The sequence below is a fragment of the Amia ocellicauda genome, chromosome 7, assembly GCF_036373705.1.
Source record: "Amia ocellicauda isolate fAmiCal2 chromosome 7, fAmiCal2.hap1, whole genome shotgun sequence".
Lineage (NCBI taxonomy): Eukaryota > Metazoa > Chordata > Actinopteri > Amiiformes > Amiidae > Amia > Amia ocellicauda.
The window spans coordinates 14,083,632-14,224,861 of NC_089856.1; the positions used below are offsets into that span (position 1 = coordinate 14,083,632).

The window sequence follows — 141,230 nt, forward strand, 5'->3', positions numbered from 1 at the left end:
AAGAATGACATATGCACTATGCACCCTGTCCGTTCCTTACAAAGTAATGCTTATTCTCCACTACTAAGTACTAAGGAAAGTAAACTACGCCGTCACCCACAGTACCGGTGCTGTTGCTTGTTGATTGAAATGAATAGTAAGATTGCCTCCTTCAACCAGTGCAGATGTTAGAGGACTGGAAGTTTGCCTGTCGACAGACACTGTATTTCAGCGCTGCAGTTCCCTGTGTGGAGAGGAGGAGGAGGAGGAGGAGGAGGAGGACACACCGTGCGACAATTCCCACGGTGAAGAGACAGAGCTGCGTAGTGCGCGGTCACTGCCGAGCTCTACAGGCACAGAGAGAGAGAGAGAGAGAGAGAGAGAGAGAGAGAGAGAGAGAGAGAGAGAGAGAGAGAGAGAGAGAGAGATCTCCCAAAAAGATGTGTCTTCCCAGTGACAGTGTGAGCCATGGCTTGAAAACCACCACGCGAGACCTTCTGTTATCTAATTGAAGCCTGCGTCTTTTGTGCCGTTTCTTTCTTTTTTCCCTTGCTGGAAGGGAGGGGGGTGTGGGAGTGGGAAGGAGAGGAAGAGGGGGGGGGGCGTTTTGTGTATTACGCTCAGAGCAGGCAGCCACAGCGGGTTAAAACCGTGTTCACCATTGTGCAGCGGGATGAAGGTCTCCAGTGACTCTCCCTCGCTCTCCGGACACGAATGTACCGCGTCTCCATCGTAGCGCCGCTGCCCACAGCCCGTGCCGATGCCCGCCAGCCTCGCTTCTCCTGCGCTCCAGTAATAGATGGTGCAAGCGACCATGTCTAAACCCTCGGCGTGTCCTGCTCCAGGTGTGGAAACCGGCTCCCAGGCGCATTATTTCCAGGTAAGATGGGTTGATTCATTTACACTACGAGAGAGAGAGCGAGAGAAGGAGGGGTGTAGAAAAATGTCCACAGCGCGTCCAACTTAATGCGAAGCGCTGGCCAGTGTTCAGAGCGACGGCGCTGTCGGCCCCGCAGTCCGCGCACAGACTGGCCGAGTGGACGGGCTGGTGGCACGGCAGCCCGGGGTCTGTGCCTTTTCCTGCTTTCTATCCATCTATCCGGGTTGTGTTTGCGGTGTCTGCTGGTGTGGCAGATAAATGGGCTGTGAATGTCATTTCAAAGGCTTTTCCCCCCCTTATTGATTTACAGCCGCAAGCGAGGCCTCCACAGCTGTATGGGCATTTACTGTGCCATTTAATTATTTATTTGATTTATGTATGTATGCATGCATGCATGTATGTATGTATGCATGTATCTTTTTTTTCTTCTTCGTGCTTTTAATACAGAAATCTCCAGTGCGTTCTTTATTTTTGGAAAATGTAGGCTAATAAAGACATACTACACATATATGCATGTCAATATATACAGATCCGTCCAAACGGCATCTGTTTGGGTTTGAAGTAGCAGTCTCCCTCCTAATTGGTCTCTGCACGGCATCCCTGTGGAGTCACCTGTCAGACCGTCCCTCACCTGCGAGCGCATCCTCTGAGTCTCTCGGTGTCTCCTGTCCTGCAGCTGCTGTTGCTGCTCCTGTCGATGTTAATCATTGCAAAGCTTATAGACCAAGTCATCGCTCTGTCCGTTCGGGCGCAGAAAAGTAGATTATTATTTATAAAGAAAGACTCTGGATTGAACAAATAATAATACCAAAAAAATGGGTTTGGGGGGGTGGGGGAATACATGAAACACACTAATCCTTTCAGAGTTTGGCATTTAAATATCCCGTCTACATCACTGTAATTTAGTGATCTAACACTGAAACATCTGTCTGTCTCCTTATATTCAGCTCACTTGGTATGGTAACTATTTGAGATAAACAAGACCATGTGATCCGATTTCAGTAGCACAAACCCTAATACCTCACCAATATAGTATTATTCTGATGTGCAGTCACAGCAGTAATGGCAGTAACAGTAGCGGATGTATTCAAAAGCAACAGCAACAGTAGGAGTATCAGTAATAGTAGCAATAGCCCTAGCAACTGGAGCAATGGCAGTAATACTAGAAGCTGAAGTAACATTTGTATTCGGAGCAGTAACAGTTAGTGTAGCAGCAGTGGCAGGGGTGTAGGGTTGTAGTGTAAGTGAATGGTGGCACTCTGTCTCAGCATTGCCTCTCTGTCCTGTCCTGCAGCTGCCCCGGAAGCTCCCGAAGAGAAAGAGCCGCTTCAAACGCTCCGATGGCAGCACGTCCTCGGACACCACGTCTAGTTTCATCAAGAGACAGGTAGGGCTGAGCTGGGGGTGCTGGGACAAGGGACTCTCCCACACAGGGAGATACGTATATAAAATTAGAACAAATAGTAAAAAAATGGGCAGGGCTTGTGGGGGCTTAACACAGCACAACACAATGCCACGCAAGGGTTGCCCTGGTATGAGTTTCTCATGATACAGACCTGGCAGGAGGTGGGAGCAGAGTAAGAGCCTAATAAAGTCCAGAGGGATGCTGGGATTGTCGACTATCCTGTGTGTTGGAGGCCTAGCCATGGGAAAGGGTGGTCTTGTCCTGGCAATGCGCTCCAGCTGCCAGTGACCATGGACAGCTAATCAGGGCAGGGAAGGCCTATATCTGTTGGGTTCCTGCTGAGATAATCGATTTAAACACAGTAGGGTTTGCACATGCATAGTTTTGAAACGCAGTGTTGCTGCTGCTGGTTGTGTGCAGTTCTCTCCACCAGGCGGAGCATGGGTCCTCTTGTCTGCTCACAGGGTAGAGCTGAGAGGCTGTCTTTACAGAAGTGAGGAATGTTACAAAGTGCAATGCAAATACAGAACACCATCCTTACATAGAGCATGCCAGCTGTACAAATAACCAATTAACACTGGTTCTGTATAGCACTGTGTTGTATTGTGCTGTATGCCATTGTGTAGCTCAATATAATGGGGGATTGAGACCCGTTCTGCTTAAGTCTGACATGATTGTGATGTTGATTGCTTCAAAGGAGAGGTTGGGGCAAAATTAGACACACTTTGGAACAATGTGTTTCATTCAGCCAAATATAAAGAGACTCACAAGGATGCAAATTTGAGCAAGCACAATCTTAGTTGGTTATTTATTCTGCACGGCCAGCATCAAGCATCGAGACATCAATTAAAATGTTTCATCCACCTCCACTTTCTCAGTCTTTTGTGTAGATCTGGGAATCCATGAGCGGTGTCTTCTCTCAAGGATGTGTGTCTTGGACTGAGTTCAGCTTTGGGGCAGAATGGGCCATATTGCTGCTGCAGTCATCTATGAAACGTTACTGTTATCCTCTTCGGTTCTGGGACACTGCTGGGGTTATATATTTATCTGTTTTTTACCCCTCACTCAATGCTTTGTCACAGAGTTTCAAAAACATACAAACCATATTGTGAGAGTGAGAGTGAGTGTGTGTGTGTGTGTTCTGTTCCTTGCAGGTTCCTGTTCTGCATTGTGTGTCTCCAGTGAGTGTGTTTGGCACTGTGAGCATCACCTACACCATCCTATGCCAGCAGCACTGTGTATATTTTCTCTCAGTGAAGAACACTGACACTTCCAGCACACCAGGCCGTGCTTCTCATTGCACTATATAGCCCACTGTTTCATCAACAGGCTTTCTCAAAACCCAAAGGTGCTGAGCTTCAGCTGTCCACCAGATGGTGGTATTGACTAGTTTTCAACCCACAGTACTGTATGTGCAAATGTAGGTATGCTGCCATTTTTATACCTCAGATCATTGAGGTAGACCTCAAAGAGCTCAATAGTCCTGGCACTGGATTGTTTCTCAAGGACCTCCTTCAGTGAAGCTTTGGTTGCTGTTGCTTTGCCTATGATTCTCAGCATTTAACCATCACTGAACAACCGAGCCTTCTGCAATTACACCAATTACACTGGACTCAATGCACAAACCTTTTATTCCCACCTCTATGACAGAGAGCAATGCACATGTGTTGTGAAATACTCCTATTCTGATGATGACAGTGAAATGAGTCTAATGTGATCCCATGGTCTATCATGTGTGCAGTGATATTCAGAACAGTCCAGACAGATAATGACATATATGAATATCCAATTGTGTTCTGAGACTCACCTAGGGGGGATATGTTCAGATGCTGGAAACACCCATTATATCATTTTTTTTGTAAAATGTCTGCACAATTTGTGCAACACATATACTTGAATAATGGAGGAATGGGATAAAGAGAGAAAAACGTGGGTGTGATAGTCATGTTATAGTTGAATTATAACAAAATAAATCCACCTGCTGTGCATTTTCATATTTCAATCACTAATCTGATCATGGCAACACGTGATCCCTCGGTCTAGCATGCATGTAGTGATCTTCAGAGAGTCCAGACTGCTTGTTTCATACATTTCCATACCTCATTATGTGTATCCAGTTGTGAACATGTCACTTTGGGGGCCGGATATGTTCAGATGCTGCCATGTCTCTGTCATGGTTATCATATCAAAATATAATCCACAGTCATCCACCTTAATAAAAATAGTGAAACTTCTGGTCTTGGCCAATGGACTATATGTGTGTATGCATGTGTGCTGGGCTCCTTATGTTTCTGTGGAAGTGCCATTGTGCAGTTTCTAAAGATCTTGTAGTACCCCCATACAAAAGATTATATTTGTCTGATTTTCCAAATTTTCCCACCAAAACGGTTTTGTTTGTTTGTATTATACTTGTTATATTCAAAAGCACAGTTTTATAAGCTTTAGAAATCTGTCAGTGTCTCATTTTATGCAGGATAACACTGGGCAACCACAGCTGTAACTGTGTATCGGAATGTGAATTGGTTATGTGTCCACTTACAGAGTCCAGAAAGGGGCGACCATGAGCTCAGAGCAGGACCTCTCCTCCTCTCTCTCACTTGCACACTTGATAGGCAATGTTGTGCAGTTCTACAGTTGACCTAAAGAGGTCAGTAAAGAGCAGCAGATTTATTTATTTACTGGGACATCATCTTCAAATCAAAGGGGAAAACATTAAGTGAATATTTATTTATGTATCTGTTGAAGTCTGTCCGATGAGAAACCATAGCCCCCTGTTTTCAGCTGACTCTCCAGCCAATCGGTTCTGTCTATAAAAGGGTGAGTAAGATTACATAAAAATGAATTAAAAAACAGATGGAGAGAGAGCATTGACAGGGAGCTTGCAAGGCGAAGTGCCTCATCACTGAAAATGTAATGAAAATGAGAGAGAGGCCCAGCAGACTCTTCCGCCTCCCTGCACCAGAAACCTGAAACATTTAGTGCTCCCTTCAGGGCCTGCTGCAGACTCCTCACACATCCACTTAATGCTCTCTCTTTCCCGCTCTCTCTCTCTTTTCTTCCTTCCTCTTTATGTTTCAGAGTCAGTGTGCCTATCTCTCTCTCTGCAATATTTAAGCAGCCATCCGATAGATTCTTTTGTATTCAAGATATTGAATTTCCAGCTACACTTCATTGCTGTGTTTCCGCTTACCATTGTTTCACACCTTAAAAGGTTCTCCCTCTCTTCAATCTGAAATCAGGGGCTTTCTGAAAGCGTGCTGGATTGTCCATTAACCGTAGGGCTGTGAGCAACCCAGTCTCAGGACTCTCCATGCTCTAGCTCTCTAGAGTGCTCATATTGTCTTCTGTTATAGTTCAGGGATATGCCTGGCTTAGCAGCACAGTGCATGCTTTCAGAAGATAACCCCAGTGTATTCTTCTTCTTATTAAAATAGATTTATTGATAGACTGATAGACTTAGCAATCTCTTGAAATCAGACTCACCTTGTTTACAGTCTCAGAGTGTGGCAGGCAAACATGTGCAAAAGCCCTTTCCAAATCAGGTGAGGGAACCAAGGCAGAGGGACTGGACAGGCCCCGCGCTCCTGTGCTGACGAAGGACATCAGGGAGTGTCTGTTACCTGCAGTGTTAGAGAGGCGCTGAGGCTGATCACAACCCAAGCTATTCTGAGCTGCAGACATGTGATTGGAGTCTGCATCTTGGCAGAGGAGTTTCTCACAGAGTGTCTTATTTCCATCTAGAGGGTTGAGTAGGGTTTAGCTTTGCTTTTGGGAAGGGTGTACAGTAGAGTGGAGTACAGTGCAAGGCCATATAGTGTGGTACAGCACCATGCAGTTTTGTAGTGCAGCAGGGGAAGCACAGACTCCACCCCCCAAGCACGACCACCCGTCACAGGCGGACACAGGTGCATTCCATTAGGACTGAGTGGGTGGCGCATGATTTACTCACTGAATGCCCTGCTTGCGTACACTCACACCTTGCTCCTCGCGTGCGCTGAAATAATCAGGATTGTGTCTTTACCGACCTGTTAAAGGAAGGCGGGGTACTTCTTTCCCCCCATAGTTAATATGAATCTGAAGATATATATATATTTTTTTCCATCATAAAGATGTGTCCTTTCTAAACAGGTTTGAAATTATCTAGATTTACACTCTGGCTGGCTGAGCTGCGCTCGGCGGGTAGGATGTAACCCACACTGAGGGATGTTCCCTAAAGGGTGTCTTCTGCCTGGCTTGGCTGATGGGATGCATTTGTACTTGGACACCAGGTCTCCACTGCCTCTACTGCCTAGGGGCCATCTCAAAAGTTATGCATTCTTTAAAAAGAGGAGAAAATAAAGGAGGAAAAAATGTTTGATTATGATCAAAGTAAATAAATAATTATTGGAGATTTGATGTATGTAAAACATGAAGCTCATGAAAAATGGCAGCTTTGGTCTAGTGATTGAGTGTGTGTTTGTGAGTGAGTTTATGTTTTTAAGTGTCTTGGTTCAAGGGCACAGACCTCTGTATTCCTTATTAATTATATATTTATTAGCAGACGCCCTTATCCAGGGCGACTTACAAAATATAGGCGCAATACAAAGTGCACAAATACAGTGCAATTCAAACCATAATACATTTTACAAATTCCAAGTGTATACAATATATGAGGTCTTACATCCTGGATTGTAAAAGCCGAGTGCAGACAAGATGTTAGGTCACAGTCAAGGGCCAAGGGAAAGGGAGCATAGGGGAAATCAAAATAACAATACGAGTACTAGTAACACAAGGCAAGTAGTATGATCAAACATTTTAAAGTGCAATCTTACAGGAGAATGAATGACTAAATTACAAGAATCTGAAAAGATGCATCTTGAGTAATCTCCAGAAGGAGGTCAAGGACTCTGCTGTTTTGACTTCGGTGGGCAGGTCGTTCCACCACTTAGGGTCCAGGGATGAGAAGGAGCGGCTCTGGAGGAAGGAGAGTGGATAGGAGGCAGGGTTAGTCTTCTGGCACCAAAGGACCGCAGCGGTCTGGAGGGGATGTATGGAGAGACGAGGGTCTGCAGGTAACTCGGTGCAGTCTGTTTGAGACAGCGGTAGGTGAGGGTCAAGGTCTTGAACTGAATGCATGCTAGTATCGGGAGCCAGTGGAGGGAGCGGTCGCAGTGGAGTAGCATGTGCGAATTGGGGCAGAGAGAATACCAGATGAGCCACAGAGTTCTGGATGAGCTGGAGCGGCGGGTATTAGTTGCAGGCAGGCCAGCCAGGAGGGAGTTGCAGTAGTCCAGGCGGGAGAGGACCAGTGACTAGACGAGTTGAGTAGTCAGTGAGGAAGAGGCCGGATTCAGCGTATGTTGCTCAGGAAGAATCTACAGGTGCGTGTCAGCGTGGTGATGTGCTGAGTGTAGGAGAGTGCAGGATCGAAGGGTGCCTCCTAGGTTCTTAGCGGAAGAAGAGGGAGAGAGTGTTGTAGATTCCAAGGGGATTGAGATGGAGAGATCAGCATAAGGTGAGAAAGATGGGGGTGGGAAAGGAGAGGTTATTTGGAGAGGTTAAGCTTGAGACAGGACAACAGAAGCTACATAACTGACAGTGAACCTCTGTGTCCTGGAGCCAGGAGCGGGCCCCCAGTGGAGACAAGCACAGGCCGCCCAAGTGGAGCCCCTCCTGCTCCGCTGGTCCAGGGGGAAACCGAAGCCCTGTGCTGCAGTCTAGCTCCTCCAAATGACCTTAAACCAGCTGCCTAAAATAACATCTGCAAGATCTAAAAATGCCCACTTTGAAATCTTATAGGAGACCGCTAGGAAACAGATATGATGCGGTGGCATTGCACTGCTCTACTGTAGCCCTTGTTCCTTCCTGTGCTTATGTAACGGCGCTCATTGTGAGCATGAGCTTATTATGGTCACGCAACCCCTCTGTGAAATCAGCACAGTGGCTAAACCTCCCGTGTCATGGCTTTGGCAAGGTGGGTTTATCCTCTGCTGGGTGGAGCTTTGTGGAGGGGAGCGCCTGTGTCAGTGTAGTTCGAATCCAGAGCGGGGGGCTCCGACCTGCTCACCCCACAGCTACACAAAGTCAAGCTGCCTGGACTGTTGTGTTGGGTTCTGGTTCTTATTGTGCAGAAAACATTTAATCTGGATCAAGGCTGATCTATATACACTGAGAACTAGGCATGCATAAACACATACATTTGCTCGTACACACACACACACATTCAGTCCATTTAACGCTGCCATGTGTTCTTTGCCACTGTCAGCTGAATCCGATTATCTGTTGTGGAGCAATGACCTACGAAGTAGTATGATGAAACTGGTATGATGTATGATTGTTTGTTTATTTCACTGCCTCCATCATTTAAACCACTATAGTGCAGCTCTTAGCCTGGAGTCCAGTACAGTACAGCAGGGTCTCAAGCCCTGGTCCTGCAGAGACACAGTACAGTGCAGTTTTAGTTACAGTCTAAATTTGTTTCCTGCTGCGCTCTGAACAGCTTAATTGGATAATTACTTTTTTAATTGGTATACGTTAACATGTGTATCTGTGCTCCCCAACAGCAGGCCTGTCCCTGTTCTTGTCACTGTCCCTCTCCTCCCTCGCCACTATGCCCTGACTTTATCAATGGTCCAATTGTTGTTTTTATCTGGAGATGCTTGAGATGCTTTTCGCTCCAGCTGCACTTAAACCTGATAAAAGAGGCCGTCAGCAGGGCCGAGCATTTGCACACAGACACACATCTCAGCCTCCCTGCACCCGGTCTCATAGGTGTCTCTGATCAGACAGGTAACAGCAGACATAACAGATAGCAGACATAAGTGACATGGTGAGGCTCCTCATCCACCCCCCAACCTCTCCTCACAGGCATTCCCCAAGGCTCCGTCTTGGGCCCGCTCCTGTTCTCTCTCTACACTCGCTCCCAGGGCCCCCTCATCGCTTCCCATGGTTTCTCCTACCACTTCTACGCTGATGATGCCCAGATCTTCCTGTCTTTTCCCTCTTCTGACCCTCTCATCCCCTCTTGCATCTCTTCCTGCTTGTCTCTATTTCTGTCTGGATGCATTCGCACCACCTCAAGCTCAACCTCTCCAAATCGGATCTCTTGTTTTTCCCCCACTCTTCCTCACCTTCTGCTGACCTCCCCATCTCGATCCCCTTGGAATCCACCACGCTCTCTCCTTCTTCTTCCGCTAAAAATCTAGGAGTCACCCTCGATCCTGTGCTCTCCTACACCCAGCACATCACCACACTGACACGCACCTTTAGATTCTTCCTGAGCAACATACGCCGGATCTGTCCCTTCCTCACCGACCAGTCACTGGTCCTCTCCCGCCTGAACTACTGCAACTCCCTCCTGGCCGGCCTGCCTGCATCTACTACCCGTCCGCTCCAGCTCATCCAGAACTCTGTGGCTCATCTGATATTCTCTCTGCCACGATTCGCACACGCTACTCCACTGCTCCGCTCCCTCCACTGGCTCCCGATAGCGGCACGCATTCAGTTCAAGACTTTGACCCTCACGTACCGCTGTCTCGACCACACTGCACCGAGTTACCTTCAGTCACTCGTCTCTCAATACATCCCCTGCAGACCACTGCGCTCCTCCAGTGCCAGAAGACTAACTCTGCCTCCTCTCCACTCTCCTTCCTCCAGAGCCGCTCCTTCTCATCCCTGGCCCCTAAATGGTGGAACGACCTGCCCACTGAAGTCAAAACAGCAGAGTCCTTGACATCTGTCTGCATCATGCACAATTCCAGGCTCTTGGGGGGATTGGTGTTTTTATCAAGATGATCGCTTACAAGGAGAAATCGATCTTAATGGGCGATTTAGTTTGTTATTCCTTAGTTTCTTTCAGACTACTTGTTTTATGGCTCCGTTATAATTCGTCTGTACAAGCAGCGAAGATTCTCAGTGCCAGCGTGGGAGGGGGTCCCTTGGTTACACACATGAGTCACCACTGCAGAGAAAACAGCACACATAACAAAACACCCAGTGCAAACATTATTGCTGGATTTCTACTTATTTATATATGGAGGCATGCGTGTGTATACGTATGCTTGTGTGTATGTAGGTATTTTTTACATATTTATACACGCGGCTACGACGGGGGAAAGGAGGCGCATCACTATGCAGCCGATGTGAATGCACTGGAATTGGTAGAGGATCCCTAACGGTTTTGCGATCCGCAGGAAAGAGCCAAGAATCTCTTGTGACTGAGACAAGGGGCTGAAACACTCAAGCATCTCTCTCTCTCTCTCTCTCTCTCTCTCTCTCTCTCTCTCTCTCTCTCTCTCTCTCTCACACACACACACACACACATCCTTAGGGACGCTTGGAAAAGTGCACATAAATTATTAACGAGAGAGGAAAACACTCGGTAACAATAATCTTAGTCGACATCGACTACTCCGGTGCAACTCCAGTATAGCTCCTGTGTAACCTGCAGGGGAAGCTTGCATGGGATGTTGCTGAACATCTGCACGTATTCAGCCTGCTTGTATATGTATATCTGTATGGATTGTATTTCATTATGTATTCATTTTTCCGTGAGTAAGACACGTGACGGGCGGAGAGCTTGTTGAGTTACTTTAAGAGAAAAAGAAAAGAAAAGTGTGTCTTTAATTGCGGATGGCCCTGTCCAATTCGAGCGCCTTTTTGCTTAACGAGGTTAGTCGCTTTATTGCTATGGTGGGAACGGCGTGCTTCATACGGGGGCTGTTTAATAATACCGAGCAATGCGAACCGTCATGGCATTAATCCATGTAGCTTTATAATCAGAAGACTAGGGGATTATCGCCATGAATACTTTTAGTTTTCTGATTGTAAGATAATAATGTTAATACATCTTCACAACATAGGAGAAAGTATAGGTGTCGAGAAGAAAAAACCAATGGACAGCTGATCATGCGGGTACGGGTATTATTATTTAGGAAACGGGCACATTCTGCACATTCTTTTGTTGTGTTGTGTGTGAGGGGGCTCATTATTGTCATTACGTCTGCGAAAATGAAGGAGAATTTGCATTACGCATTGTGAGGGGAGATCGGGAGCGCATGCCACAGTTCACATGCATTATTCACCGAGAGACGCGGAAACTTCCCAACACTGACCACCATATATAATGTGGATACCCAATATATGTATGTTTCTCTCTCTCTCTCACACACACTGCTTTTATTTTTGCTTCAAACATATATATTAGTATTTCTATGTCTATATATGTCTTGCTTTTCGGTGTTAAACAAGCCAATTGTCTGGTTGGATTTTTGCTTAATATTCCTTCCTAATCAGACCGAGTTTTCGCGGTAAAAAGGAAATGTGACACCTGTGTCACCTGTTTGCACATGCAGGTCCAGTAACTGCCACTTCCACTTCCTACTGCATTTCTTTTCCAAGGGTATTCGCCAAGATGCTCACCACTGCCGTCCTTACCGAGTGATCGGCAGGTGACGTCACCACATCTGCCTGTCTGTCTATAAAATTCATAACCGAGTGCTGGCAAATCCTTGGTACGGTGTCTTCTAGCTCTGGTTCCAGCTGGGTTCTCAATTACTTCATTGTAAATTCATTGCAATTACAAGCCCTTTGCCAGACACAATCTCTCGCAACATTCTACCTACGTGAACAGACAAGCGGCCTGTGGTAATGCTACTATCACTCCCCTGGTTCATGTCTAAGTGTTTTACTCTGATTTACTTGGCTTTCTGTAGGATATCCTATGGTGTTCACTGTGAGTTATTGGTGAGGTACCAGACTACAACAGTGCCACAGTACCCGTCTACGCAGTCCCTCAAACACTCACTACAGTCTGCAGAATATTGCTGTAGGGAGCACAGTGGAAGAAGGCTATACTGTGCAGACTGGGAGGAAAAGAGCACATTTAACATGGAGAACGACAGAATCAAGCAGAGACAGACCAATAGATAGATAGACAGACAGGCAGGCTGGCAGACAGACACGTGCATCTCTCTGTCCCCCAGTTCAGGTGTGTGTCCTGTCTGGGGGCTATAGTGAGGCTCTGACAGCAGTGCAGCTCGCTACCTCTCTCAGATTATGTTTTATTCACTCCTGGCATGATTCTAAATTCGGATTGAAGGGTGGATGGAAGCCTCCCTTCCACCTGTCCCTCCCTCCTTCCTTCCTTCTCTGTCCCTGCCTCTCCCCCTCTCTCACCTGCCTGTTCTAAGCATTGGGTTCTTTTGATTCATGAATGATCAGTCCAGTGGAGTTTTTGGGCTGGGCTGGCGTCATCAGAGAGAGAGAGAGGAGACACTGAGAGTGGTAAGGGGTCAGCAGTGTTAGCAAGGCAGCGTGCTCAGACCTTCAGTTTAAGACCCCCCCAGTGTTCGAATTGGGTTAGAGCTTATGGGGGGTCCCCTAATCCTGTGGAGGGGGGAGTGTTGCCAAAATAAATGTATCTTCTTCGTAATTACATTATCCTTGAAGTAAAGACTATGGGCATAAATACGTTAATAAATCTCCAATAATCTCTCTTTAAAATAACAGCCATTGCTATGATAACTATACATAGACAAAACAACCTATGTTTCTGTGAAGACATTTGCATTTTCAACTAGTTACCATTGTCTAACCTCTGCTAGACCTAGCTAAACAAACATGCAGAGACATCACAACTGTGTTTCTTACGCAATATAGTGTAATTTTACATTTCCTGAATCTTTGACAGTAATTATATATATATATATATATATATATATATATATATGTTTTTTTTTAAGGAAGATATGGTTTAGGCGACATTGATAATAACAACAAAAAGTTGGTAAAACATTTCTTTGCAGAGCGCAAACAGACCGCATACAAATATGCTGACTTTAAATTAAAGATTAGTGTCTAAGCATTATTTTCTCTTCAGTCATAATGAGGAGAAATTAATAACTTCATTCAGAATGACAAAGTTTGCTCCATGTAACCGCGTTTTTCAGAGTAATGTTAGCATAGCATAGCTTTTTATTTTTCGTATTTTGGGGGCGTGTTGCTCCAGAAGATTTTTTTTTGGGTGGGGGATGGGTGCGTGTTGTTGCCACGAAAAAAATATATACAAATGTAGTCCAAGACCATTTGTAGTTCTTAAGGGGAACCTCGCAATACACAGAACTGTATAGGAACTTAAACTATATTGCTCCTGCGAATCATTCTAAAAATGTGTTTCTTTGGTTAAAAGCCTGATTTATTTAATGGTGTTGTGTTGTCATGAAACAAAAACAAAATGCTGCACACAAAATAGATAATAGCAAGTATAGCCAGAGTTCCCTGCTCAGGATTCAAACCACACACCACAGGAACTGCAGCTAGGCCATTCCAGCACAGTACAGTATTAAACCCGCTACACCGAAAAACCTGGTTTCACAGCATGACTTAACACTGTGCTGACTTTTTTGATGAGTGGTTAAGTCACTTGTAATGTGCTCGTATACCATATGATCCCCGTTTCATTAGATAAACAGGAATTTCAAGTATGTCAGACATTGTCCAATTTTACTTTAACCTTGGTCTTCAACTATTACAATGTTTGAGCCACGTAAACGGAACTGTACTCAGTAGGAGAACATTCAGAAGGGTTTTAATAGAAAAAAATGTCAGCTTTACTTGAAGTAGCATTGTCTGTGATGGCAGAAATAGGTAAACACGGAAAGCTACATGGGTATTAAATGGTGCACCTCAAATGCATTCAACAGGGCTTCATGGAAACTCAAGCCACCAGACACCTTCTTCACATACTGGATCCTGGAAGAGTCGTGTTAGAAAGTCTCACAAGTAATATGTTAATAAGTTTAAGTTTCTATCCTTCTTATCCAGTTCTGTCGTATCTCCAGGTTACCCATAAGAAGTACAAATGGTCTTGGACTAATATATTTTTTCATGGCAACAACACCACAAAAAAATAAAATAAAATAAAAATCCTTGGCAGCAATACGCTTCCGTACAATTGTCTGATAGATAAGATTTTTTTTAAATCAGCTAGCGGCTACATTACAAGCTAGCTGCTGTTCAGCACGAAGGTGAATAATTCGATAGTTATAGTAACTAAAGTGTAAACAATCCTAAATCAGAGATGAATTTGATGTTTCCACTTACTTAGCTTACTTAGCCCCGCTGCTCAGTCACTGCTGTAACTGACTTACAACACGGGTCAATCAAGGGGACAAATTGACGTGCTCCCCATGTGCGCGTGTATAGAACGTCACTGAAGAGAAAACAAATCGAATCTGGAACGAACATTGGAAAAAGCCGACAAAGTCGTCTCGTGTCAGGGCATTCATTTCGACAAAAAAATATATTTTTATTGGGACCCCCAAGTTCAAAATTCTCTCTCTTATGGGGGGTCCCTTACCTCTTATGGGGGGTCCCAGACCCACAACTGTTGGGACAGATAACCTCAGACAATTTACTAAATTGTCCTCCGAGGTGTAAGACAGTGTATGGAGTTCACTTCCCATCTCCTCTTCCCTCCCTCCCATTTTCCCCCAACGCTGCAGTCATTATTTCAAAGCACTGGTGTGAACAAGACAGTGGAGCACAAGGTTGGTCTCTCTCTCTCTCTCTCTCTCTCTCTCTCTCTCTCTCTCTCTCTCTCTCTCTCTCTCTCTCTCTATCTCTCTCTCACCCATGGATGAGTGACCAGAGCCTCCTTCATACAGGGAGCTGAACTAGAGAAATAAATATACACGGAGCCATTCTGTGCATTCCGAGGAAACATAATAAATAAACAAACAAATAAATAAATAATCACATTGTCTAAAAGGCAGAGTTTGTGGGTTAGGTTTGCAAACTGCAGCCATGATGCATGGCACCAGCTTCAGCCATCGTCATGGCACCACTTCGGCCAGAGTTGGGGCACCCGCTCCAGCCAGGGTCATGGCACACGTACTGGCCAGGCCACAGCACCCTGGTATGAGACACAGAAGTGCTGGGGAACAAAAGCACTGCAGGTGAAGAGGGGACAGTCTGGGTGACAAAAGTCTACAGCGCCTCACAGAGGAGTGCGTCCTGCAGGCATGGAAAGTCATTTGCAAAAAAAAAAGATCAGATTGGGGTGTGTTTGAGTTTGTGCACTCCCAATCTCCCAAGCATGCAGAAATGTGTCAGTTTGCTGGTTTCCTAAGTGTTTGAAAAGGTACACCACCCTCTGAAGACTTGCTGCTGCCTGCTTGCCTACCCTTGCAATGTGGCACTCCTGCACAGATGGAGAGAGAGAGAGAGAGACACATAATCAGAGAGAGACGCTCACAGAGAAAGAAAGGAGGACAGAGTAGGCACTCGAAGAGGGCGGGGGACATAGAGAAAGAGGCAGGGAGAGAAGGGGACACAGAGAGGGAGAGAGAGAGAAACGGGAGGGGGAGTTTAAAAGAGAGGGACAGAGTGAGCTGTGACGTGGCAGCCACACTCAGCACACTCCACTCCAGCAGCAGCAGTGGCAGAGAGGGAGTGCATCTACACCCGAGCTGCACGTTACAGCACACTCTGCTCCCGGCTGGAGTCCTGCACTTGGCACAGCATGACCGGCTAGGCACCCAGCAAGGACCAGCTCCAGTTCTCTCACTGCCGAGTAAGTACAGACCCTTCAGGGACAAGGCACTGGGCTCTTTCCCTGCCTTGAGCTGCCTGTCTGTCCCTATGAGCCTTCGTCTCTGAGCGTTGCTGCTCGTGCAGAGAGACAGAGTTGGAGGAGCTGTTGTGCTGTAGAAGACGATGAGGACTTAATGAGTATATTTCTGTAATGCACACATAGTGAGGAGATGCAATGTGAATCTTAAGGAGGAATCTCTTGCCTTGTTCACTCTGTCTAGATGTCAGGGCCGTCCCGTACGCAAGGAGGAATGAATTGATTGCAGAGGTTCTTTTATATATTAAAAAAAAAAGTAATGCAAGAGTCTGTTGTGGGTGTTTGAGCTGCATCTGAGCAGAGAGCAGCAGGAGGGAGGCTTATGGAGTTGAATTTCTACTCAGGCAAGATGTGTGAAAGGAAAGAGATTAGTGGTGTTTAATTCTGGATTTAAGAGATGCGTGTTCAGTAAATCCACATCTTCTTGTGTGTTTGTTTGTTTGCTTGCTTGTTTGTGTTTTCTTCGCTGCCAAGTGGCAACAGCAAGACTTTGTGATCTTACATGAAGTGAGCACAGTTTGACAAACAAGGGATAAAGAAAGACTGGAATTCAAGCCAAGGGTGTTTGCCTTCCATATCAGCTGTACCAGGCAGACCAAGAAAAATCCCACCTGAATCCCACCTTTTGGGGGAAGTCTGAAGAAAGGTCCTATAGAAATGGAAGTTGGTGTCCTTTCATTATATTAACAGAAGAGATATTCACTTTTCTTGAACAGAAACTTGTGTGCAGGTTCAATGACCAATACTTACAAGTGAGGACAATACCACTGTAAATTCTACTTTTTAAAGGTTGTGTTTCGTTAGGCAGTAGCAGTACTGGGGCACAAATAAACATGGCAGTTTTTCAGACGTGTTGGTTATGTTCTTAGCGAAAGGGGGATGGAGCGCTATTTCCACTGCTCCATCTCCTGAGCCCGGTGCATTAAATACTGCATGAGGCAGAGTACAAAAAGCCCAGTCCTGCCTGAGAGTGGAGAGGCTGGCTGTGAGCGTGAGGGGCTGCGATCAAATATGAAGAGACAGCTCACATCCACTCCGCACTCAGTGAGAGCTCCCACTGTCAGAGCAGAACACCAGCCAGCCTGCCTGCCTGCCTCTCTCCCTCTCCCTCTCCTCTCTCTCTCTCTCTCTCTCTCTCTCTCTCTCTCTCTCTCTCTCTCTCACTCTCTCTCCCCCCATCTTCACCATGTCTCTCCCTCCCTTCTCTGCATTTTGAACTGTCAATAATTAAATTGCTTTACTGAATTCTGTTAGTGGCTTAGCTAGTCAAACTCAGCCACTGATTGAAGGTGTCTGCAATACTTGAAAGATCCAAGTCCAGAGACCCCTACCACAGAAAATTATTCTGGTTAAAGAGATTTTAAATTTGCTGTTATTTCCACAAAGTCTGTAGAGCAGAAGAGCCCAGAGTACAGTTCTGTGGTGCCAACTCCTCCAGAGTTGATACAACTCTCAATTCTCTCTCATTCAGGGCAACCCCAGGCCATCACTTTAAGTTGGTGTCTTCAAAAATGTCTGAAGACCACTTATTTTATTAATCCATGAATTGGTTCAATTAGTGAATTAATGAAAACTAGAAGACATTGTACTGTATCTCTTCAGGGCTGGAGACCCTGCTGTACTGTGTATCTCCAGGACCAAGGCCGTGGACCTGGGGGAGGTGGTGACAGGGAGCAATTAAAGAAAATCATTAGTTAACTGAATCCGTTTGGTGCTGTGGAGGGGGACACAGAGCCGGTAGCGCTCCAGGGCTTCAAGGCTCCCTTTCAACAGAGCCTGGCACAGGAGCAGCCTCAGAAAATGTAAGAATATTATTTAATTTGCCTTCAGCACTCCAGGGAATTAGCTCAATCTGTACTTTACGCAACCCCTCAACACACACACACACACACACACTCTCTCTCTTCCTCACAGATGTCTTGGGACATCAGAAGCCTTGAGTGTTGATCTTCACTGCAGAGCAGAATGAAAGAGGGGAGCTAAATTTAGCCGGAGCCACTTTTTTTTTTCTTTTCTTCCTCAGACGCCCCAGGCTGGAAAATAAAGAATGACATCCCATCATTCTGTCCCTGTACCTCCCCATCTCTCTCTCTCACACACACACTCATTCATTCACTTTCATTTGCCCTGTTCCATCGCTGCATCTGTACACTCTGCTCATCCTTTGGGGTCCTCTTCTGCATTCCTCTCTCTATCTCTCTCCCTCCTTTGCCTTTCTGACCTCTCTGTGCACCTGCTCTGTGGTGTTACAGACAAAAGAGGTTTAAGAAAAAAATACTGATGATAATATACACACTATATATATATATATATATATATATATATATATATATATATATATATATATATATATATATATATTGATCCATTTCATCGGTTCAGTTAGTTAAGTAGGGGACACCATCAAATAAAGTCCTCCTGGACACACAATGGTCTGGGGTCAATTTATTCTGACCTACTATCTAACCAGGTACTGATACTAATTAAAGCTAAATCTGTCATTAACAGGATGCTGATTAAGTGGGGATGGGGAGTAATTTTCCAGCTCAGTCCTATTGGGCAGTAGCTCTTCAGAACCAGTGCTTGAGCAGTGGCCTTGTCTGCGGTGAGCATTGAGAGGGAGAGGAGGATGGGGGGGATGGAGAGGAAGAGGGGAGAGGGGTTTGTGGGGGATGCTGGGGGCGTGGGGCTGTGGCCTCAGTGAGGAGCATCAATTATGTATCGGAAATGGCAGATTAACACAGCTGAAGGAGCTTCCCAGCAGCGCAGTAACATCATTATGTAGCACTTAAGCGCTCTCCCAGCAGCTCCTCCACTCAGCCCATAAATAGGGGCTGGGCGCACTGTTCCGCTCTCTGCCAGGGCGGGCTGGTTGGCTGCGGGGCTGACAGTTCGGCCGTCCATGTCCGTGTCCGACTCCAGCGCGACCTTCCTGCTCAGTGAGGTAGGGCCCCGCCTCTGTCACTCCATCTCACGGTGTCTCCATCTCCGTCCGCCCACCTCTCCCTTTCCCCCCCTCTTTCATGCAGCTTTTTTCTTTCCCTATCCCCATCCATCCATCTCTACATCTCTTGCTCACTCTCTCTCTGTCACATGCTCTAGCTTAACTCCTCTCTTTCTGTTGCCAGCTCTCCAATCCCCTAAACTTTTCTTCCTTTCCGTATTTCTTGTCTCCTCGCGGCATTTCCACTTCTCTCCCTCATGGTATTCGTCTCTTGCCAACTTTTCGCTCTTCTCTCCCTTCCTGTCCCTGTCGGATTCTCCCCCTCTCGTTCTCCACCCTCTCTCTCTCTCTCTCTCTCTCTCACTCACTTCATTTAGCTTCCATCCCTCCCTCCTCTCTATCCTTCCCCCTCTCTCTCTGTCTCTCCTCCTCTCTAGTCAAACAGTTTTGATATGGGAACTGTTGACGGACGCTCTCTGCTTTAGCAATGGCAGGTGTCAGAGAGAAACAGGTATGTCACCCCAGGGTCTCTCGTTTGTGTTCTTGTGGCTTTAGTGGCTCCTTGGTGGCTAAGCCTGGTTTTGACAGTTGGACGTGGTGTTCATTTTTCTGCAATGTTGATTTGCTTTGCGTGAGAATTTTTTTTTAAATTACACACCTCTGCACGAGGTGTGGAATGTAAGGTTTGCTGAGATTAATTGCAACATTTCGACAACCAAAAGACAGACTTACTAAAATGGCAACGACTTTTTTGATTCCAATTTCAGGCAACAATGTGAATTATTTATTTTATTTTAAAATTGTATTTGCGGCACCAGTGAAAGTGCTCGAAAGAGGGGTGAGTGTGTGGGTCCTGGTGAATGTTTGTAATCTGAGACTGCTGGAGTCCACTGGTGGATGCAGCTTGGTGCTGTCTGAGAGATGTTGTTCTTCAGGCGCACTAGAAAGTGAATTCTTGGCCTCGGTGTGGATTTTCCTCTGATCATTGGATATGCGTATCTGGGTTTGCTATTTGCCGATCAACTTGTTTTCAATTGCTTGACATGAGCAGTCTAGGACTTGTAACCAAGAAATACTATTCTCTCTAAACAGAGTTTTGATCTCAGAAATATACATCTTTTGCATTGTATCCGGGCTGAGGAGCAGTCGAGGGCAAATTTTTAACAGGAGCAGAAATGCTTTGAAAGTGGTCCTTTTGAGCCGGGGGCAGCAGAGTTGAAATGCACCTTAGCCACAACAAGCAATGGTTTTTGCTGAGTGGAGGAAAATAAAGAAAACAACTTGCAGTAGAATGCACAAACTATGATGTAGTGTCTCTCTGTTTCACACAGTGATGAATGTGCTCCCCCTGCTGGCCAATTCACATAACTGCATTGCATTCCCAGATCAAATTAACTTGCTGATGTAGTTAGATACCTGCCTCTCCTTTGGACTTTAAACACATTTAGAACATACAGCTCCTTAATCAACTGATTGAATCAATTATCTGCCAATCAAGCAATCAACACGCCTGCTGTGCTCGTCATCTACACTGGAGTGGACTGAAATGGTCAGTATTGGCCTAATTTAATTGTATCTAGAAGTGGTATTTGATGTTAGACAAATAATATTAAATAAAGACGGGAAGGCAAATTCTATGGATGGAGAGATAAGTGCCAGAAACCTGAATAGAATAAATGTCCGGTCTGCTATTTGTGTGTAAAAATATATTACTCACTCATCTTTTGGCGGGAATATAACCAATCTGCCAAACACAGATTCCTGCCATTTTATGCAATAGGAAATCCTGCTTGGGACAGTTAGATGTGGAGCCTGGTATCATGTTGCGCAGGGTGGCCTGGCTTTTGGCAAGTCCAGGGGGATGAAGTGTTAGTTTAGTCTGCATCTGCTTGAGTTAAGTCAGGTTCATTTCCATGAAAACAGCATGGGGTTGTGGACAGCGAGTGTATGTGAAGTCAGATGGGGTGTTCATTTTGATCTAAGGCAGTTGTTTTCAGTGTCCTGTTTGATGTTGCACAGTCTTGACTCTGGCTGAAGTGATTGTTTATTGCAATTTTGTCAAAGAAACCCATAAACATTGGCTTGGTTTTCTGTGTTCATGTGGCACAGGTATTGATTAGAATGTGAGTTTAAACTTGAGTTTGAGTTTGTGTGTGTGAGAGTTTATCTGTCTGTGTGTGTGAGAGAGACAGTATGTTCATGTGAGTGTGTGTTTGTCTGTGAATGAGTGTGAGTGAGTGTGGGAGGAGAGGCATTGCGGGGATTGCCTGGTATGCCAATCCCAACAGCATTATCAGGGAAATGAGAGTCTGGATGTGTGTTGTGTTTTTGTCATTATCTGTGGGCTATCGTGCTGCAGTGGAAGCTATCTAATTGTTTATCGAGTAAGAGTGCACTCTGGGACACTAATCCCATTCAGCTTCTTCTTTCTAAGTGTCTGGCTGCTGAAACTGAAGCATCTTTGTGTTTGTTGTTTTTTTGCTTTAAAAACAGTTCTACCTGTTCCTGACAGAGAATGTACTTATTCTCTGAACAAATAAAGGCATAAATAAATACATACATACCATGATGTACATACCATAATACTATAATAAGCTCCTTGTCAGTCCCAGGGTGTGAAAGAGAAGCTGGCTGAGCCCAGCTCTTGCTCAGGACCACACGTGGAACACACTGCATCCCTCTCAGCCAATGGCAGTGCAGCCTTACTCTGTGTGCATCTTGTAATGGAGAGGAAGGCTGTGTATGTGTGTAAGTTAGAGAGAGGGGGGCGGGAGAGATGAGGGGGCTGGGATTGGGGGGTGCTTAGAGGGAGGGACTAATGCTTTTGTTCCTGGATTCTTAAGGACATAGAGAGAGAGAGGGAGAGAGAGAGAGAGAGAGAGAGAGAGAGAGAGAAAGCAAGAGTGGGAGGGAGGGAGGGAGAGAGAGGAGTAGCTGTCAGTTGTTACATGTATTTATTTATTGAAATATTTATATATATAAAAAATAATATATATGTGATTTTATTCCATCATGATCCTGGCTCCAGATTCCCCCCTTAAACAGTTAACACTGAGCAAAAATTAAAATAAAAAAAGGAAAACTTGACTTCCTTCGCCCACTGCATCTCCAAATTAATTTCCTTCTTTTCCCTTACTGTTAAGGAAAAAAAACAACCCTGGGAATTTCTTCCTATTTATTTATTTATTTATTTATTCATTTGAGACTGCCTGCCTTCCTTCAGACGTGTGTGTGTGCATGCGTGTTGTTCCTCTCTCTATATTTTTTGTATTACCTTCCAAACACGGCCACAACCACGGCCCCCCTCCTCCCTCACAAAGCCCTATGTACGACGGCTTGTACCTCCATGGATTTGAAGACTTGGAGCTGGTAAGTATAGGTGCTGCTAAGTCTGAGCTGGAGTCTCCGGGCTCTGCTCTTTTGTGCAGCGCGGTTGCATGGATTGTGTGCACTGATTTTATTGCGAGGACGGGGGATTGACTGTAACGCTGGCATGCCTTTCTCTCTCTCTCCACACCCCCCCTCCCACCTCCTATGCAATTTGGATAGGGATGCATTGATGGCTTTGGTGGCAATGCTTTTGGTCATTGATAGATAGTGTGTATGTATATGTGTGCACGTGCAGGTGCGTGTGTCTGTGTTGTGTGTGAGTGTGTGTCAGTTTTGTTACATGCAGAAAAGGAATATTCTTTTGAGAAAGTGGCCGGGGGAGTTCCTGTGAGCTCTGTTGAATCGGTTTGCCTCCTTGCACAGAAACGAAAATAAAACACACGGCATGTCATGAAATACAGGCTTGTAGACTGGCTGGGGCCATCCATGTTGTCACAGGAAGTATACGGAATTAAATGGATCATACCGGGGGGGACACGGTGTGTCTAAGTGGCTGGTATGTTACAGTCCACAGGCTGTTGTGTAATAGACAGGCTGGCTGTGTTTTTAGCTCCCTCTCTCTCTCTCTTGCTCTCGCTCTATCTCTCTGTTGCAGTGTTGGTGAATCGGTTTGATTTTTGTTTTTGTTTTTCCTTTTACTTAAGAACAGCACTTCCACAATCCAGCAGGGTATTTTTATTGTTGGATGCCTGAATTCGGCAAAACAACCTGTTCAGTCTGGGAAGGCAGCAGTGAAAGGTGTCCAGGTTCCCCTCCCAACTGATCCCAGTTGCTTAATTACTTAATTAAACAAAGGACCTGGTTAAGTGAACAAACCTTTCAGGTAACCCTCTTGCTCCCCTTGTCTGCAGCTTCATGACCCTAGACACTTCTCGAGTTTCTCTCTAGTGACTCGACATCCACACCAGGGAGATCTGAGCAACTCCCCTGAACCAAGTATACCATGAAACTGATCAATTGACTAACATCTCCCATGACACGAGGAGACTAGGATCGACCCAGACCTACAGAACTGGTTGCAGTGTGGCAGAGCAACGGATCCCTGCAGTGAAGCCCACCCAGATTACAGAAAGTGGCAAGGCAGAACAATGGCGAGTTGTGTAGCCAACACTGAATGATCAAGTAATAGAGTAGTTTCTGTCTGACTTCAGGCATAATGTCTTCAGTCACATGTGTCCTGAGCTGAAGCCCTTCACAAGCAACTGCTCAGATGGAAGGAAAGTTAAGAAGCAAAAGAGTTTGACAACGTCCCTTATTGGAGGGGCACGGTGGTCAGGCGAACAGCCCCAAGAGAGGCTGAAGAGATAGCAACCTTTTCATACTGACTGCTCCATGACACAGATACGGAACAACTGCCCAACACAGAGCCACCAAAGGCAGGCGACGTGGACAACAGGACAGTGTCTGGTGTAGCTTGCATCTTACTCATCATGCAGGACCTCCACGCAGGGAATTCATAGTTAAACCATGGATGTTAAGAAAAACATAGCAAAACAAAACAAACACAAAATACGGACAGGTTTTCAACTTGGTTGTCATTTTACTATAACCAGGCTTAGTAAAAGAGGCAGCTGGTTTCACTTTAGATTCAAATAACAGTTCCCCCTTGTGTGTGTCTGGCTGTCCAGCTCTGTTTGCGGAGCTGCTTTCTGAGGAGCTGACAGAATTGGGGCTGCATTCCTTTACAGAGCCAAATATAGCGCCAGCACACCTTTCCAGCTGCACCAGGAATGGGTCTGCAACTGTAAGTTGCTGCAGTGTAACTCCTCTGATGTGTGATTTATAGTTAATTAATTTTAGTATTACTGTAGTCCTGTCGTATGTAATCTTGCAGCAGGAGTATTGGTTGATGCGTATTTCCACCCCTTTGCTCTGCATGTCCCTGCGGATGAAAACTTGGGCTTTCACCATCATAATTATAAATCATGATTACCAGAAACAACAATGACAATAACAACTGGAGTATCAATGACAGTTGAGCCGGAACGAAAACTAAGAGACACTGCGGGGCGGGACTGGGCAGCCCCGCCCTACAGATTTGAACCAACAGAGTCAGTGCTGAGAGAGAGGACATGCATTGGAAAACATCCCTGCCACACGACTACCACAAGCAGCCTTCCCATATGGATAACACACATGCACAAAACAGAGCCCACACCAACTCATTCCAATACAGGGTCTGCTGCAGACAGCTTGCAAACAAGATATGTAAGTCTCTTGTAGTCTTGATACAAGTATTAGATTATTCCCAGCGATACACAAAGGGTTTTTACATCCATGGTATAAAATTAAAACACACATTTATTTTTGCAATCTACTCCTTCCATTCTAGAACCTTCCCTTGATCTCTACACAGGACTGTGAGCATGCATCATTCCAGTAGAATTCCAAGGTTCCTATCATTAACCAATCACAAGAAAGTTCCAGAAAGTTCACAAAACACCTTTAACCATTAAGATAAATTTACTACAGCAAAGGTACAAAACTCACTTTTTATCACGGGCCGCGTATCCAAAATATTGATTTAATATAAAATATTTAAATAAAATATTTCAAATACTTGTATTCAGCGTGATTTGCAAATCTCAACCTGAGCTGCAATACATAGGCTACAATTATCATTCTATCTGCACAGAATGATTCTTCCCATTCTTTCTTTACAACTTGATGCTTTTGTTTTCTTTACTTGTACTGTACCAGAACAGAAGCACCTGATACTGGTACTGCTGTCAGCACACAAATCATATTGTAATGATGTCACTTGCTTACAGTTGTGACAGTTGTAGTTTCTCGTTGTTGGTCCTGTAGTTCCTGGCTCATAAATCATTTGTTTTATCTTGTACTATCAAGTAATATTTTGTATCTGTGTAATTGTATTTTCTGTACTATGTTGTATTTACATTTACTGTCTCCTTTATTGCAATTTTGTTTATTCTAAATTACAAAACTACTAGTAAAATGGAAGTAATACATGGACCGCAATCATATAATAAATGGGCTACAGCTTAGAACTACACAACAAACACCTTTGTGTGTGTGTGTGTGTGTGTGCATGAGAGAGAGAAAGAGAGAAAGAGAGAGAGAGAGAGAGCTTTAAACTGAATACCATTACTAGATGACCTTTCCCTGTGGTGCCACATCTGTATATTCTACACTGATTTTTGCAAGATCAACTTGACATGCATTTTAAAGTAGCGGATTGTTTTCCACAGTGTATCAGTAAGGAAACATGCATCAGGGTATTGTTCCCCCTCCAACCCGCCGCACAGCTAATGACAATTAAATACTGAGACGAGATTTTGGAAAGAGAACGTCGTCTTTGGGTTGGGGTTCAGGTTTGGTGTTTGTGCAAGAAAGTGGTTAAAAAAACAACCTCTTCACAGCCCAATAACTGCAGAAAAGCAATGTTGGAAAATGACTGCAGTGCATTTAAGTATGTACATATATCGCTAAGCTTAACAAAGGCAATGGCAAGAACGCTCTATCACACACATGTGCTTAATGCTTTTGCTACACTAGCAGCTGCAGATGGAGCCACCATAGGCATGCCTCTGTATTCATATGGCATCTGCACAATATTTTCCAAAGGAGGCAGTCTGGGTACCATGCTGAGACACGAGATGATGAAAAGGACGGAAAAGAGAAACAGACAGAGGAAAGAGAGAGAGGAATGGAAGACATAGACTAAGGAGTGAGAGAGGAAGGAGGAGACAGAGGAGAGGAAGAGAGAGATTGAAGAGGAAGAGGGTGATAGAGAAAAGGTAAGAAAGAGAGAAGAAGTAGCATTGTGCTATATTTAGGCTTGCCTGAGTGGGTGTGAAGTGAGAGAGAGCTGTCTGCCACAGGAGGAGTCCTAAACATCTGTTGTGGATTGAAGTCCAGCTCGGAAGGTTCTGAAGCCTGTCAAGTGATAGACAGTGAATCAGGGCTTGTTCAAGTGTCCAGCTGATCTCTAAGTGATTTAACCAGAACGATTACATGCTCGATTAGGTCAAGTTCACATGCACGGCAACTCAATACCCGCCAACTGCTTAAGGCCGCCCATTAATTAAAGCTGGCAGGAGGGTCTGTGGTTCTTTCAGCACTGTTAGTCAGTAGCATTAAAACACCTCAAGATACATTTCCCCTCGTTTAAGGGTAATACCTCCACACCACGAGCCAGTCAACACCCCAGTTAAAGGAAAAGCTGTCTAATCTGTTTAGGTCATCCAATGTGTCTGGGTTTCAGGTCTGGACTTTAATGTCAAATGGGGCATGTCCTGTACATCACTTTTTTGTCACGAATAACACTTTTTAAATGTTATATGGGTGTGGCCAAAAGATGCATGAAAGTGTATTGATGGGAGTTTTGTGAACTGTCCTTGGCTACAGCAGGGCATGGGCGGTGAAGTTTGCTCTTGAAAAGCACCATCCTCAGCTTAAATTGTGCCGGAGGATGAACACAGACAGACAGCCTCTGGAGCTCTGCTTTCAATCAGCGCCTGTAACACCGTGGGTAGTTCATCCTTTGGCTTTTATTTATGACCGGCAATACAAGGATTGCAAAACATTTCTGACCACACCCTGCTACAGGCCAACACAAATTAAACATTACTGATACGCTGCTCAACCTAGAGTAAACAAGCTCAGTTTCATCTGGAAAAGAGCCGCACTTGCCTGGGAGAATTAAACATGCTAATGTAAGCACTTTCAAATTGTCTTTTCTTTTTTTTTCCCAGTCGAAGCTATTAATAATAGATTGTGATATGAGAGTTTGTTTATCCTCTCCTGTTCATCCCTTACTCAGTTGGGGGGGGGGGGGGGGGCGACTGGAGCCAGGCTGGAACAGCACACATGCCTTCAGTCTTGGAAAGTGTGGAGACTTGTGTTTGAAAAACGTGCTTTTGTAAATTTATAATAAGAGTTCCCCCCAGATCTGGGGTGTCTGTTAAGATTGGCTGGAACCAAGACATGATGGGGATTCTCTGTAAGAGGAATCTTGAGCAGGAAACGGGTCTGAGTTAAAGTCAGCTGAGGTAGTTACTGCTTCTTTTAAAATATGAGGCACCTTCCCACCCCACTCTGACCAACCCCACCCCACTGCCAAATAAAAACAATGCCAGAAAGAAAAAAATGAAATAGGAGCTTGAGAGAAAAATATTGCTGATGCAGTACCATTGGAGTATTATTCAGCCCGCTGGTGCTGGCGAGTTGTACAGCGCAGTTTGATCCTCCCCTAATGGAGGAAGCTGGCGAGGCATGGTGATTCTGAGAGACTGGTAAGGCTTTGGGGGGGGGGGATAGATAAATAATTAAAACGGACTGGAATCTGCATCGTCTGCAAAGAGGGTCCTGCAGTTTAAATTGACCCAGATGCATCTGCATTAGGTGCTGTAAACACAGAGAGGCCTGGGAAAAGAGGTTCGCACACAGTGTGCTCGGGGAGGTAACCAGATGGATGAAGCAGCAAGGAGGACCCTGCAGAAAGATGGAAAAGAAGGAAAGGACTCTTCAGATAAAGAGTCCCGGTCCTGGAGAACCCCAGGCCTAAAACTTTTATAGGTCGATTTCCATCAGTCACTAAACATTAAACATCACAAGAAACTTCAATAAATGGTACAAATATGTAACTAACCATTGGGATGAAGTGAAAACATAACAAGTCTCAGAACTGTGGCTGTCAAGTATCAGCAGGTGAATGAGTGTGGGCTAGTTTTCATTGGTGCCTTGTTTTCCTTTTTTTTCTTCTTTCTGTTGAGTAGACAAAAAGCAAGCAAGGAAGTGCAAACCCTCAGTCCGGCAATCGATCCGAGGCGCAGACTTCCCTCGTGAGTGCACTAAGTACGCATTAAGCTGGATGCCTGTGTGAATGCAGGTTGTGCAGCTGGAGAACAGCGAACTGGATTGATTATACATCTTGCGCACACGGTTTACTTAACAAACCCTGCTACCATCATTGAAGGATGATAATTATGATATTTATCAGGCTTTAAGCGGCCTGCTCCTGGACTACGCCCCTCTGCCTCCTTAAGTGTATTGATCAGTTATCGGAAAGCAGTTTTAAAAAGGTATTAATTTCTCCCCATGATGGAGATAACCAGCCTGCCAGCTGGACCTGCAGTGTGTTAGTGATGGTATCGGGTTTCCTTCAGAGCTTGGGAACCCATTAAGGAGCTATTTGCTGCCTGTGTTACTGTAATAGGTAAGAGGTGAGGGGGGAAGGTAGGAGCACAGATACACCATGTTCACTGTCTCTCTGGGAGCTGGACCTCAAGAGCAAGCAGGGGGGCTCCTGAGAAATATATAGCATCATGTAGCCACAACTCTTTAAATTTTGTTCCTTACATGGCTGCTCGCATCCTGACATTTTCCTTGCAACCACTGGCAAGCAATTCTCAACTGAATTATTTGTCGAATTATTCATTTTTATTAAACATGAACAGAAGTGTGAACACTTTCACGAGCACACCAAAGCTTTAGTTGTGACACTTTTCACAGTCACCAAGGATGTGGAATAGTGATCTGGGACACGGAGGGTAAGCCACTGAAGCCGACAGATTCAGCTCCTTTAACACACAGAGATTCGCCATTTTTACTGCAGTCTAGCTACTCTGAATTATTGCAGACCAAACACTCACTATATCATTTTCAGGGTATAAAATCACAGCTTCGGATCTAACCTGACAGAGATACAGACAGAGATACAGGGTTGTTGCACTGTTGTCATGGTCTTTGGGGGTGGGGAATGCTGGATATGCCCTGTGCATATGAAGACTACCTTAACTACTCCTTCGATGAAGACATGTGTGCGTGTGTGTGTGTGTGTGTGTTGGGGGGTGGGGGAGGGGGTCCGGACCGTGATGCGGTAACGCGGCTGTTTTGTCAGATCAGCCTGTTCTCTGTCAACAATGAATGGTCTCACGGGAGCTCCAGCTTTCTGAAATCCTTTCTCCGTCGCACGCAATCTCATGCAAGTGTGTGTGTGTGTGTTAGTGGTGGTGGCGGGGGGGGCTTGGTTTTCTGCTGTGCGAAGACAGCAGAAAACCAAGATGGTGATGTGATGTCTTGAGCCCAGCCATGTTACAGCAGGGAGCCCTTGACATAGGGGTGAAGTGTGTAGTGTAGTACAATGCCTGCCGACAGTAGTGTGGGCTGGCGAATCAGTGAAGGGTGCAGGATTGTCCGCAGGTTGATGGGATGGTGTAGGTTATTTGGTACTGCAACAGGCATTTAATAACTCAAACTGGAATGCCTGTGGTAATTTAGGGACCGGGTTCAGGTTGGGGTTAGGTGAGGGTTACATGGACATGAACGTGGCTTGTATGGACTGAAGCATGAATACTCCAGGACAGGTTTTGGAAACACAGCTCACACCACAATAAAGGTAACCTGAACAACCCCACTCTTACATAGTAAGATAGTAAGGACTTTTCAGGAGATCGGTTCTCCCTCTCTCCCCTCTCTCTTTCCCTAGAACCAAATGAGCTTGATGGGCCTACCCTCCTCACTTAAAATATTTAGTTTGTTAAGTGACCAGGCTAGGGGCAGCGGCTCACTCCCACTCCTCTCCTCTCCTCAGGGTTCAGCCGATTCGTACACGAGTAGACCCTCGGATTCCGACCTGTCCCTGGAGGAGGACCGGGAGGCGTATCGGCGTGAAGCCGAACGCCAAGCCCTGCTGCAATTGGAGAGAGCCAAGGTGAGCCCTCACACACACCTGCTTCAGCATCTGGTTTCTCTCCCGCAGTATTGGGGACCCTTGTATATTGTCCCCCTTGATGCATGGACTCCTTTTGTCAGGCACAAACCCACTGTGAATGGTTACAGGTTATTTATAAACTCTGTTTGCATTGCTGTTTCTGCTCTCACTGGCAACTATATCACGGCATCTGCACAATTACTATGAAGTGCACTAAATTATTATTTATTGTTTGCTTGGATGATTTTTGCAGCTGTTGTTACAATCCAGAGGTTTTCCCGCACAACTTTAGGAACTCCATGCCTTTGGGCCGCAGCATACTAATAGATCCGTATCCCTGTGTGTCTGTGTTTGACATCTCTTCCCCAGACTAAACCAGTAGCATTTGCTGTGAAAACGACTGTCAATTACTGTGGGGCTCTAGATGAAGATTGTCCTGTTCAAGGTGCTGCTATCAACTTCGAAGCCAAAGACTTTCTACACATTAAAGAGGTGAGACATGGCAATGCAAGGTAGGGGGTTGATCAAACCTTGGAGAGTTATGGGGTTCTTTAATGTCTCGTTTAATAAATAGTTTTTGCAGCTGGAGTCCAGGTGGCCGTGTTGCAATCTCTGCAAAGGCTCAGTACAGCACCTTCATGTCTGACTTTAGCATAACGTACTAGAGCAGGGACTGTCTGTATGTCCTACAGAAATTCAACAATGACTGGTGGATTGGACGGCTAGTAAAGGAGGGGGCTGACATCACCTTCATCCCCAGCCCTGTGCGCCTGGAAGCCATGAGGCTGAAACAGGAGCAGAAGCAGAGGCAAGTAGATACGTTGCCCATCAATCACTGAGGCGGAGTGCCTGTTTTGTACATGGTAACACCACAGAGTTCATACTCACTCACCTGGGGGAAATGGTACCTGAGACGGTGCTGTGAATGATACCCACGCAGCGCAGAAAACATAAAGGAGCAAAGTTTCAGTAGAAGTGTCACTCCAACCCCCTGTGAAGGTTAAACAACGGGGATTATTTAGGAGAGAAAATTTTAATGTGAATACTTGCACTGTGCCAAAGCACAAGGGTGCAGAAACCATGACAGGTAAATTGATTACTTAGGTCCTCAATGGACTACTTAGGTTGTTAATTGATTACTTAGGTTGTTAATTGCTCTCCTGTAGGAAAACTGGAGGGAATTCCTCTTCCAGTCTGGGAGACATGGTGTCGGGAAACTGGCGATCAACACCCCCTTCTACAGGTAAGCTGAGGGGGGAGGGTGGGTAGCACAGCAAGACCTTCCTACTGCCAACACAGTGGGAAATGGGGATTAACACTCAGAGGGAGGGGCTGCTGGTAAAAAAAGGGAAGAGAGCTGCAGAAACCTATCCCTATCCTCAGCCTCTAAATAATTAGGTTTCGTTTAAGTGTAAAGTGGAAATATGAACAATGTAATTGGGGAAAAGGTTACTCTGTAATAGCTACATGAAATGTGAGAGAGGGATTACTAAACACCTGCTCCCATTGAAGCCATTTAATACAGCAGTAGACTTTTGAGAACTGCATGCTATGGTTAAGGATAAATAGTGTCCCGAGATGCCATGTGTTAGCTGGGGAGTATTTCTGTGCACAACCTTCAAAGTAACATCCTGTACCAGTGGTCACTGATTTGTATTTTCCTGTTTCCAAAAAAGCCAAACAGAAGCAAAAACAGGTAGGCTGCTTAACCCATTTGATCTCTCAAAAGCATGAATGTGGCAAATGCAATCTGAAGAATGCTGCGTTTGACAAGGGAGAGGGAGTAACGAGGAAGTCGTGAGGATGCCTCCTCGTTACCTCCTGTATTTTTCTGGCAGATGGAACATGTCGACCCTTACGATGTTGTCCCTTCCATGAGGCCGGTGGTTCTGGTTGGTCCCTCATTGAAAGGCTACGAGGTGAGGACCGGGGATTTGCCAGCCGTGCATTAAAACAGTGCTCGCATCTAGGCCATAAGAACCAGCAGACCTGGAGGATCACACTTGTACAACCATGCAGCTCACACAAAACACAGCCTGACAGACAAAATAGAGCACAACTGCAGTGTGGCACAGAGGAAGTACTAGTCACAGGCAGAGTACAGTCAGAATACAGCCTCAGTGTGGGGATGGCAGAACCAATGAGCACACGGCTACTACATGGAACCAGTTCTCTGTCATTATTATTTAATCTTTTAGTAAACTGCTGTAGTATAAAATAAAACAGCAGATTCCTGTCGCACAGTGTAACGATCCCCCAGCTGCATCTCGGGGCTGCTGCGGTTATCTTCTTTCAGTCGATGTCGTGTTCTTTTCTCAGAATCCTTGCAACTCACTCTCCTAAGACATTAGCTTTCTGTACCTTAAAATATTAATGGGATGATTTCATAATTCTCCTTGGAGTTGATCCAAAGGCTTTTCTGACTCCTCTTGGAGGCAGGAAGGAACATCTGCAAAGCTGTGGTTTTAGGCACTATATATATATCTGCCATTTTTACTTAATTTTTATCCATGAATTTTTCATTCTGTCCCAAATCTAGCCCTTCATGGAAAGGCCTGAGCTAATGGTTTATATAAATCCGCAACTGCCAGCAGTTTTCACTTTAGCAGTACTTACAGTCATTACAGTTCATCGGTTAAGCAATAAAGCATTTGTCTGTGCTGTGGAGCTAAACTGGGGAAGGAAGTCCGTGTCGCTCAACTTCCTCCTGCCTGTGCAACACTGGCAGATGTCCTGTTCTCACACTTTAAGTTTAGGAGAGGGGGGAAAAAGGGGGTGGTCTTCTTAGCAGTCCATGTTGTTCTCCACTTCTACAGGTGACAGATATGATGCAGAAGGCCCTGTTTGATTTCCTGAAGCACAGATTTGACGGCAGGTGAGTAACTTAGCCATCATCTTCAGGGACAGCCAGTAGAGGTAAAGGCTTTACTATCAGGAGGATTCTGGTTGTTAGACCCGGGCTCTGCCACTGACGCACCATGAATTTCCCCTCCCCCTGTATGTGGCCTTGCAGGATATCCATTACCCGGGTGACGGCTGACCTGTCCCTGGCCAAGAAGTCGGTCCTAACCAAGAGACACATCATCGAGAGATCCAACGCACGCTCCAGTCTCGGTGAGTGACAGCACAGGTACAGAGCTGGGGCTGGGACAGAGCCTCTTGCTGGTCTAGGAGGTCTGAGACAGGCCTACCTGGATGTATTGACACTGCCTGCAATCTTGCCAACAGCTGGGGAGGCCCACATCTGGTCCACATGGAACACATCATCGCCTAGCTTTCTGTCCTCATACCATAGGATTCCATGACCTTCATTAGGCAAGTGAACCAATTGGCTAATGGCAAACATCGAAGTCTTTCCAAGGCAGGTAGCAATTTTAAAGAGACCCAGTTAACCTGCTGACCCACAGGTGCTCTACAACCAAGTGTACAGCAGCTTCACCCCTGTGTGAGTATCACTATGCTGCGAGTCGTCTGTACTGCATTGTGTCTTCCTGTCTCATACATGTCTCAGCGGAGGTGCAGAGCGAGATTGAACGGATATTCGAACTGGCCAAGACCCTGCAACTGGTGGTCCTGGACGCAGACACCATCAACCACCCAGCACAGCTCGCCAAGACCTCACTGGCGCCTATCATCGTGTATGTCAAGGTATCCTCGCCCAAGGTGAGTTTCTGGGGGCAGGGGACCGGACTTTATCCCATTTTAAGGTTCTTGTCAAGTCAGCCAAGAGTTAAAGAGCTCCCGCATCTCCCCCCTCTCCTTCCTGTGCCACTCAGGGCCATTCCTTTTTATTTTCATCCCTTTCACCTACTGTCCCTGCAATTGTTCAATGCTTCACCATCCTTACCGACTCCCTGCTTCCTTTACATCAGGGGTTTCCAATGTCTGGTGATGGAGGGCCAATTTTCCAAGGTTGAATGGGACGGGGGCCGCAGTAGAAAATGAACCACCAATTTTATTTCCTATACATTTCTGTTAGGGAACATTTATTAACTTTGATTGTTGATTTATTATTTTCCCCCAAATTACATGTGCAATTTGTAAGAGAAAATTGCCATAAAGTGTGCAAATATAGTAAAGCTTCAGAAAAGGACTGGTTGAAGGTTGGCTTTGGGGGGCCGCACCAAACATCCTTGAGGGCCGCATTTGGCAACCCCTGCTTTACATCCCTCCCTTGTCTTTAGCCTTGTCCCTCGCTCTTTTTTCAACTCTCTCTCTCTCGCTCCTCCACTCAGGTGTTGCAAAGGCTTATTAAGTCTCGGGGGAAGTCCCAGAGCAAACACCTCAACGTGCAGATGATGGCAGCAGACAAACTGGCGCAGTGCCCCCCCGTGAGTACCCCCACACTGCACCTGGAAACAAAGGTGCCCCCCCTGGAACAGGACCCTCCCGAAAGACTGTTCCATTTCTGGATTTCAAAAACTGGCTAAAAACCCCTCATTATTATTATATGATTATTCTCATGAAGTACTGGGTTGGGCTGAATAGCAGAAACCCTGTTGTTTCATGCTGGCCACAGGATTTTCTGTAGCACACAGTACCAAAATACATTAAAGTCAACATACTAATTACAGAAAAATGCTGTCATATTTAAAACTGAAGCTATGCCATATTAATGGAATCTGGAGTTTCCTACGTAAACCCTGTCACCCCTACCAATAGGAGATGTTTGACGTGATCCTGGACGAAAACCAGCTGGAAGACGCCTGCGAGCACCTGGCCGAATACCTGGAGGTCTACTGGCGTGCCACTCACATGCCCGGCTCCGCCCCCATTAACCCCTTATTGGAGCAAAACCTGATGACCCCGCCCTCAGCTATCTCCAGCCTACAGGTGAGACATTGCCAGCCAGAGAGGGCACCGCTCGTTGGTCTCTCAGTGCGCATGTCTAGTGAGTGTGTGAGTTTGTTTAAGAGGGTGGATGGTGTGCTGATCGTGCCCCCCGCCTTTCTCCACTTATTTAAAACAAATAAAAACACCAGATGGAAACTGAGGGGAATCTTACACAGCAGTGCACCTCTAGATCCCTCCCATGTTGGGTAGTTCAGGTAGTTCATTTGTTTCATAGTTTACTAGCTGGTATGAAATAGCAAATCCAAGCCAGACATAAACCTGATGTGAGTGACAGAGAGAAGAGGGCATTACCTGTATTCTCACCTGGGCAGCTAGTTAAGCCAGCTGCTGTCTTCACCTCACAAACATGAATTGCTGAACTCCATTTAACAGTAGCTAGGTGGACAGGTGTGTGTGTTACAAGTGTTTGTGTGTTACTCTTGAATGTAGTGCATCCCCCTCCATTGTCACATCTATTCCATAGCACCTCCTAGCGTTGAGTCCTTGTAACTGTCTTTTAAACTGACTTCCATGCTCTCCTCTCTCACTCATCATTGCTTAACATTCTTGCAGTTCTCTGAGACACAGGAATTAATTGAATGAACGCTTAGGTAACAAGGGTGAGTAAAACAGGATAATTAAATTTGCTCCCACTCCCCCCCCAAACCCACCCTCAATCATATATTTAAAAACAATCTGTTCGAATGCAACTTCTTTCCTTTACCCTTGCCTAATAAAAAGGTCTGCACCATACAACAATATCAATCACCTCCACTAACCCTCCCCAACCCTCTGCCTTACTTGTTAAGGAGAAAGAAGCTAAACCCTCCATCTTTCTGCACTATGCACGCCCCCCTCCTCCTCCCTGTTTAGACGCTGTGCTGTGATACTAAGACCCTCAGAAGCAGATTCACAAAGCAAAGTCTTCAGAGGTGGACACAATTATTGTAAATCAAGAAGGCAAAGACAAGCTCTTCATTACTAGTATCGGCCAGAGGTGGTAACTGCCCTGCCAGTTTATACAGAGATGCAGGTCTTTCACAAAACAGAACAGACTTGTGCTTTGTGAGCATGGCCATCCCCATCCGTCCTCTCCTCTGACCTGAACGCTGCACAGCTGTTCTGTTCTGATACAAGCACATCAGATCAAAGACATGCCTGCTGGGGGATGGAACTGGTGCCGATTCCTCGCCCACAGCCAGCCTGCAATGGAATCCACTTCTCAGAATGGACACTGCACGCGAGCGAATGGCAAGTGTGACCTGGGCTCTCCCCCAAAGGGACCCATTGCAATTCTCCCTCCAGTGACCAGAGAGGACTGGAGTGGACTCCTGATCCTATACCTGTCTACACCTGTGTATGCACCTCATGTCTGCAAATAAGACATCTGGACACAGCTCTGTATTTTTCATCATGAGACACAAGCCAAAAATAAAATGAGTACCGATATACTTTTATAAAAAGCAGAGGGCTTTACTCATGCTTTGTGGCTAAACACACAAAGTTTACTGAATATTATCAGAATGACACAAAATGACTGACTGTCCTCAAAAGGTAACGACTGTTTTGCAAACATGTGGTGGACAGATGTAGGACTCCACTGACAAACTGGAAAAGTCAATGAACCCTCTCTTTCTCTCCCCTTGTTCCTTCTATCTCTCAATCTCCTCCCACCTTTGCCTATACCTCTAACCCTTCCCACACTCCCTGTCAAATTCTTCTGCCCCCCATCCTGTGTCACCTCCTTCCTCTGTCTGTGCACCTCTCCATGTCCCCATCACTATCCCATTCCACCCACCTCTCTTTGTAACCCCATATCACTGTCCCATCCTCCTGTCCCATCAAAGGACCAGCAGCTGCTGTCAGGGGGGGAGCGTGGGGAGGAGCTTGGGGGGGCCCACTCCCCGGTGGAAAGGGACAGCCTGATGCAGTCTGACGAGGCCAGTGACACTGCGTCCCGGGGCCCGGCCTGGGGTGGGTCACGGCAGCTGGAGCAGGAGGAGTATGAGGGGCCCTACCCAGACCTGTACAAACCCCACCGCAACAACGGCACCAGCCTGCACAGCGCCAATGGCCACGAGTCCCAGGACAGGCTACTACAGCGCGAGGCAGAGCAGAGCCACAATGAGCGCAACAACCGTCAGCGCACCCGCCCCTGGCCCCGGGACAACTACTGAGGGAGGGAGGGTGATGGGGATAAGGGGGGGTGCGGGTGGGTGTCAGGGCCTGAGTTAGGAGGGATGGATGTGTAAATTCAACCAGCCCTGGTCCTGGACAGCTGCAGTCTTGTGTCAGAAGGGGAGCGGGTTAGAAAGCAGCAGAGACGCCTGGATAACTTGTGTTCAACCAATTTCACAAATTTCCCCAAAGCCAGTTCTCAGTGTCTCTTCTGCGATTTGGTTCCGGCTGAGTAAAGTGTCTCAGTTCTGCCTTTTTCTAAAATTGTTTGCAGATGCAGATGTTAAAAAGTTGAATATTTCTTATGATGAAAAATATATATTGATCAAGTACACTTATGATGAAAAATATAAATTGATCAAGTTCCCATTTCCTTGACTTGGAATTAGGTTATTAGTTCAGTTAAGTAATTAACAGCTTGGCTGGAATACAGATTGCACCACACAGTGTGGCCTGAGCACTGGGTTGGGGGAGACACTGAGGGAATTGGTCTGATCAGGTCATACAGTGCTCAGCTGGGGTGAAAACCAGAAGACTCCCCCAGCTCTCCAGGACCAGGGCTGCAGATCCTGGAACTGAGACGCATGCAGAACAGGCCTTCCATTCTAATCCATTGCAACATCAGTGACGCTAAAATATGTAAGGGCCAAATAAGCAGTTAACATTCTAGTTGGATGAGAGTCCTTCAGTGGAAGAGTTGACTGGAAGCCAGTGCCAAGGTAGCCAACTGTAGATACTGAAGTTTAGGCCCCAACTTGGCCTACTCCTGCTCCCTGGCTCCTAAATATATCTATAATGCACTTGAAGTTTGTTAAAACCCATTGTGTCCATTTTGGCTTTCAGGCAAACAGAGAGCTTATCCCAAACAGCCCTCCAAAGATTCCAGAATGTACAGTACAAGGGACAAGAGGGAGAGACGTGTCACCTGCAACTCAGCCAAAAACCCACGTTGTGTACCGGTACATGGACACAAGGGGCATCTGCGTGGCTGCAGATGAGATTCGGCTGCAGCGCAGTCCTCATCTCAATCCCCGTTACTGTCAGGCCCATCATTAACTTTGAGTAAAATAAATTAAAATCAATCCATTGAAATTTTAAATTAGAGAATGAAGCTACATTAAAAACATGTGGCCTCACTCTCCAGATGGGGCTTCGATGGTGTTTTAATTTGGTACCGGGTGCGAAAAATCTGTAACTTCCGGGGCGCTGTGGGCTGACAGAGATAGCTGCTCTCATTAGGCTCTCATTGGTCTCTTCTCAGCCTCCCTGATTCACCTCCTCTGTGTCTCCCATGAGAGTACAGATAGTCACACTGCTGGCCACTCCTTTAACCTGCATCTCAGCCCTGTATATTATTAAAGGAAGGGTGCTATCTGCCTTTTGCTTGTAGTAGGCAGAGGGTGGGGGGTTGAGTGGGGGTATTATTGTAAAATGTCCCTGTTCACAAAGAACAGTAGGGAGTTGTTTTTTTTCCTTCTTTCCTTCTTTCTTTTTTCCCCACTCATTTGTTGCAGCAAATATTTTAGTCTATTTGCAAACAACACCGTGTACAGCCGGGTTGCCATCTCATCACTCCAACTATGCGACATCAATTCTTTCATTTTTTCCTGGGACTTTTTGCTCTTCGTCTTCCATGCGGTGGCTGAAATACAGTTGCTGCGCAAAACGTTTTATTGGTGAAGGCCGGAAGTTGACCCCTCAGTGGAGAGGCCACATCCCGGCACACACACTGTTATTTCCCAAACCCCTCCCAGAGCTCCACAGAGGCAGCAGGTCATAGCAGTTAGGCCCGATAATATCCCCAGATCAAGTCCTCCGCAGGGCTTATAAACCTATACTGAGACTACGAACACGTAAAACCTGTTTTTCTTTTAAAACACTGCTGCGCTCTTACTATTAATTTTCTAGATTTTTTTTTGTTGTTTTTGTCTGTTTTTTTAATTTTTACTTCGACCATAACCCTTAGTTCAAAGACATTCCAAGCTTATCAGATTAGTATCCATTCGCACAAATAGGAACCAAATGATGCTCCTTTCATGTTGTAAAACAGGGAGGGGGGGGTGCTGCCAATTTGTGAACATGAAAGAGTTAAAAATAAATAATAATAATAATTGGATAAGCACAACACAATCACTCTCAAATACATCTTAGACAGCTGAAGTGTCGCTTGGTTTAGGCACAATACCTACAGTGTTATTCTCGCATAGGGCATTTCTATCTGACTGGCCTTAAACCCTGGACGTCGTGTATCTTTGTCATTGCATGTATTAATAAAACCAACTGAAAACAATAACATAATTTGCAGGATAATTTGCACATTAAGGTCAGGACAGGAATTAAAAAATATATACATATATAATATTAAATGAATACATATGAGATGAATTCCTATGTTTTCTATCTACTGGGTGATTTACACATCTGGAGAACTTGTAAATATTCAAAGGCACTTTGGTTTTATGTTAGTTTTTTTTTCTTTTCTCGTTTGTTTGTCTGTATGAACTTGTACCTTATTATGAAAGACAAAAAATGTTACGATGTTTACACACTTAGGATTGTTTCTATTTAAAAGTTTTATGGAAAAAGTACAGTAGCAGAGGGTTGCTAGTTTTTTGGGGGTGGGGGGGTGGACCTATGTCTGTTGAAGCTGCAGTATGTTCTAGGTGCTGTGTTTGTAGTCTGTCCTGTCATGCACACCCAGATCACATGGGTGCATGGCTTTTAGTCTTTCACACCACCAGGGGGCGGCCTCACAGTGCTTCTATGGCAGGCAGCCTGCTCACCCCATTGAAACATCGGGACGAAAGTTAAAACATTCCGGCCTTCCATGAGGCCCGTGGAGCGGCAAGCACGATTTCTATTATATATATATATATAAAAATCGTCATCAAATTCTTGCACGACTTTGCACATGTGCGGTGCCTTGATGTGCTGCACCACGAAAGGCACTGCTATATCACTTAAACTAAGTCCAACTTCAGCAGTGCACTGTGAGGAGGGGGGGCAGCCACGACTTATTATAGTGGTGTGCCAGACGGTATATAGGCCTTGTGATCTGATAATGGCGGGGGGAGTGAATTCAGCACATTCCCAAATCCTTTCCTGAAACAGGTGACCCCATGTAAAGACACACAAACACAGGGACACTCAGTCATGCACACACAGCGCACACACATATGCTTTCTCTCGCAGACTCACAGGAATGTATCTTGCATGCCTTATCACCTCTGGCCTTCTTCCAGCTTGCACTTCATTCGTATCTGGAGCGAGCCGCATGAACACGTCTATCTGGAGCTCGCTACCTCTCCTATTGATTGTCGTTTTGCTTTTTGATTGTTCTACAGATACTTAATTTTCACAACAACAACAACAACAGCCCCCCTGTCTTTTCACTGCCAAGACTTACTAGACAGGTGCTGGCCAACAGTATCACAGTAAACACCGACAGTATCACAGATTATGTTGTTGTCATTAATATTCTAATTATTATTATAGTTATTAAAATCAATATCAGCGATTCAAATGATAGACCACCATTATCAGGGCTGATTGGTCAGTTGTAGCAACAAGGAGGAGTTTAAACAGCCAGACAAAATTCCTGTACTAACAAAATAAAATACCATGACACTCCGCATCTATTCAACCCGGTCCTGCCCCCTTCCACTCACCACCACCCAGCAGTGCCGTGGTCTGTTTAAAATCCACAATTGTTACCCTCTGGTGGTGGCAGTATTTAAGTGATCTCCTTTCCCACCAGTCCTGCTCTATTTCTCCAACTGATCATCTTGTTTTGGCACTTCAGTGTCCAGATACAGAGAGTCTCCTAAACGTGGCGTCTGTAGACCACTGTATTGTGATAACGGTGCACTGCCGAGCAATGGAACACATACAAAACAGTGTTTTCACTATGCGGTCGTTCTGAATTCAGTTTATAAACACCCTGCTCTCCTCTCCTCTCCTCTCCTCAAAACCAATGACTAAAAGGAATAAGCTAAGATTGGCTGTTGTGCCCTGTACATCCTCCCCCTGACACACACACTTCAGTGACCAAACAAAACACAAACATCTTCAGACTATGGTGAATGCAAAAACTACAAAAAAGGTGACACCCAGATTGAATACACACAACTTTGATAGAACATTCCCATCCCCCTCCCTATCACCGGAACAGGAGGCCTCTTCTTGACTTAGCACTTGACTTCTCTGCTTGATATTATTGTCAGGCAGAGTTTTTTAATTGTATTTGTTATCTTATTATTATAACCCCCCCACCAAGTTTTCAGACATGTTCCCACAAATTGTGCTGCAGGCACCTTCAGGATGGGTACCGGGCTAGGCTGTGTGTCTGGGACAAGGCTGATATGGAATGGGGTTAGATTATTTGAGCTTTTCTGAGCAATGTACGTTGGAGAACACTAATGGCAATCGCTCGGGAAAACCTTGTGAATTTTGGAAACTCAGAATTGTTTTTTTTCATTTAATGTTTTCTCCTGATTACAAATTTGCTGGGACATTTTCCTGAAAGCCATCGTGACAGGTGTTTAAATGGTACACTTATCAAATTAAATGATTGGGTAGGTTTCATTTCATTTTGTAGTTCTCCCTCCACATTTGACTTACTTTTGCAAAATTTGCTGCATTGTAATTGATGCAGGAAGAGAATGCAGGAGCTGAAAAGAAAGGTTTCCCTGTTTCGTTTTCTTTTGCACTTCTTTGTCAATCTGGAGTTCACTTAGGAGTGGAGTGCATGTTTACACTGAAGTGCAAGCAGAAATATTCCTGGGAGTGCACACAAGGACAGCAGTAACAAAAGAGCCGACATGTATACCCCACACAGCCCAGCCCAGCCAGGGAACAGTGGGGCTGATGTAGTCTTCTCTCTGCAATATACTGCAGCTTTGTCATCTTTCTATGTCTGTTTCAAACCTACTTAATTGTTCAGTATTTTGGAAAAAATTACAGCATGACCTGAAAGAATTTTCTTCCCTATGCAAGTGTTGCATGAAAAGCTGATTGTTTATTTATACAGTTCTCATATACTTTACTAATGAATTATCCTTCTCATAATTATTATAAACAGTTTGAATGATTTCACGTTTTTATACACAAGTATACAGAGAGCATATTTAAGTCAAGTAACCCACCAATTACCGTTTCTGAACCTAGACCATTAACACGTTTTATGCAAAAATAAAGCGATCCGGATAGGGCGTAGCGTTTTAAGATCACCACGTTAATATATATTGAAAGAAAATGTGTGAAACGGTGTATTTAACTTGTTTGAATAAATACATCGCAATTAATGGAAGTGGAATGTGTGCAATGATAACTTATATTCAGAATATGTTTTTAAATGTTGAATTCTTCCCACCCCAAAAAGTAAAAAATATTGGGGGCACTTTTCACAAAGCTATAAGTAAAATATAAAGATTTATTGTTTGTGAAGAAAACAGTATCAGTGTCAAAAACGTCTGCGTCGATCTCTACATTTGATACGTATTATGGGCTAACCAACCCTGGTCTAGGAGAGCCACTAAACATCTAGGTTTTCCGAATGCCTGGAATTCATATTTCCCCCGCTGACCCATAACTATTTATTTTGCACTTCCTTAAAAAAGCCTACACATCCTGCTGGTTTGGAGGGACCAGGGCTGAGGGGTATTATAGTACATTTGTGTGATCACCCAATCCCAGCCCACTCCTCAAAGGAACTAAATACAGTCATCAAAAACATTTAAATAATCTTAATAGCAAAAAGATTATTTAAATGAAGTACTGGAGCTTTGTGAAAGGGCCTACTCTCAGAGATGCCAGGTTACCAGAGCAGTGTGTTACGAGGTCCGCACACAATATGATGTAGCTCGGGGCTGGATTGTAGATTGCTGGGAGATACACACACACACTCACACAGGTGGGAGGAGAGACAATTCAAAATGTAAGCATGAGCAATACATCACAGAAAATAAGAAAAAAAATTATGGACCACAAAAAAAAAAAAAAAAGTTGCTGAGTAGAAAATGAGCACCTAGGGGATGTGAGAGGAGAGACTGTTTAGGCCTGGTCCTGGAGACACAGGCCTGCAGGAGCTTCAACTGATCGATGGGCAGAGATCCGGGAAACACGGAAATCTATAATATATTAGCGCAGAGTGTCAGAGCCAGAGCTCGCCTTCTCCAGGACCAGGGCTGCACACCCTTGCCCTAATACCCACAAGCTCTTCCTTTTGCCATGCTCAGTTCAGATATCGGTCCATCTTAATGTGAGGGCCTGTCCTTTTTGTCCCATCATTGTACTGTATGTATCTGTGTGTTGACACTGCTTACATCACAAGCAAAAAATCATCCTCTCAAGGTACATTCTACTTCAAGTCTTTAACCAGACTGAGGGAGAGCAGTGGGTTCTGGGCAGAGCTTATAGCAATGATTGGTAGAGGTGAAGCTGCTGCCTCCTGCACAACCTTCAATCCAGTCCTGCAGGTTTATAATGAGTGCTCCTCAACAACGGTCCTCTGGGAAACAAGGCCCTGCTCCTGGCTTTGGATCTGGCCCAGTTCTTAGTAACATAAATAAACCCCTGATGGATTGAAAATTGTTTAGTTAACATCTCATTTGTTTGCCACTCTTGACTTATACCAGGGGCACGGAGGTTACAAAACCCATCAACAGTGGCCATGTGACCTGAGGACTGGAGATGCAAATTCCATCATTCATCATCATTTATTATTCTCTTCCCAGTGGAATAATAATGAAACAGGTCTGGATCTCCTCTGAAGCACAATTTTAGAAATGATGATTATTGTAATGGTAAGATTTCCTTTTAATTCTGTATGCAATACAAAGCCTAGAATTAAAGAAAACGCCTTAGATGACTGAAACTTCCTCTTCTGTGTAGGTAGAAAAAAATGCACTTTATTTTCTTTTCTTTTTCGATATCCGCTTTGTACTGCAGTGATGCACTAAATGTAAGACACTTGACGCGAACCAATGTGCTAGCGTGACGATAGACACGCCCCTTCCCTCTGTATTTCCGAAGAAAACAAATGTCAAAATATATATAATATCCTGCCTGATGCTGTATATAATGCCTGTTTTTAAATAGAAATTAAAAAAAATATAGTAATAATAAACCTAAGATTTGATGTACTTTTATTACTGACAAATTGCTTCTGGCGTTTTTTGGAGCCTTTGTGAAGCGGATTAGTCCAATGAATGCATGTATTGACTATTTGTTAGTCAAGTGCTTAATGTGCTATTAACTGCCCTGCGGGTTCTATAATTATTATTATTTTTATTTGTATATATATATATTTGTATATAAAAATAAAAAAATATATAGAACTCTGCATAACGAAAATCAAACCTCTTCTGCTTTCCACCCAAACAGGTTTTACAGATAAATCGCCCCACCATCTTGAGTGATAAAGGTTATAGTTTTGAGAAAATAAATTAAATAAACCCTTTTAATCCTACTATACATACAATAGCCTTCACAGTTAGTCATATGCTTAAGTGTAATCTCAATATACAACTAGAATTTAAAGTATCTGAAGATACTTTGAGTGAGAAAGTACTTTTTGCATGATATATTACTGGATATGTATTATTGCAATGGTACTATATAGGTTAATATCAATGATAGTTCAATTGAAATAACTAATATAATTTAGGATAGGAAATAGTAAACATCAATAATAGTATGTAGGTAAGTGGATATATGCAGAGCAAAAACAGTTACAAACGTCATCTAGTTCTACGACTCATCTATACTTGCATGCTGACAAATACAAAATACGCAACCAAATCACATTCATGGCAGGTTTCAGGCATAATTTGTGGACACCAGATGAGTATGTCCATTACAAGACTCCAGAGAAATTACAGACCACTTTGCCATAATAAAGCATTTATTGTAAAGATTGCATCAAAGCCATACACTCAAAAAGTAGCAAGAATTTTCTTTCTTTCCAATATAATGTAATTAAATAGAAGACCAATTACAGGTAACTTGCCACTGTTTTTCTTACCCATAACCAGCTCGCAGCTCTCTTCACCTCTCTCTCGTGGGTTTGAGCTGAGCGGAGATCTGTCTGATCCTCCTAGAGCTCAGGTCCTCTGCTTCACAGAGAATTTATACACCGGCAACATTGGCATGTTTTTTATTTTTTTATTGAAATGTTTCAGTTTAATATAACATTTCCACAAAAGGTAACTTTGGATTTATTTACAATACAATAAATCTCCTCGGGGGGAGGGGAGTACAAGTTTCCCTAAGAAGAAAAAAAAAAAAATGAAACCAGAATCTACCACACGATTAAAAAAAAGTTTTCAGTTCATGGTTTCTCTCCACATTTAAGGACTTGAAAGCGTTGCCAGCGTGGGTATGAAACCATAATACACGAAAATCAAATTCTCCATTTTGAAGTCCTTGGTGGGTGGGTGTGTTTTTCTACAAATGTGTTGAAACACATAGCTGCAGAAATAATGTTTTTTATTCCAACATTTCACAGGGCAGGGTGTGTCCCCCACCACCAGGTATGTTTCAGTTTACAAAAAAAAGTACAGTTGATCCATAGCTCCCTGGAGAATAGGAAAGAGACCCCAGGTGCTCATGTTCCAAATCCAGACAGACAGACAGGGCAGTGTGTACGGACCTCTCACTGCATTTAAAGTCGAGTTCACTCCATACACAGGGTCACAGGAACTCTGGAGTCAGGCGCACAATCGCACTGGTGCTTTTGGTTGGCTTTGTCTTTTGGAAGCTGAGGGATGGAGATGAGGGAAAGAGAGAAGACCTATTCTACACAGGGGAAAAGTTAAATGTGGAGGGCAAGAGAGGGGGAGAAGGGAGAGGAGTGACAACAGATGCAGAAGCAACGCAAACCAAAAGCCGCAGGCTGCTTGCAAACAGACGGCGTTCAGGCGAAGATGGTCTCCTCCCTCCTCTTCTTGGTGAGGATGGTGCCGGGCTTGTGCTGGGCATCGGGGTGGTTGGCCAGCTCCGGTGGACAGTTGGACACGGGGCTCTCCAGGATGGCCTGCTTCAGGTCGTAGAACACGGAGGAGTCCTCCTTCGTCAGGAACGTCAAGGCCATGCCACTCTTGCCCGCGCGGCCGGTACGTCCAATACGATGGATATAGTCTGAGAGAGAGAATAAATTGTTATTATTTAAGTTTAATGTTTATAATTTTTGTATTGTGAATGCTTTGGTAACGGCAAAGAGCAATAGGTTAATAAAGCTCATTTGAACTTTGAGAGAGAGGGAAAAACAAGCAAATTTAATGAATGGATTAAGGCAAAGCAGTGGGGAAAAAATAAAAAAGATGCACACATAGAAGACAGTGGACAGAGAAGGTGAGAGCTGGGACAGAGGAGCAGTGTTCGGCCTACCCTCGATGTTCTTGGCCATGTCGTAGTTCAGCACCATGGACACGTCGTGGATGTCGATTCCTCTGCCTGCCACGTCGGTGGCCACCAGGATGTCCTTGGCTCCGGCCTTCAGGTTGGACAGGGCAAACTCTCTCTGTTCCTGGCCCTTGCCACCGTGCAGAGTACAGGCATTGTACTGAAGAGGAGAGGGAGAGAGAGTCAGGCGTATACATGTCATAAGAACAGGAGCAGAGGGTGCACTGGTTACAGAGAACTTCCAATGGCTCAGTCTCCATGAAAATATGGCTCTCTCAAACATTTCACAGTAAAATGGAAAATCAGAAATTATTCCTCATTTCAGTTTTTTGTTTTTACTTTAAAATGATTGACCAGCTCCATTTTAAGGAGTGGCACAGAAGCTGGTGGGACTGGTCTGAGTCACATTCAAGCTGTATAGAGGGCAGTGTTTGGATTAAAATTGCATTTAATTGCAGCATTAGAACTATGGCTAGGGTTTGATTCCCCAGTAAACTTTTAGCTTTTTATTTAATTTGGAATCGCCAATAATTTTTTATTTTCTCCCCTTATGTTTTTGGAATTGCCAATTGTCCTAATGCATCTTGGCTTGTGGCCACGTCCACTGCCACTTCACTTCACTTCACTTCACTTGGGGAGGGTGAGGAAGTACGACTGGGATCCTCCAATCCCAGCTGAGTCCCCAGTAAACTTAAGCTTCCATTAACTCATTCCCTGTCCTGGGCAAGTATAGTCAACCAAACTGAGTGTTCTACACTGCCTTGGAACACTTTTCTAGATGGAAACTAGTAATCTAATCAAATGCATTTTGATTTGCATAAAAAACACTCATTCAGAAAAATACTGTGAAGGCACTGCAGGGATGTCACCAGGTACAGGTCCACACATTCAAAGTTCAAAATTGTGTCTGACTTCAGGGTAACACAGCTTGTATACTAGCTTAAACAGTTTAATTCAGAGTTTAACTCCTGATGATGTTAAGCTGCCCAGCCACACTCATTCTGTCTTCTGACCTTGAGAAATGTTTGCACTTCTCTCTTTCCATCAGCACAACTGAGGATTCAATGATTGCTGGGAGCTGATATATATTGATTGTTTTTGCATTTCAGTACATGGTATTGGTTTGCACAACGCTGCGGATACAAAACGCGTTTGGTTGTCACGTCACGGTTACTGATAAAACCATAACCACCCTGAATCACGATTCTTGCTAGGCCACTGTTGTGCTGTGCTGCAGCTGCCAAGACCATATCCAGCTCTTTAATTACCAAAGAAAACAAAACTAAAAAATCTCACGCACACACACACGCACACAGAAAGCCCAGCCTCCTTACCCCCATCTTCTCCAGAGACTTGGCCAGCACATCGCAGCCCTTCTTCTGGTTGACAAAGATGATGATGGGTGGGTCGAAGCCCTTTGCCAGCACATCCAGCAGCTTTTTCCTGCAAACCCAGAGTGACACACTGTTAGGCCCCTGCACACGCTGGCACACCCCCCACACCACACATTGCTTATAATTCACAACCCTGGGTCTGATCGTCAGTGTGAAAGCATGTCCACTCGGGTACGAGAGGTGGGCAGAGCAACTGACCCGCACAGAGGAAGAGGAACGGTTTGATAAAAAGCCGATTAATAAAAATACAAAATAAAACGGGAGATGGAAGGAGAAGGTGAGTGGGTATCCAGAGGTGACCTGCAGTACCCAGAGGTGATACACATGATAAGGCAACAGGACAAGGGCTCAGAGAGCTGCTCACCTCTTCTCTCCCTCGGACATCAGCAGCACCTTCTGTTCCACACGCTCGTGGGGTTTGCCTGCAGAGCCGATGTACACCACTGCAGGGCGCCTCAGGTAGCTGCGTGCCAGCCGCTCCACTGCAGCGGGCATAGTGGCTGTGAACATCACCGTCTAAAAGAGAGAGAGGTGGAGATAAGATACAGTGTCATAGCAACAAGAGACAGTATGCATAACGGACAGCTGTCTGTACAGTAATCTGTGCACTGTACATGGACTAGGTGTGTAGTGTACCCATCTGTATCTGGGCCAGGTGTGTGAATAGCATACCTGTCTGTACTTGTGCTTTCCAGACTCGAAGTTCATCATCATCTTCTCGGGGTCCTCGGCCTCATCGGTGTCGGGTTTCTGATTGGTTACAGGAATGTACTCCAGGATCTTCTGTACGTCCGGCTCGAAACCCATGTCTATCATCCTGTCCGCCTCATCCAGGACCACGTAGGTGCAGCGACTCAGGACCAGATACCGGTTCTCCAGAACGTCGATCAACCGACCCGGAGTGGCAATTACGATCTGCACGGGAGTTTAAACAGTTACACCTCAGAGCCCAGTCGATCCCCTTGCACCTATAGGGCATTTTGTATTCAAGCAAGTAAGGGCCCAGGACTACTATGTGCCACCTACTGCAACTTCCCCCGATTATAAAAGCTCTGGACTGGGTTTATAAAGGGGGGAGCCTGCACACTCTGCACTAAGGGCCCCCCAACCAATGTGTCTCTAACTGTCTGTCCCCCTTTCCGTCCCTCCCTCCCCCTGTCCCTCCTTCACTCTGACCTCACAACCCATGCGCAGTTTGAAGCCCTGGTCCTCTCTGGAGATTCCTCCAATCACAGCCACTGTGCGGATTCCCAGAGGCTTTCCAAACTTGATGGTCTCCTCCTCGATCTGCTGAGCCAACTCGCGGGTCGGTGCCAGGATCACAGCATATGGACCCTGGTCCGAGTCCTCGATACTTGGGGGAGAGGTGTCAGAAAGAAATGAGCAACAGTTAGCGTTTTGCCCCTGGAACTTCGAAAAAACACTCACAAACGAAGGGCCAAGTTTGCAGCAGTGGATGATGAACCACTACAACCATCCCCTTTTTAGTCTAGGGAATGGAAAACTAAGTGTCTTTTGATTATTTAATTTTTTTTTTTTTAAAGTGCACATTAACATAACCCAGTGTTTTGCACGTCTCAATACTGCATTAATTATACATTTCAAAAAATCGTGTAGACTGCCACCACACTCTAAACCTCCTCACTTCGCTTGAGAAGGCGGGTTAACAGCGGGCAACAAACTATACCAAGTCAAGCTTCGCACATGTTCCCTCCTGTGTCTTGTATTATACACCAGCCTCTTATTACCGAGTCCGATAACTGGACACACGCATCAGCAGGTCAAAAGCTAAAATGGACACAGCCAAGCAGAGAAAGGTAGTAAAAGGCAGCCAGAGCGTGCACCCCCTCCCTCACCGGTCTATCTTGGGCAGCGTGGTGATCCAGACCAGCAGGGGGATCAGGAAGGCGGCCGTTTTCCCGCTGCCAGTTTCTGCCACGCCGATGATGTCTCTGTTCTGCAGGCCGATGGGGATGGCTTGCCTCTGGATGGGCGTGGGCTCCTGCAAACACACAAAGCGGCATGAGTTAACCTTGCTTCACAACCCCACACCCCCATACACAACACTGGGATTAAACCAAACCCGGGTAGTCAGACGCATTCGGATCACTTTGGGAATTCGGGTTTATTGATCGAGGCGACCAGGGCCCTGACCCAGCTGCACTTTAACTCAAGAAAGTGGGGCAACGGCATGTTAAACCTAACCTAGCAATTGATCATTAGGTATATTGATCACGGCAGCCGGGGGGGAACTGACCTTGTAGCCGCACTTGTCGATGACCTCCACGATGTGGGGGGGCAGGATGTACTCCTTCCAGTTGCGGATGGGGTTGGGGATCTTGCCCCCCTTGGTAGTGATGCTGTAGTCCTCACGGAAAATACGCCAGTCTCTGTCCGTCATCTCGTCTAGCTTCTTCTGAGACCAGTGCCTGTCATCCCAGCGCTGCTTCGCCTCCTTCTTCCGCACCTTCTTCAGACGGATCCTGGAGGTGTGGGGGGAGAGAGCAAGAGAGAGGTAGGGAACAGAAAGAAAGTTTAAGGTCAGGTCACATCCACAGGTTCTGGTGTGCACATCTGTGTTATGTGTTGAGCTGTGTAGTGTGTTTTAGTGCAGTGTTCTGTGTAGTGCTGTGTTTTGAGGAGAAATTCCAACTCACTCCTCCTGCTCCTTCTCCTCCAGAGTTCGTCTCTTCTCCATCAGGTCACCATAGAAACGGGACTGCTCCCTCTTCTGCTGCTTGAGGTCAATCCCAGCGATGAAGCCGCGGCCGTACAGCTGCACTTGGTGCCGCTCCTTATAGCTGCAAGACACAGACCCACACACCTTTACACAGACCCACACACTATCTTCCATACACACAGACTGTCCTGCACTTTCCTCAATACACACACACTGTTCTCCATTAACTGTCCAGTGTGTGTCTCATTCTCACACAGTCACTCACAGAGGGTTGTAGTCAATCGAGGTGTCCTCAGACGCGTCCCACTCGAACACGAACTTCCTGTCATTGAGGTGACGCGTGCGCCGGCGCTTCTTGATGCCACCGAGGTAGCGCTCCTGAAAGACAAATAGACAGTCAGACAGAGAAAGGTAGGCAGACAGGCACTATCACAAATCCCAGGCCATGGAAACACACGTGGGGCCATGACCAATCACAGCTATGTCCTGCCTGTGCATCCCAAAATACAAGCTCACCCAGTTTCTTTTAATAAAAACAATACATTTAGAAGTGGCTAAATACAACAACGTATTTTTTCCCCATTTGTGATTCATGGAAAGCACAAAGATTTGATAAGGTGTCAGACCCAGTCACCCCTCTCTTGTAGTACTATAAACCTACAATCCAACCCTGGCTCCGCACCCCTTCGGTAGACTGACCTTGATGGCCTGCAGCTCCTTGCCCTTGTCCTTCTCCTCGCGAATCTTCTGCCGGCCGTCGTCCTCCTCGTTACCATTGTTCTCCCTCTCCATCCTCTCCCTCCGCTCACGCCGCTCTCTTTCCTGGGGGTCCTCTACACACAGACACAGACACAGACACAGACACAGACCCAGCTTCAGAAAAAACACACTGCAGGGCACACTGCCACACACACGTTGCTATAAAGCATCATACTCAATGAGAATGTATTTTCTTATTTTCCTCCCTGACACCCTGCCAAAAATGTCAGCCCTGACCAGTATCTCACACTTAAGATCAGTTACAGGCATTTACTGCTGCGTTCACTGTCTCCATGCAACAAAAGGGCCTTTAAACATATGACCGAACCCTCCTTACCCATCATCTTCCTCCCGATGTCCTGGAATACCCTCCTTTTTTTCCTCTCCTCCTCAATCAGCCGCCTGCGCTCCTCCACCTCCACCTCCCGTCGTCGAATGGCCTCAGCCTGCCTCTCTGCCTTCGACAGGAACTTGGGCTGAGAGAGATATCAACTGGTTTGTTATCAGAACACACGTGATCGGGTGGGGGGGCTAAGGTTCCCTCTTTACTGTCTGGATCCACCTGATCCTTACGTGGAAACAACACAGGGCTACTTCAAACATAGTACATGTATATATTATACATATAGATATGATTTATGTGGGACCCAGCATTCCTGGGATAGGAGTGTTCCCAGCTCACCTTCGCCTCGGCTTCTTCCTCAGCTTTCTTCTTGGCCAGGAGCTCCTCCAGAGACAGGGGCTGGGCCTGTGGACAAGCAACACACACCGCTAAGCATCGCTACACACAACAGCACGCTTCCGAGCACACTGAAGATGGTATGCTACACTCCCAGCACAACACACACAACCCCAAGGACTTCCAAATCACACACAACTACAGACACAAAAACTACAACTACACCCAGAAGGGAGAGGGAAGCAAACGTTAAGATAACTATAATAATAAAGCAATAATAATAATAATAGGACCCAAGAGCATCCAAGAAGTGGTGTGCTTTGAGCCTGCCTCTCATTCTATACCAACGGTGTTACAAAGGCCGTGGGAAACCTAACCAGTCACCAGCAGTTACACAGTGTAGTAACAACACTGCAAGAGAGATGCTGAAGAAAAACACAAGACCAGACTTGTCTGTCATTGCTGCTGTTGCTGCTGCTGCTGCTAAGGATATAACACAGGTCGCGCCCTCACCTTCTCTTTCTTTTTCTTTTCCTCCTCATCCTCCTCCTCCTTCTTTAAGTCCTTCTCCCTCTTTGCACGGGCATCTTTGGACTTGGGAGACAAGCTCCTGGACTTCCTGCGGCCCTTGTCCCGGCGGTGCCCATCCTTGTCTCGTTCCCGGTCTTTCCGGCCACGGTCCCGTTCCTTCTCCCGCTCTCTGTCCTTATCCCGCTCCTTGTCCTTCAGCCTGCGATCTCTGGTGGGGTGGGGAGAAAGACACGAACACATGAACAAAGCAAGGGGGGAACACAAGATTGACTAAATCCCAGGAGGTCTTTTCTCCCCTCACATTTCCCTGGCAAGAGGTAAAGTTCACCCTCACCTGTCAGCTGACTTGGAACGGCTGCGTGAGCGCTTCCTTTCCCGGGAACGCTGGCGTTTGCGATCTTTGTTAGGCGAGGGCTTGCGCTCTCGCTCTCTGGACCGTGTCCGGCTGCGCTTCCGCTCACGATCTTTCTCCTTCTCCTTCTCCTTCTCCTTCTCCTTCACCCCCAGGGACTCGCCTGCCTCCTTCTCTTTTTCCTTCTCCTTCTTGTCCACAGAGTCTCCAGCCATTCTGTGGAAAGGGGAATGGGCTCGTGACTGAGGAACCAGCCAGACCAGTGCCTCAGCTGGCAAGACACTGGACTGGACCTCACTACCCTCTGTCCTACAGATGAGAAGACAAACCAAAGCTCCACAGTTCAGTCAGTGACTCTGCAGCAGGGCAGTCCAGTCACTCTAGAAATCTTTGTAATAAACGTGTGCACTGTATAAATGGTTTCGTGTAATTGCCGTTTGATATGATTTACTAATCTCGTTCTCTAAATCGTAAAAGTCTCGCTTATTCCTTAAATCGACCATTTTATCCTGAAATATGTTGACGCTAAAGCACCCCCGTCCCCAGACGCATCTCAGTTAAGAGTTTCTTTACAGTGCATTCCAAGATGCATACTTAATATTTGAAGCTATTATACACACAAAGACACAAATATCTGTAACAATGTTTTCATCTGTTTCGTTGATTTTTTTTATTTATTACACAATATGAATTGAATTTGATTTGATTTTATGTGGGATCTTGCGAAACAACGTATATCGTGATAACTTATGTCTGCATTGAATGAACCTAGTGTTAATCGTATCAACACATTCACAGATCTACACAGAACATTCTACATAACTACCAAACCACAAAAGCACAACGCTGTAACAATCACATGTATTTACGTTTACACTTTGCTGTGTGAAATTGATCGCAATCGATCGTGTCCAGGGCCTTTAAAATGCAACCATACAATTATAGAATCATGATAGAATTAAATACCTTTTAGAATATAAAATACAAAATAGTTCACCTTTTCAATTACTCCAGACCATATAAATATATCGCACTCGCTCCGTTTCTACAAAGCCGCCATCTTATGTGAAACCGGAAACGCTGACTGCATTAGGCGAGGACCGGTGGGAGATGTAGTATTCTGAGAATTGCCTTTAATGACACCTGCGGGACTGTCTGGCGCTGTGGACTACAAGTTTCAGAATGCACTGCGCATGATGACGTCATTTTCCACCGACGTTGCTTGCTTTGGCCAAAAGGAATTATGGGCAACGAAGTGTGAACGATTTGACAGTATAACACTTTAACAGAGGAATGCATGTTGTAAAGCGAATAGAAAATTGTAACACATTTTGTATTAATTATATATATATATATATATATATATATATATATATATATATATATATATATATATATATATATATATATTAGTATTAGTATTAATATCGTTGTCAACAATAACTAAATACAGTCATTGTTAAACAGTGCAAAACCTGCTTTCATTTTGTTTTGGAGTTGCGTGAGCATAATCCCTGTCATGTGTGTGATTGCCCTTCGCCAAATATCCACAAGGTGGTACCCTTACTGTATTGTTGTTGTTTATCAAATAGCTGGAGAATAATGCAATCTTAATTCCTTCACGTGGTTTTCCGCTGGGACGCAGCCGTGCACTGGAATTGTAATGTGATTAGACGAGCTGCCTGGCTGTCGGGTAGATGGCTGAAATAAGACCACAGAAGCAAGACAATTTAACAAGGCTAAATAAAACATTAAAAAGAGAATTGTCTCACGGTTTATATCAAGGTGTTTGTCTTCACCAGCACATGTGTACAAACCAGGGCAGGATTATTCTACATGTGTGTTTGAGTAGCGCTGTTGACGGATCCTTATCCATTACTTGCATAGCGGGAGTTTCACACACAGGTGCTTAAAACAGTGTGGAACCCACTTTGCCCTTGTCCGCCCTGGTCTAGTGTAAAACAAGGTCTTGCTGGGATCAATTTAGTCCCCAGTACCTTGACTGCATGATCTTAATTAGGGTTAATGGCCATTCAGCAGTGGCTCTCATCTTCTCGGCATGCATAAGCCTGAACCCCACATGTCTACTGGGGTAAAACCTCCGCTGGGCCCGGTGAGGTGGGAACACGTGTATGCATACATATATGGAGCTGGCTCGGGTTCGAGAGTCCTAGCTGCGATGGGGTTGGATGGTGTGTTTTTATCCTGTATCAGCCCATCGCTTGGGCTGCTGTCCCTGATCTGTGGATAAAATCTAATTATCTGGTTACGGAACGGGAGTCGGTGGGTAAGGTTTGGATGGGTGGGTGGGGGGGTGGATTCACAGTGGTGCAGGATCCTGGTACATCTGTTGTATCCTGAAGGCAACCCTGGGCCATCTGGTCACCTCTATGCCCCCCTCTCTCTCCCTGTCATCCATCCCTCTCTCTGATCTCCCCTCTGTCTCTCTGTCTCTCTCTCACTCTCTCTCTCCCATCCCTCTCTCTCTCTCTCTAGCTGTGGAGCTGGCAGCCTCACAATGCCGTCCATACAGGGACAGCAGTGAACAGTACACCACCTGTTCAGAGATTTATTCTGTACATGAAAAAACTAAAATTGAAAATCAGCACAGAGAGAAGGAATACATTTTTTTTAAATAATAATAATATTGGGGGTTTGGGGCTTTGGGTTAATGGGCAAATTGTGTTTTTGTGGGTTTTAATTACAGCTGTGTTTTTAGGAGAATGCTTTAATTACTATGCATGCAGGAGGGCCATAGTCTGTGCCATCTCCGCCCTGGTTGTGCAGTCAGTCTTCCAGAACTGGATCGGTCCCAGGGCATAAAGCCCCCACCCCAGGGTCCAGTGGCACCCCCACCCTGACCTAGCCCTGATCATCTCTGCTCTGCTGCAAAGGCAAGGTCAGTGCCCAGAAAGCCCTGGTTTACAAAACACTATATTTCCTACAGACATTTAAAAACACAAAGTGAATTTTGTCATGTGGCTGGTTGCTTGGGTGGTTTTGTTTTCGGGGGGGGGGGGGAGCGAAAAGGGAAGAAGAGGAGGGGGGGGTTGCAGTTGGCAGTTCCGTTTTGCACCTTTTTGTTCTTGTTTGCTCTCCAAAGCTGCCACCGATTTTTTTTTTATTGAAGGCAACAATAGTTACAATGCAGGAGGAAAGGGACACATTCAGAGAGAGATGGTGAAGGGGGGGGGTCCTGATAATGATAGCCAGAGAATGGCATCTGCACAGCACTGTCACACTCCATTAGATATTATTATTGTATCTTTTCTTCTCCCCAGAAGAAAAAAAGGCAATCCAGCAGGTCATTGAATAGGAAGTGAATGTCGTCAGCTTCCTCCTCTCTCGACCGCTGCCTGGTCGGGATCCGCAGACGGACTTCCTGTTTGGCAGCCCATGCACTTGGGCCTGTGTACCCCTCTGACTGTCCCTCCGCAACAGGTGCTATGTGAAGCCAGCTGTGCGTCTGTGTGCAATGTGGCTATACACCAGTCAACTCTTGTTGGACAGCCAGGTGCTATAGGCCAATGAAAATCCCACGGGTTTCAGTGGAAGTTTCCTGTTTGCTTTCTCTGATCTGCAATGGAGTTTTGGAATGAGAAGAGGGGATAAGGGTACATAGAACAGCCCCTTCACCCCACCCCAACCTCTCCCATAGCAAACCTGTTGCCCCAATCCTTTTCACCTCCCCCATCCCTCTCCAGCCCAGCCACACTATGAGAGGAGAGTCTCATGACAAAAGCAGTGAGCTATCGGAGTTAAGCTGTAGCCGCCTATTGCAGTTTCATGCTTTTAATTTTTTTAAAGGAAAGATTAGATTTCAAAGAAGAAGAGTTTTTATATATTCTTATATATCTATAATGCTTTTCCCCTGGCGTGTTTATTTACTGCAACGTGCACCATGTTGACAATAATCCTTAATCCCAAACACACGCAAACAGAAATAAATACACAGAGCAAATTACAGTCTGAATAAAGTGGATTGTCTCAGACTGTCGCTGTCACAATAAGAGTCCCCCGTTGTGCCCTGCATCCTCCACCTGACTCTCCAGCACTGACACCCTGATAAAGGGCTCAGAGAGTGATTAGGGCTGCATTCCACGTCTCTTCAGTTGTCCTCGTCCTCTGCCTCTGCTGACTGTCACAAATGGGGCTCTGAACACAATGAGAAGAATTTGGCACCACTCTTCAGTTCCTTTCACGTTGGTCATGAAGTTACTTTCAGTGAAAATAAAAAATAATTAACAAAAGAAATAAATATTACTACTACTGCTGCTACTACTAATAAAAATAAAAAATACAATTAAAAATTGTACTTTTTTAAAAAGTATTTTTGGCTTTTGTGTAACCAAACACACGTGGATGGTCCTTATCGATTTTGTATTTTTTATTAAGCATTTATGTGCCTGTGGTGTAAACTTCAGCCTTACAACACATGAGTGTCTGGTGTCAGCAGCCACTAGAAGTCCTTCTGTGTTGGAGGCTGCTCTGGTTAGTGCTTGGTGTTGCACCTGCTCATTTCGATGTGGGTTGAGTTCGGCGTCTTGTGAACAGACACACTCTTCAGTTCCACACACAGACTCGCAGTCCCAGATTCCCAGATCCCCAGCATCCCAGTCTCAGAGACACTGTGTATTTCCTGAAGCTGTGGGAAGATTGCCTTGGAAGTTCACACAGCTCTACTCCTAAAGAAAAGGTGTCAACGAGCTCAGTCAGCATCTCACATTATCTGCATTAGAACCTCTTTTTCACTTTTCTATTTTTTAATTTGTATTGTTATTTGTTTTTCACACTGTTAACAGGCACCTCTCCTTACATCAGCCTGCAAGGAGGCGTGAAGATGTCCTTAATTAATTAACCAATTAATCAATCAATCAATTCATTCATAAATCAATTAAGGCACCACAACGCTGTCTGCCCGTCTCCTAAGCGACACGATACGGAGGTGCCAGTCAGTCACATCTGCAGAGCCGCATGGTTATCACTGACACTTCCACAGTAGATGACGAAAACTGAATTTGTATTGCTAGTCTGCAGTTTAACACCCTCCATCACTCAACAGAGCAACAGTCACTGCATCGCATAGCACAACACAACAGCACAGCACAGTACAGCATGGCACTGAATGTCTGTGCAGTGCATAAGTCAATTTGAAAGCAAGGAGAGATTTATGTGTTCAGTACAATTTTTTTTGCCTTTCTTCAAGTCACAGCAGCAGAAATACATGGCCTTTTTTATGTAGGAATATCAGAAGTAACATTAGCAGAATTAGGAGTATTAGTAATAGCAGCAGTAATAGTAGTAGTAACAGTAGCTATAGTAGCAGAAGTAGTGGTCGCTTCGTCAGCCAAGACGGTCACAACCAAAACATTCTCAGCTGCAAATCTCTGCTCTGCTCTGCTGCACCACATGATTGTGTGAAAGTCCTGGACTGCAGAAGCCCCCCTCCTCTCTCTGTGTGGGAGAGTGTGAGCCTGCAGCTCGGGAACTGTCTACCTGACACTTTGCCTCCGGCAGTTTACTTAACAGCACAGCACTGTCACTGCTGAGCTGCTGTGTCTCTCCGGAGCGTCGAGTGTGTGTGTAATCGTAATCACACACTCCTCTCCTCAGCGCAATCTGCACACAGTGATTGAGGGAGCGAGGGAGAAGCGGCAGAAGAGCAGATTCCTCATCCTGAGATGGAAGATGGAAATGTTGTATTTTTTCAGCATTTTCCAGGTTTTGTACAGGTTCTGTACACCAGCAGCCATAATGAACCTGCATAAACAACAGTGTATTATGGGATGAGAAGAGTTGCAGTCTTTGCAGCCTCATCTTTGGCCCCTGTAGTTCACCCACTTATAACTAAGTATTAAGTAGTGGCAGCAGTAGTAATTGTAGAAGTAATAGTAGTAGCAGCAACAGTAGAAATACCGCCAGTGTTAGCAATAATAGTAGTAGTATCAAAATTTCAAGTGAATTAAAAAGAGATGCAATACATGTAAATAGATGCAACTATAGCCAATGTGGGGCTGTATTTCACAATGACTTTCACAAAAGCATTGGCAGACAATGGATTCACAGTCTGCATTTCAAACACCCGTGCAAAAGGACGCAGGCCAGCAATAAGGGCTCAACAGATCTCAAAACATTTGTAAACTGAGTTTTTTTCCCCTTTTGGATCAGGGGACCACTCTGTGAGGGAGCACCTGAGCCAAAGCTGAGTTATCCAAAACTGGCAGCTCTACATTAGTGTTTTTTCCCAGATGTACTTTTTAGCATGCATCTTGAATTTCTCTTATTATTCCCTTCTCTCTCGTTGTAATACTGGCTAAAAACAAATCATTCTTTTGTTTTTTTTTCTTGCTGCTGCCTGTCTGCTCCATTAAACCCATGTGTTGTGAAGACCTATGTGTCTCTAATGGGGTGCCATTCTTCATAGCGGCTGTCATGGAAACTAATGTGGTTAGCTATCATTTACTCCACGGGAGAAGAAGAGGAAGGAGAAGAAGAAGAAAAAGGAGGTGTGTGTGTGTGTGTGTGGGGGGGGGGGGGTGACGCATGACTGGAAAATAAAAAAAATAAAAAACAGTAGGAAGGCATGACAATTGGGACACAATGTTGATAGGTTTGTGGTTCACGGTATTGTTTTTATTTCTCAGTGGGATGTGGAAATGCATTTTGCTGTGGCATTTGCAATTATTTATTTTTATCTATTGTTATTTTTATCATTATTAATTATGATGATCCCAATATAATACATACAGGTAAGAACTGGAACACTCAAACTCCCTCTTTCACACACACACAGACACACACTCACACAGGTTTGCAGATTTATATTCCTCCATTGCTATTCCAGGCAGCCCTGCCAGTCTGAGACACGACTGAGTGCCCGAGCCCTTTCAGAGCCCTGACCGTGCAATCAGCGGCTGCAGGCGACCCGGAGCGCCAGAGTGGACAGACCTGCGCATTCCCACTGAGCCCCCCGCACAGGCGACACACAACCGCAGGTCAGCGCAGGTCAGCCCAGGGCTAGGCGGACACACACTTCTGTCTGAATATTATTAATCGTAACGTGTGGACGGGTTTTCTTTGCAATGATGTGGTTAACTCTTGTAATGCTCTTTAGCTGCAGGACGTTGTGCGCGTCTGCAAAACCATGTCAATCGCCTCAGATTAACAGGTCTGATCTAATAATAATGACAATAATAAGAGGAGAGGAGAGGAGAGGCAACGCCCTGCTGTATGTGAGACTCCATTCAAACAGCGCTAAGAAACCCTCCTTTTCTCTGTTCACCAGTTTACCGCGGCTACTCCAGTCAGGCACCAGCATTAACCCAGAGCAGCAGACCGCCTAATTGATTTGTATTATTATTATTATTATTATTATTATTATTATTATTATTATTATTAGTAGTAGTAGTAGTAGTATTATTATTATTGTTGTTGTTGTTGTTCTTATTAAAACATGTGTTTTCTTTATCTCTCTTTTCTCTACGTTTTTCCCCGCAGGGAAGAGTTTAGTGGAGCAGCGCCCCGGGTCCCTCGGGAATTACAGCCTAGTGTGTTAACATTAACGCTGACATTAACCCACTGTACCATGCAGACCCACAGGCCAGCAGACGTGATAGGGGAGCAAATTAACCTGCCAGCTGAATCCTCCCCAGGAGATGCACAGCAACCCGACACAGTGCACATCCCTGGGAGACCTCAGCAACCAAAAGCAATTCACTCTATGACAACGCCTGTTCTGTGTATATAGGATGCTATTATTATTTACAGTTAGATTATTCCCATCCGGGTCTTTTTAAACAAGCGCTTTTGTTTAATCAAAGCAACTGCTTTGGATACATCTGTTTGCAGCTGTATAGCCCCACCTGTGACAATTACTAGAGTGCGCACAGCGAGCGCTGATCTGCGTCTACAGATGCACAGGGATGTTGAAAATGTCGCTGGATTTGTGGATTATATTAAACCAAGGCGGCTCGACTGTAGATTGAGCGGACATAGAGCATCACCCATCGATGCTATTGATCTCTTCTGATGTTACGCGAGAAGCGCTCCGACTCTGATCTTGTGATAGCAACGAAATCAAAGTTTTCCTTCTTTTCCGTTCTGCCCCAACTGCCACGCTTATCACAGCTCTGTGTGCAGTTTTAGTTGTGATGTTATACAATACAATCTGTTTTACATCAGTGTATCGTAGTGCAAATTGTACAGCACAGTGGATTACAGTTTTCGGTAGCTACAGTGTATTGCAGTTAACTATAGTGGGGCAAAGTCGATAGGTTTAAGGGCAAACAGACTAGGCATTAAATACTGACTTCTATATGTAAATAATAACGATGCAAGCTTGCTGCAACTCACTATGCACGAATATGGATGCACGTTGGCTGTACATAGACTATATGTATGCTCCAATGTGTTGTATTATCTAAACAATGTAAAAATCAGTAGCTTCGAGTGCTGACAGATCAAAGGCAGATCGACAGAGGAAAAGCAAGAAAGCCGACGAACAAAACCCACAAACGCGGGCTGTGCTTTGAGTGGTGCTGTTGCTGTAGTAACGCTGCGTTTTATTACAGCGGCTCAATTAAAACGTCTTTCTTATCCACCACTGTCACCCCTCTGTTGTTTCCGTGGGGAGGTCCCACACGTGTCTCGGTTTCCAGCACCGAGCAGGAAAGCGGCCAATCCAAACAAGATAAAAAGAATGTGCACAAGTGATTGATTGATTGATTGATTGATTGATTGATGTATATTTAAATTATTTAAAATACGCTTATTTTGTTGTTCAGCAGATCTCAGAATAGTACTGTAGCGCAATGGTTCTCAAACCTGGTCCTGGAGGACCCCCTACCCTGCTGTTTTTTGTTCCAGTGGAGCTTTCAATTACTTAATTGAATCATTAATTCAAATAATAATTTCAAAAATCAGAGCCTTTTAATTCTTTTAAACAGTAGGGGATTTAAGTTAGGTACAGCATTGTATAGTGTATTGCAGCCTGGAGGACTCAGTCAAGACAGGCTGGGCCAGGGCATGTCACCGGAGGGGCCAGGCTGCACCTCCTTTCATAATGCCGTGACCTATACGTGGGCCACGTAGGGGAACGGGCAGTAAATGTCACCTAATCATGTCCCCAGAGACATGCAATTAGCAGTGGTAAGGGGTATGGAGGAGGAGGAGGAGAGGAGAGGAGGGGAGGAATAGGGGAGGTCATGGTGATATGTTTATTCCCATTAACTTCATCAGGAGTGGTCTGGGGGCAGCACAGCCTTCTGTCTCTCGGAATGTCAAGACCTTAAACCTCACTGGGAAGGTCAGGCTCTGGTGAACTTTCACCCTTCAGCCCTCCCCCACTGGACAATTTCGGTGTGGTCTCTTTTTTTTTTTTGTGCGCCACTGACGGGGGTTGGAGAGCCGCCTGCAGACCGTCCGGAGTCTCCCTCTCTCCCCGGTGCAGCCAAGTTAACATGCCGCCACTCAATGGAAACAGACACTCCGACATGTGTTTGCTTTACACTTCACAGCACTCCGCTCCGCAAGATGTCTGCCCCCCGCCCCCCCAGATCCATGCCATAGCCGAGAACATCCCCACTAGGACATTATTTCATTTTTTATTTTGATTATTTTCATATTTGTATCTTTTAATTAATATATGTATGTATTTTTAGTATTTGTAGTACATACATGTTGTTCCTTTTTAAATATCTATATACATTTAGAGAGAAAGACAGAGAGATTTTTATTATTATTATTTTTCACGAAAATTAGAAGACATCCCAAAACTAACATGGACAGGCATCCAAAGACTGAACAGCTGTTGCTATGACAACCTGATTCCTGCACCCCCCCTAAAAAAGGGGGCGGGGGAAGGGGGTTGAGGGTCTGGCATCAACAGGGTGATTATATAGAAATAAATAAATACATACAGCCGCATTGACCTCACATTTCACTGCTCTCGAGTTTAATTAATTAACCCACCTTTTAATTTGCTCACTGCCCTCAGCCCCGGCTGTCTGGGATTGTGTGTGTGTGTGTCTGTAGGATTGTTTGTGTGAGTGTGTTTTTGTCTGTGTTTGGCTGTAGCATTGTGTGTGAGTGTGTTTCTACTTATGTGGATGTTTGGCTGTGAGTATATGTGTATATGTGTGGCTGTATTTGTGTTTTTGTGCATGTGTGGTATATGTGTATGTGTATGTTTTGGCCTGTGTGTTGACTTGTATTAGTGTATGTTTTTGCTCATATTTCCATGCATGTGTGTTTACCTGTGCCTGTGTATGTTCAACCGAGCTTATGTGTGCATGTGCAGGCGTGCGTGTGTGTTTGCCTGTGCATGCACAGTTGTGTAAGTCAGTGCATCTGTCGCTTTGTGTTACCAGGGAATGTGTACATGTAGGTGGCGAAAGTATAGTGGTGGCTGACTGTGTTGCACCGACAACGACACAAGTTTCCAGCATCAGTGTGCTCATCAAAGGTGTCTGCTCCAGCTAAATCCAGCCTAAAATGAAAGCAGAGAAAGGATAAAAGGTATTTAGTCTGAAACTAAACAGACTCCTCCAGGAAATAAAAAATACATACACTAGTCTACCTGGAGGTATTTTAGTTTGGAAAGGCTATATTCCTGTCATCTGCTCAAATTCTAAAGAAACTAACTGAAATTGACAGCTGTTTGATAAGTAGCGTTTTCTTGTGACGCGAAAATAATTCAAGAAGCAAACAGAAAAATGACAATAGCTGCAGGTGATAGGCTTTTATAAATATACTTCAGTTATATCAAACTGTTTCATAAAAATAGCCCTGCATCTTCTAAATTCGTTGTGCCGGCAGCCGACAACATAAAAATAGCCTTTCCCAGAGCAAACTGTGCCATTGAAATGTTATTTTATTGGTTTTAATTTAAAACATGAATAAATGAAACACTACGAAAGTCGGTGCAGGTGCTGGTGCAAAACCGCGGCCTTCTGACCTCATGAGCTATACTGCCCCCTTCAGGCAAAATTCAGTGGGGCAGCTTGATATTATTATTATTATTATTATTATTATTATTATTATTATTATTATTATTATTTATTTCTAAGCAGACACCCTTGTCCAGGGCGACTTACAAAATATAAGCACAATACAAAGTGCAATAATACAAAGCAATTCAAGGCAAAATAATAAATTTTACAAATTCACAATTTACACAAGTGTATACGAGATATACAGTAAACAGTATATAATGTCTTACATCCTAGAATGAAAAAGCTGATCAGTGCAGCCAAGATTTTAAGTCAAAGTTAAGAGCTAAGGGAAAGGGATCATAGGGGATATCAAAACAAACAATACAAGTGCAAGTAATGCAAAGGCAGGAGTATGACAAAACACTGTATAAGTGCAATCTTACAAGAGAATAAATTACTAAATTACAAGTAGAGACTAAAAAGATGTGCCTTGAGTAATCGCCGGAAGAAGGTCAGGGACTCTGCTGTTTTGACTTCAGTGGGAAGGTTGTTCCACCACTTAGGGGCCAGGGATGAAAAGGAGCGGGCTATGGAGGAAGGGGAGTGGAGAGGAGGCAGGGATAGTCTTCTGGCACTGGAAGACCACAGCAGTCTGGAGGAGATGTATGGAGAGACGAGATTCTGCAGGTAACTATGTACGGTCTGTTCGCGACAGCGGTAGGTGAGGGTCAGTGTCTTGAACTGAATGCGTGCTGGTATCGGGAGCCAATGGAGTAGCGTGTGCGAATCAGGGCAGAGAGAATACCAGATGAGCCGCAGAGTTCTGGATGAGCTCGAGTTGGTGGGTAGTAGTTGCAGGCAGGCCGGCCAGGAGGGAGTTGCAGTAGTCCAGGTGGGAATCAACCAGTCACTGGACGAGCAGCTGAGTCAAGTAGTTGGTGAGGAAGGGACAGATTCGGCGTATGTTGCTCAGGAAGAATCTGCAGGTGCGTGTCAGCGTGGTGATGTGCTGAGTGTAGGAGAGCACAGGATCGAGGGTATAGATTCTAAGGGGATTGAGATAGAGAGGTCAGCAGAACGTGAGGAAGGGGTGGGTGAAAGAGGAGATCAGATTTGGAGAGGTTGAGCTTGAGGTAGTGTGAGTGCATCCAGGCAGAGATAGCAGACAAGCAGGAAGAGATGCGAGAGGAAATGAGGGTGTCAGATGAGGGAAAAGACAGGAAATCTGGGCATCATCTGCATAAAAATGGTAAGAGAAACCATGATATGCGATGAGTGGGCCCAGGGAGCAAGTGTAGAAAGAGAACAGGAGGGGGCCCAGGATGAAGCCTTGGGGTATGCCTGTAAAAAGAGGTTGGGGGGTGGATGAGGAACCACGCCATGTCACTTGGTAGGTCTGGACGCTGAGGTAGGAGGAGAACCAGATGAGAGCAGTCTCAGAGATTCCAAGGTCAGCGAGGGAGGAGAGGAGGATGGAGTGATCGACAGTGTCAAATGTTGCGGAGAGATTGAGGAGGATGAGGACTGTGGAGAGGGAGGCTGCCCGAGCACAGCTGAGGGAGTCAGTGACTCCCAGGAGGGCAGTCTCAGTGGAGTGAGCTGTGCAGAAGCCGGATTGCACAGGATCAAGAAGTGAGTGATGGGAAAGAAATGCAGAGAGCTGACGGTGGACAGCACGCTTGAGGGTCTTTGAAAGGAAGGGGAGTAGGGAGACGGGGCGGTAGTTCTAAACAGAGGTAGGGTCAAGGGTAGGTTTCTTGAGGAGTGGGATGACAGCAGCTTGTTTAAAAGCAGAGGGGAAACAGAAAGTGAGTAGTGAGGAGTTGAGGAGGGAGGAGATGAAGGGGAGTAGATCAGGAACAGTCGCTTAGAGGAGGGTTTGTGGGTTGTGGGTTTGTGACCTAGGAGGAGAGAGGAAAGTTCAGAGTCTGAAAGAAGTGAGAATGAAGAAAAGGAAGCTTGATTGGTGGGAGACTTGGGTGGCATGAGAGTGGAGAGGGGATTGTTGAAGCGCTTGCAGATGTCTGTGATCTTGGAGGAGAAGAAGGAGGCAAAATCATCAGCAGAGAGAGAGGAAGGAGAAGGAGGAGGAGGGGGAGGGGGGGCGAAGAGGGAGGAGAAGGTGGAGTAGAGTTTGCGGGGGTTGTTGACAAAGGATTCAAAGAGTGATTGGAAGTAAGACTTCTTGGCTTAGGTGAGTGAGGAGGAGAATGTGGAAAGTAGAGAGTGGTAGAGTTCAAGGGCAGCTGGGAGTGTGGACCTCTTCCACTTCTGTTCAGTGGTGCGCAGAGTGGATCAGGTTGAGCGGAGAACGGAAGAGATCCAAGGCTGCGGAGGGGAGGGAGGGACAGGATGAGATGTGAGAGAATTGGTTTTTGGTTTTAATCTGAATTGCACTGTCCTGCCATTGTTGATGAAGTGACACGGAAAGGAGCTGCAAAGTCCTGGGTATAAATGCGAGATGATTGCTAGAGAGTAGGACACAGAATACTGGAGACACAGACTATGTATAGAAGCTGTTAAGAGTAAGAATGAGATAGATAAGAACATTAGAAAGTTTACAAACGAGAGGAGGCCATTCGACCCATGGTGCTCGTTTGGTGTCCATTAATAACTGAGTGATCCAAGGATCCTATCCAGTCTGATTTTAAATGTTCCCAAATTTACAGCTTCAACCACATTGCTGGGGAGTTTATTCCAGATTGGAACAACTCTCTTTGTGAAGAAGTGTCTCCTGTTTTCCGTCTTGAGTGTCTTGAAGTTCAATTTCCATTTGTGTCCCCGGGTGCGTGTGTCCCTGCTGATCTGGAAAAGCTCCTCTGGTTTGATGTGGTCGAAGCCTTTCATGATTTTGAAGACTTGGATCAAGTCCCCACGTAGTCTCTTTTGTTCCAGGGTGAAAAGGTTCAGTTCCCTCAGTCTCTCAGTAGGACTTTCCCTTCAGACCTGGAATAAGTCTGGTTGATCTCCTCTGAACTGCCTCTAGAGCAGCAATATCTTTCTTGAAGTGTGGAGCCCAGAACTGTACACAGTATCCAGATGAGGTCTAACTAGTGCATTGTACAGTCTGAACATTACTGTCCTTGTTTTAAATTCTACACTTTTCACAATATACCTTAACATTCTGTTTGCCTTTTTTATTGCTTCCCCACATTGTTTGGATGGAGAAAGTGAGGAGTCCACATAGACTCCTAGGTCTTTCTCATGCGTTACTTCATCTAGTTCTGTTCCTCCCATAGTGTAATTATAGTGGACATTTTTGTTACCTGCATGTAATACCTTGCACTTGTCCACACTGAATTTCATCTGCCAGGTGTCGGCCCACAACTGAATATTATCTAAGTCCCTTTGAATAGCTTGTGCTGCCGAGATTGTATCTGCTGAGCCACCTATTTTAGTATCATCTGCACATTTGATAAGTTTGCTAACTATATTAGAGTCCAGATCATTGATATAGATTAGAAAAAGCAAAGGCCCTAGTACTGATCCCTGTGGAACTACACTAACAACCTCACTCCAGTTAGAAGCAACTCCTCTAATCGACACCCTCTGTTTCCTATACATCAACCAGTTCATAATCCATCTACTTATATTACCCTGAATGCCTACAGCTTCCAATCTGAGGATCAGTCTTTGGTGTGGAACCTTATCAAAAGCTTTCTGAAAATCTAAGTATATCATATCATATACTTTCACATGATCTACAGCTGCAGTTGCATGTTCAATAAATTCTAATAAATTAGTAAGACATGATCTGCCTCATCTAAACCCATGTTGACTATCTCCAAGAATATGGTTTTCATTAAGATGCTCCTCTGTTTTCTTTCTAATCATTTTTTCCAAATTTTACAGGTGATGCAGGTGAGACTGATTGGTCTGTAATTTACTGGCTCAGTTTTGTCCCCTTTCTTGTGGATTGGTATGACAGTTGCTGTCTTCCAGTCAGTTGGCACATCCCCTGTTCCAAGTGTCATTTGGAATAGTTAAATTAGCAGCCTATAAATAATTTCCTTCATTTCTTTAAGTACTGTTGGAAATATACCATCTGGCCCAGGTGATTTGTTTGTTTTTAATTCTGCTAGTCCCTTTAGTACCTCTCTTAGGGTTTGACTGGATTGATTGTTCACCTGTGGCATGTTATCTGTTTTTTCTTTTGTAAAAACCTCTGTGAAATACTCATTTAGAACATTTGCCACATCTTGTTCATTTTCCAAGATAGGTGCATTTCTGCCCTTTAGCTGTTTCACTCCTCCTTTATTGGCCTCTTGCTGTTGTAGTATTGAAAAAAGCTCTTTGCATTAGTTTTAGCTCCAAGAGCTATGTTTCTTTCTATTTCCCTCTTTGCTTTCCTGATCCCTTTCTTAAGATCTCTTTGCAGCTCAACATATTCTTTGTATTTTGTTTCATTCCTATCCCTTTTGTATGCGCTATACAACATTTTCTTTCTCTTTATATGTTTTTGCATACTTCTATTAAACCATTTTGGCCAATGTGTTTTGGTCCTCAATTTGTTATGTTTTGGTACAAATATCTCCTGAGCCTCAAGTTGTATATTCTTAAAATATAACCATCCATTTTCCACTGAATCTGTATCCAGTGTGCTCCAGACTACCTCTTCTAAGTGCCACCTCATACCTTCAAGATTTGCTTTTCTAAAATTGTAGATCATTGCTTTAGACTTGGTCCTTGTTTTTTGAAAGAATGCCTCAAAGCTAACCATATTGTGATCACAGTTTGCCATTGGTTCTCTAACTAGTGTCCCTCTGACTCTATCTTGGTCATTTGAAAAGATCAAGTCAATGCATGCGCTCTCCCTGGTTGGTTCCTTGACAAATTGAGTTAGAAAGCAGTCATTTACCATCTCAACCATTTCCATTTCTGCTTCTGTAGTCCCAACTGGGCTTTCCCAGTCTATGTTTGGGAAATTGAAATCCCCCATTGTAACAGCCACATCCTTGCTACATGCAGTCCTGATTACAACGTACAATGCAACATCTTGTTGAATATCTGAGTTGGGTGGTCTGTAACACACTCCTACTACTAATCCTCCGGATCTTTTGTTCAAAAGTTTAACCCACAAAGATTCTGTTTCGTTACTGGGATCTAATTTGAGTTCTTCTGCCTCAATGTCATTTCTGACATATAATGCTACCCTAATGATTTTGCCTGTCCCTCCTAAACTGTGTGTATCCTTTCAACTTCTATTCATCCCCATCATTGTCTGTTTCTGTCACTCCTACAACATCATAGTCACCCGCCAGCACTGTGGCTTCTAGATCTAACATCTTTTTCCTTATCCTCCTGGCATTGAGCTACAAACATTTCAGGACTTTCCTACTAGCAGTTTCCCTTGGTTTTCTTTCCTTAGTGGAACATCTCCAATTGTCAGAGCTCCCTGCCCCCCTGGTCCCTAGTTTAAAAGATTCTCAATTACTCTTCATATACGCTCTCCCAATGCATTAGCACCCCCTTCTGTTTAGATGTAGACCGTCTGGTTTGTACAGGTCCCATCTATCCCAGAAGAAAGTCCAATGCTCCATAAATCTAAAACCCTCTTCCCTACACCAAGATTTCAACCACGTGTTAAACTTTCTAATCTCAGCCCGTCTCCCTTGCCTGGCACATGGTACCGGAAGTATTTCAGAGAAAACTACTTTGAGGTCCTGCTCTTTATGTTTAATTCCTAACTCTTTAAATTTGTCTTGCAGAACCTCTGCCCTACCTTTTCCTATGTCATTGGTTCCAATGTGGACCATGACCAGTGGATTCCCCCCGGCTTTGGTCAGTAGCCCGTCTACTAGTTTAGGGAGATCTGCAACCTGAGCACCAGGCAGGCAAGATACCATGCGGGTCTCCTTATCACTAGAACACACTGTGTGATCTACGCCTCTAAGAATTGAGTCTCCTACAACTATAACTATCTCCCTGTTCTTGGGGAGAGTGGGCACCATGGTGCTCTGGTGCTCAACTGCCCTCCCATCACCCTCTGAGCTGTCACTGTCCAACTCGGTGTCTAGCAGTTGGAACCTGTTGGGCAATTCTAGCTCTTGGGATGTCTCTAGGGGTTGTGTGTGCCCTTTTCTGCGGTTATGATCTACTGTAACCCAGCAGTTCTCTACACTTTCCTGCTCTAAGGTCTCAACTCTCCTAGGTTTTGGCGTGCACACCATCTCTTTCATGGACTGATTGACCAATTCTTCTATATCACTAATACAGCACAGATCAACAAGCTGAGCCTCAATATCACAAACCTTTATCTCTAGGATTTCAACATGCTGACAATGTTCACAAATGAAATCTTCTTGGATGAGTTCATCCAAGAAGGCAATCATTCTGCAAACCTAACACTGTAGTGGCCACATGCTTCTAAGTGTTAGTTATTTTGTTTGTTTGTTTGTTTGTTTGTTTGTTTCTTTCTTTCTTTCTTTCTTTCTTTCTTGGTACCTGTACCCTGGTCAACTGCTCAACTTTGTCACCGAGAAGCAGCACAGCTCTTCCTCAACAGCTGCTTTAAGTAGCTGCCACCAATTCACACCTAACTGGCCACACCTGGCTCCTCCTGCAACAGAATTCCTGCTAGTCCTTGACTAAATCTCCTTTCTACAACCTATTTACTTTCACCAACTCAGCAGCTGAACTGAATTGACTTCAATTAAGACAAACTACAGACAATGCTAACTTCAATTAAGGCAAAGTTAAAACAAAATGAGGAATCCTAAGACTTGTCTGAAACTAGGAAAAACAACAAGATGGCTGCCTCTCAACTCCCAGCAGTCACTCAACGTCACTATTCAACGTGGTTTTGGCAACGATCCATCAACGTCGAAATACACGTTGCTTTCAGGTTGAATAGACGTTGTGACAGTCAAAACAATCAAACAGACCCCCAGATAAAAAACACAATATCCTCTCAAACAGATGTATATCCCCAGTCAGTACTTTTTTCATGGGTGTATTTTGACTGACATGGTAACAATAATAAATAAAACATATATATGTACGTGTTTATGTATATGTATGTGTGTATGTATATATATATAATGCTACTCTATGACAAACCGCTTAGCCGACGAATAAGATAGAGTCGGAAAGGGTCAAGTAATCAACCAATGAGATGAAAGCGGGAAAGCCTCTAAACTTGAACACAGCCTGGGAACAACCTCCATTTTAACTTAAGTTGGCTGTACAGAGGAAGGATTTCTCAAGTAAGAGAGAACCATTGTTGGTTGATAATTCAACGTCGATTCCATTTGCAAATCCAATCAATTTTCAATGAAATTTCAACGTTGCCTATCCAACCTTGAATCAACGTAGATTATTCCAAGTTGATCCAACATTGAATCATCAACGTTGATTCGCTGTTGAAAATTCCACGTCGATTTCGTTTGCAAATCCAATCCATTTTCAATGTATATTCAACGTTGAAATATGACGTTGAAACAATGTTGTTTCTAATGTATTTTGCCTGCTGGGCTGTACTCTCCTGTGTCTGTCTGTGGCAACTTGTAAATACTGTTTATCTTCTGTTTACAAATCATCCATTCAAAATTATACTGATGCAATGTGCAGGGAAGGTGGGTGAAGAGCAGAAGAATGTTTTTAAATGTATGTATTGATTGATTGATTGATTGATTGATTTGTTTGTTATTGTTATTTTATTTAAATCATAATCCAGAGAGCAGCACGCGTATTAAACTATGCTCTGTCTGTGCCTTGGGATTCTGGGGCTGGAGATGAAGAGGGGAGCAGGATGACAGGTGGGGGTGGGGATGGGGGGGATCCTGCCTGCTGGGGTCTGGGCATGTTGTGCACCTGTGTCTGTCAGTCACAGATGGGAGGTGTGGGGGGGTTCCAACCACAGTCTCACGTTACTGAGTCTTAGTTTTGTGTCGGGCCTTGTTAAATATTCTATTGGACAGTAAGTAAGCAGACACACACGCACTGCCCCCCCACCCCCTCTCCCAGAACTTATCCCTGTATCGCTTGCATCCGTCGCTGTCCAATTAATTGGCTCCGGGAGCAGTTCTGTGGCCTCAGAGGGCACCGGGGACTTGGGTAGGGAGGGGGCAGAGCTGTGTGTGATCTGCATCAACATGGCAGCTCTCCACAACGAACTGGGGGGGGGGGGGAGGTTAGAGGAGAGGGAAGGGAAGAGGAGATAAACAGAGGAGAGGAAAGGAGAGGACAAGACACCCAGCAGCCTTTTCTGGAATACATGAGAGAGGATGCTGACACAGAGTAGAGCAGGTGCAAAGTTAACGAGCACAACACTGCGGGCAGTCAGACTGTCTACTGTAAACACAAAACACACACACACACACTCTCTCTCTCGTACTATCCTGTCTTGCTGTGCTCTTGGCTCTACACAGGCTGCACTGTCCTGCCATTGTCAAGCACTGCACATCAGCACGGCCCTGCCTGCCACTGCACTGGGTGCTGTTGCCTGGCAACCCGGAGGAGAGAAGTGAGGGAGGGGGGGATTCATTGTGAATACCATTATTTTGTTTGTATGTTTGTTTTTTATATGGTTTGTTTAAATTTTTTTAAGGACACTACAGGACTAAGTCTTGTGAAGAAATAACTGTAGAATACGGTATATTAAAGATAAGGTACAGAAAAACATAAGGTCTTATATTTTGCACATTCAAGTTGAAAACAACAAAGGAAAGAATGACACTTGACTGATTTCTCTCTGTCTCTCTCTCTCTCTCTCTCCGTCCCTCCACACTGCTGGCTGGCTTCTGTTTGCTAACATTAATTAAAAGATGGCTGCGCTAGGCCTAGTACTGGGGTTGCCTAGCAACGAGAAAGAGCTGAGTATGGCCTCCAAACGAACTGTTTTATTTTCACTTATTTATTTGTCTATTTATTTATTTATTTATTTATTTATTTGCGTATTTACCATCTCCATCTTGTAAGCATGAGAGAATCTATAGTGATTTGCTGGTGGCCAGTGTGAAGGGAGTCCTGCAAAACTGTACTGTGATCACCATTTCCCTCAGTGTCGCCTCGCCTCAACAGTAAAAACACAGCCATCAAAAATAAGTAATCACTACATTCTGAGGTCTTTTCTTTTTCAAATGCGTTTGGACTAATTAATATGCAGACGGTGTCATGCGGCAGAATGGGAAATCAGGATAAATGTATCAGCACATTCCGGGGGCAGGGACGTAGATTTGTCTGTGAAATAAAACAGCATCCACAATAATCAACAAATACACACAATCACAATAATGAAAATACACAGCGCACCACAGAAACCCAGTCTGGGATACCTGATCCAATCAGGTGTGCTGTTCTTGTCTGTACAGGGAGTGACACCCACATGATTCAAGCTCCCTGTTTAGGAGTCCATTGCGGCAGTCTGAACACATTGAATTCGATCACATTTAGGGTTTTCTGTTTTATTTTAATGTTTTAACTTTCATTCTCAACTCCATGTGTCCAGCGGAGCATTGAAAGGCTTTCAATCAGAGGACAAAGTGGAGTTTCTGCTTGAAGAAGAGCAATGCATCCAATTATTTAAAACACATTCATCATAATTCAATTTTAAAAAATGACAGTTGACAATCTCTTTGGGTGCTATTCACAAATTTAAATGTCAAATCTGTAAGTTAGAAATGAAAATAAAAATAATAAACAATAATAATAATACAATACATAGAGGTAGAATGTACCACATTATTTATGGTAATATTGCAATATAATTAATTCCTATCTTCTGCAGTCATAAGGGCCTGCAGGAGAGGGGCTCGTATGGTGTCTGAGGACGAGATCACGGTCCAGTAGGCAGGCAGGAGCCCTGGGGGGTCAGCACAGACTGACAGGATCGGGGTGACAAAATCTTCACATCAAATCACTCTTAGCAGAAAAAAAGAAGAAAATATTCATAAAAACCTGGATACGAGACTTCAAGCTCTCTGTACAGTTTGTATTAGGAAAAGCCTTTGTCTCAATTTGTTTGGGGGGATGCTACAATAGGGCTGTCAGCTCTAGTAGGATATTGTCCAGGCATTTGTGTTGTTGTTGTTATTATGATTATTATGATTATTCATGTTTTGCTTGTTTTGTTTTATTGTTTGTGGTCTCAGTTAATCTCTCATTGTCTCAATCTAGACAAAGTGGGGGAAGAGGATAATGAAAAGAAAAAAACACAAACTAGAGAACAAAACGCTCAGCTGGATGGCCTCGGAGAGTGGAGTTTAAATCAAGGGAAGTCGCGAAACGACCCTGTACAATGCCCCAGCCGAGTGGGGAATATCACGCTCCGCTTTTCCGTTTTTCTGTTTTGTCCAGACAGGATATTGCTGCACCAGAGGGAGTACAACCGGAACTGGGCCAGCAGTCTCCACGAGCCGCTGCGCACGGGCAGAAGGAGGGGAAGGAGGACATCTGTAATGCTAGTAATATTAGCCTGACACCTCCGTCCAAAACCTGATTACGTGGGTACTGGTTTATATTGTTTTTTAACTGAAGCAATCCAGGTGAAACCTCAGTACTCAGTGGTGTAATAATACAGATATTGTGGTTTGGTGTGCTGTGTATCGCAACTGTGAGAGGGACACCGGGACAAGCACGTAATGCTGTGAGTTCATGTAAAAATAAATCTGTATTGTTGTAAATGCACACAGCTCTGACCCCCGACCCCTGACTCTAGCATTAGGAACAGGAAGTGGAGCTAAAGTCTGTACCCAAAATGCAGGGGTCTATCTCTTTCTCTGTCTTTGTTTCTGCTTTCTTCCTCACCCTCTCTCCCTCTTCTTCTCTTGATCTATCGGCCTTCCTCTCCCTCTCTACCTCTCCCTCTCTCTCTCCCTGCCTTATCTCCCTTTCTCTGCCTTCCTCTCTGTCTCTGCTTTCCTTCTCTCCCTATCTCCTCCCCCCCTCTCTCCTTGCCTTCTTCTCTTTCTCTGCCTTCCTCTGTCTGTGCTTTCCTTCTCTTCCTCTCTACCTCTCCCTCTCTCCTCATCCTCCTCTCTCTGCCTCTGCTTTCCTCCACTCCCTCTCCCTCTCTCTCTCTCACACACACACACACACAGACACACACTAAGGTAAAAGCTCTCCCTTTACCACTGTGACTAACCCCAATCCCATTTAAAATGCACTAGGCCAAACTGATAGTATTAAACCCTCCGCCACTATATAATCATATGTGGTGGAGAGGGGGGGGGGTTGGCCTAACAGGGGAAGGGTGGAATGGAGGGATTATGGGTGCCATGCTCAGCTTGACTAGTTTCTCCTCACAGCCCCCTCACCCACCCAGCTCGCCCCCTCTCTCCTGTGTCGGTCTGTGCTCAGCCAACTGTGGCAGCATCATTCAGCCCATTTGGACTTGCAGGCCACTGTTTTCTGCTAATCCTTTTCAGGATAAAAGGGAAAAAAGGCAGAGAGACCTGCATAAAGCAGCTCAGAGCCACCGATTAGGAGGCGTGCATGAGTCTGCTGCAGGTTTCAATCTGGACACCACAATACAGGTTGTTATATATTTATAATTTCATTTCTTTTTGAAAACTTAGACACCTAGTCCCACTCCCCTGGTACGAGGAGGACAGGGCTTCCTCTGTTTCTGCAGGGAAACTGAGGACTGGACTGTCAGTTTTTTCTGTAACCTCCCCCATCCCAGAACACACACACAATCTACTCTGATTTAAGTGAAAGCTATCACTGCATTTAAGCCTCAATCTCAATCTGCCTGCTTAAGAGAAGTTCACTGATGTATAAACATATGGCAAAACCACTACAGGACACAGCACAGCACTCCAGAACCACACCGCACCGTACCACACTACAGCACAGTACAACACAAACTCATTTACACACAAAACATATTTCTCTCTTTCTCTCTCTCTCTCTCTCTCTCTCTCTCTCTCTCTCTCTCTCTCACCAAAGCAGCTACAGGAGGAACATATCTGCATATCTCTCTAAATCCCTCTCTCCCTCTCTTTCCATCCACAGAATACATGGATAAGCACAGCAGTCTGCTTTGTCTGTGCCCTGGGGGGGGCACCCAGGGCTGGGAGATCGTCCAGCCGCCCCCCACACACACAGACAGATGTTGGCCTAATTTGTGCAGACTGTCAGCGTATGCAGCTCATTTATACTCATTTTGCAGTTTACTGTGCATTTTGTGTGTGTGTGTGACATTGAGTGTGTGTGTGACTGTGTGTCTGTTCATGTATGATTAAATGTGAACGTGTGTGTGTGTGTATGTATGTGTGTATATAAATGTATGTGTGTGTGTCTCAACGTATATGTGTGCCATTGCCCCATTTCAACACACAAACACAGATACGTGCGCAGACAGTTGCCCCAGCTGCACAGGCACACAGACCTGGACCACGTTCAGCCCCCCCAGCCCCTGGGCTCGGCACCAGCTCTCCACCTGGCCCGAAACCCCACAGTGTGCCCGGACTGTGCCACTCGTCAGAAGCTGGCGTCCTCAAACCCCTAGAACCCCCGTGAGTGATGGCCCTTGGAAGACGTGTTAATATGCGGCAGAGACCTTGTGAAAAATCCCTGGATCTCAACCTGCTCTTTTGGCCGGACGAGCCCAGCTGTTGGCATCCCTCTGAGACCTCACCTCTGCAGAGCAGCTCTGGAGACTCAGACTCCAGTATCTGGTAAATTTTATGATCACTGCAAGAAGATGTCCCTTTGTGCACATTTTCCCCAGTAAAGTCCGGCCAGCCATGCCCTATTTGTGCTTGAGGACTGTGCCCATACAATGCTTTTGTGTTTTAGTTTGTGTTTGTCTGTTTTTACACGGTGCTGTACAGAGTTTAGTGGCTTGACCTTGGGCCAAAGATCAGTTCATTACTCTGGACCAGACCACACTGGAGTGGACTGCACTCCACTGCCCTGGACTGGACTGAAGTGGCACGCTGTACCATGTGATCACAGAGGAGGGGAGGGACAGAGGAGGGGGAGGGGGCACACATCGCCTTAGCGAGGCCTGCCAGGAGGCTCTGCAGTCTCCCCTGACAACAGTCTCCTTGGATGACAGCTCTGCAGGAGACGGGCTGTGGCAGAGTGGCAGGGGGATCTGTACTGAGTTGCAAGTCTGGAGCTGGGCCCCTACGCCACAGGGCAGTTGACTTACACCAGCAATGGCACCAGGATCAGCACCAGCACACTACTTCCACGTTACCCAAGCCCCTGTTTCTGTTACAGTAATTTCAGCAGTACCCAGCCCAGTCTGTACTCCTAGGCATTAGCAACCACTGCAACTACACTGCTCTGTGTGAATTGGTGCTGTAATGCAATTGCACACATAACGGTCTATAATGTCATCCACGCCACTTCCTGTGTGATGTAAACTGGCGCTGCGGTGCTGGTTCTTGCACCCTGTGGCCCTTACCTGCGTCTGCCACTTTTCATCTTTAGTCACCTAACATGATAACAATAATAATAATAAAACAAATGAAAACTATAATAACGGCAATTTGTTTACAGTTATGCCCACCATGCACGTGTGTGTGTGTGTGTGTGTATGTGTATCTGTTTCAGTGTTTTTTTGTGTGTGTGTATATAATGCTTCAGAAAGGTGAGAGGTGAGGCTCTGCTGGATCAGTCAGGCTGTCCTGACACTCCGTGGTGAAGATTCTGGCTGCTGGGTCTCAGGGGTAAGATACAGTTGGCAGGCAGTCTATCTTGAGCACTGACAGCAGCCTGGAGATCACGGCACTCCAGATGTTGTGTCTTGAGACAGATGTCTGAGGCTTCCTTCAATGTTACTGTGCCATGATAGATATGACTGATAAGAGGAGGAATTTTCAACTGAGAGGAGAAACATGGCACACACACACACACACACACACACACACACATTGCTGGCTTGCACTCCCTCTCTCTCTCTAGCAGGCCGTCACCGCACAGTGAAGGAAACAGGGAGAAAAGCCTCAGAGGAATGGAGGAACTATCATAAGAACCACAGAGATGCCCAGAACACACACAGACGTGTAGACAGCGAGGGAGAAGAGGAGCAAGACAGGGAGCAGGGGAATTGCTCGGTGCATGAGAGAGAGGGGAACTTGCAGATGGAGAACAGAAGGGACGACTGAGATAGCCGAGCCAGGAGTTAAGAAAAAGCAGAGATGAGTGAGCAAAGGAAGAGAGATAGCAAAAGAAAGAAATAAAGGAAGGAAGAAAGGAAAAGATATTAGGACACAGGCTCGGGGCGCCAGCAGGCTCTAGGTCAACTAGGTGCCAAAGGCCGGGTTACGGGTGGGGGCGCATGACTGGCGCGGCTGCTATGTGTGTGGGATGAGGCGGGGGGTCTCGTGGTGAAACCTGCAGGGTCCCTCCAGCTCCAGCGAGCCCCTTCCCCCTCCCTCTCAGGCTCACTGGCCCGCACTGGAGAGAGATTAGGGAGGCAGTTAGGGGCTGCCCTCCCAGTGCGTTTTCCTGCACAGCATGGCCCAGGGACACAGGAGGAAGGGGGGGTAGTGGGTCAGTCTAGCAGTACAGTAACTATGCGCGGTGTGGATGAAGAAGCTGGGCTCCACACTCAGGAGGGGAGGAATATCAGGGGCTGCCAGGATCAGCAAGCAAATAATTGAAAATTAAAGAAAGAAAGAAAGAAATAAAGAGGGAAGGAAGCAGCTCTTAGAAATAGCCAAGCAAAAATCACAGTGAACTACAATTTAAAGTATCTGATACATGCATGATATATTATTGGATGTGTGTTATTTTATGGCAGTATGCAGGTTCATCAGTGTTAGTTAGTGATAGTGATCACAGTTGTAGTAGTTCTGTAGAGTCAGGAGTTGTGTGCATCAGGAATAGTGTGTTAATTAGCAGCTGTAGTATAATAGCAGGTGTGTTCATGTTCATGATAATGTGAGTTAGTATAAGCATATATAAACATTGTTCTTCTTATCATTATTATTATTGGTCATACAATGGAAATAGCCCCAAGAGTAATAGTTTTTACATCATAAACCCTCTATAATATGCAGCCCAATAAGGCAAAGTGAGGCAGAAGGCAGCTTAAAAGTGCCATAAGGGTATCAGAAATGTCATATAGGACCATGGGCCCAATATGAGGTTGTGACACTTCTGTCCCCTACAGGTGTGGTGTGGTACACTGTGATAAAAAATACAGTAAGGCGTAGTGTGGTGTACGGTAAAATATGATCAAGTATTTTATACACTAACACACACAAAGTTCATATGGGCGATAGACTAGACTTGTGTGCCATACGACATGCCCCTGTGTCCCCTATGGATAACGCCCATCACATACGAATTAGTCTGTCCTCTACAAATGCCCCTGTGTCTGCTATTAAAGTGTCATTTTTTTGCGGGGGCTGGATTTATATCCACTTCATTCGCCCTTTTTAAATCACACATTGACGGTTCATAAATCATTAGAAAGCAAAGACTCCGAGCTTTCAATTGCCAGAACTAGCTCTCCATCCCTTTCAGATGTCTCAGTTACGGTGTTAATAGACTCTTGATATCAAAAATTGAATTGCTGATATGAATATATCTGTAACAAGTTTTTCTTATATTAGAAATTTATTTTAGCAATTGTATTTTGGAAATCAGCAATTCAATTATATTTTGTATATCTTTAATTCCTATTGAAAGAACATTGGTATGCATTTTCATGTCAACAATTGTGTTTGATATAAAAATGTATATTTTTGATATTAACAATGTGACAATTGCTGATATCAACAATTGTATTTTTGCTATCTGAAATTGAATTATCACTAATTTTATGATTAAATGTTAAAACATGTTGACATAATTATGTGATGCTCTCAGACAAATAAATGAAAAAATTCTAAAGAGAATAGTTTTCTAGCTTGTTTGTCAACTAAAGGCTCCACTGAACTGGAATGTGGTTGGCAGGGTTCGGGCTATTCAGGAAAACAAAACATTAATTTAAAAAAGCTACAGTAATGCATTTGAACTGTGCTTTTTGGTTTTAATTAAAGCATTCATTAATCACCATTGTGTGGTGCTCAGGTGACCACATGCTGGATCCTGTCTGGGCCCTGCACTCATTGGCTAACACTCTGACCACCTTGGCCCTGCTTGGCTGATAGCCCTTGGGTTGTTTTTGGTACCAGATATTTTAAAATTCATATAGAAACAGATTTTTCAACATCTTTGTTGAAATGTAGATTGTCCCCACAATTACCAAGCATTCTCCTTCAGTCAGGACCAGGGCTGCTTAAAAAAATGATTTTGAAATAAAACATAAACACCAAGATTTACACATGTAGATGTCAAATAAAGGAACCAAAAACAGCAACATGTGACCTCTGATATTTTATTATAATAAATAAGATTAACCTATTTTACATCAAATCACAACCATTGCTTGTTTTTTTCCTTTTTTGATTTTTCTTTGACATTCCTTCAGAAGTTTTACAAAGATTATAAAACAAGATATGTACAGCCACACTCCGTTGGCCAAGAATGACACGCAAAGAGGTTGATGCTACAATGAAGTGATTGAACCCTTAGCAGTTCGTCCCTCCAATAATAAAATAGTCTTTTTCAGTCAAAGGAACCCAAGAGCATTTCTCCCCCATCTCGGGCTGTTGCTAGGCAATGCAGAAGAATCCAGTGTACGTCTGATAGAACAAGAGTCTCTGTGCAAATCAATTCATGAAGTCAAAGGTTACGAGGGCCGTCCACAGCCCTGATGCAGAATGACTTCAGTGGAGAAAATAAAAAAACAATCAAATAAAAAATAAAACAGTCAGGTCAAAATATTAACGGAAACAAAAGGGAAGGGGGAATGTGAATTTGACCCTTTCAAATTTGAAATGGAAAAATAACTTTCTCTCGACAGGTCCAGCCTGTTGGTCTCTGCGCTCCCTACTCCCAGCTCAACACAATTTTAAAACACAAGACATGCCCCCCCCACCAGTCATCAGCTGAGGCTCCTTTTCTCCTGGCAGAAGGCTAGCTCTCTCCTCCCTTGATCACTGCCAGCATCCCATCAGCATCCTTCCACATAGACCCCCTTCCCACTCCAGACCCCTGTACTGGTCAGCAGCTACAGCTTGCAGCAAAATCCCCATGATGGTGAACCCACTTCTTTTAGTTTAACATGAATAAAAGTAATCTTTAGGATATAGGTTTGAAGACACCAACAAAAATAAAAATAAATCAGGGCTGTAGCTGTGTGCTTTGCAGAATCACATAGTTTACAGATTTAAACTGAGAACTAAGACATTGTGTCAAGACCCAAAACTGGAGGTGATGAGCCCAACGCCTGGGCCATCTGGACTTAACGGTGACAATAATTTAAAGACATTAAAATGTAACGGTGATGGGTTGGCACAAAAAAAAATGAAAATACTGTGGTTCTCTAACTGGAGGCAGAGGAGGTGGGGGGGTGTCAGTGTTCTTGGAGTGATTGAATAGTTAAATAACGAGAACATTAAAGTGAAGGAAACCCTAGGTCATCCTGCAATTCAGTCATTAGTAGAAAGACCAAAAACATTTAATTAAGTTGGAGTTCCAACCATTGTGAACCAGGGTGGGGTAGGTTGAAAACACAGGGTGCATGCGAAGAAATAAATATATTCATCTAGATATCTGTGAAGACCCACCCACCCCCGTGATGCCATACTTCTCCCATTTCTTACAGATCTCTGGAGGGAGCATGACAACTCTGCCCACCCCCCCCTCCCCTCCAGGAATTTATTGCGCCTTTATTTGATACATTTTAAATAACATAACAAACACACACACACCACAACAACAAATAAATACAGCAGGAGAAAATGAATCTGCATTTAAAATGGTCATGGTAAATGAAAGCCTTGGTATAAAACAAATAAATAAACTAAGGTTGAGCAATGCTTTCAAAATTAAGTGTCCCCACATGTTCAGCATCTTAGTTCATTCACGCAGACAGCACCCTAATAGCTGCAGATGCATTACTCTGCAGAACCCCCCCCACACCCCCCTGCACAGGCATGAAGATACAATAGAAACAACTGAACATCTTCCTACTCTGATCCTCTGCAGGGTTAAACTGGGGGGGGGTGTAAAAAGTTAAATATTGTTGCTTTGAGGGCAGTTTTGACTATGATCTGTAGATGTAGGTAAGCATAACTCAGCACTGCATCCCTGCCCCCCCAGCACACTAGCAGAGGTGGATAAGCCTGCAGTCCCTGCCACCTCACCATCCTTTTTTTTTTTTAAATATATTTCCCCCCCCCGCCGCCGCAGAGGTATCCGTTAAAAACCTCAAGGCAGCCATTTTAGATATGACCTTGCACCCTCCCCCCCACTTCAACACAGCCTATAAAGCACATTCTGTATATATGATGGAGAAGTTGGTTTTGTATAAACATGCACACCAGCCAATTCCAAAGTTGCCCCCTTCCCCTACTCCCACCCCAGCCATCAAAGGATGAAGCCCCATGCACTGCTCCCGACTCTTTAACTGCAAGACGTGTGTTGGAGAAACTCCCTTGTTTTAAACGGTCAGCGGTTGTTGTTTCATTCTCTCACCATTTTCACAGAAGCCTTGCACTTCAGATTCATGTCTAACCCCCACCCCTACACAAAAAATTTAAAAGCTGCACAAAGCCATAAAATATACCTCAGCAGACTGTACCTTTGAGTTCTAACTCAATGTACAGGAGAGAGTGAATGAATTCAGTGGATCAGGGAACTAAGTTCATTGGCTGATGTGCACAGACACTGTAGCAGGATCTCGAAGTCGGGCGCTGCATGGTGCTGTGGGGCAAGGGGTTAGTTCAGGCAGGAGTAGGATTAGGGAAGGGCAGCTGGGAGAGGAAGGAAGGGGTTGGGAGTTGCAGGCCCAGGGCTGCCCGGCAACAGGAGGGGGCGGAGGTGGATGCCGAGGGTGGAGGAGTCCTGCGTCCCGTTGCAAGTGTGCGCTCCACCCCTCCCCCTCTCCCATGGCGTGGCCAGGCCTGGCGTGGCTCGGCACAGCTCTGCTGATGACAGCACCCCACCCTCCACCCCTCTCACATGACAGAGCAGCTCTTGGCCTTCTCCTTCTTGAAGGTGGAAGTGAGCAGCTCAGAGCGGCTGGGCAGGTGCAGTAACCTCTTGGACAGGCGACGTGTGGGGCTGGGTTTGGCCGCCGGCTGCAGTTTGTTCATGCAGGCCAGCGCGGCCGTGCGGAACACACTGTGGATGCTCTTCTCAGACGTGAAGGCTGAGCACTCTAAATAAGCCTCTGCGCCCAGCTGCTTGGCCATCGCCGAACCCTAGGAACAGGGAACAAATCAGGGTCACTGTGAGAAAAATGACAACCATTGAATCGTGACCATCGTCAAGTACTTGCAAACCAGCCTTGGACAGGGGAACATCCATTGGTGGATGAAGCCCCCCCTGTACTACCCCCAGCACGGGTGAAAGAGCAGCTCACCTGCTCATGGGAGATGGGCGTCTGCTTCTGATTGGACAGCTCCATCAGGGTGCATACATCAGTACGCAGGTCTGTCTTGCAGCCAATCAGCAGGATGCGAGTGCTGGGGCAGTAATCCAGGATCTCGGTCTTCCACTGGGGTGAACAGAAGTTGCATTAGTGGATGAAAGAACAAGTTCACAGGCTCCAGTACAGCTTCAGAGCAATTCATTTGCTGCAGGAATACCAAACTAACAGAAACCTGAATCAGATAGAGGTTTGACAAACTGCAAAATAAAAACTATTGACTCATCATTACCTTCTTCAGTGCGCTGTCAATGGTGTCTGGCCGGCTGATGTCGAAGCACAGCAGGACGGCGTCGGAGTCGCTGTAGCACAGGGGGCGCACATTGTCATAGTACGGTGAGCCTGGGAAGACAAAACAACAGCGTCACAAAAGGGAGACACCAGGGAGGAGAGACCTGGACATAGTTTCCCTAAGTGCCCTCCAGAGGGCAACCCGCAGCAACCTCAGCAAGCCAACCCATCGTTGCCAGTAGGAAATGGAACAATTATTGCAATTTTAAAAAAAAAAGTGGGGTGCATTGGCCCACACCCTACATCCTGCTGTGGGAGGCACACTCCACAAAAGGGTAGCTGATGACTGCTCAGACCCATGCACTGCCGCCCGACAGGAACGCATCCCAAAACACAGTCCATCAGTCCATCGGACCCGAGCCAGAGGGTGGTGTGGAGACTCTGAGAGCAGTTCAAAACATTAAATATACATCAAAAGCAGACAGATTTGAGTGTGTCTATATATAAACATCCGTTATACACATACACCGTGATGTAGCTGCACTGTCTCTCCCGTCTTGATGCTATAATTAATAACAGGGTTTCCGGAACACTGCGGAATCTCTCTTGGCATTTGTGTGGGGAGGAGGGGTGACGGTGGTTGTGGGGGTGGGGTGGGGGAGGACAATCACAAAGCTAAACCCTCATTAGTGTTCAGGCAGCTCTCGGGTTATGCAACCACCTCAGTAGGCCTGTGCCGAGCAGGCGGGGGAAGGCACACACCCCGGCTTGTGCTCGGAATCCTTAAACAGGCTATCTGCGTTCTACCTGCAGTTTCACGTAACCACGGCAACAGGGCCTATGGAGAACCAGCCAGCCAGCCTGCTTGGGAACATCGTCCAAATACAGCATTCCGCCCACCCAGTCAGTCACCCACCTGCTTCTCCGCACAGCCAGAGGAGCATTTAATAAGCACCCCCCCACCGCAAAGCCTCAGCATAAATCCTGTTGTCACCGTGCCATCCTACCCCCCCCCCCCACCCTTTCTCAGCCACCCACCTCCACTCTGCCCACTCTGAGAGAAGTTCCTCTGTGCCCTACCAAGAGAGAGACCATTAGTTCACATGCATGCATACCCAACAGTCTTCTGAAACCTCCCTCTCCCTGCTCCTGTCAGACTGATTCTATTGGCTCCTTAAACAAAGAGGAATCCCACATGAAATCCAATAACAACAAAAAGAGGCCTATTGGGTACTGGAGAATCCCAAACCTCTGCCATTGATTTCTCCTTGGGAGAGGAGAGGAGAGAGAGAGGGGTCTGGGGCGGGGATTTTGAGTTTCTCTATAAACCGATTAATCAGGTCAAGATGATCTAGATCAATACAGACTGAAGGAAACGCCTGAGCAAAAACAAATCACAGCTGAATTGGCTGACTGACTCTAAAATTAGACTTGCAGTGGGAGAAAGAGGCAAGGATAATGGTTGGATCTGTATGGAAGTCAGGGTTGTTCCTTCCATTTTTCAACTAATGATGCAGTGCACAATTAACGGTTGCTAATGAACTTAAATACAGGGTAGGTGGGTGGGTAGATGTCAAAATGTTCACACTCCCCTAACCCCCCCCCTCCATTCTTCTACTGTGCTTTTCACTGCCACTGCTGCTGCTACAGTAAACGGGTCCCTGGATTTGCATAGCAGAGGGAGAGTATTCACCTCAACAGCACAGGCGCCCTGGCATCTCCCTCCGCTGCTCCGCCAGGCACGCTCCTCCACCCACCAAACATTGGAACCCCCTGCAAACATCTACGCAGCACACTGCCAGCCATGCAGACAAGTAGAGCATGAACAGTCCATAACCCTCCTGCTGCAGGTTATCCTTAAAGGACCTGGTCCCAATCGAACAGTTCCATCTGCAGTAATTGCGTCATTACAACGGTTATTGTTGGTTTCATCAGTTTTATAGCAGCTCTCTCAAGTGCGTTTCAGCCCCCCTCCCCCCTTACTCCGACAAACACGCAGCTCTATATGGCATCGCGGGGATTGTCGTTTCTATTTAAAGCAACATAACGAGTCAGGAGAGGAGAGGGAAAAATGCAGGCATATGTGGGTGAAGTTCAACAGCTCCACATGTGGATGTTTTTATTTGCAGAACCAACAGCTGGGAAACATCTGCATCTATCCAGTGGGAGAGGTACAGTACTGTGCAAAAGTTTTAGGCAGGTGTGAACAAAATGCAGTAAAGTAAGAATGCTTTCAAAAATACATGTTAATTGATAAATATAATCTATTAACTAAATGCAAAAAGTGAGAAAACAGAAGAAAAATCAAAGCAATATTTGGTGGGACCACCCTTAGCCTTCAAAACAGCATCAAGTCTTCGAAGTACACTTGCACACAGGTTTTGAAGGAACTCAGCAGGTAGGTTGGCCCAAACATCTTGGAGAACTAACCAGTTCTGTGGATTTAGGCAGCCTCAGTTGCTTCTCTCCCCATGTAATCCCAGACAGACTCGATGATGTTGAGATCAGGGCTCTGTAGGGACCATACCATCACTTCCAGCACTCCTTGTTCTTTACACTGAAGATCATTCTTAATGACGGTCACTGTATGTTTGGGGTTGTTGTTATGCTGCAGAATAGATTTGGGGCCAATCAGATGCCTCCCGGATGGTATTGCATGATGGATAAGTATCTGCCTGTACTGCTCAGCATCGAGGAGACCATTAATTCTGAACAAATCCCCAACTCCATTTGCAGAAATCCAGCCCCAAACTTGCAAGGAACCTCCAACATGCTTCACCGTTGCCTGCAGACACTCATTCGTGTACTGCTCTCCAGCCTGGCGGCAAACAAACTGCCTTCTGCTACAGCCAAATCTTAAAATTTTTGGGTCATCAGTCCAGAGCACTTGGTGCCATTTTCCTGTATTTTGATGCTTAGTTGATTCTCTTGGCCTTGTTGCCACATCGGAGGCATGTTTTTTTGGCCACAAGTCTTCCATGAAGGCCACTTCTGACCAGACTTCTGCGGACAGTAGATGGGTGTACCAGGGTCCCACTGTTTTCTGCCAATTCCGAGCTGATGGCACTGCTAAACATCTTCCGGTTGCAAAGTGAAGTAAGCATGATGCGTCTTTCATCTGCTGCAGCAAGTTTCCTTGGCCGACCACTGCATCTATGGTCCTCAACGTTGCCCATTTCTTTGTGCTTCTTCAAAAGAGCATGGACAGCACATCTGGAAACCCCCCCCGTCTGCCTTGAAATTTCTGCCTGGGAGAGACCTTGCTGATGCAGTACAACTACCTTGTGTCTTGTTGCTGTGCTCAGTCTTGCCATGGTGTATGACTTTTGACAGTAAACCGTCTTCAGCAACTTCACCTTGTTACCAGAGTTTGGCTGTTCCTCACCCAGTTTTATTCCTCCTACACAGCAGTTTCTGTTTCAGTTAATGTTTGTGTTTCAACCTACATATTGATGATTAGCACCAGTCTGGTATAATTGTTTAATCATACACCTATAGGACTATATGCCTACAAAATCCCTGACTTTGTGCAAGTGCACCTAGAAGAACTGATGCGGTTTTGAACGCAAACGATGGTCACACCAAATATTGATTTGATGTAATTTTCTTCGGTTCACTCACTTTGCATTTAGTTAAATGATAAATATAATCTATTAACAGGTCTATTTTTGAAAGCATTCTTACCTTTACAACATTTTTTTTCCACACCTGCCTAAAGCTTTTGCACAGTCCTGTACATTACACCCTCTAGCACCTCCCCGATCAGTCATGTAAAATACAGTGCATCTGGAAAGTATTCACAGCGCTTCACTTTTTCCACATTTTGTTATGTTACAGCCTTATTCCAAAATGGATTAAATTCATTATTTTTCTCAAAATTCTACAAACAATACCCCATAATGACAATGTGAAAGAAGTTTGTTTGAAATCTTTGCAAATTTATTAAAAATAAAGAACAAAAAAAGCACATGTACAAAAGTATTCACAGCCTTTGCTCAATACTTTGTTGAAGCACCTTTGGCACCAATTACAGCCTCAAGTCTTTTTGAGTATGAAGCTACAAGCTTGGCAGTTTCTCCCATTCTTCTTTGCAGGACCTCTCAAGCTCCATCAGGTTGGATGGGGAGCGTCGGTGCACAGCCATTTTCAGATCTCTCCAGAGATGTTCACTCGGGTTCAAGTCTGGGCTCTGGCTGGGCTACTCAAGGACATTCACAGAGTTATCCTGTAGCCACTCCTTTGTTATCTTGGCGGTGCGCTTAGGGTCGTTGTCCTGTTGGAAGATGAACCTTCGCCCCAGTCTGAGGTCCAGAGCGCTCTGGAGCAGGTTTTCATCAAGGATGTCTCTGTACATCGCTGCATTCATCTTTCCCTCGATCCTGACTAGTCTCCCAGTCCCTGCTGCTGATAAACATCCCCACAGCATGATGCTGCCACCACCATGCTTCACTGTAGGGATGGTATTGGCCAGGTGATGAGCGGTGCCTGGTTTCCTCCAGACATGACACTTGCCATTTAGGCCAAAGAGTTCAATCTTTGTGTCATTTGACCAGAGAATTTTGTTTCTCATGGTCAGAGTCCTTCAGGTGCCTTTTGGCAAACTCTAGGCGGGCTGTCATGTGCCTTTTACTGAGGAGTGGCTTCCGTCTGGCCACTCTACCATACAGGCCTGATTGGTGGAGTGCTGTAGAGATGGTTGTTCTTCTGGAAGGTTCTCCTCTCTCCACAGACACACGCTGGAGCTCTGTCAGAGTGACCATCGGGACTAAGGCCCTTCTCCCCCGATCGCTCAGTTTGGCCGGGCGGCCAGCTCTAGGAAGAGTCCTGGTGGTTCCAAACTTCTTCCATTTACGGATGATGGAGGCCACTGTGCTCATTGGGACCTTCAATGCTGCAGAAATTTTTCTGTACCCTTCCACAGATCTGTGCCTCAATACAATCCTGTCTCGGAGGTCTACAGACAATTCCTTGGACATCATGGCTTGGTTTGTGCTCCGACATCCACTGCCAACTGTGGGACCTTATATAGACAGGTGTGTGCCTTTCCAAATCATGTCCAATCAACTGAATTTACCACAGGGACTCCAATATAGTTGTAAAAACATCTCAAGGATGATCAGTGGAAACGGGATGCACCCGAGCTCAATTTTGAGTGGCAAAGGCTGTGAATACTTATGTACATGTGCTTTTTTTGTTCTTTATTTTTAATACATTTGCAAAGATTTCAAACAAACTTCTTTCACATTGTCATTATGGGGTATAGTTTGTAGAATTTTGAGGAAAATAATGAATTTAATCCATTTTGGAATAAGGCTGTAACATAACAAAATGTGGAAAAAGTGAAGCGCTGTGAATACTTTCCGGATGCACTGTAAATAAAACATTAACCCTATGCACCATTTCTAGAGCTGATTTAATAATGCAACATTGTGTGTGTGTGTGTGTGTGTTTGGTGGGGGGGATGGTGACATTTCACACTGATCCCACCAATTACATATTACAGGGGTAAGAAGCAGGAGAACAAGTCTCGACATGCTAACCCACCCCCCCCACAAATGCACACACTCCCCCCGCTCTGGAATGCCAGGAAGGCTCTGCTCCTGGAACCCCCACTGTTCCGGAACAGAGGGATTCCCTGCGAGGCGGGTCAGGGGCACCCAAGGGAATTCCCACAGCGGATAAATGTAGCCATTGTGAGAAGAGGCACTCCAATACATGCCTGCATGTAGGTAGGCCTATATAACAAGGCAACTCTGCAGCCAAATACACTTTCACACACACTATCAAGTTGTGAAAACTATTATTAGCAGTCTCCATTTAGACAGAAAAAAATTATTACACACCAAATCAAACCTGGCATGCAAGCTCAATGTCTACTTCAGAAAATTATTTATTTTAAATTCTTAAAATGGGGGCAACTACCCAGTTACGAAACAAAGCACAGGACGGGGGAAGTTGCCACGTCATTGACATTTGGTGGGTGCCTTTTCAAGCCAATACTCTGAAACTGGTCATAAAAGTCAGTACAATAAACAGTGTAAAAGTACAGAGCACTGAATTAACTCAAATCTACAGTGAGACAGAGGGATCCATTTTCCAATATATTCCTGAAAATGTGCCTGCTGCAGTCTCCCTCACTCATCCTCTCAAAGAGGATCTAATTTAAAATTAATTAAATCAAAATAAAAAGAGTAATGCAATGCCAGGTGCAGACAGCAGCAGAAGTCAATCCTCTTACGAGTCCTCTTGATCCCATTGCCAACACAGGGCTGGTAGACCAGAGTGGTGGCAGAGATTACACTGGTTTTGGGATGGGTGGATTTAAACATTCAAAAGTTTAGACTGTTATGAAACTCCCTTCTGTGATCCCCTGGGGACATCTCTTGCTTTATTTAATTGTATTTAAAATTCCCCTAATTTCAAATCCCCCTCAAAATTAAAATCAAAATCCCAAATCCACTCCCTATTAAACTTACTCCCTTCCTTCCTTCCTTGCAGCAGTCTGGCCGATGGAGGCCGTGTTCTGTTAAGGGGACACTAGTGATTATTCTGCTATAGTTGCTGTATCCCCTCGCCTTACGGTAGGGTCTCGCTCTGCAAAAGCCACAGGATATTGTGCCGTTATATAATGTTGCTTTTCGAGTGCGAGTTGCAGTGCACCAATGCCTCAGTGAGACAGATGAAGCCAAATCCCAACCCTTTCCAGTTTAGCCCCTTGAAGATTCTGACCCCACCAGCTTCTGAATTGCCAATTCAAATTACATAAAGTAGCAGAAGCACATACCAAGGACCAGCAATAGAACCCAGAAAGGATGCATCTAATAGTTTATGTGTTTAAATTGGACCGAGCCATTACAAATAATATTTCTTCGATTACAAAACTTGAATTTCTAAACCGGTCAGCATCAAGGTCTCAGCCCCCATCGCTCTCCAACACTCACAGCTGCTTTCCCCGACCCTGGTAAACGCTCTACCCATCAGCCCACCGCCTCCACCAAGGCTGCCAACTGGCACAGTGGCACAGAAACCAATCACATCAGTGAGATCAAGGATGGGGTCAGGGGTCAGGGAAGTCAGACAACAGCACCACTTTCTATTCATGGCTGGTTTATTTTCTCCCCCCCTATGCCCAGGGTTGGGTTCTGCAGTTTGAGACCTAGCCATTGCTTTATGTAAACATTATGTCATCATGTTTAACCACAACAGAGATAAATAAATAAACACTTGCTAGTGCGGACTGTCACCCCGGCTGAATGGGCATCACATCACATTAGCACATCTTGCGGCACTCGGTCTTCGGGGGAAACGCAACAGCCTGCAACGCTACACTGTGAGCACTTGCTCATACTGAAGTCGCTATTAATTTTAATCACCCTAGGAATAGTGTTGCCGTGCTCACACCCTCTCCTCCTCTCAGAAACAGACACACACCTCCAAGGGGGATTCTTTGCAGGTTTCAGTTTGTGCTTTTCAATTCAAAGCCGATTCATACCAGTAGGTGAATGGTGATTTTGCTTCTAATCCAAATAATTAGGTCAATAAAGTAACAGATCTGATCCCTGGACCAGGCTACAGATGGAGCCAAAGAGAGGAGGCAGGTCAGCCACAACACAGGAAGTCTTATAGGTCCATCCAAATCCAAGGACTTTAATTTCATGAAGGCCTGTCTGCGTACAAGTGGTACAGCACAGCGTCACCGCATGAACAAGGGTCTGTCATTTCCGTCCCCGTCCCCAACGTCCCTCTTCCCATTTCACTGAGAAGACTAATTACAAAAGCAGTGTTCCGAGTGTTTTAGGGGTGTGTTCATTTTAAAAAGGCGCCGCGTTGGATAAATGTTTATTAGTCAGCAGCTCTAAGCCACTTTGATGCCTGAACTTTTTTTTTTTTTTTTGTAGTTTCATGTAGTTTTTCCCTGCGGTGATGAAGGAAGAGAGGAGCGGAGAAGGGGGTGGGGTGAGGAATGTGCAGCGAGTTCAATGCAGCGGAAGCCTGGCGGATTGATGGCATTCCCGTCTCTCTGTGTTGAAAGATCCCGGGCAGATATTTCAAACAGACTCTGGCAGGTTAATGGGGTGTAATGGCGTTAGAGGGGAAGCCAGGCTCATTAAAAACGAGTATTTTACAGGTTTTTTTTGCGTTTGTTGGTTTTTCCTTCAAGGGCAGGCACGTTTCACAGTATGCTGCAGCCGGCAGGGGCTGAAACTCGCTGCGCGGGAGGCTGGTGTGGGTCCCCGGGCCCAGGCGCAGCGGGGGTCGCTTGTACAGCCGCGAACATTTGCTTCCAAACGCCTCTAATTGGGGCGCGGGAAAATGCGTGCGTTTTGCCACCCTTTGAGAGGTAAGTCCGCTCTTTGCGTTCAAGTTACGGTTGTTTCGTACAAAACAGTCTCGGTACAAGCAGGGGGGATGGTGGGGCTATTCTGCACTGTTCGTCTTTTTAAACGCGTCAACTGTATGAAATAAATTATATCCTGCTTTTACTGGAGGCTGTTAGGTTTGAACACTTGTAGTTGTGCATATAGGCCGTTTCTGCCCCCCAGCCCAGCACTGGTTGTCCATTCCGTGTAGAAGAAACACTTGGCTTTACGAGGACGTTATGAAGGCCCCCCAGCCGAGAATAGAGTAACAGGCTATACTTATTGAAGACGTGAACGTTTGTTTAACTTCAGGTCTGCTGCATAGTATTCGTCCCAAATTCGTCATAAATGTATTATAAGTTCACCATGCGGCTCGAGTATTATTCCCAGCCTAGTATTCTTATTAATAACCCTTATAATGTAGTGCTCTTCAAAGATGAGCGCTTGGGGGAGTGGGAATAGAGTCCAGACAGCCCCGCCCCCTTCCGTTAATTAACAGTAATTAGGAAAAGTAAGCGGCGCTAATGATCTTCGGTGTATCCAGATTAATCCCATTTACTGTGCGGTGCAGAACGGCGGGGTGGTACAGATCTCCGTTGGGGGCATTTTTCCCAGATAAAAGGGGATTTTTTTATATTTGCATTGTTAATACTGCGGCTTCAATCCCATCTGGGGGGCAGGGAGAATTCTGGCGCGTCTGGTTTCGGAGGGGGAGGGAGAGAGAGAGAGAGAGAGAGAAATTGGTGGCTGGAGCGCATCCGAAATTGTTCTTGGCGTATAAATCGATACAGATACGCTGCGTTCCTCCTTTGATACGATTAGTTTAATCATCTCTACGAAGCCTGTTGGTCATTCGTAGTCTCGGCGATCCCACCGTCCAGATCGCCGACCAAGGTATTGATTATCACTTATGAAGTTATTATAATTGATTATTCGTCTTATTGCACAGGCACGTCAGTGGGCAGAGAGATTCCTACTGACCAGTTATACTAAACCATTCCAATGCGCGTCAGTGGCGACTGACTGCTTCCAGCAATAGCCTACACCACAGTATATCCTACACTAAACCACCGCAAAACATATTAATCATCTCTAAGCAGACGCCCCTCAGTTGTTTTCACAGGATACATTTTCAAAGTATTATAAAGTGCATTAAATACAATCAGTACATCGTACAATAAGCACATCCCAGTATATGGAAACACACACACACTTACCAAATTAAAATTAATTTCAGCAATCTCAATATGCGCCCGCAGGCTGAATACCTGTGCATATTACATTGAAGCTGTAACAGGAAACAGGAAAATCCTTCCATAATCGGGGAAGGACAATAGAGTGGGCTACAGCATCCAGACAAAGGTAACAAGACGCATCAGAGCACACATCTCTTCTCTACACAACAGCCAGCCCGGGACACAGCCCGGGCATTTCCGACCCGGCTCTCCGACAGCAGCTTTCAGATCCCGCCTGGCCCCGACACGCCGCTCGCCGCTCTGGAGCGAATGCAGTATTTTCAGACCAGACAGCTGTTATCCCTCGATGCGTTAAACACACAAAAAAACGACTGCAGCCTCGCACAGAGACAAAGATGATGGCTACAATTTAACGGATTGAACTTGGTGCTACAACGGTCAACAAATATAGGTCTCTGATCCAACACATGTTGTCACAATCATTATTTGCTTAGATTGACAAGAAAGGACCAGGGATAAGAGACAAGCAGTCAGGTATTTCAGACGTCATTCTCGTGGAGATAGGACAGGCATATCTAATATAGGCTATATAATGTTGTAGTTCGGTTTCTTTACCCTCAAGAATAAGATTTAAAAAAGTGGAGCACATACTTGGTAAGGTCAGGGTTACTTCCATTTTTTTTTAAACACTAAATTATGCACCAGTTTTCATTAAATGCTCTTCGACCCAAACAGATGTACCACCAATTTTACATCGGCAGAACAGGATCATTCACAAAACTGCGAAGAAAGAAAAATACAATTTCCAAGTCACAGTAGCCTAATGACAAACCACCAACAGCCATATAAAAATCAATTAATCTCGCTCGAGGAGAAAAAAAGAAAAAAAAAAGCTCTCGTTACTGGTCCCGCCACATCAAGCGGTCAGTCACGGTTCATTATTGAATCAGTGGCACCGGGCGATCACCCGTATTGATCCGGTATCGATCGCAGCTTACCTGACGTGTCCCAGAGACTGAGCTCCACACGCTGCTCCTCCAGCTCCAGGCAGGCCGTGTAGTTCTCAAACACCGTCGGCACGTAAGTCTGCAGGGAGACACGAAGCCGGCATTAGATTATACTAATCGTGTGTACATACATACATACATACATACATACACACACTCCGCAGTGGAATCAATGGATCACACTGCTTTTAAGTATAAGCATTACCGGGGCGGCTCTGCAGGGGTCTCCTAATGCGCGTTGAAACTTAATTTACGTGGAAATTAATTGCAGGCTACAGTAGTTTATTTCAAAGCCCCCAGGAAAATTGTCAGACTACACAACTCCGCGCCAACCACACTCACTTGGACAGCACACAAATGTATACAATTCACGCGTGCCAAGCATTTACCCCACTACTCCCCACAAACACACCCCCCATAATCATAGTTGCCACTCAGAAAGCGACTGCAGGCTTAAATCAGTTTTTATCATGTAGCTGGAAAAACTCCCGGATGTATCGATTAAGCTCCAGGTACAATGTTCAGTGCTCAGCAATTTAGGAGCCGAGGGAATGCAGTGGGGGGGAAGATTGGCAACCTCGACTTGCACCCCCGGCCAAGCGCGGGCCAGCGTGTCGCTGCCCACTGGACACTCGCGGAGCCCGTGTGGTCGCAGAGACGGCAGTAAGTGCGCATTCCTGCACCGCACCGCACCGCACCGCACCGCACCGCATCCGAGCAGGAAACACGCCGGAGCGACAGGGACCCCTGCACTCGACGCGCGCATTTAACCGCGTGTGCACATTGCCCGGGCTGCCGAGCCACGAGATGATCAAGGGGGTGGGGGGAGGAAAAATAAAACTGCTGCAAAGAACCACCGGGCAGGATACATAAATATCTATAATTGTCAATAAATATATGCAATAAATCGATGCATTGGTAATTAAGACGCCGATACAGAACAACAGGTTATCCTTCTGCCTACTTAACCCCCCCATAAGAGAAATGTATACAACATGAACACACCAATGCAACGATACAGGACTGAATGTTAAACACTGCGCAAAACCTCGGAAGACGAGTAAGTCTGCCTCTTTCCTCACGCGACCGTAAAGCGGATGCAAAATAAAATGAAGACCTCGGGTTAAAAAAGAAAAGAAAATGCACATACCTCGGGGTAGCAGTCCTTGGCTAGCACTTGCAACATCGCCGTCTTCCCGCATTGGACGTCTCCTACCAAAACTAGCTTACACCTCAGGGGCTGTGTATTTCTCCTCTCCTTCATTGTGAATTGTGTCGGAAGAAGAAGGGGGCGAAAAAAAAAGAAGGGATATGCCAAAGCAACAACTTCAACAAAAACAAAAATACAAAACACACTGCGGGTTTTCTTAAAAAATAGGTCTTATCCGTATGCAATGTGAAAGCGTACGCTCTTCCTCCAAACTCACTAGAATCATTCCACTGGGTCAACCCGCAGCGCTCTGACTGGCAGCAGCACGCCACTGCCTTTTATACCCCTTCTCCAGCCAATCACCTTGCAGGATTCTCCTGGCTCGGGCTATCTTCAAAGTTCTACTGCCCCCTAAATTCCACTGCTCCCGTTTGTTACCGAGAGAGAGACCCGTGACGAGCTGACCGATCTCACTGGGCTATTGTCCATGAATCAGTGTGCGCATCACAGGTCTTGCGTTATCAAAAAGTCGGCGTTTTTGCAACCGGACTGTGCAGTTGCGCCATATAGGGCAATCGTAACATACTTTGTGCACATTAGCTTGTTTTTTCAGAAGGCTCTTAAATATTGAATCTGTATTTTACATGTTTACAATTCTAACTACAACCCCTCCCGATATTATTATGATGATGATGATGATAGGGCCAGACAAAATAATTAAACTTCTGTTCTGCTCTGTCTTATACCCTTATTGAAACCATTTCCGCCTGACGATCAATCAGGCAAGCTGCTGTTAAAACTCATCTCGCCGTACTTTGAAATGCTAAATTAATCAGTCTTCATCAGCGCTTTTGCTCGGTCGTCGCGTCCTGGGGCCGGGAGGTGGGACAGGGCAGCTTCTCAAATTTAAAACAAACAAACAAACAAAATAAAACGCACTAGTTTCAGAACAATACTAGACCTACCAGAACTACATTGCTCCGGGATCTGCAGTATCAAACACAATGGCCAATTCTATGGTTAAAATAAATAAATGACGCACAGCACACGACCCGACTGACAAACAGGTTTCCATCCTCTAGACAAGAGCTATACTACCACCCCCTTCCCAACCCCTCTCTCTACCTGTAAAGACAGCCTTTTAAGATGCAGTGGTTTCTGTTGCACTTGGATACAGAATCCACACATGATCTTTGAAGGTTGGTAGTCCAACTCCACCATTCCATCACCACCCATTCAGGTTGAAGTCGAAAGCAGGTAAACTGACACTGGGCTGGAACAAAATCCTGAAGACTGCGAGGCCCTAATGTGTGAAGCTGTAGCTTCCACAGGTGTGTCTTCAGTCTTGTCTGGTCCTATATCTGAGTGTTTTTCACTAGTGGTTTCTGACGGCTCCAGGCCCCACTAAATCACTCAGGAGGCGAACAAATCTAATCAGCCATCTCTCAACTATCAATGGGATCAGCAGCACCTTCCTTTGTGAGAGATGGGGAAATAATACTTGTTTTGTGCTGCAGGGTTATTGATTGGTTAACCCTCCCCCATTCACACACACTCAAACAAACAAACTTACACACTGCACCCTGGGAGTGTGGGCCAGGTAACTGAGATCAGGTGATCTGTGGTATTGATCAGGGGAACAAGTTGCTCAGGATTTGTGTGTCCTGTGATCAGGCTGATACCTTCTTCTGTTGTTTATCAGTCTGGTCAATAAAGTTCAACATCCATTAAAGTGTCTTCTAACCCATAAAAACAACAACAACAAGACCCAATCAAGAGGTTTTGGCAGGAGTGAGGTAGCCAGTGCAGGCCAGCTGAGACAGAACATTTTCTCACCAATTATGAAGCTGAAAGAGTCGGAGAAATGCTAAACTAACATTCACCGGAAATTATGAATGCACTTCAGTATAAATACTATTAGTATTATGACTAATAATAATAATAATAATAATAATAATAATAATGACAATAATGATGGGTTGAGTCTATGGGCTTGCATTATTTAATTCGGAACCCATTCTTATACTGTGAGTCTGATTCTGGAAACGGTGATGGTGCTGCAAGAGCAAATCTGCCATTATCACAGCCTGGCACGGAGGGCTGGGAGGAGTGGCATCGGCATTGAGCCCAGAGCAGGATCGCCGTCTCTCCCACTCCGCTGGGGGCGGCAGGCAGGGGCAGCTGCTCAATGTTGTTTCATCCTTAATCTTCCTGAAATAATACAAAATAATAGGAAACTAAAATCTGAAAAACCAGCACCCCAGCTCAGGGGGGTGACGAAACATGTGATTGGTTTCTTGCACAGGCATCTTCAAATTTTCAGATAAAACAACAACACAAAAGCACACAAACATACACACTAGACACAGAGAAAACACATTGAAACCCAAATTCTTGCAGTAAAGTTTGCGGTGTAGTGTCGGCTGAGGGGGACAAATAGCAACAAATACATTTCTGTGTGTGGATTGGGCAGTCCCTTCATAGCCACTCTCATTGTCAACCATGCTTACGCTTCTCATTGTTGGGGAAGAGCCCTGAAGTAACCCAGCATGCAAGGACCCCTGGGGAGGGCTGGGGACACATGCTCAGGCGTCCAGGAGGTGCCTGATCAGTTTGGCTCCCTGCAGGTGAGCCCAGCCTGTCAGGCTCCCTCAGACAACCAGATGCACTTTTAACAAGCTGGGGAGAGGAGGAGGTGGGGGTCTGCTGTTGTTGGCACCTGTAGGGGAATCAAGGTTATCTCTGAATGCAAAACAGCTCACAAAAATACATACAATACATGCCCTCCCCCTGAGAGATAGAGAGACTGAGACTGAGAGAGAGGGGCACAGAATGTGTGAATTACCTACATTCACTGGTGAAAAAACACCCACAATAATGGCACTGTTAGCTCACCCTTAATCCTATGATTAATCAGATAAGGATGTGGTTTAAGTTTGTCAGGTGTGAACTCACAGGGATTCTCTGTCAGCGAGCACGGCCATGCGCTATGCAGCCCTGAGCACCGCTGCTTCTGAATGTACAGCAGCAGGGGCAGAACCTACAAGTAGTAGCAGCGTGTTTCTGTGAGTTTACCTGTCTGTATCAGCTCAGTTTTACTGTGGTTCTGCCAGTGTTGTACAGTGGCTTCCTGTATGGGTTCAACACCCTCCATGAGTAACATAAACTGTAGCAGAAACATCTGACATTCTGGAATCTACTCAAACTCGGTTCACAGGCCCAGTAAATCCTTGTTTAAGGTGCAAATTCCTCTGATTTATTTACCAATGCAGACTTTCATAAGAAGGGGGGTGTAGTAATGACACTGGCTGAAGTTTTACAAAGAATGGAAAGTCCAGGGTTTAGGTTTACAGAATGAGTCAGCAGAGAAAAAAGCACTACACACACACACTCACTCACACAACATACACTAAGACACACAATCACATACACGCACACTCTCACAGTCACACTAACACACAATCTCTCTCTCTCTCACACACACACACACACATCCACACATACAAACACACATTCCCTGGTTAATAGATCCCAACAGCAGGCAGTTACAAATTTCCCTGGCTGCCCAGACGCCACTGATGAGAAACCAGGAAAGTTATAGAAAAGCTTATCCAAATGAGAGGAGTCTGTGGTGGGGTGCGGATATGGAGTTTAGGGGGGTTTCCCGAGTGGCTGATCAGCAGCTTAGTAAACTCTTCCTGGGGAAAAACACCTTTCCATCTTTGTTGACGCACTGACCTTGAAAAAGTACAGTTACAGTTTGCTCAGTAACACATGACTGAGATTTCTGCGAAGCCCACACTCCCACCCTGCGGCCCAGTCTCGGCTGCTGGGGCACCGTTCATGGGGCGTTCCTGAATACTGGGGCTGTTATTCCAGTTAGCTGCCCAGTGTGAGAGACGGCGACGGTGTGAGGGTGTGGGGGAGGGGGAGAGGGGGCCACATTGTCAGAATTGGCAGACAGAAGGGAAGGTGTCAGAAGAGGAACTGGGGAAGGGGGACAGTGAGCCAAAAGGAGAGGTGCAATGTTTGTAACTTCTAAGCTTCTTCCAAATGGACGGAGCTGTGCATTCCCAGACAAATTACACCCTGAGAGCAACAATAAAATACAAATAAATAAATACCTTAAAATGAAAATGCAGGATGACAAACGTGTTAAATTTCCCTTTCCTTTGACAAGTTTTACTTTCAGCTTCTCCATGTGACCCTCAGCGTCCCCCCGGGGCTGTCTGTGTTATTGTTATTGTTATGACTGATGTGGCATGGGGTGTGAATCACTCTCTCTCTGCGCTGTCCATTGGCAGACATTCAGATGGCTTCCTGTAAAAGATCTACAGTCCAGTATGCAGCCTAACCCCCCGATCCCCAGACCTATGATCTCAACAGTTCTGATATTTTCAAACAACACCTAACAGGAACATTTCCAACAGCCTACAGACTAAACCAGAGTTTCCACTATGCTGTCCACTATGCGCCAGGCCATTCCCATCAGTCTCTTCTGGTTGTATTCCCTTCCAGCTGCAAGAGAGGGAATTCCCAGGAGAAAGGACACAGCACGGAGTAGGAGCTGGGAAAGAACAGGGGGGTTATTGGGGACAGACAAACATACAGACACACACACACAAGAGGAGAAAGAAATTAGCATGTTTGTATTAACTGGTTTGGGAATCACTGACCGATTGGACCGTCCAGTCTGGTCCATTCTCCACAAGCAGAGAGCCATGGATATTCCCAGTATAACACTCCAACCTCCCCTTTCCCACGCTCCCAGGCCCTCACTCTCTGCAAACACAGAGGCGTCACCTCTAGTAAGCTGGACAAGCAGCCCCTCACACTGACACCCCACAGTAGGGGTCTGAGTGCCAGAGAGAGAGGAAAGGGGTTGGGATTGGAAGAGAGTGGAGGCAAGTAAACATAATTAGGTTCAGGAGATAGAGAGAGAGAGAGAGAGAGAGAGAGGAGAGGATGGCAAGGGCTGGGCAAGATAGGTCTGTCTGTCTGACACCAGTCTCGTGGGTCCAGGGCCTTTTGCTCTGGTTCCGGTGTGAGAGGACCGACACTGTTGGGGGCCTGGCACACAGCTGGCAGTGCTAAGCTGTAGTCAAAAGCAGGGCAAGCTGCCAGGGTGAGGGTCCCTGTCACACTGAGAGACGTCACCGCAGAGCAGGGTAATTATGGGTTGAGCGGACAGGAGACTGGCCCTCTCTCACATGGCAGCTGGGAGAGAACTGAGAGGGATAGAGAGACAGTGAGGGAGGGAGGGAGGGAGGGAAAGAGAGAGAGAGAGGGAGAGAGGAAGGGAGAGAGACAAACACAGAGCCTTTCCTTCCATCACTTGGGAAAAGAAGAAGTGGCTGAGAGGGGGCAGCTGGAGGGGGGTGGGTTTCTGCCAATGTATGACTGTTCCTAGTGTGGTCTATATTAATGTATCTGTGGGGGCGTGGAGGTGTCTGTCCCCCCTCGCCAAATAAGAAGGAACACACACACACACACACAGATATATATATATATATATATATATATATATATATACACTCACCTAAAGGATTATTAGGAACACCTGTTCAATTTCTCATTAATGCAATTATCTAACCAACCAATCACATGGCAGTTGCTTCAATGCATTTAGGGGTGTGGTCCTGGTCAAGACAATCCCCTGAACTCCAAACTGAATGTCTGAATGGGAAAGAAAGGTGATTTAAGCAATTTTGAGCGTGGCATGGTTGTTGGTGCCAGACGGGCCGGTCTGAGTATTTCACAATCTGCTCAGTTACTGGGATTTTCACGCACAACCATTTCTAGGGTTTACAAAGAATGGTGTGAAAAGGGAAAAACATCCAGTATGCGGCAGTCCTGTGGGCGAAAATGCCTTGTTGATGCTAGAGGTCAGAGGAGAATAGGCCGACTGATTCAAGCTGATAGAAGAGCAACTTTGACTGAAATAACCGATCGTTACAACCGAGGTATGCGGCAAAGCATTTGTGAAGCCACAACACGTACAACCTTGAGGCGGATGGGCTACAACAGCAGAAGACCCTACCGGGTACCACTCATCTCCACTACAAATAGGAAAAAGAGGCTACAATTTGCACAAGCTCACCAAAATTGGACAGTTGAAGACTGGAAAAATGTTGCCTGGTCTGATGAGTCTCAAATTCTGTTGAGACATTCAGATGGTAGAGTCAGAATTTGGCGTAAACAGAATGAGAACATGGATCCATCATGCCTTGTTACCACTGTGCAGGCTGGTGGTGGTGGTGTAATGGTGTGGGGGATGTTTTCTTGGCACACTTTAGGGCCCTTAGTGCCAATTGGGCATCGTTTAAATGCCACGGCCTACCTGAGCATTGTTTCTGACCATGTCCATCCCTTTATGACCACCATGTACCCATCCTCTGATGGCTACTTCCAGCAGGATAATGCACCATGTCACAAAGGTCGAATCATTTCAAATTGGTTTCTTGAACATGACAATGAGTTCACTGTACTAAACTGGCCCCCACAGTCACCAGATCTCAACCCAATAGAGCATCTTTGGGATGTGGTGGAACGGGAGCTTCGTGCCCTGGATGTGCATCCCACAAATCTCCATCAACTGCAAGATGCTATCCTATCAATATGGGCCAACATTTCTAAAGAATGCTTTCAGCACCTTGTTGAATCAATGCCACGTAGAATTAAGGCAGTTCTGAAGGCGAAAGGGGGTCAAACAGTATTAGTATGCTGTTCCTAATAATCCTTTAGGTGAGTGTATATATATATATATAATGTACTGTATATATATTCATGGTGTCTGTGCTGCAGAGATACATAAAAGATTAATGGCAGTAGTGCGGAATAGGGCTGGTTGCTATGGCAGGAGAGTGCTGTGCACAAACAGCAGGAGGGGGGAAGCCTGGGCAGGAGAAGGAAAAGGAGATGAAGGAGAAGAAGATGATCAAGGACATGAGGAAGAAGAAGAAGAAAGAGAAGGATACGGAGAAGATGAAGGGTCCAGAGATGCTCTGGGGAGATTCTTGACCCTGCGGGCAGCTCTGATCTCTGCAGTTTGAGAACCCAGTTGGAAAATTCTCCTTTCTCTTCCCCTGTTTAGTGAAGATCATCAGGTCTTGAAGCCTGACTGAAACACAGTAACACACATTGCTACAGGTGAGTTCCTTGATTCTTCTATTCCTCCCTCCTTCTCCTCCTCCTCCTGCTCTCTCTCCCTTCGTGCAGTCCCTCTGCTCCCTCTCTCTTCTCCCTGCTCTCCTCTGATCTCTCCGCAAGCTGGGATTGACAATACTTGACACTCCTGTCCTCCTTCACTCTGTCTCTCACTCTCTCTCTGACTCACCACCCAGGAAGAAAAAGCTGTCTCTCTCTCTCTCCTCATCCCTCAGCATCGGCAGTTAATAACGTTGGCACCATGTGACCGCTTACAGGCTCTGGTTGAATGTGGGTTGACAGGGGCGTCTTCCCCACAACAACAACAATGACAACGACGACAACAACAATACCAGCCAGTACCAGTCAGGATTGATACTCATATATTTTATTGTTTCTTGTTCTCATTTAATCCTCCTTTCATTGTCAACAACCATAACAAAATAATAAGCATAAAACCCAATTGATGATATTATTTACCTCAGTGTTGTATTATTACCACACCTGACTCCACCTCAACTGACATCCCCTTGCCCAACACTTCCTAACCCCCTGTTCTTCGTGTGTCTGTATCCTTGCTTCAGCTGTGTGTGTCTTTGAGTGCATGTGTGTGTGCATGTGTGTGTGTGTTTCTGCTGTCAGCTGTGTGTGTGTGTGTGTCCTTGCTTCATTGAACCCACAGTTCTTACCGGAGTGATAAGAACAAGGTATTTAAACTCTGTTGGGCAAAAGTGAGAGTGCTGGATCAGAGTTGTCTACTCCTGAAATTAATGTCAATGGTAGTAGTAGTAGTGGTAGTAGAAACAGGTGTACACAGTCAAAGCACTAATATGGATAGTAGTAACAGCCATTGCAGGTCTAGTAAGTACAGAACAGTTTCTACAGAAGGGAAGATAGAAAGAGAAAAAGAAAGAAGGAAATTAAACCACAAAAAAAAAATACCAATTGAAGTGGAGGACTACATTCCAACACAGGAGTGCTGCCCCTGGAGTGGCAATTCAGTGGAGATCTCTCCGCAGCGCAGCCCTGAGAGCCGCCGCAGCCCTTTTCTCGATGGCCCTTCACCGAGGACCTGAGTGCAGCCCTGACTCCAGGGTCTGGGAGCAGGGAGGGAGGGGGGTGAGCCAGCCTCTTTAGTTGTATTGTATAAATTCATTACATTTACTCATTCACATTCACTAAATAAGAGAGGGCAGCAGTTGTACAGCACAGCGGGTCTCAAACCAAGGCCCAGCATTCCTAAGGTGCCAGAGCTGCCAGTGTGCACCACCATCATGCAGTGCGTGAGACAGAGGCTGTGTCTGGGTGGTAATAGAGCGCCCTCTGACAACCAGACCTGAGAAGTGCAACTGCTGGTGAAATTAAAACCAAAACCACCACCAAAACAAACATTCAGATTTCAAATGCATCACTTCAGTGACTACTTCTCCCAGTGTTTTGTTTTATGATGTACATATACACTCACCTAAAGGATTATTAGGAACAGCATACTAATACTGTTTGACCCCCTTTCGCCTTCAGAACTGCCTTAATTCTACGTGGCATTGATTCAACAAGGTGCTGAAAGCATTCTTTAGAAATGTTGGCCCATATTGATAGGATAGCATCTTGCAGTTGATGGAGATTTGTGGTATGCACATCCAGGGCACGAAGCTCCCGTTCCACCACATCCCAAAGATGCTCTATTGGGTTGAGATCTGGTGACTGTGGGGGCCAGTTTAGTACAGTGAACTCATTGTCATGTTCAAGAAACCAATTTGAAATGATTCGACCTTTGTGACATGGTGCATTATCCTGCTGGAAGTAGCCATCAGAGGATGGGTACATGGTGGTCATAAAGGGATGGACATGGTCAGAAACAATGCTCAGGTAGGCCGTGGCATTTAAATGATGCCCAATTGGCACTAAGGGGCCTAAAGTGTGCCAAGAAAACATCCCCCACACCATTACACCACCACCACCAGCCTGCACAGTGGTAACAAGGCATGATGGATCCATGTTCTCATTCTGTTTACGCCAAATTCTGACTCTACCATCTGAATGTCTCAACAGAAATCGAGACTCATCAGACCAGGCAACATTTTTCCAGTCTTCAACTGTCCAATTTTGGTGAGCTTGTGCAAATTGTAGCCTCTTTTTCCTATTTGTAGTGGAGATGAGTGGTACCCGGTGGGGTCTTCTGCTGTTGTAGCCCATCCGCCTCAAGGTTGTACGTGTTGTGGCTTCACAAATGCTTTGCTGCATACCTCGGTTGTAACGAGTGGTTATTTCAGTCAAAGTTGCTCTTCTATCAGCTTGAATCAGTCGGCCCATTCTCCTCTGACCTCTAGCATCAACAAGGCATTTTCGCCCACAGGACTGCCGCATACTGGATGTTTTTCCCTTTTCACACCATTCTTTGTAAACCCTAGAAATGGTTGTGCGTGAAAATCCCAGTAACTGAGCAGATTGTGAAATACTCAGACCGGCCCGTCTGGCACCAACAACCATGCCACGCTCAAAATTGCTTAAATCACCTTTCTTTCCCATTCAGACATTCAGTTTAGAGTTCAGGAGATTGTCTTGACCAGGACCACACCCCTAAATGCATTGAAGCAACTGCCATGTGATTGGTTGGTTAGATAATTGCATTAATGAGAAATTGAACAGGTGTTCCTAATAATCCTTTAGGTGAGTGTATAGCTATTTATATATATATATATATATATACCGATCAGCCATAACATTATGACCACTGACAGGTGAAGTGAATAACACTGATAAGGAAAAGCGGTGAACCGGCGACAGGGTCATGGGTGGCCAAGCTACTTGAGCTACTGTAGCTCAAATTGCTGAAAAAGTTAATGCTGGTTCTGATAGAAAGGTGTCAGAACACACAGTGCATCGCAGTTTGTTGCGTATGGGGCTGCGTAGCCGCACACCAGTCAGGGTGCCCATGCTGACCTGTCCACTGCTGAAAGCGCCTACAATGGGCACGTGAGCATCAGAACTGGACCACGGAGCAATGGAAGAAGGTGGCCTGGTCTGATGAATCATGAGTTCAAGGTGTTGACTGGGATGTGCTGGACAAACAAGTCTGATCCATGGAGGCCCCACTTCGAAACTTACAGGACTTAAAGGATCTGCTGCTAACGTCTTGGTGCCAGATACCACAGCACACCTTCAGAGGTCTAGTGGAGTCCATGCCTCGATGGGTTTTGACGGCAAAAGGGGGACCTACACAATATTAGGCAGGTGGTCATAATGTTATGGCTGATCGGTGTATATATATAATACATCACCAGCTTTATTGTATACTTATTCAGATTTTATTAACATAGAGAGATGATCTCTCTCTCTCAAATGCACTTGTGGTTTGAAGAAGTCTCATTCCTGTACTGCACACTAAACCTGTGAATCAGCTTATCTCCAGCTCGTTTGTTTGTTGTTGTGGGAATAATCCCCAGGGAGGCACCACGGATACCAAGTGCGGCTGCAAAGTAACTTTCACCGTTGGTTGCAATTGACACTATAATTAAAAATAAAACACACAGCAGAGTAACTGAACATAAATATTTTATTCAAGTATGAAAATGCAAAGCACAGAATTATTACATTATTATTATTAATAATAATAATAATAATGATAATAATAATAATAATCATAATCATAATAATCATAATAAAGAAGTTTCAGTCAAAAATAGAAATCAACACAACTATAAAAGCAGAATTTTACTCCATAACAATGTGCAATTTAGTTTAAGTATCTCTATATGTTTAAATGTATTCCATTATAATGTATGGTTTTAAATTCTTATACTGCATAGAAATATCTGAAGTGAAGATGTAGTGTGTGTGTGTGTGTGTGTGGACACCTCTCCATACGCCTCGTCTCTACAAACATTTGTATTGGTCCCTTTACAAAAATGAACAGAACTGTGACAACAAAATAATAAAAATTAAAATAATAACAATAACGACACATTCTGAAGTAGACAATCCCTTGCTTTTGAATGAAATGCAACGCTTGGCGATTTGAAACTGTCAAATTACCTTAATGACTTTCCAAATATGTCAATGAGTGGAAATATACATCTATATATAGGGTGACCTCCATACAACTCAAGATTTCAGCCCCATAACAATAATAAAAATCATAATATAATTAACTTCGTACATCCTTTTATCCAAACAGACTCACAGGCAGTGGTGAAGGTGAAAAGAGCAGCATCAGTGAAGCTGCCGCTCCAGAGTCTCTGACATCAGGACCTGTGCTTTATGTCTCGGCCCAAAGACGCAGCACAACGAGGTCCAGTCCAGTCCTGGCCTGTCCGGTCCAGTTCAGTTAGGTCCAGTGGGAGATGCACCATGAGGCAGGTAGGCAGACAGGGGGTGGAGCCAGGACTCAAAAAAGGAACCTATACTCAAACCTCCTGACCTCCACACTGGAAAACGCATGACCTGCTAATTCCACATCAAATACAGGACCCGTAATGGTTAAGGAACAGAAAAGAACATATATATACATAGCGGTTAAAGCCAGACACCGAGAACAATAGTGGCGCTGACGACGATAGCGGAGGATCCTAAGACAGTTTTGTTCCACCTCCTCTCTCTCTCTCTCTCTCGCTCTCCCTTTTCATTCCTACTCTTGTTCTTAAACCACTCTCACTCCTAGAGTGCCAACCTGAACCCAGGAACAACTAAACAACAATAACACTACAGAACGACAGCACGGTGCAACACCAAATCCCTCCTCCTTCTGCCCCCTTCCTGGCAGCCCACACAGAGCTATTTTCGCATGGTCACTTTATGTGGGGCAGCTTTATTTATTATTATTATTTTTTTTTTTAATAAATTTAAGAGGGGGGGGCTCCAATCTGGGTTTCACCTCTGTGAGAGAGGTGTTCGGGGATTTCACACTCTGAATTGCACGACCCAGGGAAAGCACCTCAGAATGATTATTTATTGCCAGTGTGAAGCAAGGAGATGAAACAAGGACAGACTCATAATAATCATAACACTCTTCTCTCACACTGAGCAGATAAGGCACTGAAGAGACGGGGTTGTTCCTTCCAACAGTTCATCTCGCACTTCTCTCACGGCTCCCACCGCACACACCAACAAGCACCACCTGATCCTGTCCCACCTGACACCAGCACTCTCCGTCTCTCTCTCTCTCTCTAGTTCTCTCTCAGAGACAGACAGACTGATTGACAGCCACCGGGTCTCTTAATACACTGAACTGCAGCTCTCTGCAAGCCCATATCTCCAAAATGAACAACTTTAAAAACAAACAACAGACATCTCCAGCTTGGCAAAGGGGAGAGCGGAGGGGACACTGGGTTTTTGTGTAAACATGATAGGTGCTGTGAAAAAGCAAACCCCCCAAAAAAAACACTTTCAACGACAACAACTCTTCACCCGCTCTCCCCACACGCCACCAAGATATTCAGCTATATTATATTGCACCTTCTGTTTCTGCACATAAATCAGGATGAGCAGCTTAATGAAAAACGCAGCAGCGCTGGGTAGTGGCGGAAGCGCAGGGCTCCTGGGGAGACGCTCGGACCCCAGGAAAGAGTCCTTGGGAACACCCTTGACCTGGAAATGGAATCCTCATATATCAAAGATGGAAGAGGGAAGAGAGGAGAAAGTAGATACATAAATAAATAAATGATCAAAAAGAAAGGTCATGTGTCCTCCATTTGGAACTCGGGGGGCAGGACATTGAGAATTCCAGAACCTTTCTGATTGTCGCCAATGGTCTGTGGAGGGGGAGACGGCCAGTCCTGTGCACAGCTGCCCTGCACTGCGGAATAGGGGAACACAGTGGTGGGACACCTTGTCCGAGCCCCAGATGGCCAACGTGCTCCCCATGCTTCTCACGGTCAAGCAGACAGCAGCCCCGCCCCTGATCGAGGCTGTGCTGGACCTCAGAAGCAGCTGGAAGCACACAGGCAGAGGGAAGAGGAGAGAGACGAGAGAGGAGACAGAGGATGGGAGATGGGAGAGGGGAGAGACTAGAGGCTGGCTGGCTGCTTTGATGATGTTTGTCTGGCAGGCCTGTCCACAGTCGGGGTCAGACAACATAACCCTGCTGTCCCACCACAGCCATACAACAACCTCCCAAAACTTCTGCCTACCACTCTCCAAACCCCCTTCCGGCAGCCATCCCTGTCCAGCACAAAGAAAGCCAAGCCCCTCCATCCTGCGACCACAATAGGAAGATAACAAATCACACAAACAAACAAAACAAAGCATGTGTCCCTCAAAACCCTGACCCTACCCCCCATCCCCAAGGAAAATAACTGAAACAGCCAAGATGGAGGGGGGCACTGACACGCAGAGCATTCCCCCAAAATTGTAGCCGCACACACGCACACACAGGCACACAAGTGTCTCTAGGTTGGTCTGCGTGTGTGTTTACTTTTTAAAACAGCCACAGCAGCGGCAGCGAGCAGTTGGGGGTGGGGGGATGGGGGGGGCGGCAGCTGCAGAGGGTCCCCTGTGTGTTCCTACATTCCCCGACCCAGCAGAAATCACAGCCTCCTCTTGCTCCCCCTCCTCACTCCACAGTGATCCCCTTCTCTCGCAGCTCCTCAGTCACCCGCACCAGGTACGTTGGGTCTGGATACCCGAAGCTGGAAGAGACAGGAGCAGAATAGAATCAGACAGCAGCAGTGATACCTGTAACAGCAGCTGCAGACAAATCACAGTGAAAGACAGTAGTAACTGGAACAGTAAAATTAGTCAAAGTGGCAGTACAGTCAGTAAGTATCAGTATCTGTAACAGTTACAGTATCAGTATCAGCGGAGTCAGGGCCTTACCAGCGAGGGCCGCCCCAGATGGAGGTTTTGTGGTGGATGTCATTCCAGGTGATGACGTTGCTCATCCCAGTGGTCATGGAGGTTCCCACAGTGAAGACTAGCCGCTGCTCAAAGGCGCGCCGCAGCAGTGCCAGGACGCGGTTGCCCTCAGGGCTGTCAGGCAGATATGCCACTCGCTCCGTGCCTGGGTAGCGCACCCCCGGGTTTGGGTGCTCCTGCTGCAAACCAGAGCAGGACAGAACACACGTCAACACTGTGGCACAGTGAACTACAGCACAGTACACTACAACACAATACAGCACACTATAGTACACTACAGTACAGCAGAGCACAGTATAATTCAAGTCATACATTACAGCATAGTACAAGACCATCCACTCACCGCCTGTGTGCCGGGGGGAAAGCTGTAGATGATGCAAATGCAGCCATGCCCCTCGTGGCCGGGCAGCTCCAGCTCCGGCTCGCGCTCCACCAGCATGGTGCCATTGGCTGGCTGGTTCCCGATCAGCTGCCCGTACACCAGCCGGCACACTGGGCAGGCTTGCTTCACCTGGAAGGCGCGGTCCAGACAGGATCGGCAGAAGGAATGTCCACAGCGCTCCAGTGTGGCTCTGTCCATCATGTCCCCCATGCAGATGGAGCAGGTGCCGCCATCCTCCCCCTCGGCTGGCGAGGCGACGCCCACACTGACTCCCATGGCAACGCCAACAGCAACCACCTCCGCCTCCCGCATGGGCTGTAGGTCCTGGCCCACCCCTGCCCCACTGCCACCCAGGTCTGCAGACTTCTTGCGCCGGAGTTGCTGCCTCTGGGAGCGTCGGGGGGGCGGGGCAGGCGGGGGCAGGGGGGGCAGCGGCTGGGGCAACGGGAGGAGGCTGCCCTCACTGTCGGTCTCCCCCCCACCCACACAGGGCAGCAGAGAGCGCTTCCGCTTGGGCGCCCCCTCCTTTCTGTTCATCTCCTTACGGGCATTGCGGCACAGTTCCATGAATGCTTTCCGTGTGGCAGGGGAGACTGATGGCTCCCCAGCCCCGGCCCCGGCCCCAGCCCCAGCACCGGCCTCCACTGGCCGCAGTCGCACGGTGCAGCAGCCACTCCTGTCCACGCGGCGCACCACGCTGACGCTCAGTCCGTGCCCATCCTGGAAATCCGCCAGCCAGGTCTGCCCTCCCCCAGCCGACAGGTAGTCCCACATGGCTGGAGACAGCAGCACCTCATCACAGCCCCGCCCCGCGCGCACGCTCATCGCCGCCGAGGACACTGCAGCGCCACCACGGGGGGAGGGGCAAAACAAGGAAAACACAATTGAAGCAAATACCAACGTCATTGGTCTGAAGCCTGACCCCCAACACCCCACTTATCTCAGACTCTGGGTGGCCCCAGCAAGGCATTTCAGTTCTCTACAAACTCTACAGTAAGGTGGTTGCATTTCACATCCTTACAATCTGCAAACCTGATGGTTTCCACTTCAATGTTGTAACAGTCAAGATTTGCAGAAAACCAACAACAGAATAAAAAAAGAACAGACACAAACTATAAAATGCAGACAGGATGCCCACCACTGCTTTACAAGTTCAACAGTTAACAGGAAGTAATTTACAGTAATTTAATTGTCCAAATCCCCACCTGCCCTGTGACGTCGGAGGATGGGCACCACTAGGGTGAGGTGGCAAGGGTGTGTGTGTTGGGGGGGTTGGGTCATTTACACGTAAGGAAACACGTGGAGGACAGGATTTTACTGGCATCTGTGTAAGTTCACTTCCCCATAGAAATAACATTACACAATATCATCATTATAATAAATTAATATACACACTAACATACAACATTAGGCAAATAACAATGACAATAATGATAATAAATTAACTCAATTTTAAAATACATTATTCCAGTACAGACTTGCTCTGGTCTTGGATGTTATTGTAGGTAGAGCAGTCACAGACTAGTGCCAGTCAAGCTCTGTGAAACCAGCTGTACGAGTTGTACATATAATTATCGTCTCGTGTAAAACTGATAAAGAACGAGATGAGCTCAATGTCTTCTCTGAAAAACACATTCGTAATAGCTACTTTTCTTTACTATATTATTATAACATTTGACTGTCTGTGATTATTAAAAAGGACATCGGGGGGTTTGATGGGATTTGAAAAACTCCGGACAAACAAAGGAACTGTTCGCTGTAGAAACTGTAAAAGGGGCGGTGGAGGGGGCGTGTATGAGACGACGGGGGCAACTGTCTCAGACGGACCGTTAAAGAAATGACAACAGAGCGACACTGACACCTCGGCGTGTCCGGCTCGATCACACACACCGGACGGGCGCATCGTGTGCGAGGCGGCCCCGCCGACCGCCGCCGCTGTCAGACGGGGACAAGCAACCGAGGGACCCGGGACTCAATCATCATAACCACAATGATGTTTAATACCCTGCAGAAACAATCACCCCGCCGGGTAGAGTCACGTACCTGCACAATCTCTCGGCCTTTCCGTCAGCTGGACTCCACCACCACAGAGGCACGGGATTGCCTGCTATTGATGGCTGCACTGTGAAGCCTGCGCCACGGAGCGTGTTGCTTTAAATAGGCTGCATTCACACACTAACAACCAGGGTTTCACAGTGCATTGGAAAGCAGAGGCTTCTACACGCCTACACCACACACATGAACACCCAAACAAAGCAACGTTACCACCGGCATTAGCGTTTGTAGGTCCAGCCCCAATAGTGGGAAGTGATACTTGTGAAGGACCCTGCTTTCACTTCTCTCTCTCTCTCTCTCTCTCTCTCTCAGCGCTGACAGCGGCCGGGCGCTACAGTGTGCTGCAGTGTTGTTGTAGCGGTACAGCTGTACTGTCAGCCCAGTTTACACAAAAGACACAGATACATGTGTCAGACTTCAATACTACACACTGCCACACACGATTACATTGTGGGATAAGCAATTTCAAGTGTTTGACATGGTAACTGTCACCCCCCCCCCACCCCCACCCCCTCCAGAATTATCACGATAAAAAAAATAATGAATTACCTTGTGATCCCATATATATGTTCCTTTGGATCGTAAGTGGCTCTCTGTTTTCAGGGGGGAAAAAAATCTAAATTATTAATAATCCAACACGGATAATGTAGGGTTCTGCGGTAAACATGTCTGACTCTAAAATACCTGAAATCAATAACACTGATAAACAAACAAACAAACAAACAAAATGCACACATGCTATCAGCACATTCAAAACACGATTACAGTGAACTTTAAATGATTCTGCAGGAGGTCAAAAATCCCATTAACTGATTCGGGACCGGTACTGCTGCTCTGGGCCAATGTCATAAGGAAAACATGTTACAATGACAGAACATACATAAATAAGCGATCTATGCATTCATGCTACAGCTCGAGCAGAACAAGCTCACGTACCTACCATGTACTGTAGTCTGGAAACCGGAAGAGCGGTGCGTATTGTCTGTGGCAGGGAACCATTGAACAGGCAGATCTGCGCTCAGGTTCAGACACACTAGCCCGTAAGCGGCGCCCTGTTACCCCAGATCGCACACCCAAACCTACAGTCTGTATCAGAGCGGGAAACAGCGGCTGTAAATCCCCGAGCTCTACAGTTCAACCCAGGTTTTCCCCGAGATCAGATCATTCGCCAAGCTTGTCCTTGAATAGAAGCAAAGTAAATACTTATAATCATAGCCTGCCCACCCCCAACACGCACACAAATACAACACAATAAAAATACTACTAATTATAATAGTTGTTGCTGTTGTGACAGAAGATCGGGGAAGCGGGTCGCGTTTTCAATCTTCTCGGCCCGACTTCTGTTTACTTTTTTGCAGACATGTTCGATTTGTTTATCTTTTTTTTTTTTTTTTTTGGCCAACCTCCATAGACTGCAAAAGAAGATTGTCAGCCGGAAGTGCGTCATGTGGAACGCATCCGCGGATTGGTCGGATCTGAGCGGAGGGGAGGGTGGTTGACTGCAGGCGAGAGCTCACTGGGACTCAGTGGGGCTTAAAGCGACATTGCTGGAATTTGAGTCGTTAATCTCTCTCTCTTTCGCCTGGATTTAAGAAGAAAACCATGTACAAACAAATATATCTATCTAAATGTGGGAATTAAACTGAGTATATGGTATACTGGCAAATAGCACGCCATTTTGCAATTTGGGGATTATTGCAACACGTAAATGATAAGGATTTGAGTGGACAGTGAATGTAATGAAAAATGTGATAGTTTGTAGGATAGTGTGTGACAGTAAGTACCTTAGCAAAATCAGGTGTGTTAGCTTGCATGATTGTATGTCAGATGCAGTATGTTCACTATATTACACAACACTGCACTGAACTGCACTATACTACATTAGTAAACTGCAGCTATTCATTCATCTATTTTTCACGGGGGGAGGGGGCATAGTCAGACAAATAAAACTCATACAAATATTGGATATTACATGCCTTTACTACATCCAGGGTACTGTCTTTATCAATATTTTTAACGTTATACAAACTATCGAAGAAAAAAGAACAAAGCCTATGTTATTTATTACTATTTTTATTTAATTTACACTTCTTAAAATGCAACATTACTTGTATTAACGTTACCAGATGTACCATACCCACTACACAAATATCACATTCAGAGTTAAAAAAATAGGCTGGTGAATATATATTTTTTTAACTTAGACATGGTCAATTTACCAAAACTTGTTCCCCCTGACAAAATGGCTTCTCGGTTTGAAAATCCACCTAACACTGCTTTATTTTACTTCACACATCCGGTGTTAAAAATCGTTAAAATATAAAAATATTTGACATTGTATAAAATATTGCACAAAAAAACCCCTATCTTTGATTGCTCTAAATGTGAGGTGCTTCCCAACGACGGATCCCTCATTGATCTCGCAATATGGAGATCTGAGCCAAAAGACTCCATATCCCAAGCACCCCTGGGGTTGTGTTGTGTTTCCTGCGTGCCTGCTCGACTTCCTGGCTCTTTTTTCCCGCGCAGGTTTGGACTGTGCAGCTGCTGCAGAATACACTGTGCTGTAAAATTAGGGTAATTTTTAAACATCCAGGATTGAACAATTACAGAAATGCAGAAGATAACATCCGCCAACAATTATGATCAGGCCAGCCTGCCGGACTTACTGCCGCTGTATTACCGGCGTGTGTTCCCATTTTCGCAGTACTACCGCTGGCTCAACTACGGGGGTGGTGAGTCGACACTGCGTGTGTGCAATAGACAGTTTTAATCTCCTTTAAAAGCTAAAGAGCACACAGCTAGATAGGCAGTCTGACATAATTACTCTTACATTTAAGTTTTATTATTAGCAGTAAATTATATTTTATTATGAGTTATCTAACGTCTAATATGGGATAGCCATACCTTGGGTCATTGAGCTGTGTGTCGTACAACTGACAGTCTTGGGGAGTCTTAACCCGATTGTGCAATATATGAGTCTGTTCCTCTGCTCTCCCCGCCAGTGACGAAGAATTACTTCCAGAACCGCGAGTTTTCCTTCACTCTGAAAGATGACATCTATGTGCGGTACCAGTCTTTCGGCAGCCAGAGCGAGCTGGAGAAGGAGATGCAGAAGATGAACCCGTATAAAATCGACATCGGCGCCGTCTACAGCCACCGGGTCCGTCTGTCTCCCTGTATTTGCCTGTCGGTCAATATGTCAATGCCCCAGTGTGCCAGTGACCCAGGCAGCGAGTCTAACTGTGATGTGCTCTATGCCCCTGTGCCTGCAGCCCAGTCAGCACAACACCGTGAAGTCGGGGTCCTTCCAGGCGCTGGAGAAGGAGTTGGTGTTCGATATTGACATGACTGACTACGACGATGTGCGGAGCTGCTGCAGGTGAGTGTGCACCGTGTAGGCTGCATCTGAGCAGCGATCATTTATAATGACTTGCATATAATATACATATACCCATTGACAAGAAGCAGAGACTAAATGTCAGCCAAAGAAGCGGGTGGTGCTTTGGTGGAGTTCTGAGGTGTGTGGGCGGAAACTGATCACTCAGTGATTGTGCTGTAGGGCAGTGTCTTCACTGTGCGGAATTTGTATTAATTTATAATTTAGCAGATGCTCTATGCAGTGTTAATTGTGTTGGTCTCTGTTTCCCTGGCTCTGTCTTTCTCAGTGCTGCAGATATCTGCTCTAAGTGCTGGACCCTGATGACCATTGCAATCCGTATCCTGGACAGAGCACTGAGAGGTAGGGGCCCCAGAGCCTCTTTTTCTTTCCCCTGCTTCACACTCTGTAGTTTTGCGGTGTTCAGGCAGAGTTTCCAGTCCCCAGAAGAATGAGAGAACCTCAGCTAATCTGTGTCAGTGGTTTCTTTCAACTGTACCTGTACATTTAGGGATTTCAACTTTTTATAATGATAAAATTACAAATCCTAGAAATGAAAATATGAACATTTGAAGACTGCACACTAAGAAAAAGTCAGGTCAGGTCAGGTGCTCTGTCTGCATGATAAGATACAGTAAAATTAAAAGATCAAATAAATATGTTGGTCAATAAATGTTGTCCAGTTAATCGCAGGGCTGGAGCTGAGCATACAAGGAGTGTTTCTTTTAGGCCCTGTCTGCACATGGCGGCGGATCATTCCCCAAAGACTGCTCATTGTCATGATACTGCACAGTAATGACCATGAGAATTTGACATTGATATGACGCATGTGCATGTGTATGTGCGTCTGGCTTTTCTTCCAGAGGATTTCGGCTTCAGGCACCGTCTGTGGGTGTACTCTGGCCGGAGAGGGGTGCACTGCTGGGTGTGTGACGAAGCCGCTAGGAAACTCTCGGTGACGGCACGGTCCGCTGTGGCTGAATACCTGAGTCTTGTCAAGGTGAGGAGAGGGGAGTGTGTGTGTGTGGGGTGGGGGGGGTGTAGAGTGTGAAAGTATGTGTTGGGGGGGGAGTGTGTGATGTAGCTGTTAGGAGTGCGGTCAGAACTTTTCTCTGCTGTTTCCACAGGGAGGGGAGGACACCGTGAAGAAAGTGCAGCTGTCAGATCCCATCCATCCCCTTATCCAGTGAGAGAACTCTTCTGTCATCTGTCAGTTCAGATCAAAAAAGATTTATTGGCATGATTAATTGACAGCAGTGTTGTCAAAGCATTGACAGACATGTCCAGTGCTCAACAGAGCAATGGGAACAATATACACTCTCTCTCGCTATCTGTCACTCTCTCTCTCTCTGATGTGTGCATTTTGTCCTATTAAATTTCTGCAGTTTTTTAAGTGCACTAATTCCCTAACAATATTTATCCTGCCCTCCTGAGTTTAACTGACCCTATGTCTCTGTCTGTCTCTCTCCTTCAGGGAGTCACTGGCTGTGATCGAGCCCTACTTTCCAAGCTATGCTCTGGACAGTCAGGACATCCTTGGCAGTAAAGAGTCTGTGGAAAAAGTGCTAGCGCTGATGCCAGAAGATATCCTTTGCCAGTCCCTGATCAATCCAGTCCAATTCAATGCAGTGTAATCCAGGCCAATGCAATAAAGTCCAGTCTAGTTAAGTATATCAACCCCAGTTAGTTTCTTTAGTTCTTCCAATGGGCAATGGGGTTGATAGGCATGTGGAATGTGTGCTGGTGCTTTCAGTTGATTTATATAGTGCCTTCTGTACAGAGTATCAGATTGGAAACCGTAACAGAAAGGTTCCCACCTCCTTGACTGCTGCTCACAGGCCAGGAAAGAGCTGCGAATGGACTTTCTACAGGAGACCAGTCCAGCGCGGCGCTGGGCTCTTATACAGTCCTGGGTGGAGCGTAAACAGGTGGGTGAGAGCAGGAGGAGAAGAAGCAGTCTGTCTAACAGTGACATGTCCTTCAGCCGCCCATCTTTGTGACATCATTGCACTGTTCACTCTCTCTTCCCCATGAGGTCATCCATCTGACCCAGCTGGCCCTCATGGTTGTCTGTGAGCTCTCTGGATCAGAACCACACAGATGCAAGACTATTTTTTCACCCAGCCGGACCTTGCGCCTGCTGATCACCCACAAAGTGACAGCAAGAGAACAGAAAGGATTGGTTGATTTCCTTCATTAGGCTAAGGCTTTTACCCCAAGCGACCTCTGTTCAAAGGCAAGGAACTCACAATAGAGGGGCTTATCAACAGCTTCATCTTTCCTCCCCCTTCCACTGCTCTGGCCCTGTCCCTGTGTGCAGGTCCTGGGGAAGAAAGCGCAGTTCCCAGACAAGGAGGTGATGCTGCAATACTGCTACCCCCGGCTGGACGTCAATGTCAGTAAAGGAGTGAACCACCTGCTGAAGAGCCCCTTCAGTGTCCACCCCAAAACAGGTAACACTCCCGCACACTCACATGCATGCACACACACTCACGTACAGAAGAGTCTGCTGTGTGTGAATGAAACCCTTATTTTCCTCTGTGTTTTCTGGAGTTTAAGTTGAGGTTTAAGCCCCAGGCTGCATAAGAAAGAGCCTTGTCCTGCCCCATTCAGGGAAACCTGCTGTGTGTAACACTGAGTCCCCACAGGCCGCGTGTCCGTGCCCATTGACCTGCGAGAGCTGGACCAGTTCGACCCCTTTGCCGTCCCCACGATAAGGTGAGTCTGTGACCGGGGCCCCTGAGCATGTCTTCTGTTTCTGTTCGTGTTCTGTGTTGCGATTCACTGCATCACTGTGTGCGCTCTGAGTGCCCTTGCCTGCCTGCATGTTGCCAAGCACCAGCTGGCAAGTGAGTGAGATTGGGTGATGTGTGCATCTTTGTTGGGGTGTGTCTGTGTTGTCAGATTGAGTGTTTGCATTCAGTTTGGTGTGATTCCTTTTCCAGCTTGATCTGCCAGGAGCTCGACCGGCCCCGGCCGGGTGAGGAGGAGGAGGACACGATGACGAGGGACAAGGAGAACGAGTCGGAGTCGGGGGAGAAGAGGCGTGCTCGAGGTGAGCTGGTTTGCTGATCTGATGCATCTGAGCCAATGTGTGTGTGTGCACATAGACCTCTCTCATTGTACTGCCCAGCCTGAAACTGGCAGGAAGTGGTATCTAGATTCTGGACTTATTTTCCCTGCGTTTTTACTACAATTCATTATTATTGTTTATTGATTTTAGTCGTGTTTGTTGTTCAATCTGGCAGACTACAAGAAGACAAGCCTGGGCCGGTATGTCAAGGTGTTCGAACAGTTCCTGGAGGGGCTGGAGCGCGCACGCCGGGGGGAGCTGTTGCGGAGGAGCGGTGAGGACTCATTTAGAGCGTGTGTGAGCGGTCAGTGAAGGCCACCTGACCACTCCTCTGACCTGAGAGGGGGGTTGGACACTCGGCCAACCTCAGAGAGGGATGGGCCTCATGACACGCTGGATGCTAAGACACATTTCTCTGTCCACAGCCAGTGCAGCTTGCTGTTTTAAAAACAAATAATAAAACATTTTATGAGATTTTATTATTATATTATTAAAGTTCCCAATTCTGCTTAAACTATCACCTGGGGTTGGGGGGGGAGGCGGGGGCATCAGTTATATTTCCCCCTAAAGTCCTGGTAAAAAAAAAAAAGTGCCAGTCAGCTTATGCACAGAAACTGTTTTTGTCGTCTGTCTATGCTGTCCAGTCTGTTCTGACCCTCTGTGTGTGTGTGTGTGTGTGTGTGTGTGTGTGTGTGTGTGTGTAGATCTCCAAAGGGATTTTTAATTCTGTGACTTGGAGCTTCCAGTTGGGGACATTCTGACACAGAACACCCAAATCGGCAAAGGATAGAGCGACAGACGGACATGAAGAGCTCGGGACTTGCGAGACTAACTCCCTGGACCTCCTCCTGCGGGCACCAAACAGCAGTAGGTGCTGCCTGTGTGCAGCTGACCACTGCTGACCAACTCACCGTGCCGTTTACCAGACCAGTCACTGCAGCACTGGTCTGGCTTAGCCATTTTTGTTTTATATACACACAGCCCCCTGCCATATTAAAATGAGCGCCTAGTTCCTACAAATATAAATGTCTCCTCTGTGTGAGTGTTAAATTGTTCCAGGTACAGGTGTGCCTGTGTGTGCTCAGACTTGTGCCTGGTGTTTTGTCAGTTTTACATCTCCCACTGCCCTGTAAATAAGACTTGTGCATGTGTTCCGTCACAAGGACTTCCACACTGCTCTGTAAATATATGATCTACTCTTGTGTTGTCATCTTGTGGGACAGGTTTGAAATGTTTCCTTCAGTCTGGATGATTTATACTACCTGTAGAGTACAATGGTTGCTTGTTTGTTTTGATCTGCAATGGTAAAACAATGTAATAAAACAAAATGTGCCTAGTTTGTTTTCTTCAATAAAACTGAACTTTAAAAAAACATATATGCTGTCTTTTTGCCATCTTTATAATAAATGTGAATGAACTAACCAGTATACATAGTCCTATATACAGGTAAATACAGGCATTTGCAATCCTATGCACTTAACAGTGAGGGTTTGGGGAGCAGGATGTGGATATGAAATTTGTCAGTATTAGGAATACTGCAGCCCTGTGCCAAATGTGTTTATAACTGTCCCAGATAACGATCCTGGCAGACATTATGAAAACAATATGTACATTATTATATGATTCGAGTATTTTAGAAACAAAAGCAAAAACATATTTTTCTTAATTCAGTCAAATTTAAATTAGGTTTCTAATAAGAGTCGGTTGATTTGCATTGTAAGAACTTGCGGCCTCATTTTTTATTGTATTATCACAAATGAAAAGTGTATTACAGTTGCAAGTCCATTATATCCAGTGTACACTAACTTATTATACATCGATGTATGTGTAGGCTATATAATACTCTGGGTTTTATATATTGGCGTGGATTAGGGGAATAAAAACGGATGAATAAGCATAATCATTATCTTACTATCCGTCTCCCAAATACGGCCAACACCGTAACTAAACACTACACACAGTCGGGCGCGCTAGTGGCCATATTTCTGTCTGAGCTGGAAAGACGGCTCACGTTGCGAACCGGAAGCGGAAGCTGTGGGCATGTGTGATATCCCAGGGAGCGTGAGGTCAGAATCTCTCTTTTTCAGCCATCTTGGATCTCAACTCCTGACACAGTGAGTGTTTCTGTCCGAAATCCGCCGGCATCTATCATCTTAAAACACACCAATTCGCACCGAAAACGCCTTTTTGTGCTCCCGGGGTTCTCCGCTGCGTGGAGACCCCGGTATTTCGGCGGTCGTCGGTTTCGTTAGTTGACAAAGTCGCCACTTAGGGGGACAGCGTTGGTACAAAATGGGGGCTGTTTTTTTTTTTTTTTTAGACTCCCGTAGTGTTTAAACTGCAGAGCGAGTGTTTGTCCTCAAAAAAAAAAGCGAAGAGTATGAGTGATACATACATAAGAGCTGTACAGAACTGTATCATTCCTTTCCCTTTTTAATTTGTTTAACTTAACTCCTTCTCTGGGACATGTGAGCGTCTATTGAAGTGGCTTGCCGTTGTGCACAGTGTCAAACGAGTCCCTTTATCAGTGTCAGTATTGTTCAAAGTAAAAATTTAAGTCTTGTAATTCAGCCTTGAACTCGAAAACGTATTATTGCAATTGCCATAAAACCCGCTACTTTCTTTGAAGATTGGTCTGTTCTGTTATTACGGTAAACGTCCGACACTTATGGATTTGTGTAATTGCAGCAACCGATACACATGTCACTCAGAGGTCCTGCGCTGACCGTGGACAGCGTGGTTTGTGCGCCGGTAACAGGCCCTGGGCAATTGTAATACGACTGATATCAATCATAGTAATAACACGTTAAAATAAATCTAACAGTCCTATCTGTCAATGCTCGGAAGATCTTACTGTTGTATTTTAGCTTGACTTCTGTGGGCCGGTGACATTATGGTTTAAAAGTGTGTAAACATAAAAAGGCTCTGTGTGGATTACGATTTAGGGGAGTCGCAGTCGAGTGAGTTTCGATGGTTTCGGTGTCTTTCTGTTGGGGAAAAGCCCACTGTAAATACTACGACACTTTTACGATCCGACACAGCGGCTATTCCCGGGATTCGCCCCCAGTTGCCGTTGACTGACATAGACTAACGTAACCTGGCAGGCAGCTCCATTGTTTTGTTGTCTTACTGTGCGTTTCTGAGACTGAAATCTGCTCTGATAATAAAATACAAAAAAATCTGCCTTTTATTGACGTTAGATAATGTGTATTTGATGTTGGGTCTGGGAAGGGGGGAGCCTTGTGTTAGTTTTAATTCCACTGGAGTTCTAAACCACCCCATTGAACAAATTAGTCTTCATTTGGGCCAATTAAAGACAAGTTGTGAATCCTGCTGGATTGCACCCCTGGTTTGTAGCAAGTGTGGGTTGGGGTGTCTCAATTTTAAGAGGTGCTTCTTGAGTTCAGTTAAGGATTGTCTCCGTTAAAGAGAGCAGGGCTGTATGATCGTGTTGTTCCCCTTCACAGTGTTCACATGTCCCTTCTCCTCTCACAGACATGCCTGGTGAAGCCACAGAAACTGTTCCGGCCACGGAGCAGGAGATGCAGCAAGCGCAAGCTGAGACTGGTTCGTATGACTCCAAGCACAAACCCACTCATGTACACACTCGCGTACAACCACACCCATGTACGCAGTCACTCGCTCATAAATATTGAACCACACACTCACTCGCACATGTACAACCACACACATTTACACTCTGGGAGAACTCCACTGGCTGCTATTGTCTAGCTGTTGGTCCTGCCCAGGGCTGGCAGGATGCAATGTCCTGTATCCAGCATTCACTTTGTCCTTTTCTGGTGCTGACTTATGCCGTTCTGTTAATCTGACTAAATAAGGTGCAAGAGGGGTCCTTATTTAGCTTGTTCCCAATTTCCTGCAGCCAGGAAAACCTAGAGTGGCTCCACCTGCTGTACGATTGTAGAAGTTTACATTCTCAAACTGACTCAGTGGCAGTGGTGGGGTCCTGGATCCACCTCTCTTTTAAGTTACTTGACATTCCCTTATTGCCAAGACTCAAGAGCTGACCTGTGGGTTTGCAGGGCTTGTCTTCCTTTGATGGAAGCACCCCATAGAGGCCAAAGTGTCTGGTGGAGTCTCATGAACTGGGAAGATGGTAGTTTTATTCACTCCCTTCAAAAGATCCAGGACCCCTGTTACACACACGAGCACACCCTTCCACTCACTCATACTTGTTCACATTCGCACACTTGCACTGAATGACACTGCACTGTACAGTTGAACTGGGCTGTATGGTATACTGGAACTAACATGCACCTCAATTTGATGCGTTTTATTTTTGAAGTTGTTGACTTTTTGCATGCAACTTGGCCTGTTTTTAAGTTTGTGTACGTTTAAGTAAGTGTCAGTGTGTTTTTTCACTTAACTCCGCATGAAGAGCAGTACCACTTACCACAGGGAGGCGCTGAGAGCAGCATCTTTGCCCCAAACAGAACTCCTCTGTGGAAGAAACTTTTCCTATATAAGTCCTCTGAGGGGGCAGCTCATTGAACATTGTAGGGAGTGTCTCTGGATGTTTGCAAAGCAGGGTTTTATTGAACGTCTGTTGCTAGCTGTGTCTGGGTACTGATCTCCTTCTCAGGTAAGGCGAATGTAAGGCAGGACCTGTAGTTCAGGATCATCTGCTAACAGGAAAAAAAAAAAAAAAAGTTTTTGTTGCAATTAGAATACTGGGGGATGAGTTTGTTTTGGCTCAGTATAGAAAAGCTGTGTGGGTGGACTTGCTATACCGAACCCAAAGAACATCATGGCAAAATGGTCGGTCTGGTGTTGACCAAATACACGTGCAGACTTTATAGGACTGTCCCATTTGGTGTAAGATGCAGTGTAAAGTAATGTAGTGGCTGAGGCTAATATTACTGCCCTCTTGGAGCATGGTGTTGGAACGTTTCGGTTTTGGGGTCAGTCAGTCTGCATAGATCTGTTCAATATTTTTGTTTTTTGTAATTTGCAATCACAGTAGGGATGTCCCTCTGCCAGTGTGTGTCTTGGTCAGCTCTTCATGTCTCAGCTGCACAAATGGGTTGCTGTTTTTTGTGTGGGGCAGTCTACTGGCCAGTATCACGTGAAGACGCTGAATGTGGGCACTGCATGACATGGTGGGGGTGATTATCTGGGGTGTACACACACAGTTGGGTTGATGTTGGGTCACTTTGGGCATGCTGCTGTCACCAAGGCAATGGGGGGGACAGGGGAACTTATTCTGAAAGGGGAACCAAGGTTGCAAACCCCAAACTGACTTGTTTCTTTATTCCACTTTCTGCAACTCCTCTTTGTATATATATTTCACTCTTAAATTCTGAGCTATTTTTATTTTTTTAATACTTAAATACTTAATTCGTATGCTGAAATCCAGCTCCTGCTGCACTGCACATGTATCTATTTGGGGTGTCACCGCTGACTGAATGATCCCTATATTCCCTTGGATAGACACGCGTGTGTGTGTATAGGGGGTTTTGAGTTTCAAGAAACACATGTAAACTGTAAGCCTTTTTTTTTTTTTTTTTTTTAATTCTGATCAAGAAATCGATCTATGAATCCCTTTCAGCTCTGGCACTCCTAGGTGTTGAGTTAATGGTCAGCCTCAAGTTCCAAAATGTAAAATCTCAAGTGATTAAAATCCCGGCCTGACTTTAAGTATACCCAGTAGGTTTCGAAGAGCCATCGCACAACATGCCGTTAGTTTGTTCTCAGTCTTTCATTGGCCCTCAGCAGTTGAATGTTTCCAGACAGGTGTGGATGTAGAGGGTGATGGAGGGTTCGTGTGGGAGGTAGTGGGGATGGTGCAGGGGATCTTGTGTCGTTTAATCAAAATTATGCTTTTTAATGTAAAGAGCGGCAAAATAAACCTGACTGCATATTGCCAAGAAAATGGAATTCCCTTCCACACATCTTTTCAGTTATCTTCTCCTGTATTTCCCTTGCAAATGTGAGGGGCAGAGAAGAGAATCTGCCTAGTCTTTTAGTTTTGTTTTGCTTCTGTTCTGTTCAGAGCTGTGTTTTGATTATGCGTCACAAGGACTGAAACCCGAGTTTGTCGGCAGCTGTTGATAATGTTGCTGTGACTCCTCCCTCCTCCTCCTCCTCCTCCTCCTCCTCCTCCTCCCAGCTTCGGGAGACTCGAGTGGCTCTGCAACTCCTGCCACTGATGCTCCCGTCTTGACCAAAGCTGTGGCCACAGAAGTACCTAGCATGACTGCAGAGATGGTCGAGAAGGGCAGCATGGAGTCCATCAGCACTGGGAGCACAAGCAATGATGTGGAGAAGGAAAGTAGCAAAACCAACACCTGCGATAGTGTCACCACAGAGATCGCCGTCACAATAGAGATGCCTGCACAGGCGGTGGGCACTGAAGAAGGGGCAGCCGCACAGGCGGTGGGCACTGAAGAAGGGGCAGCCGCTCCTGTGCCAGATGATCCAGGGAAAAGCGGCGCAGCAGAAGAAAGTCCAGAGGCTGTCCCTGAGAGCCAGGAAGTCTGCCCTGAAGAGCCTGACTGCAAAGTTGGTGCTGAGGCTGGGATGAGTGCCACCACCAGCCCCACAGAGATGCTGACAGAAGACACAAAAAAAGCACCTATTGCTATTACCCCTGAGTCCATGGCCACAGGAGAAAATGCAGAAGTTTTGGAGACACCTGCCGAAGCAGAAACAAGCGGCACGGAGGCGGAAACCCCAGAAGCCGTGGCTTCAGGAATACCAGAAGCGAGCTGCATATTGAGCGGGGATGTCATGCCCAGCCCCGAGCTTACCGCCCCTGTTGAGGAGACTGAGACAGAGGCGCCGGTGGCTGGGAGCGTGGACGTGGCCGTGGCTGCACAGCCTTTTGACATTGCCCCAGCGCCATTGGCTAACGAAGCCTCCCAGACCGAGCTGGAGCTGGGCAACATGGGCCCCTCTGCCGCAGCTCGGGAGCCTTCAGGTGGGTTTAATGAGTGGGAAGAGATGACCAGTCCTGCTCTCCCCTTCCAAGCTATTCCCTTTGAGACCTAACCCCTCCTCTTTCAGTGTGTTTGGTCTGGCATAGAAAGTGGGATGGTCTTAAAGTGCTGGAGTAGGTGTGGCTTGTTTTTTCCTCTTTGCCCCTCACACCACCAGGCCCATTCTCTACCACTATGATTAGTCCAGCATGGTAAGTAGGTTGGACAAGAAATCTCATTTTTTTAAAATGAAAGGTGAGTTTTATTTTGGATTTCGTTTCCACCATCGTGTCGCACTTGCCTCACCAGACCAGAGCACGATGGGATGGGTTTGGTCTTTGAAGGCAGTGGTTCTGAGAAGGAGACACCCCCTCCCTCACCATTAACCCGATAACGTGTTTTTTTGTTGCTTTATCCCTCCCTAGTAATGTGTGGCAACTCTTTTCTGGGAGGGGGCGCAGGACAACGCAGTCAGTAAGAATTATTTTTTTCGGTCACTTACCTCAGGGTTTCTTTACCAAGAGTGTTCTTAAACCAGTGCGATGTGTGCTTTTAGTTCAATGCGGGAGCTGGACAGGAAGGAAACAGCGCCACTGTCAGGCCTGTGATTCCGCTGTCACTGCGCCCCCTCCCTTCTCTTCCACAGCTGGACACTTCCCCGTGGATCTCCCCGTGCTGTTTTTTTTGGCTGGTACAAGTTCTGTTTCTTCTAGACTTTCTTCTTCTGACTGTTTCCTAATTTCTTAGTGTTCTGGTCCTAAAATAGCTTATTTCTAATATCGCTTAATGTAGCCTTTAGGATGTACCTTTAGCGCAACTCTCTCTGTAGTGGTCTTGTGTATCAATTAGTAAATAGTCTTTCCTCCTAGGCAGGTTTTGTGTGAGTGTTCCAGGCTGCTGGTGTGCACGGTAGGCTTTCATGGCTAGCTATTGCTACCCCCCACCCCCACCACACCTCTTAGTTACATCTTTCCCACACACACCACAGAGCTTGTTCTAAATCTTGAGTTAAAGTTAAAAAAAACTGTCTGCACTCCTTCAGCACAGGAGAGCTGCTGCCGCTCTATGCTCTGGATCACACTGCAAGAAACTAACTGAAATGTAGTGTCCTTATGAGGTTTTATTACTTCCTGTAGCAGCCTCTTCAGCAACTCCTAGAAGTCTTGTTTGCATTCTACAGGCCCTTCGGGCAACCCAGGGTACAGGTGCACAGCCGCTGCCCAAGATACTTTGAGAAGAGGGCTGACTTCTTAAACTTATGAGAGGTTTGCTTTCCTCCTTCAGTCCCGGTCCCTGCTCCCTGTGGAACAATTGAAGCTTTTGATCTGACCTCCCCACAGCCTCAGTGGGGAGTGGCTGGCTCTTAAGACTGAAGCAGCTATACCACACTTTCATAGTTCTGTCTCGTAGTCTCAGCCAAACGCTCATAGTTTTGAGTGAAGGAAGCAGAGTTCTTTGGCTCAGATTCTCTCTGCCCAGCCTGGATCTGATGTTTAGCAGATCTCTGATGTTGGTGTCTTTGCATGGGGCTTCAGAGGGGGAGTAAAAGCAGTTTGTGACAATGGATGGGAATGCCTGAGTTCACCCCCGGTAGAGTATGGCAGTCTCCGTTCTCCCCGCTCTCCCTCCTTCTCCTACTGCCCCCAGAAACAATCTCCTACCTCAGATGCATGGGCAGAAGCTTGCTTAGCATTAGAGGCCTGTAGATCCCAATGTGTAGTATGTGATTGGCTGTGTGGCCAGGAGCCGAGTGCTGTGCAGTAGAGCTGACTTTGCATGTACATCCCAAGGTGGGTCTGCATTGTGGACGTTGAAATTTAAAGTGTTTATATTGTATGCCTTCAATTTGAGTTTTAAAATCCTCTTTTCCTTGATCCTGCGCCCTGCCGTACTAAATGTTGGTTTTGACTTGTGAGTCTCTAATCTCTCGGCCCTGTGTGCTCATTTTTGCTATTTTAGAGATCTGTAGTAGGCGTGTGGGTGTGTGTGTGTGAACTGCAGTTTGCATTGTAAAACTATGCTGTCCAAAAACAATAGAAAGGTAAGTTGAGCTGTCTGGTCTCTGTGCTTGCTGTGCGTGATGGAAAACACTGTTGCTCCCGCTGTGAACGTTTTCATTCCTTCCTGTGGTCCTGGAATCATGAGACTTGTGTGTAACACTGTCACTGCTCTGAATTATCATCCAGCTCCAGCTGCCCCTGCCCCTCCTGCTGCTGCTGCTGCAGAGAAGAAGCCAGGTAGAAGACCCTGCTCCACCAGACCCATAATCCACTAACCCCTTCTGGTGTGCAGTGTTGTATTAACCTCCCAACCTCAGCCATAGGTTGCCAAAGGGACACACCATTTCAGTTCCAGTCCCCCATTCCCAGGTGCAGTCCCTCTGCCTATGAAAGGTCATAATTAGCAAAGGGTGGATGGGGACTGCATGGCTTGCACAAGCTTGGTCACCGAGATTCATACCACTGAACGCGGTGCATGTTTGCCAGGATTTTGGGACAGCTGGAAGTATACTCTGTGACTATCACAATTCCAGATATTTGCACCTCTCTTGGTGTACAGGTCAGTGAAAGTGTGGTTGGGGGGGGGGGGTCTTTTTTTCTCTGACCTTGTGCTGGAGAATTGCGGAATCAGCAGTGGACTAGCCCCTTTAAACACAACTCCAGGGCTCGCAGGTGCACGTATGAGCCTATTGTGCATGGTGTGTAGCATCTCGGCCTTAGGAAGATGTAGAGCTAGACCTGTCAGTAGATATCTTCGCAGAGCCCTGTAGTGCCTGCCTGGGGAATGCATGTGCGTCCTGTAGTGCTGTCGCTGTGAGCAGCGAGGCTAGAGTGTGTTGACTGGGTTTGGGGTGTGGTGGATCTTTTAATGTGTGCTGATGTGGAATATCTAACCTAAGGTTTGTCAGCAGTCTTGATCCTCTGCTGTGACCTCTGACATTGCATGGCAGTGCTTGGCCTTGTCATGTGGTGTTTGGCTTTCTCTCTCTCGTTCCGTCCGTTGCCATTTTTCTCTGCGGTTCTCTTTTCCGAGTCCAACTGACCCCCTTTATCTCCTTCAGCCTCTCCCTCTGCCACCACTCCTGCTTCCAAGAAACTCTCCTCTTCCACTCCTCTGCGCTCCTCTGCTAGTGCTCCCGCTGTGCCCAAAGCTAAGGAAGCTAAGGCTTCTGGGACCAAGCTGTCCTCTTCTGCCTCCAAGCCTGTGCCCGTTGCTACCAAGCGTGCTGCACCTGCTTCCACCTCCTCCCCTTCCTCTCCCAAGCCTTCCCCCAATTCCTCCTCCCTTCCACACTGCACCCCACCCTGCTCTCCTCTCGCCAGCCCCCAGGTTGCCTGCAGCCCCCCAGCTCAGGGTGACAAGGCCAGCCCCCAGCCCAAGGTGGTGAAGGTGGGAAAGCCGGCCAAAGGCAAGAAAGGCAGCAATGGGGCGAAAGGCACTGGTGCTAAGATGGCCAAGGCCCCCAAGGAAGCTTCTGTCCCTGCTCCTGCCCCAGCTCCCAAACAGGAGCCAGCACCTGCAGCAGATAAAAGTCTAGCCATAGATACCCCAGTGAAGGCTGAGGCCCTGGCCAAAGATACCCCAGTGAAGGAGGTAGATGCCCATGTTCCAGTGAAGTTTGATGCTGCTGCCTCAGTGAAGGCAGAAGCCCCTGCTAAACCTGCCTCAGCGAAGAAGGTAGATGCTCCAGCAAAGGTACAATCCCCAGTCAAAGATGCCCCAGTGAAGAAGGTAGATGCCCCTGCCCCAGCGAAGTCAGAAGCCCCTGCTAAACAAGCTGCAGCCAGAGATGCCCCTGTAAAGAAGGTAGATGCCCCTGCCCCAGTGAAGGTAGAATTTCCAGCCAAAGATGCCCCAGATGCTGCTGCCCCAGTGAAGAGCAAAGCCCCTGCTAAATCTACCCCAGTGAAAAAGGTAGAATCTCCAGCCAAAGATGCCCCAGGCAAGAACGTAGATGCCCCTGTTCCAGTGAAGGCAGAAGCCCCTGCTCAACCAGCCGCAGCCAAAGATGCCCCAGTGAAGAAGGTAGATGCCCCTGCCCCAGTGAAGGAAGAATCTCCAGCCAAAGATGCCCCAGGCAAGAACGTAGATGCCCCTGTTCCAGTGAAGGCAGAAGCCCCTGCTAAACCTGCCCCAGTGAAGAAGATTGATGCCCCAGCAAAGGTGGAATCTCTAGGCAAAGATGCCCCACTGAAGAAGGTAGATGCCCCTGCCCTGGCCAAGCCTGACTCCCCCAAGACAACTGCTGCTGCCGCTCCCCCCCCCACTCCCGTCTCCTTCAAGGTGACATCCCAGCCTGCCGCCCCCCCTCCCATTTCCTTTGCTGCGGCTGTTGCTTCCGGTCTTCCCAAGACTGCCCCTGAGGCCCCCCCTGCACAGTGTCCCAAACCCCCAGTGGCATCAGTCCCTGCAGCCAACTTTGTTCCTGCTACCGCCTCTGCTGCAGCAGCCACCCCTGTTCCTACACCTGCTGCTGCTGCAGCCACCCCTATTCCTACCCCTGCTGCTGCTGCTGCAGTCACCCCTGTTCCTACCCCTGCTGCTGCTGCTGCAGCCACCCCTGTTCCTACCCCTGCTGCTGCTGCTGCAGCCACCCCTGTTCCTACCCCCGCTGCTGCTGCTGCTGCTGCTGCTGCAGCCACCCCTGTTCCTACCCCCGCTGCTGCTGCTGCTGCAGCCACCCCTGTTCCTACCCCCGCTGCTGCTGCTGCTGCTGCTGCAGCCACCCCTGTTCCTACCCCCGCTGCTGCTGCTGCTGCTGCAGCCACCCCTGTTCCTACCCCTGCTGCTGCAGCCACCCCTGTTCCTACCCCTGCTGCTGCAGCCACCCCTGTTCCTACCCCTGCTGCTGCTGCTGCAGCCACCCCTGTTCCTACCCCTGCTGCTGCTGCTGCAGCCACCCCTGTTCCTACCCCTGCTGCTGCTGCTGCAGCCACCCCTGTTTCTACCCCTGCTGCGCCAGCTGCTGCAGCCACTCCTGTTCCTACCCCTGCTGCTGCTGCTGCTGCAGCGCCCATCCTAGATGAGGCCAAGCCAGTGCCCTCCCCCAAGGCCTCCAAGCCAGAGCAGCCTCCCAAAGCCAATTGTGCCAAGGGTGCACCCACTTCCTTGCCGAAGGAGAAATTGGCACCTGGCAAGAAAGAGGCTGCTCCTGCTGCTGCTCCGCCTATTGCTGCTGCTCCACCTACGCAGTCTCCGTCAGCACCTCTCGCCTCTGCTGCTCCGCCTGCTCAGTCTCATCCAGTGCCTCCCCCCACTGTCATCCTGCCTCCTAAGCCTCAGTCTCTGTCTGCCACAGAGACCACCACTCCTCCTCCTCCTCAGTCTTCTCCTGCCGCCGATGCCTCCACACCACCTCCTCCTGCCCCTCCAATTGCCAAAGTTAAGCCTGCTTCCCCAACCCCAGAGGAAGATGATGAGCTGCCCCCCCTCATCCCCCCGGAGGAGCCTTTCTCCCTGCCCCAATTCCACACCCCCATCTCCGTGGAGACCCCCCCGAAACCCCCAGCCGTAACTGCCCCCCCTGCAGTACCCGTGACCGCCACCGCCCCCAAACCAGGCCCGGCTATGGCCCCTGCCCAGCCAGAGCCTGTGATCAAGAACAACAAGGGTATCTTTCTATCTCTGTCTTGCCTGCCTGTCTGTCTTTGTGTGCTGCCTCAGATCTCAGCACTCACCACTGGAGTACTGTAGAAAGTCTCTGACTAAACTCTAACACTGACTCACTCCAGGGAAAGACCAGGCACTTCCCCTTTCTCACTTGAACGCCACTAACCCTCCTGGTGCTTGTTTGTTGTTTTTAGTTTAGTTTTTGTGTTCCTTGTTTCTCTAAATCCCTGCCCAGCACGAGATTAACTTGATGTAATCGAAGTGATATTGGCCCAATCAGGGGCCGTGTGCTGGACGCAGGAGTTGGCGACTGGGTGTTGAGTCCCATCTGTGGGTCGTCCCAGGGCAGATTCAACCAGCAGCACGCTATGCCCCTTGTTGTTTTTGGTGTTTAATCCTGTGTAGGAACCCGAAACGGACAGGCGCGCACACAGGAAAGCTTGTCCTGACTGGTGTGTGTGTTGTCTGGGGCTGTGTCAGGGCTGATGAGCGTGTTGCTTGGGTGCGTGTGTTGCAGAGCAGCGTGCAGCCCGCTCTCTGCACCCCGGGCATCTGTGTCCTAACCTTAACAAAGAGTTTGCGATCTTGTACAGATGTTGCACGAGTGTCTTTTTATTTTGGGAAATACTTTGTTCTAACCATAGTGTAGAGTGCTAAAATGTGTAGTGGATCCCCGTGTACGTGTGCTTGTCTGTCTGTCGCTGGGATCGGTCCTAAAGTTTGCCTGTACAGTGGTCTATGTGTTGCCTCTGTTTAATGATGTAGAAAAGGAATTGTGAGGTATGCATTGTTATTTATATTGCTGTAATGGTGTCTTCTATCCCAGAATAAGAGGATAGTTTTCATTTGTGGCAGAGAATGAGATGGGTTTTCTCATTTAAAAATACAATTATATTAATAATTTGGAAAACTACAATTAGATGCTTCGAGTATCAGACATGGAGTTGGTAAATGCTTTTCTTTGCAAGCCTATATAAAAATAAACTAAAATCTCATACTTTTTGTACCATAGGAGAAGCAGTGGCTGTCAGTATGATTTGAACAGTGGGTTTTACAGGAGGGTTAACCAGTGGGCCAACATCCTTAGCATTTGTATTTCTGTGCAGCTGGGGGATGGTTAATGTATGGTACTTAAACCTGAGGTGTGATTTTCAGGGTGACTTTCAGTCCCACTTTTAATTAACATGCACACAGATATTGTAGGTCCAGTGTTAATTTTACACTTGGAAAAACTGGTATTCACACTGTTGACCTTCATCTCAAATAGTGATTATTGGCAGATTTTAGCTTCCCATCAAGGATTTAAGTTTATTTAAAAGTTTCTCCCTCATAGTGTCCATAAGGTGCAGCAGGATTGGAGCAGGCTGATATTAAAGCAAGGGGGGTTACGGGCAGCCCAGTCTGGGGAGGGTGTGGCAAGCGTGGTGCAGGGGGTGTGTTGAGTGACCGTTGTCTGTCTGGCGTTGGCAGGGTCTGGCACCGAGTCAGACAGCGACGAGTCTGTACCTGATCTGGAGGAGCAGGACGCGGCACAGGCACACTCGCAGCAGGCACAGGTAGGGCGCCGGGCATCTCCGTGGCAGTTTGAGGGGGAGGGGTGGCACTCTGCACCATTGTAGCAGTAATGATCATTTTATACCTTTGTAGCACAGCTGGCCAACCCTGTTCCGGCAGAGTGGCTGTTTTATACTATTAACTACTTAATTGATTATATCACTATTTAGCTTAAATTAGCTAGTTACTCCAGTGTGTTCAGTGTACTCTATAATTTGCTGATTCAGAGACCCATGACCTGACTCTCCCTTTCCCCACAGCTCGCTGCAGCCGCCGAGATTGACGAGGACCCAGTCAGCAAAGCCAAACAGAGCAGGAGCGAAAAGAAAGCGCGAAAGGTACGATTCATGGCGGGGGGGTGCTGTTCATGCGTTGAAGGGCATGGTGGCTCTGGCACAGAGAAGAAGGGAAGTGGATCAGTGTCTGTGTCTGGTCCCACAGAGCAGTGAGGGTTTGAGTGGGAAAGGTGCATTTAGTTCCATCGAGACCAGGGTACAAAAGTTCCTTCTATGATGATGAGAACAGTGACTTTCGTTCTTCTGAGTCTGCTGAAGACGCACTCTGTCCTGAGAAAGTGAACGGTGCCAGATCGATTCTGAGGGGAGGCGACGCTTGAGGTCAGCGTTCTTGACCACAAGAAGGTTGAAGTGTTGACCGCAGTGCGGGGGCCACACAATGTCTCTGATGCTCTTTAGAGATCGTCAGTTGGTTGATCGACAATAAGGTGTCTCAAGTCGTTAGAAGTCTGCTGCAAGTAATCACTCTCTCCTGATCCTCTCTTTTGCTCTCTCTCTTTCTAAGGCTATGTCCAAGCTGGGGCTTCGCCAGGTCACCGGGGTCACCAGAGTCACCATCAGGAAATCCAAGAACATCCTGTTTGTCATCACTAAGCCAGATGTGTACAAGAGCCCCGCGTCCGACACCTATATTGTCTTCGGAGAGGCCAAGGTACGCTCCGCCTGCCTCTGCCCTCGGGCTGTTTAAAAAGGTTTACTCTGGACAGCGAATACCTGCAGTGCTCTCTTGGGGGAGCAAGGCAGTTAATTCTGGATGCTTGGAGATGTATGGATAGATAGTCAGCAGGGGCTGCCTCAGGGCAGAAGCCTCTGATTCCACCCCCTGCTTCCAGCCTGTGTCCAATGCAACTGCTGCAATGGCATTACCTCTACACTAAAAAAAAAAAAAAATGGGTCTGGGACAGATTTTGGCTCCTGTTTGTGTTGTGAACGGGGTCTTCAGCCCCCACTCCTTTACACAAGCAGAGATTGTTAAGGGTTACTGCCATTCTGAGAAACTTCTTGCTCACTCACATTTCCTTCCGTGATGATTTACACAGTATGACTTTCGTTCTTCTGAGTTTGCTGAAGAGACCCTTTCTGTGCTGAGATGGAAACTTGAGTGGAGCTGATTGGCTTGTGCCTACCTTTCCGGGCTTGGATGTATTTCTTAGTTGCTACACTGCAACAGAATGACTGTGGTTTAGAGCACAGTGAATCAGTCTAGTACTGTGGCAATGTGTGTTCTGAGTTACCCTGTTCTATTACAGCAAGGCTGTGTGCGCAAGACTCTGAAGGCTCTTGTTTAGTTTACTAAACAAGCCACTGACCTTGTAGCTCTCGGACATGAGCTGAGGTCAGGCTGGCAGGGAGACTGCTAAGAAAGGCCTTAAGGATCTTAACATCTTCTCTTCCCCCTCCTGCAGATTGAGGACCTGTCCCAGCAGGCTCAGCTCGCAGCTGCAGAAAAGTTCAAGGTCCAGGGGGAGGCCGTCTCCAATATCCAGGAGCACACGCAGACGCCTACCGTGCAGGAGGAGAGCGAAGAGGAAGAGGTGAGATGTGCAGGCAGTGGCGCTTGGCATATGGGAGAGCACACACAGTGGCTGTTCCACAGAGTACCATCTGGAAAAACTGTCTGCCCACTCATCTCTCTTCCCTTCCTCCCAGGTTGACGAGACCGGTGTCGAGGTGAAGGACATCGAGCTGGTGATGTCGCAGGCTAACGTGTCGCGGGCGAAGGCTGTGCGGGCCCTCAAGAATAACAACAACGACATAGTTAACGCCATCATGGTGAGCGAGGCTGGTGGGGGAGGGGTGGTTGGCCTTCACACTGTAGGGGGAGTGGGTGGGATTTTTGGGGCTGCAGTCCAGCAGTGTCACTGGTTGCCAACTGCATGAAATTCCTTAAGTTTTGATAAACTGAAGTACAGTACTGATGATGTGTCGGGGTGCTTCTGCGATCAGCCAAACCTCAGGGAGAGGAAAACGACTGTGGAAACTTCAGATCTGTAGAATGGTTTATGCCAACTGTATGAAACTGATGAACAGACCCCTTTAGTTCTTCCACCTGGAGACAGCCTCCCTCCGTGGCCGTGAATGGGAGTGGTCTAATCATAGTATTCACTCAAAACTCACTCTTGAAAGCTGGAACAGTAAAAGTTTGTAGCAAGCACATGGCAGAGGAGGTAGCTGAGCTTCCCCTGGCACTGTGCATACCCAGTGTTTCCTGTGCTGCGTTCTGTCCATTGGTCCTTCTGTGATGATGTGAACAGTATGACTTTCGTTCTTCTGAGTCTGCTGAAGATACGCTCTGTCCTGAGAAGGTGAACGGGGTTTGAATGTGGTGAAAGATGAGAGGCAGCTGGGTTTGCATGGTCACAGTTTTCTCTTCTCTTCTCTTCTCTTCTTGCAGGAGTTAACGATGTAATTCCCCGAGGGATGTGACGGACGGACGTGAGAGAGTTCGGGGGTTTGGGGTTGGGGGGTGGGGTGGAGGGGGGTCGCTGTGTGCAATGTGAGATCTTGCTGTTGAATCGATGCATAACGTTTGTACAATTTCTAACCAGGCGAATAATAAAGTTGTGGATTGATAAGACAGAACCCTTGTTTTCTCTGATTTTCATTGTTTATAAAAAAAAAAAAAAGTGACTAAACCCCATCCTCTTCACCTCTCCCTCCACAACCATTGCTAGCTAAGATCTGAGCTCTGAGGTCCTGGAGCCGACCAGCCTGTGATGGGTGCCGTTTGTTTTGGTTTGCTCCAGGTTGGCTCCAGTTGTTTAGCGGGCAGTCAGCGAAGACATTTATTCATATTTCAGTAATTTGACTCAAATGAGAACAAAAATCCAAACGCTCTGGCACTGCAGCACAACCGGGAGGTAGGATGGGGTTTCCATTAAAATTCTGGTATTAGACAAAGCGTTGTGGTGAATGGGAGCTGTACAAGATCAGTGTGATGGGGTGGAGGAAAAAATAACAATTTGTAGAGACTAGTGTCCATTTAAGGTGTAAGAGTTTTTCAACCAGCTGAGGCAAAAGGATGTAGGAGTTCTGAACTACCTAGTACTTCACATTTAAATTTACTGAAGTCTCCAAATGCTGATACCCTTCCTTTCAAAGACCCTCGAGCGTGCTGTCCACTGTCAGCTCTGCATTTCTTTCCCATCACTCACTCCTGGATCCGCTGCAATCCAGCTTCCGCACAGCTCACTCCACTGAGACTGCCCTCCTGGCAGTCACTGACTCCCTCAGCTGGCCTCCCTCTCCTCAGTCCTCATCCTCCTCGATCTCTCCGCAGCATTTGACACTGTCGATCACTCCATCCTCATCTGCTGCTTTGCTGACCTTGAAATCTCTGTAACTGCTCTCGCCTGGTTCTCCTCCTACCTCAGCGTCCGGACCTATCAAGTCGCTCCCTGGGCCCCCATTGCATCCCATGGTTTCTCCTACCACTTCTATGCAGATGATGCCCAGATCTTCCAGTCTTTTTCCTCTTCTGATGCTCTCATCCCCTCTCCCATCTCTTCCTGTTTTTCTGCTATCTCCCCCTGGAAGCACTCACACCACCTCAACCTCTCCAAATCGGGTCTCCTCGTTTTTTTCCCCCTTCATCTGTTGATCTCTCTCTCTCTTAATCCCCTTAAAATCTACAACCCTCCTTCAGCTAAGAAGCAAGGAGTCACCCTCGATCCCGCGCTCTCCTACACTCAGCACATCATCACGCTGACACGCAATTGCAGATTCTTCCTGAGCAACATACGCCGAATCTGACCCTTCCTCACCAACTACTTGACTCAGCTACTTGTCCAGTCACTGGTCCTCTCCCACCTGGACTACTGCAACTCCCTCCTGGCCGGCCTGCCTGCAACTACTACCCGCCACTCCAGCTCATTCAGAACTCTGCGGCTCGTCTGGTATTCTCTCTTCCCCCGATTTGCACACGCTACTCCACTGCTCCGCTCCCTCCACTGGCTCCCGATACCGGCACGCATCCAGTTCAAGACATTAACCCTCTCCTACCGCTGTCTCAACCACACTGCACTAGGCTACCTTCAGACTCTCATCTCCCCATACATACCCTCCAGGTGACTGCGGACTGTGACCTAACATCTTGTCTGCACTCAGCTTTTACAATCCAGGATGTAAGACCTCATATATTGTATACACTTGTGTAAATTGGAATTTGTAAAATGTATTATGCTTTGAATTGCTCTGAATTGCTCTGTATTATGTAAATTGGAATTGGTAATGTTTTATGCCTTGAACTGCACTATATTTTTGCACTTTGTATTGCGCATATATTTTGTAAGTTGCCCTGGATAAGGGCGTCTGCTAAGACATGAACAATAATCATAATAATAATAGGTAGAGGGCTGAGATAGGGGCAGGCAGTGGAGAATGACAGTGATGCACAGAGACAGAGGCTGGGAGGACCGGGGTTCATTACTGCAAGCACTCGAGTCACATGGCCGCTGCTGCATGGAGTTTAAAAGTGAAATATCAGAAACTGCCATTAAGATGAAGGTTCATTTGGGTTTCCAACACCAGGGAGGCAGATCTGAATAATAAAGGCACTCCTGTTGTCAGTCCTTCAGAGTTGTGTGCCCACCTGCTCTCATGCCCTCCTGTGCGCTCTGTCCCAGGTGCAGCTCTTCAGGCTCCAGTAGAGTAGATGCTAATCTGAAACTCTGCTGACATGCTGTAAACTCCCCAGGTGCCTGGTCACAGTCATTCACATCTCTTCCACTAGTAGGCAGCATTTATATAAATATTTCTCCTTTTTCCATTTTCCCACGGCTTGTACAAGTTTATTGTTATTTGTTTGTATTATCAGGCTGCACAGCGATTTCCTTTTACGATCCTAAGCCATATAGGCCTACACATATATGTATCTAATAGTAATATTAACTAATAAATGGTCCTAAAGCACTATACAGATTCACATTATTATTACTATTGATATTATTATTCAGTTTCCACAATTACTAACTCCTCCCACGGCTTCTGTGCTAGACAGATGAAACAGTACAAGCATGTAGGCTTCAGTGCTTTTGTCCATTCCCTACAATACTTACATAACAGTAGGGAACTGCGTAACTGCTGCATTGTCACACACTGTCACACACTGTCACTGATGCACAGATCAAGGCTGCTCACATGATTCACACATGTTGACTCTAATCATGTTAACAACTATGAACTGGTTGAGGGAGTTAGCAGTTCCTATGACCTAGGGTGGTCGGCAAGAACACAAGGCCCATGTGTATCTCATACAGTTAGGGCCATAAATATTTGGACAGTGACACAATTGTCATCATTTTGGCTCTGTACGCCACCACAATGGATCTGAAAGGAAACAATGAAGATATGCTTTAAGTGTAGATTTTCATTTTTAATTTGAGGGTAGTTACATCCAAATTTGGTGAACGGTGTAGGAATTACACCCATTTTAATATCTGGTACCCCCTGATTTTAGGGTCTCAAAAGTAACTGGACAATTGGCTGCTCAGCTGTCTCAGTTGTTCCATGGCCAGGTGTGTGTTATTCCCTCTTTAGTTCAATTACAGATAAGCAGATACAAGGTCTAGATTTGATTTCAAGTGTGGCATTTGCATTTGGAATCTGTTGCTGTTAACCCTCAATATGAAGTCCAAAGAGCTGCCAATGCAAGTGAAGCAAGCCATCATTAGGCTGAAAAACAAAACAAAACCAAACCAAACCAAACCAAACCGATCAGAGAGATAGCAAAAACATTAGGTGTGGCCAAATCAACTATTTGGTACCTTCTTAAAATGAAAGAACGCACTGGTAAGCTCAGGCACACCAAAAGGCCTGGAAGACCATGGAAAACAACTGTGGTGGATGACAGAAGAATTCTTTCCCTGGTGAAGAAAAACCCCTTCACAACAGTTGGCCTCCCTCCAGGAGGTAGGCGTATCTCTGTCAAAGTCAACAATCAAGAGAAGACTTCACCAGAGGGTACAGAGGGTAAATACAGAGGGTTTACCACAATATGTAAACCACTGGTAAGCCCCAAAAACAGGAAGACCAGATTAGAGTTTGCCAACAAATATCTAAAGAACCCTGTACAGTTCTGGAAGAAATGTCCTATGGACAGATGAGACAAAGATCAACTTGTACCAGAACGATGGGAAGAGAAGAGTATGGAGAAGGGAAGGAACTGCTCATGATCCAAAGCATACCACCTCATCGTTGAAGCATGTTATGACATGGGCATGTATGGCTGCCAAGGGAACTGGTTCCCTTGTATTTATTGATGATGTGACTGCTGACAAAAGCAGCAGGATGAATTCTGAAGTTTTTAGGATTATACTATCTGCTCAGATTCAGCCAAATGCTTCAAAACCCATTGGACGGCGGTTCACAGTGCAGATGGACAATGATCGGAAGCATACTGCGAAAGCAACCCAAGACTTCTTTAAGGCGAAGAAGTGGAATGTTCTGCAATGGCCAAGTCAGTCACCTGACCTGAATCCAATTGAGCAGCATTTCACTTGCTGAAGGCAAAATACCCCAAGAACAAGCAGGAACTAAAGACAGCTGCAGTACAGGCCTTACAGAGCATCACCAGGGAAGAAACCCAGCATCTGGTGATGTCTATGGGTTCCAGACTTCAGGCAGTCATTGACTGCAAAGGATTTGCAACCAAGTATTGAAATGCACATTAAATACTGTAGCGGTTTTGGTTTTCTAGCAGCTGTGAAAGGATAACGACGAGCGACTGGTACAACAGGACTTTATTGCAGGAACTCAGGGACACACATATAACAGTCCTGGCAACGGCTTTTTAAAGCCTCAGTGCAGGTTGGGGGGGGGGAACTTCAAGCGGACCAATCACGGCCTCTCTCCGGAGTGTGCTACCATTGGTCCAGGCCCGACCAATGAGCGCCCGAGACAGAATAGCAGGGAAAGCAGGGGAGGGGAGAGAGGTAGCTGCGGTGCAACACATACAAATCAAAGACATGGCGCTAGCACCACCACCTGATTACGTGTCTGCAACCTTACCTGGTAGACAACGTCAGAGAGTTGCCCGAGCACAGTGAACGGTGCTTCTCAGGTGCTAGCCAACTTGGGGCTCAGTCCCTTCCTCTGCCGGGGGCTGTAGACCCACACCTGCTCCCCCTCTCGAAAGGAGCGCCCCCGGCAGTGGGTGTCGTATGCTAACTTCTGCCTGGACCCTGCTGCTGACTGCTGCTCCCGAATGGACTCCAGACGCTGGCGGAGCTGGTGGAGGTACTCTGGTCCTGCCTCCCCAAGGATCTCTGGCTCCGGGGGCCGGCCATAGACCAGTTCCACCGTGGTGTGCAATTCTCTCCCGAACATTAGGGCTGCCGGAGTGCACCCCGTGCAGGTGGTGGTCCCAGTTTCATTGGTGCGCGGCAGTGAGGATAGCGAGCTGGGTGGCCAGTGTGTGGTTAAAGCGCTCTACCAGTCCGTCGCTCTGAGGATGCAGGGGGGTTGTGCATGTCTTGTGTACCCCGAGCCGGTGGCAGACCTTCTGGAACATCCTGGCCTCAAAGTTCCGCCCCTGGTCGCTGTGGAGCTCTTCTGAGGCCTCGAAACGGCAGAACATCCTCTCCACCAGGCAGTCAGCTACAGTGGTGGTGCACTGGTCAGGCACCGCGTACGCCTCTGGCCACTTAGTGAAGTAGTCCATGGCCACAAGGACGTAGTGGTTGCCAGCGTCAGTGACGGGGAATGGGCCCAGAATGTCCACCCCCACCCGCTCCATCGGCACCCCCACCTGATACTGTTGCAAGGGGGCGTGGGAGCGGTCCAGCAGTCCTTTCTTTGCAGTGCACAGATCGCAGCAACGCACATGCAGCTCCACGTCAGTGCGACAGCCAGCCCAGTAGAAGCGCTGCTGGAGACGCTGCAGTGTCTTGCTCACCCCGAAGTGCCCGGAGCCCACCGCCCCATGGACCTGGTGCAGCACGTCCTTGTGGAGGGACCGGGGTACCAGTAACTGCCAGCGGGTCAGGTCACGTCCTGGATCGCGCCATGCTCTGTACAGCAGCCCTTCCCGCAGCTCCAGGCAGCCCCATTGAGAATAAAGAGCCTTGAGCTCTGGGCTGGACACCGATACCTGGCTCCAGGCTGGCCGGTTGCCAATGTTGAGCCACTCACACACCTGTGTCAGCACTGGGTCATTCCGCTGGGCAGCACCGAACTCACCCCGGTCCTGGGGAGGTTCTGCCCCAGCCGCCCCAGCTCCCCGGACCTCCACTGCCTGGTTCTCTGCCCTCCCTTCCAAGCGTGCACAGTACCTGCAATCTCGTTTCTCGCAGGGGCAGCGGGACAGGGCGTCAGCATTGCGGTGTAGCCCGGCTTAGTCCGAACACCAAGTCCAAGTGCCAGGCAGAATCCAGCACTGTGTCTAGGTCGCGTGGTCTGCCGATCAGGACCTGGTGCCTCAGAGCATCGGGTGTCAGTCCCCTGGTGAAAGCTTGCAGCGCCAGTTCCTCCTGCACTGCTGTGGGGAAATCAATGTCGGCAGCGAAGGCTCCCAGGTTCTCGTTGAGGTGTCGCTGTCGCGCTGTTAGCTGGTCACGGTATTTCTCGGCTGTCCCACCCTCCCCAAAACGTCTTTCCAGGGCCGCCGACAGCTCCTTAAAGTTAAGCCGTCTCTGTGGTGCGATGTCTCTGAGTGCCTGGAGCGCTAGCTCTTCTGCCCGCTGCTCGGATCCCCAACTGTTGGCCCAGGCAACTACTTCAAACTGGGCCAGGTATGTCTCTCAAGCCACCGACCCATTGTACCTCGCCAGCCATGTCTTTCTGGGGGGAGTGTTACGCTATCCACCCCGGGGTCCCTTCTCTGGAGCGGCTGGGGTGTGTTCGCTGTCCACCTATGGCAGCGGGGCTGTCCCAGCCGGCTCTGTGCTTTTGCCCCGGTTCGAGGAAGGATAACAACGAGTGACTGGTACAACAGGACA

The 141,230-nt window shown here is 46.3% G+C and overlaps 6 protein-coding genes and 3 non-coding genes across 18 annotated transcripts; 6 read left to right on the forward strand and 3 right to left on the reverse strand.

The window, feature by feature from the left end:
- The first annotated feature begins 565 nt into the window (after positions 1–565).
- On the forward strand, positions 566–36,895 carry cacnb3a (calcium channel, voltage-dependent, beta 3a). Its single transcript, XM_066708592.1, has 14 exons — positions 566–859; positions 2,154–2,246; positions 29,766–29,885; positions 30,255–30,377; positions 30,578–30,693; positions 31,052–31,128; positions 31,562–31,581; positions 31,724–31,804; positions 32,702–32,760; positions 32,899–32,999; positions 33,397–33,548; positions 34,121–34,216; positions 34,548–34,718; positions 36,566–36,895. The coding sequence occupies exons 1-14, from the start codon at positions 779–781 to the stop codon at positions 36,893–36,895; spliced, it is 1,620 nt and encodes a 539-aa protein (XP_066564689.1). The 5' UTR covers positions 566–778.
- An 8,150-nt stretch (positions 36,896–45,045) lies between these two features.
- ddx23 (DEAD (Asp-Glu-Ala-Asp) box polypeptide 23) lies at positions 45,046–53,789 on the reverse strand. 2 transcript variants are annotated; one of them, XM_066708593.1, is made up of 16 exons: positions 53,691–53,789; positions 52,676–52,909; positions 52,324–52,549; positions 51,814–51,879; positions 51,469–51,607; positions 51,072–51,205; positions 50,638–50,750; positions 50,350–50,493; positions 49,950–50,175; positions 49,549–49,694; positions 48,869–49,046; positions 48,365–48,607; positions 48,057–48,208; positions 47,633–47,741; positions 46,284–46,458; positions 45,046–46,034 (listed from the first exon to the last, which is right to left on the reverse strand). In XM_066708593.1, the coding sequence occupies exons 2-16, from the start codon at positions 52,906–52,908 to the stop codon at positions 45,811–45,813; spliced, it is 2,508 nt and encodes an 835-aa protein (XP_066564690.1). In that variant the 5' UTR covers position 52,909; positions 53,691–53,789; the 3' UTR covers positions 45,046–45,810. The 2 variants fall into 2 exon arrangements, with proteins under 2 accessions (XP_066564690.1, XP_066564691.1); XM_066708594.1 differs by having other exon boundaries at positions 52,676–53,002; positions 53,691–53,783.
- A 26,103-nt stretch (positions 53,790–79,892) lies between these two features.
- Positions 79,893–95,446, reverse strand: LOC136752900 (rho-related GTP-binding protein Rho6). Its single transcript, XM_066708595.1, has 5 exons — positions 95,010–95,446; positions 93,851–93,938; positions 83,298–83,407; positions 83,000–83,134; positions 79,893–82,838 (listed from the first exon to the last, which is right to left on the reverse strand). The coding sequence occupies exons 1-5, from the start codon at positions 95,121–95,123 to the stop codon at positions 82,593–82,595; spliced, it is 693 nt and encodes a 230-aa protein (XP_066564692.1). The 5' UTR covers positions 95,124–95,446; the 3' UTR covers positions 79,893–82,592.
- A 10,251-nt stretch (positions 95,447–105,697) lies between these two features.
- dtx3 (deltex E3 ubiquitin ligase 3) lies at positions 105,698–112,978 on the reverse strand. 2 transcript variants are annotated; one of them, XM_066708601.1, is made up of 5 exons: positions 112,381–112,978; positions 111,994–112,037; positions 109,351–110,228; positions 108,969–109,186; positions 105,698–108,781 (listed from the first exon to the last, which is right to left on the reverse strand). In XM_066708601.1, exons 2-5 carry the CDS (start codon positions 112,004–112,006, stop codon positions 108,706–108,708), a joined length of 1,185 nt encoding a protein of 394 aa, XP_066564698.1. In that variant the 5' UTR covers positions 112,007–112,037; positions 112,381–112,978; the 3' UTR covers positions 105,698–108,705. The 2 variants fall into 2 exon arrangements, with proteins under 2 accessions (XP_066564698.1, XP_066564697.1); XM_066708600.1 differs by having other exon boundaries at positions 112,385–112,977.
- A 116-nt stretch (positions 112,979–113,094) lies between these two features.
- On the forward strand, positions 113,095–119,270 carry prim1 (DNA primase subunit 1). Of its 3 annotated transcripts, XM_066708596.1 has the most exons (14): positions 113,204–113,220; positions 113,974–114,179; positions 114,450–114,607; positions 114,720–114,826; positions 115,113–115,186; positions 115,687–115,823; positions 115,951–116,009; positions 116,298–116,407; positions 116,660–116,751; positions 117,144–117,276; positions 117,472–117,541; positions 117,769–117,878; positions 118,072–118,170; positions 118,601–119,270. In XM_066708596.1, exons 2-14 carry the CDS (start codon positions 114,059–114,061, stop codon positions 118,618–118,620), a joined length of 1,290 nt encoding a protein of 429 aa, XP_066564693.1. In that variant the 5' UTR covers positions 113,204–113,220; positions 113,974–114,058; the 3' UTR covers positions 118,621–119,270. The 3 variants fall into 3 exon arrangements, with proteins under 3 accessions (XP_066564694.1, XP_066564693.1, XP_066564696.1); XM_066708597.1 differs by lacking the exon at positions 113,974–114,179 and having other exon boundaries at positions 113,095–113,220; XM_066708599.1 differs by lacking the exon at positions 113,204–113,220 and having other exon boundaries at positions 113,846–114,021.
- A 630-nt stretch (positions 119,271–119,900) lies between these two features.
- naca (nascent polypeptide associated complex subunit alpha) lies at positions 119,901–134,877 on the forward strand. Of its 6 annotated transcripts, XM_066708605.1 has the most exons (11): positions 119,901–120,010; positions 121,392–121,463; positions 124,027–124,836; positions 127,021–127,071; positions 130,134–130,445; positions 131,915–132,000; positions 132,259–132,336; positions 132,800–132,946; positions 133,701–133,829; positions 133,945–134,067; positions 134,690–134,877. In XM_066708605.1, the coding sequence occupies exons 2-11, from the start codon at positions 121,394–121,396 to the stop codon at positions 134,702–134,704; spliced, it is 1,821 nt and encodes a 606-aa protein (XP_066564702.1). In that variant the 5' UTR covers positions 119,901–120,010; positions 121,392–121,393; the 3' UTR covers positions 134,705–134,877. The 6 variants fall into 6 exon arrangements, with proteins under 6 accessions (XP_066564702.1, XP_066564703.1, XP_066564704.1 ...); XM_066708606.1 differs by lacking the exon at positions 130,134–130,445; XM_066708608.1 differs by lacking the exon at positions 124,027–124,836 and having other exon boundaries at positions 119,902–120,010.
- Positions 132,503–132,573, forward strand: LOC136754231 (small nucleolar RNA SNORD59). The gene has a single exon (XR_010817576.1). It is a non-coding gene; the product is annotated as a small nucleolar RNA SNORD59 (small nucleolar RNA).
- On the forward strand, positions 133,313–133,388 carry LOC136754228 (small nucleolar RNA SNORD59). Its single transcript, XR_010817574.1, has one exon. It is a non-coding gene; the product is annotated as a small nucleolar RNA SNORD59 (small nucleolar RNA).
- Positions 134,528–134,601, forward strand: LOC136754230 (small nucleolar RNA SNORD59). Its single transcript, XR_010817575.1, has one exon. It is a non-coding gene; the product is annotated as a small nucleolar RNA SNORD59 (small nucleolar RNA).
- Positions 134,878–141,230: the final 6,353 nt, after the last annotated feature.

Excerpts from the sequence above, each read along its gene's own strand:
- cacnb3a (XM_066708592.1), top strand. The coding sequence starts at position 779 with ATGGTGCAAGCGACCATGTCTAAACCCTCGGCGTGTCCTGCTCCAGGT. Across the intron at positions 30,694-31,051 it reads AAACAGGAGCAGAAGCAGAG|GAAAACTGGAGGGAATTCCT; the intron begins GCAAGTAGATAC and ends GCTCTCCTGTAG. Across the intron at positions 31,805-32,701 it reads CCTCATTGAAAGGCTACGAG|GTGACAGATATGATGCAGAA; the intron begins GTGAGGACCGGG and ends CCACTTCTACAG.
- ddx23 (XM_066708593.1), bottom strand. The coding sequence starts at position 52,908 with ATGGCTGGAGACTCTGTGGACAAGAAGGAGAAGGAAAAAGAGAAGGAG. Across the intron at positions 51,608-51,813 it reads AGGAAGAAGCCGAGGCGAAG|CCCAAGTTCCTGTCGAAGGC; the intron begins GTGAGCTGGGAA and ends TATCTCTCTCAG. Across the intron at positions 50,176-50,349 it reads GAGGAGAAGGAGCAGGAGGA|GATCCGTCTGAAGAAGGTGC; the intron begins GTGAGTTGGAAT and ends CCACACCTCCAG.
- LOC136752900 (XM_066708595.1), bottom strand. The coding sequence starts at position 95,123 with ATGAAGGAGAGGAGAAATACACAGCCCCTGAGGTGTAAGCTAGTTTTG. Across the intron at positions 83,408-93,850 it reads CAGTCTCTGGGACACGTCAG|GCTCACCGTACTATGACAAT; the intron begins GTAAGCTGCGAT and ends TTGTCTTCCCAG. Across the intron at positions 83,135-83,297 it reads TTGACAGCGCACTGAAGAAG|TGGAAGACCGAGATCCTGGA; the intron begins GTAATGATGAGT and ends TGTTCACCCCAG.
- dtx3 (XM_066708601.1), bottom strand. Across the intron at positions 109,187-109,350 it reads TTCCCCCCGGCACACAGGCG|CAGGAGCACCCAAACCCGGG; the intron begins GTGAGTGGATGG and ends TCTGGTTTGCAG. Across the intron at positions 108,782-108,968 it reads ATCTGGGGCGGCCCTCGCTG|CTTCGGGTATCCAGACCCAA; the intron begins GTAAGGCCCTGA and ends TGTCTCTTCCAG.
- prim1 (XM_066708596.1), top strand. The coding sequence starts at position 114,059 with ATGCAGAAGATAACATCCGCCAACAATTATGATCAGGCCAGCCTGCCG. Across the intron at positions 114,180-114,449 it reads CTGGCTCAACTACGGGGGTG|TGACGAAGAATTACTTCCAG; the intron begins GTGAGTCGACAC and ends TCTCCCCGCCAG. Across the intron at positions 118,171-118,600 it reads GGAGCTGTTGCGGAGGAGCG|ATCTCCAAAGGGATTTTTAA; the intron begins GTGAGGACTCAT and ends GTGTGTGTGTAG.
- naca (XM_066708605.1), top strand. The coding sequence starts at position 121,394 with ATGCCTGGTGAAGCCACAGAAACTGTTCCGGCCACGGAGCAGGAGATG. Across the intron at positions 130,446-131,914 it reads TGTGATCAAGAACAACAAGG|GGTCTGGCACCGAGTCAGAC; the intron begins GTATCTTTCTAT and ends TGGCGTTGGCAG. Across the intron at positions 133,830-133,944 it reads AGGAGAGCGAAGAGGAAGAG|GTTGACGAGACCGGTGTCGA; the intron begins GTGAGATGTGCA and ends CCTTCCTCCCAG.